General features: G+C 40.1%; 5 protein-coding genes and 1 non-coding gene across 7 annotated transcripts in view; 4 read left to right on the top strand and 2 right to left on the bottom strand.

The window, feature by feature from the left end:
- Window positions 1-1274: 1274 nt before the first annotated feature.
- SUSD5 (sushi domain containing 5) lies at window positions 1275-42882 on the top strand. Its single transcript, XM_015854159.2, has 5 exons — window positions 1275-1680; window positions 9407-9584; window positions 22162-22280; window positions 29566-29754; window positions 39420-42882. The coding sequence occupies exons 1-5, from the start codon at window positions 1587-1589 to the stop codon at window positions 40700-40702; spliced, it is 1863 nt and encodes a 620-aa protein (XP_015709645.1). The 5' UTR covers window positions 1275-1586; the 3' UTR covers window positions 40703-42882.
- Window positions 42883-49101: 6219 nt separating this feature from the next.
- Window positions 49102-67948, bottom strand: CRTAP (cartilage associated protein). Its single transcript, XM_015854161.2, has 7 exons — window positions 67443-67948; window positions 63835-63984; window positions 63067-63238; window positions 61694-61822; window positions 59922-60067; window positions 57984-58067; window positions 49102-49825 (listed from the first exon to the last, which is right to left on the bottom strand). The coding sequence occupies exons 1-7, from the start codon at window positions 67881-67883 to the stop codon at window positions 49766-49768; spliced, it is 1182 nt and encodes a 393-aa protein (XP_015709647.1). The 5' UTR covers window positions 67884-67948; the 3' UTR covers window positions 49102-49765.
- Window positions 67949-69294: 1346 nt separating this feature from the next.
- Window positions 69295-69413, top strand: LOC116653045. Its single transcript, XR_004306453.1, has one exon. It is a non-coding gene; the product is annotated as a 5S ribosomal RNA (ribosomal RNA).
- A 216-nt stretch (window positions 69414-69629) lies between these two features.
- On the top strand, window positions 69630-76127 carry TMPPE (transmembrane protein with metallophosphoesterase domain). 2 transcript variants are annotated; one of them, XM_015854160.1, is made up of 2 exons: window positions 69630-69743; window positions 71862-76127. In XM_015854160.1, the coding sequence occupies exon 2, from the start codon at window positions 71946-71948 to the stop codon at window positions 73263-73265; it is 1320 nt and encodes a 439-aa protein (XP_015709646.1). In that variant the 5' UTR covers window positions 69630-69743; window positions 71862-71945; the 3' UTR covers window positions 73266-76127. The 2 variants fall into 2 exon arrangements, with proteins under 2 accessions (XP_015709646.1, XP_032298294.1); XM_032442403.1 differs by lacking the exon at window positions 69630-69743 and adding an exon at window positions 70544-70955.
- Window positions 69632-110264, top strand: GLB1 (galactosidase beta 1). The gene is made up of 16 exons (XM_015854157.1): window positions 69632-69743; window positions 79755-79924; window positions 85570-85720; window positions 85993-86053; window positions 86747-86841; window positions 87609-87789; window positions 88600-88658; window positions 89533-89654; window positions 89754-89794; window positions 91049-91161; window positions 94441-94515; window positions 98698-98787; window positions 100461-100574; window positions 101415-101546; window positions 104909-105148; window positions 109000-110264. Exons 1-16 carry the CDS (start codon window positions 69693-69695, stop codon window positions 109258-109260), a joined length of 1956 nt encoding a protein of 651 aa, XP_015709643.1. The 5' UTR covers window positions 69632-69692; the 3' UTR covers window positions 109261-110264.
- A 10972-nt stretch (window positions 110265-121236) lies between these two features.
- Window positions 121237-121896, bottom strand: part of CCR4 (C-C motif chemokine receptor 4) — a 3636-nt gene continuing 2976 nt past the window's right edge. The window contains exon 2 of the mRNA XM_015854091.2: window positions 121237-121896. This exon is cut by the window's right edge and continues 1149 nt beyond it. The gene's annotated coding sequence lies outside the window, so the exon portion shown is untranslated.

The following is a 121896-nucleotide window of genomic DNA, read 5'->3' as shown; positions in this document are numbered from 1 at the left end:
GAGTCCAACTCCCTGCCAAAGCAGGTTCCCTACAGGAGGTCGCACAGGTAGGCGTCCAGGTGGGTTCTGAATATCTCCAGAGAAGGAGACTCCGCAGCATCTCTGGGCAGCCTGTTCCAGTACTCTGTCACCCTCACCGTAAAGAAGATCTTCTGCATATTTGTGCAGAACTTCCTATGGAAAGAGTCTAAGATTCCTTAAAAAGTCACCTGAATCAGAACATTACCCAGATTCATCAAACATGGGTATTTTAAAGCTTCCAGTACCATAGCATTATTGCTTGCTTATCATACACGGAAGTTCCTAAGCTTGAATCGTATCAACCAGACTTAAAATAGCATTTGGCAGGTCGTCATGCTCAGAAGATGTCTACATCTATCAGCACTTTGCCCTTTCTGCCACCAGGGCCATGGTTGTAGGTGGGTTGGGTTCCTGCTCCTGCTGTTGGTGGCTTGGAGTTTCCAGCAAACTGAACATTTTTGCCCAGCTTTGAATTTCTAAGGGAAAAAAATTTAAGAAGCTGAAATAAAAGCAAAATAGGATGGGAATATGAAAACAACATTTCTCAGCTCTGCTCAGTTCCAACAGCAACACAAAACTATTCCGTTTATATATTTAGTGAAATAAATCCTGGCATCGCCACTCGTATATTTCCTCTTATTGTGGGTTATATATTTCTTTTTTTTTAGTTTTGTTTGGACAAATTTAGGACGAGTGGGAATAAGGGACAGATGTCATTGCTGTAAGTGTTGACAGCAACTGGAAACTCCAACTACCTCCATCCCCAAGGAGCACCAGCCCGTTCCTCTGGGTTAGGGGGACTGATGAAGAGATGAAAGGCAGCATTTTGAAGCAGACTCCCACTTTGACCTGTGGTTCTTTCTGCCCTTCCAGAACCCCTGATCTGGAGCATCAGGACTAGCAGTCCCCATCCTCAGCAAAGCTCTGCTGTCATGGTGTGGTGCCATTTGCCCCTCTCCTTAGCTCTCACCTGCAGACAGTCATTCTTGCTGTGGCGGATGCTGACCTGCAACCCTAAGCAACACGCTGGCTGCTTTCACCCTGCAGAGAGAAAGCGCTCCCCACTCCCCATCCCATTCCCGTGGGATGCACAGCTCCATCCACAAACTCACCCCTACCCAGCGCCAGCTATGCAGCTGCCCTTCTCCCCTCAGCCAGTGATTTTTCCTGCTGGTTCCTTGTCTCGTCCCCCCTTTCCCTCCCTCCCGGTGTCTGCGTTTCTTGCACCGCTCTCTGTTTACTGACAGGGCAATGTGACTTTTCGCACCGGCTCTCGCTGCTCGCTGCCCTGCCGACTGGGCTGGGCAAAGCCTCTCCCGAGCCCCAGCTGGCCGGACAACTCCCCCCCACCTCCCCTCCCCTTCACACTCGCCAAGCGACAGATTCCACTCTCCCTCCCTCTCCCTTTCTTTTTCCATCCCTCCCACCTTCAGCACAGACCCAAGACGCAGGATCCCGCCGAGAGAAAGCGGCTCCTTGAAACCATCACCGCAGCCCGTGCTGCTAAGGAGGGAGAGGAAAACCTCCACGCCACCTCCTGCAGCGGGGGGCTTCGCAGAGGGGCGATGGCTTTGGGCTCCCAGAGATCATCTCTTACCTTTGCCCGGGGTGTGGGACCCGTCTTCTTCATCCTTCAAATCATCTCCGTTCGGGCTGATGGTGAGTCTCCACTCCACTCGGGCTGGGTTGCTGGGGCTGGAAAGAGAGCTCTGTGTTGAAATGTATTATTGAAATATACAACAGCAACAACAACAAAAAAACAACACTAAACCAACCTTTCTTTTTTAATAAAAAACTTAAATACGCGCCCCAGCCTGGGTTAGGAAACGTGTGATTCAGAGCTTTCCGAGAATCTACAAATATCCTGGGGTGAAGCAAGGAAAGGAAATAAGATCCCAGAAGGCTCAGATTGTTTTATTACAACAAAACGACAGGATAGTGACCTTTTCCAGGGGAAGTAAGGATAACAGAACAAAGCCAGAACACAAATCAGAAGCAGCAGCACTCTATGTTTTGTTTTGTTTTGTTTTTACTTCTAATTGAAATTACCATCTTTTTTTTTTTTTTTGAACGACTTCCACATCTGCCCAGCTCAGATGTCACCAAACATCGGCTTACATGGGCAGGTACTGAGGAAGGGGAGACAAGAAGCTGAAGGCTTCTGCTCACAGCGTTTTCGGTTCGGTACCGCATGCTCAGGATAGCAGCTGACCCTCCTGCACGTGGGCTTCACCTGCTCTGCACTGCTGAGGGGTTCGATCGGAGCACAACCTGGGCTGAATCACCATCGGCTGCTTACTCTACAACATACACACTGACGGTAATCCCGAATGGCAGCATCCCTTGCAAGCAGCCCATTCCCCTTTGAATATAATTAAGTCCCCTGATGATGGCCAACTTGCTTTGGTGATAACATTATTAATTTTTAAAACAACCATTTCTTTTCCTGGGAAGGCAGTGCTGAATGGCCGTGTTTTTGGATTTGTTTTTTTTTTTTTTTTCTTTTCATTTTGCAGCTGCAATAGACTTATGCCTGATCTCAGGATATATATATATATGCATATATATTCAGTACAGTAATCCTTTACCATTGATGTTTGCTGCATTATGCCGGAGAACAGTTCCTTAATATTATAGGGCAATAAAAACCTCTTCTTGTTCTCAGAACATTTTTCCTCCTTGGCTGAAATTTATGTCATTTGGTCACAGACACAGAAGGGAAACTGCAGTTCTGACTTTAGGAAGTCCTCCTTCCATAGCAAAATCCCTCTCAAATGAGGAAAAAATGTATCGCTATGGATAAAGTCTCTCCACATAACTTGCAAAAGGTATCAGGATGGGAATAATTAATTTGCCTTTCTTTTCAGGAACACCTCCCTGTTTGCTTTGTTTCTGTAGAAATAAAGGCATCTTTTTGCTTTCTTAATAGACATCCCCTCAAAGAGAAAGGGGAAAATGCTGCAGACCATTTTGAGGCAGAGTTCATGGTAGATTTTAATTGACATCCAACAGTTTGTCAAGTCAACTTTACAAGTGGTAAAGCAATTATAAGAATTAAAGGGCAGGATACTTTATAAGTACTTTATAATTGCCAACCGTTATTACAGCACTGCTGTTCTGACTTTTATTTAACTTTTAAACGTCATTGCTGAAAACGAGTAAGTCCTCTATTAACGTGCACCTCGGCGTGTTCTCCTGCTATTATTACTGTGAGCATTTGTAACACTGTCTTGCAAACAATCTGGCTTAATATACAGAAGAAAACATTTGATTTGAACTTAAAAATTTACTGTTACACATAGATTTACATATTTGAGAAGATCTGAGAGGACAAAACAGTAGCAATCCCCTCTTACATAGCGCATTTGAGCCTGATCCAAACAGGAAACCAGTTTCTAAGTTGGGGAAGTTATAGGTAAAAATACAACTGTGCCTCTCTCTGTTATATGCAAATGTCACTTAAGTGACGAAGGACAGTTCGGGGTGACATGTGTATGCATTGGGTACTTTCAGTTAAAAGTAACTGAATGTTTTGCAAAGTGCTGAAGGGATTTTGACTTCACCTTGTAAAAACCCAATGAAATCCAGACTGGCCCCTGTTACAGGCAACTCCTCAAAAATGCTTAGAATATATTTCCCAAAGGAAGATTTTCGCTTTATTATCTCACACACAAATAATGACTAAGAATGGGCAGGAAACGTGGAGACCATTGGGGTCTGGTGAAAGTGTAAAGCCTTGAAGCTTAATTGATCTCTTTTGACTAATATTTACTACAACGTGTATTGCTGTAGAGTGGATAGACTCCAGAAAGTCAAAGATAAATGCCTAAATAAAGGATAGCTTTGTTTCGCTTTGCAGTTTGCTTTTTCTGCAGTGGAAATATTCTTGTCCATAGCTGTGGTGGTCAGGGTTGGGCAGATATGGGTCTCCTCAGGGCCTGTTCCTGCTCGGACTTATTCTGGTGTTAATGTGCATCAGGGTAGTGCTACTACTGCCAACGCAGTTACTACAAAGTGAGATAGGTTGTGGAAAGGAGTCAATAAACACAGCTCAGCATTCAGTAGCACTGGTAGGTTCCGATTTGTGAATGGGAACCACATAATCAAACAGCAGTGCTGCGGGACTTCTTTTTCTCCGTCAGAACTGACTTCACCTTTATGAAGACAAAGGTTTTAATTATGTTCTTGTGACTGTAGCTGTTCTTAAATACTGGGTATCCCAGTGCAAATGGAAACTTTCTGCAGATCTTTGCTTTGGGATAGGAGAACAAGAGTCTGGTTTCATATGTGTTGTACAGGAGTCACCTCTGCTTTTCTTGACTCTTCTTTTTGTCCCTACTATTGAAATGTAAATAGGTATGAGCAATAGTTTTCTGCAGATTACTTGCCCTGAGAAAAAGCACATGACAGAGAATTATGGCGATTACTAATACACACCTGATATGAGAAATGCTCTATTTGTAACACTTCAGAAATTATTTCAAAGTAGTGGTGTTCTGTTGGCTCAGTTTGGGGTTATGTACAGAACCAACTGGCCTAGGCAGTCACAGAATCATAGAATCACAGGGGTTGGAAGGCACCTCTGGAGATCATTGAGTCATTTGGTAGTGAGCACACACCATGACTGCAGAGGTTGCAGGTGAAAGATTATGAATTCAGAAGGCTAGGCACAGTTAACTCCGGATCTGACCGTACTTCTGACCTAGGAGCAGATATTTCTGATGCTGAAAGTAGAATTTTACTGATACACTGGTATTTGCAGTGTATTGGAGCAGACTGATATCACTTCGATGCTCACACAGCTGCCTTTTTGTCACATATGCAGGATAGATGCATGATTCCAGTTCTATAGGGAAGAAGTCTCACACTGGTAATAATTAAGAATCTCCTAAAGGATTGCTGTTAAGCAGAAGTCAGTGGGCAGAAACAGCTATCAAGTATGTTTCAATAAATAAGAAAAAAAATGAAACAAAGTGAATAGGTATTCTGAAAAGTAAAACACACACACAAAAAAAAATTAATCATCTGAAAAACAGAGTTAAGGAGCAGTTTTAGATCTTCAGTAAAAGTCCTGGAAAATTTTAAGAGGGAAAAATCCTACTGTGGTCTTTCTAGATGAAAAGGCTCTAAAGAAAGTCAAAGGAAAAGAAGGTACACCTCTTCTGCTCTATCTATACAGTCGTGATTGAGTAGCAGGTGTGTAAGCAATTCAGGTCCTACTTGCAAACCAGCTAATAAGTTTGTATGTTGCCAAAACAAATCCATAAGCAATTCCAAATATTTGATCCTAAAGCCTTTAGTAACATTAAAATTTAAGTTCAAACTGAGCTTAGCCGAGGAGGAACTTAAAAATGACCTCCAAATTTTTCTACATTTCTGATGATGCAACATTTTAAGCAGTTTGAATTAAATAAGACTTTGTTTATTTTATTTTCTCATAGAAATAAAACTACATTTGTGAACATTCTGGTAATTACCCAGTTCTCTCCCTGTAATTGTATAGTTTTACTGAATCCTCCACCCTTGCTATTACAATCAAGGCCATTGTTACACACAGCCATAGAAATGGAAATGAAATTGCTTTTGAAGTACAGAGTTGAACTTCTCTTCCTCCACTATCCTTTACTTCCATTTGAAGACTTTAGCATTTAAGTAAAAATAAAGAAGCATCCAAAAATGCACATTGTTTACCACGGATATTTCATTAGAACTGTTGAGGTTCTACCATTTGAGCAGGTAAAATGTCATCAGATCAGTACAATAGGCATGCCTTTTTAAATACTTCATTTTATATTATTTGTCAGAGACGCTTCTGTTTGAAGGTATATTTGGTTTCTTCAAGCATGGTACAATTCCTCCAGAGGATGTGGAAGAATCTGAACTTCAGTAGGCTTTGAACAGTGTCTGTATACCTCAGAAGAACTTGTTCTGTTTGTTCATGTATTAGAATAAATTATCCAACTCTGTCTTCTGCTAATTCCGCTGGGATTCCTACAAGTAAGAAGGAATGGAGTTAGGATTCTTGTGAAGTGTCCCTTTCTGTGCTTTTCTGTATCTGATTATAGACTGTTCTTCAGTCTCTGACGTATAATAAGGTTCAGTTGTTAGAAGCTGAGTTTAGCAAAATTTGAAACTGGAAATAAGGTGGAGTGAGAGTAATGAACCATTGGAACAGTTTACTGTAAAGTGTGCTGTAAATTCTCCATTACTTAGAGTCATTGAATCATGACTGGATGCCTTTTGAAAAGACATGCTCTAGTTCAACCACGAATTTTTGGACTCTGTGTTGGAACTATATGGGGAAATCTACAGTCTAGTTATGTCGAAATTCAAACAAGGTGATAAAAATGAATCCTAGAGACCCTGAGATCTATGGTTATGTTTTCATCCATACTATACTGGAATACTCTTTAATGAAAACTGTATTCAGCTATTGCTTGTTGACAAAATACAAATATACAAAAGGACGCGATCCTTGCGTGCTGTGCCTTATGGAAATATAGCAGCCTTGTATTTAAAACAGGGTGATAGTACATCTCTTGATATTATCTTAGAGGGAAAACTGGTTTCAACTACTCTGCGCTGTCATAGTGTGTTGAACAGAGGGGTGATACCATTGGAATACTTCACAACCCATATAGTAAAACTGACTGTGTATCACTAAGTATGTCAGACAGTTGCACTGTAAGGTGCAGTGCTATAGTCTTTCTCATTTAAGGTATTTTTCTATTTTGATAGGCTTTTCCCCATTGCTGTTCTAGTATGTCTCCTACTTATTTTATCCCTCTGAGTGTCCCTCTTTAAAGTGACGCTGGGCAGAATACTGGGGATCCAAATGTTTTATTGCTAAGGTATCAGGTGAAACTCGCTTGCTACCACTTGTTAAAAAAAAAAAGGGGGGGCCAACAACAAAGCAAAACATAGAAACATAGTGCACATGTTAAAATCTGGGCAGATAGCCACAGAACTTTGGAGTTTTGGAGAAGATTCACAGTTTGTTCTGGTGAGATGGACAGCCATTTTTATCCCCTTCTGGCTGACCAGAATTTCCTATGAAGCAGTTCACTGTAATTTTCTCGACCCTAAAACCCATTTGCCTACATATTTTGGGTATCCCAGAAGTCTAGCAATTTCATGCTTTCTAGCAAGAAGTTAATTTACCTTAACAGTTGTGAAACACCTCTAAAAAATGTAATGCACAATGTAACTGTTAAAAAGGCGAAATGATTAACTTTATTTCTTCTAATTAATTTTTTCATGGAACTGTGTCCTTAAGGATTTTTCTTTCTAGTTTAGCCTCTTAAATAAAATACTAATGTCTGGAAAGCGGGGCTTACTGCTGCGTCAATGTTTATGAGTTTTCAGATGATATGTTGCTGTGATGATAAACTTGCCGTGTGAGTTAGGTCAGGTGATACACAAACTTGTCCTATATACCTTTGATGATGCTTATCAACCCGAGCAGCCTAATTATGAAATATTGAATGGGGCAAGTTTTTAATGTAATCAAAGCCTCAGTAAATGATTATACTCAAACCCTGCTTATCTTTATAAAAGAAAGATGTTCTACAACTAAGGAACAGCAATTTAATGTCATTCTGCTTATATTTCTCCAAGTCCATGCATTCTTCGCCATGGCTGTTCACAGCTTTGGAAACAACAAACTCCGTTATGGTTTCTCCATTATTTGGGCCATTTGCAAAGAATCCTGAGGTTTTTGTACAAAAGTGTGAAGAGGCTTTCTTTTTGCACCAGTATGTGTGAACTCCCTAATCCTAGTTATAATTCATGATATTATTTATGGCTGAGAATCCAGAGACAATTTAGTCTGGTGGTAGGACACTGATTCTGGGTTGCACTCCTAGGTCAACTACTGTTGCTACCTGAGCCTGAGAAAATCACTCGCTACTGTGAGTTCCTGTTCCTTATCATCACTGCTTGTCTTGCTTATTTAAATTATTCTCTGTCTGTCAGGACAAATTCTCACCATGCATATCTAGAACACCCATCAAAACAAGCATCTTTATCAGGACCTATCTATTCTTGTTTGTTAGTGTAAACACAGATGGCATATTTACATGAAAGAAATTTTGCATATTTCAATGTAGAGACTGATTCTTTCATTGATTTAAACACTGCACTAGAGGGACCAGAGAGCTGTTGGGTCAGACTTACCTTGTATCAGTGACCTATATCTAGGATTAGATTCAGATTTATCAATTTGTTGAAGTAATGTATAGGGTGGAGGTGTCTCTTTGTACAGAACCAGCTTAGATCAATCTGAAGGATCCTGGTCAATATATTGTGTGAGTGTGAAGCTAGCTACCTAATGAGCAGTCAGTATGTGCCGGTAGTTAGACTTCCTTATAACCACTGCCACTAATCTAATTTTTAAATAAGCCATAAATGTTTATAGACATTTAAAAGCTGTCTTCCTGTGCCTGCAAGCAACCTAAATTTATACTTGAAAGTTTAGAAGATATTCTGAGGGATGTTACCTTCAGAAAGAAGACACTTGTGGCAGTTTAAATGCCAACACTGTGAAAGATCTCATTGTTTATTTCTTTTTCTGGTGACATCCAGCTAATGTGTTTATTCCACAACCCAATGACTTCTCAAGCTTTATTGACAAAACCCCAACTGCCCTTTTCCCGGTTGCAGAAATCTCTAATGTTCACCCTTAACATCTTTCACGGTGTTAAATAAACTAAAATAAACTGAACTGAACATAAAAATAATTCAAGAAATTGTTATGCTGAATCTGTCCTCATGCTCATTCCAAATAAAAAAGTCTTCTATTAATAAATAAATCCCATCTGTCTTTCCAGAAAGGCATGAAAACAAAGTGGCTTTGCAGCAGCATTTAGGCACAAATTTCCACCGAATTACATCATTTTTATTCTAGAGGCTAAGTATAAATCTCTGACGTGGAAGAGTGAGTTACAATACTGGGATCTAGATGTGTTCTTATTGTACACAGTTTTATAACTGTAGTTACATTATGTTTGGTAATGAATTCCAATGTTATATCCAACAGGAGATGTTCTGACTTGACTACTTATGTGCATGTAAAAGAGTGCTGGTGCTTTCTCTTTCCACAATCTAAGCAGAGACCTATAGAAGGAAGGCAAGCTTTTTGTGTGGACTAGGAATGAACAGGGACTTAGCTACGTTTGCTTTTCTGTTGATTAACATAAGTAAAAGGGAAACTACAGTAAAAGTCTTTACAGTGTTGCTAACATTAATTCCAAGAAATAGATTGCTCATTGGTTTGAACTTAGTAAGAAGAAGAAGACTTTATTTGGTGATAATCTGAATTATTTGTATGGAATGTATATTGACTACCATGCCATGACGAGTGACTTGATCTTTCTTGGTGCTGCAGGGAAAGTGTTTGCACTTGAGTCCAAGAACAACTCTCAGGGTCTGGATTTAGCTGAAGCTGAGAAAGCTTGTGTTGACCTGAGTGCTCGCTTAGCAACTGCAGAAGAACTGAAAAGGGCTGTCCTGGACTGTTCCTTCCTTGGCTGCACCACGGGATGGCTGGCTGATGGCACTGCTGGGTAAGAACAACAGCATAAACCTTCCTGAGAAATATTAATGACTGCCGTAAAGACATTTTTCCTCTTAAACTAAATTTACTACTGAAAAACACTGGCCACAGTTCAAGCTCTATGGTATACACGTCATCCTGTCCACAGTTTCCTCTTGCTTTTTTCTACTGAGTTGCTGCAGTTTCTGTTTAGTTAGGCCCATACTGGAGTGCTGGACCCCAGAGGAGCTATGGACATAATACTGAGTTATCAGCATCAGAGCTCCTATTGACTGTAGGTACATGCTCAGTTTGCTGAGATTCTCATAGAAACTGTGTTTCTGTCTCAGTTATTTACAGTTGTCTAAGTAGATGATAGGCATGTTCAAGTAAGTACACCTAGATGTGATAATGAAAACCTGTCAGGGAGCTGGGTGAGAAAGCTCACCAGAGAGCTGATGCTGTTACTGGACATGCTGAACTGTATTATTGGAGGTAGCACAGGTGACTCCAAATGGCAGTAGGCTGAGATTTGTCTCATAAACAAACAGCATTAAAAGAAGTAAGGAGGAAAAGAAGCAGGGTAAATTCAGCATAGTGATGTTTCTCTTCTGCCATGAATACTGCAGAAGTCCAAATGACTTTCAATTATATTGTGTAAGTTATGATTTTGAAGGAAGCATCCTCAGGTCTACTAGCTGTGTAACAGCAGCAGCACAGCTGTACCACCATGGTGCTCTTTCTGCATGGTGTTAAGGGCTTCCAAAACCCAAGTGACTAATTCCTTTTACCCCTACATTCTTTACAACATGCCACAGGTGAAGAGGCTTCATATTTGATAGACAAAGAGACCAAATCACAGAGATTCAGTAAAACAGAAACATAGGAGTTGAAGGTTGATATAAGTGTATGTTCCTGATGCTGAAACCATACATTGCCAGTATTGCCAGTGAGAGCATGAGAAGATTGAAGTTCTCAGTTTTCTCTCTTGAACCTTTCCTTCAGCAGGCTTATCACCCACAAACTTAGTGTAAAATGTGCATTCATTTCCTTGATACACTTTACAAAGTTCTCATGAGTTAAAGAGTATCGTCTAATGTTTTATCAATGTTCAGTGGTGATGATGTTTTGTTTTATCAATACATCATTTATAGATTCTCAAACTTTGGCACATTATTGGATTTGGTGAGGGTTATCAGTTACCGTAAGCATACACTGCTGTTCGTGTACTTTCAGTAGTAAAGTGGAACTTTCAAAAGAGACAGAAAATAGCTACAATTGAAAAATATTTAAACAGCTTCAAGCACAAGAAACTTGTTCAGTTGTTCCTTTATTTTCCAGATGAAAAAGATTTTCTTTGGAAGATTTATTTTAATGTACCTCTAGACATTTAGAAAATCAAGAAATCTCTCAATATATAAGATAGTGATCTAAACCCTCAAAATTTTTCTTCCTACCCCAGTTGCTGATGTGTCGTATAAGCTGAAGAGCCAGTAGAACTGTGTCTGTCTAAGAAGTGCAAGGCAAAGTTGTTGTATGAGTCTTTTCGTATCACCTAATTGTGATGGTAATGGGAGGATGGTTGGACTAGATGATCTTGTAGGTCCTTTCCAACCTCGTGATTCTATGATTCTATGATTCTGTGATTCTATGTTTTCTACTGTGCCTTTCTTGTTAGAATGAGCTTGATGTAAAACTCCCCAAAGCCACTTCTTTGTCCTCTTTGAAATCATTTAGAGTCATATTTACAAGAGAACTTGGCAGTACTAATGGGCTTGTACCACCTAGTATGCTTATTCAGTCCCTTATATTTTCTCCCTCCATTTCAGTTCATCTTCTTGTTTATTTCCTATCATTGGAAAAGATGGAAAGTCACAGGCTAGGATTATGCTATCTAGGTTATGTTCTGATGGTGAGTGGTTACGTAGATCTCATGGTAATGGAGACTTTTTATCTCTTCAATTTTCCCATACTCCATTCCTCTAGTAAATTCTGGAAACTGTTCATCAGAAAGGACATTACAGGGGCACATGAGTAGGTTGCTGCTGTGCAGCCACCATGTATGGAGATTTCTGTAGGTCTTCATCAGAGAGTAGTCCTTCGGAACTCCTGGAAGCTGAAATTCTTTATTCTCTTCTCTGGGACTATTTTACGTATGGCTTGGCAGGCACCAGAATCTGTTAGCTGCTTCACTGAAATGAGTTCTTACTTATCCCAGGAAAAGTGTAACGTCTGAAAAGACTGTACTAGTTTCACTGTTAGTTAAGGCAGCTCTGGAGGAGGAAATGTGCAGCCAAGTGCAAAGCATGCAAATGGCACGAAGATATTCAAGCTGAAGAAGCCTGTGCATAATATGAAGATTTTTTTAGAGGGATTTAGATTAATGAATAAAATGATGACAAATGAAGTTCAGTGACAATATACTTAAGAGTGATTATGCAGTTTTATTATTATGTGATTATTTCTACCTGGAAATATTTCACACACCAATAGCATGTGAAGTGATCTATCAGTCCAAAAAAGATAAGAGGAAATCACTGGGGACAGAACAAAGAAAACCAGTGTCAAAAAAGGCAGAACTGAGTTTCTAAATTGTCTGTGGGATGGGCTGAATATCATAAAAAATGAATACATGTATATATATTTATACACACAGATGTAGGTCAGTGTAACGGGAGGCTTTGGAGTAATTCCTTTAGAGTTCCTGTTACACCATCTCAAAAATGTCCTAAAACAGGCTCAAAAAAAAAAAAAAAAAAAAAAGAAAAGAAAAAAAAAAAGCTTAAGAGTGATTAAAGGTCTGGAAAAGCTACTGAGGGGGGACTCAATATATTTTTACTTGTCAGTTATTTGCTTTAAAAAATGTTTCTAGAGGTACCTATTCAGTGCTTTGGGCATTTCTTTAATAAATGAAAAATAGCAGCAAGGATAAATGATAAACTGTGAATATGAATACTTCAATCCACACTCTCCTCAAATGATTTAAGAAGGAGAGGGCAAAACAGGCTTCACTGCAGATTGGGATGATTACAGAAGTAGGCAAAATTATTTCCAAAACACAGGACTCCTCAATGGGTACATCTTGTGTTATTTATCTTGATGGAGCTTCACATCTTCAACTGTGATGGCGTGGCCCAGAGAAGGAAGTCACCGCCCACATTTACTAGTCCAAAACCATTTAGGTCTTTAGAAATTGGAAGTAATACCTTGGATCCCACCCAGAAACTGACTGGAATCCATTGAAGATCCCAGAGCTTTAGTCCAGCATTCTCCCATATCCTCTTGGACCATGTGCATCAGAAGGGATATGAATAAGAGGAAACATGGGAACATGATAAAAGAAGTTCCTAATTTCAGGAAGAATGCATTTTATTATTATTATTATGCTTCTCTCTTTTTTCTTTTTCTTTTTTTTTTTAATGCCTGGAAAATATCTTAATCTTTCCTCTGAGGAAAAATGGATTAGATGCTGGCAACAGAAGCAAGCACAGACAAATAATATGAGTGAAGGCATTGTGGAGCTGCAGATTTTCTGACATGCTTCAGTCCTTCTTCCACAACATAGACTTAAAACTGCATATAAGCATGTAAGGATATTTTCACCTCTTGATGAGTTTCCCAGGTTTTGCATAAGTTAATGACAGCCAGTTCATACCTGGTCGCTGTTCTTTGATCTTTGTGAATACTTATGATCTTACTTCTAATAAATGTACTCATCACTCTTTGCTGCCATATCTTTATTATCATTTTTACATCTGAACCAGGGCCTATAAGCCTGTGGAAGTTTCTCCTTTAATGTCTGAGGCTCATTTCTGAATCACTGTCAGTATGCTGATACTACCTGCTCTCAGCATGTTAGGGTGTCAAAAGACTAATGTCTTTCAGCAAAGAGCGGTGCCAGTGGAAGAAGATACCAGTCTGCTAGTGGAGCTGCTCACTGGAGTTCTCTAACCCACTTTTTTTCTCTGCAGTTTTAGTTATCCTAAGCAGCAGGTTTTGACAAATACAGTTTGCCTTAACTGACTTGTGATGGAAATTGCTTGAACAAACTGTTCTCTGCCAGTAAATCCAAAGACACAATAAACTCATCAGTGTTGTGGTTTGAGCAGCCTGGGACAGAACATCTTCCGCAGGCGTAAGGTTATGTTTTTGTCTTCCACTTTCAATCGCTCAGATCAACCCAATTCAGAGCTTGGGGCTGTTCACATAAGCAAGTTGCTGGCAGGTCCAGGGACATGGAAACCTTTAGGTAAGATCCACTGATGAATAGATAGGGTCTAGAGGCCAAGTGGTAAGTTCTTCCAGCAGCCCCAAAGTAAGTCATTTACAAGTCAGTCTTGAAATGTGTAACTTGTGAAGTATTACACATTGTTAGAGTGCAGGAAATGAAATGCTGTTTAGGCAGGTCTCATTTGTCAGATTAGAATGAGCCCTAATAGCTATTTATACTAAAATGACACTCTCATGACTTATTTGCATGTCAGACGAGTGAGTCAGTAGAACCAGAAAGTGATCTGCCAGAATATAAACAAAAAAGTAAAGGTTGTAGAGTTGTTTGAAAACCTTTTACTGCTATCTTCTGAAAACTCTATGTCTAGCCCTGCAGCACTGGGCAGTGCAATGCATTCTCTCAAATGTTCATTTCTGTTCTTGTTCTTGTTTTTAAATTAATGTGACACAGTTTTTTTTTCATGATCAGCCCTACTAAGTGTGCTCAGAATATTAGAAAGCAGCTATTGATTTTTTGCAGTTGTAAACACTGTCAGCAACTTGGATTAAGATACTCGTAGCACATTTAGTCATTTCCAGCACTTTTACAGGGCTGAGAAGTTGAAGCTGGCTTATTCTCTCTGTTGCTCCTCATTTTTCTATGAAAGAATGAATCCATGTAGCCCAAATGTAAGCTACGGTCTGAAAGCTCTGCATAGACTCTCTGTTCTGTAATAGCTGTCCTGCAGGGCACTCAACCTGTTTCTTTGAATGAAATTGCCCTAGGCTGGTTCCTAGACAGTCCCTGGAGGATTTATCACAGAGGGGATAGATAACTCTGGAGTGAGTAAACACAGCCAGCTAGAATAAGCCTTACAGTGGGAGTCAGAAGACTGAGGTTCTTTTTCTTGGCTTACCACAGACCAGATGTTTACTGCTAGGAAAATTACTTCATCACTGTTTTTCCTTCCTTTGTTAGCTCTTTGGGTTCTGCACTGACTCCTCTTGAATGCTTCTACAGTGTCTAACACAACAGAGCCCTTGGTGCAGATACACCAGTGGGAAATATAATAACAAGACTAAAAATCAGCATTTCACAGGGCGATCTACTCCCTTTTCTGCCTACAATGTGAGACTTGCCCAGTACCTGGCAGTAGGGTAATAACAGCATGTTTCCTGGGAAATTAAAAAGCAATATCCAAAGAATGAAATAGGAATAATTCTCTAGCTCTTGCCAGTCCTCTCATCCATGTATATAGACCCTTGGATTTGTTGGCCCTATGAAATCTGTCCAGGTGTATATAATGTAAGAGGTCTGCTTGCTTATCTGCAGAGGAGCAGTCCTAATAATATGTCATTTCGCCAAGCTCACAGTTTTATTTCAAGGTTGTGCTCTACTGCCTAATGAGAATGCATGAGTTTTCTCCTACACGCCTGTATGACATGAGCCAATTAACTCTGTTCAAGAGTTTTCTCCTACACGCCTGTATGACATGAGCCAATTAACTCTGTTCAAGAGATAATCCAGACATAGGTGACAGGATATGGTCCAATTAAAAATGCTAAATCTGATTCTGAGACTAAGGGACCATGCATTCTGAAATGCTTTCATGACACAGACTCTAATCCCACAGTCCTCAGCTGATGTCATACTCTGCTAGAGCACACTTTTGTCTTAGCTAATGACATAAGGTTACAGTTCATTGCTAAGACCAGCAAAAGTCATAATATTGAACAGAAAGGTAAGCTTGGCTATGGAGATGGAATTAAACGCAGTAATATTGCATGAAGTCTAGAAGGAACTAGACTGAAACTATCAGTTCAGTTGGAAAAGGCTGAGCAGAAGAAAGTGCTTGGTGTCTTCACAGAACAGAGTATGGCAGTGAGCCTGTCACACGTCTGTGACAAAGAGAAATGCACTCCTCCTAAAAGACATTAAGCATCTCTTTGGGAGATGCAGAGCAGTACTGAAAGGCTTGAACAAGGCATGAGTGAGACAACACCTGCAACACTGCAATGTGATTCTTGACATCCAAGCTCAGAAGGGATGAGTTCAGACTTGGAGATACACTTAATCTTAGCAAATATACAAGAATGACTAATACCAAGATTTTAACTTGCCAGCTAGGTCTAATGGGGTTGATAATTGATTTTTCAGAAGAACTTAATCTTCACGTTTCCCCTCTCCCCCACAGTCTCTCTATTATCCAGTGCCATCTGAAAGCTTCTGGTCTGAGCACTAAGCTCCTTTCTAAAGTAATAGCATTTAGCAAATTTTTTTAAGCCTTTTGGTGACTAATTAATATCATTTGTTATGAACACTGTGGAATGGTTCATTCATGGAGTATATACAACTGAACTGGGTAAAACCAGCTACCTAGTGACACTTGCTATGTCTTTGAGCACCCAACTAACTAGTCCAGGACAGGAAGCAGTGCAGATCTCCTCTATGTACACAGAGAATGCTCAAATTATGTGTACACAGCGATATTACAGTAAAATGGCTATATAAAATCTTTCATACTAGGCTACAGTATGAAAAAATCTGCATGAATGGGCCATATTTATTTAATGAACAGAGGCCTTACTATTTCAGTAGTCATACATACAATTTTAAGCACAAAAGAGAGCATTTTGGGATATATTTTTAAGAACTTAAAGGATATTGGTTCTGCCTCGGTAAGACCTCCTTTTGACATTTCCAGTGGCAGTATTGCTGTTGGAATGTCTTCATGTCACACTTAGCAGCTGCTTTCTTTGGGTCACATCCAGCCAAAATTAGCCTCTATAGTTCTCAGTCAATGGACTTTCCAAAGCCCACCTGTGCTCCCCTTCATGACTTTTCATGGAAATTTTCTTCCCTTCAGTAATCATGAACATGTCATTTGTATTTTATTCCTCATCAGAGCCAGCTTTATAATTTGCAGTTTCCCAAACTACAGAAGGGAAAGGCTAAGAATAAAAAATCCTCCAGTTTGGCTCCCAGACTACTAATTTTTTTCTCTCACCTAGTTAATGAAACACAAGTGGTAAAACTGACCCATGAAAAAAAATTAGCACAGGATGTTAACGATTTATCTTGACTAAGGGTAGCGATGAAATTTTAAACTTTCTAATTAGAGAAAGTCTTGTTATAGTTACATTATGTTATGAATCAGACTTTCACAGTGCCTCTACTTCCACATCACTGATGATGGCTACTGAGTAGAATATATTCATATTCAAGCTCACACTTCCATCAAGAAATGCCATAAGATCCTCCTGACCCAACCCAGCTAATTTACTGGGAAGACAACTTACAATCAATTGGCAGATAGCACTGAGACTATAAAACACACTGGTTCTACCTACTGTTTTACACACTAATGCTGGAATTGTTCAAGCTATGTCATATAAGCTCAGCCGTTAACTCCATCTATATAAACTTAGGTTTACTGAAAATTTTTCAAGTATTACAGAATCGCTATGTAATAATATTAGAAAGCAGAAGTAGCAGTAGACACTAGTATAGAAAGAATTTATTATTTATATGAAATATGATCTCTTAATTAGATGTTTATTAGATAATAGCATATTATTTCATATAGTGGAATAAATACTATTCAAATCAGCCTCTTCTGCTATTTCCTTCCTTGAACAGAGGGACTAGGAATACTGCAAAATATGCCATATCTCACTGTTTAGTAGATGGATTGGAAAAGAGTGTAACCAGCACAACTGCAAGTGGAATGCTTCAAGAAAGTCTGGTTCCTGCTTTGTGCTAAATATTAAATTTTCTCCTCTTGTACGCATTTGCTAAATGCAATATCTGAATTACCTTTGCCATCCTCTGGTCTTGCCTTTAGGGTAGGTACAGAGCAAGCACAGTAAATTGTACTTACATGGATGAATTGCCCAGAAGCAGATAAGCTGGGTCCAAAACAGTGCAGAGTCCCTGTGGTTTCCTTTGCCCTCTTGCTTGAGAGGGAAAGAGGCAACGTGAAGCAGATTGTCTTTCTAGGCTAAGTGGCAGTAGACTGAGGAGATCCTCACTAGATTTTGGTTTTACTTGTCAAGAAACCAAAAGGAAACACCATCAGGTGCCCTTCTACTTTCCATCACAGAGCAGAGGCTGTTATCAACACTGCTAAAATCCTCTTTCCAATGATGTCAAGTAAACTCTCATGTGATGAATGTTGTGGAAGTAAAAGTTCAGTACCTCTGTTTGAAGATGGTGACCATACTTGCTCATAACTTTAAAACATGGGACTCTTCTAGTATTCAAAGAAGTCCTGATTTTCAATCCTCATTTAAACTTGCAAGATAAGGTAAGAGAAAAGCTAAGGAATGATTTCTCATAAAATTATTTTGTAAGGCAGAACAATTTCTTTCAATTTTTTAAGGATGAAAAATAGAACCAAGCTAGGAAATCTTCTGAGAACACTGCAGCCATGAGAAAAGTAAGATCCTAGTACTGTGTCTGGATTTTTATCTTCCTGACAGTATGTAATACTTACACTGTACATGTGTGACTGATTTTTATGCTGCCATTGAAAGAGTTTATCAGAGATCATAGCAGTGTGATCATAATTTTTGGAAATGCATGAGTATTTCAAGCAGATATATATCTAATTTGGAGGATTATTATGGATGATTTGCATTCTGATCTCAATAAGTTTCTTCCAAGCTCGTCTGAAATGCTACTTTCATAAGAGATTTCTATAGAAGGAAAAATAAAATCACTTTTTTGTTTTGTTTTGTTTTTTGAATAGGAGGTACAAAATCATGCATTACAGTGCTATAAGCAGCAGATTACAACATATCCAAGAAAGGTGAGGAATGAGCAGTTCTGTAGGAGTTTATGTTCAATTACTCCATGAAAGTAGCAATAAATAGAATTAAAACCCCCTACATGACTACGTTCTTCAAAATGGCTGTGTGCTTGGATGTCTTCCTACAAAAAAATACAAGCTTTGTGGCATTCTCTCAACCATGATACATGATGCACCACTGCAACAATTCAAAGATAATAAAGAATCAACTGGGCTCTGCATTTCCACAACCATTCACCAGGGTGCTGGAACTGTAAGAGGTGGCTGTAAATAGGAATAATATATATTTATTGGTTTCTTATAGATGTATGGCAACGTCGCTGCTAAGCAAATGTCAACATATGTTGAATTCTGAACTGAGAATGTGCTTGCCATTTTCCAGTCATCAAGTGAAAGCAATTGACAGAGTTAAAAGCATCAAACCTACCTGTGAGAACTGACACAAAAGCGCACCTACCTCTTTCATCCATAATTACAGCATTTTACAGATTTAGGGAAACATACCCGCCCTCAAGAACTTTGAGAAAAGAGGCTATTATTGCATATTTTCAGTCATGCCTGCAGTCCTACTGACTGCAAAGACACAAATTCAGTGCCAAAGGCATTGCAGGTCTAATCGTTAGAGCTGCTGCTGAGAAACGCTGAGCACTACTGAAGCTCCTTTTAGCAGTTGTAATAACAGCTTATGGAAGATGTTCAAAGCCTGCAGGATTGAGCTTTGGTAGGAAACTACTGACAGAGAAGGAGGAATAGAAGACATTAAATAGATTTTGTTTTCTTCTTTTATTTTTTTTCCTATGTCTACAGGGCATGTTTTCTTTCCTCTTGGAATAATTACATTAGAATGTTTTCTGTTTCAATCAGATCAATTTTAATATGACAAAATCCAAATTAAATTTCTAAGTGGAGGATTAGCCAAGGTCTGCTCTGCTGTAGGGAAAAAAAATAGGCAGGAAGAGCAATTTTAAAGCTCCATGTAGGAAAAAAAACCCACAGTGAGAACTACATTAGGAGATCTTGACATCATTTAAAGTCTTTTTTTAATATGTAATGTTGAAACCACATTTAAGAAGCATCCTCATGTATTTGATCAAATTGGATATCTAAGAAATACTTTTAAATTAATTAGCCACTTATTATGTTCTATTTTTATTGCCTACAAACTTGTAATTTGTTGTGCAATACTTGGAAAAGAAGAATAAAAATCACGCTCTTTGAACGCATAGTTTTAAATGTGAATCAAATATCCTGGTTTAGTGATGATATATGTAATAAGGATGTGTCACTCACAGAAAACTTTCTAGCCTATTGAAGAAATGATATAGAAATTATAGTGCTTTGGGCAGAAGCAAAACAGAACAGCTAGAGACTGAAATTCAGAATCAGAATGTTCAAGAAGGATTTTAAAGCTAGCTTCTAAATATCAGAAATTTTATTCCATGCTTGAACATACAAGGAAATGTTGCTTGACTTTAGCAGACAGGGTTGCCCAGGTAACATAAAAACAACTATGTTTCATTGCCATTATTTAAAAATGCTATAGTCTTAAGTACACCATGACAAGCGAAAAGGTCCAGATTTTTAAAGATATCTCATGATCTGTCTATTCAGGGTTGCATGGCGTAAGGTCGAAAGATGAGAGCAAGCGACCATTGGAAAGACTGAGGTTGCTAAGTCACAGTTCATTCACTTAGGCCATGAAAGACCTACTGGAACAATATGTGAACACATACAAACATCTGCCAATTAACAGGCTGGTTGTCCCAGTCATCTAAAACCACTTTGACAAATGAGTCTGTCTAGGTGCCCGATGATACTCTTGAAGAAATCAGACCTTAAAGGATGGCATTAAATTCTAAGAGAACTTGATTTTAAGCTCCTGTGGACAATATAGTCTTCAAGTTACCCACAAAAAGTCAGGAGGTGCTTTCCTTACAGAAGAAACATATTCTCTTTGAAATTACAGAGCAGCTTTTAGTAGGGGATTACATCATGTCATTTTTCAGAGCAGAAGTGTGGTAGAAACCATTCTGGTACATATGCGTGACCAGTACCATATGGCTTTTTTCATGTTGCTTTTGTTTGTTTACATTAAAGCACATTAAAGTTGCATGTTTAACCACTCAAGAGCCAACATATGTCAGAATTAAGATGGTCTGCACAATCATAATTCAGCCCACTTGTGTAAATCAATTGTTATGCAGTATTTAAGTATAGGATCAAATACTGGCTTTCTACTAGAGCTTTTCCACATTCAGTAAATGGGCAGTTAGTCAACATTTATTTTATTATCCGAAATGAGTGTAGTACTACTGGCAAAGCTCGTTCAACCATTGCACAATACAAAATGATAGATTTCATCCACTGGAAAGATTACTCTGCGGAAAACATTTTTGTCTTGCTTTCACTAGAGGAGCTGACCATGCAACGCTTCTACAGACCTGCTGTCTGTAAAATATAAAACCCACACCATTAATATCCAGCTGCAAAAATCGGGGCTGAATTCACTTTCCCAGCCTTTCTAACCTTCAATGTAACAATAAAAGCAGTGTCTTCTCTAACAAACTGTCTTTTATTAGTAAGTTCTAAGCAGCCAACACAGCTGAAAGAAGAGATAATTAATAATCTCTTCCTCTATGTTCAGCATCTACAGACTTGTAGAACTAAATACAAATTTTTAACCTTTGTTCAAGCCTATAAAAAGGCAACAGGATAGATTAAGTACTGCTGAGTACCAAACCAGATGAACTAAAGTTGAAACAAAGATGTGGAAAAACTGTTAAACCAACTAACTGGCCAACCAATGAACCAACCAACCAGCTTATTCCTGAGAGCTCAAGATGAGTTTTCTCAGACTGCAATTTAACGACAATTTAAGACAGTTTAACCTGTAAGAGGACCGTGATTTGAAATTAGAGAATGCAACATTCTGGTCTGGTCAGTTCCTGCCATTTACATTTTGTGCTGACAACAGTGTCTTGGCTATGCATCTACGCCATCCCTAGTCCACCAGAACTGGGTGCTACAGCTCAGTATGGGAGTAAATATTGCTATTTCTGTTTTCAAAACGGAGAAAGTAAAACAGGTAAAAATGCTTTCAGTCACAGCTGTGCAGCAGATTAAAATAACAAATAAAATAACCTGGAACTTACGCAGCAAGCATAAGTTTATTACTAGTGATTTATAATCTTTCAGACCAAGTCTTGAGACTTCTACTCATTTTTTTATCCAGGTATCATTACTGAGAATTTGTATCACTGAAATACGAATGCAGAATATGGACTCATATACACATAGACTTGGTCTGATACTTCGAAGAATTACAGAATATATGATAAACATCCTTTATTGCTTCCTATGCCTTGGACTGACCTACAGCAAGCATTTTTTTTAATTACTTCTAAATCTCCCTCTGCTTTTTATTCATACATCTTCCCATACTTACGCCTTATGTGTCAACTCTTAAACAATTAAACTAAGGCTAAAGCTAAAGCCTGACTATGTGCTAAAAGATTTCCAAACTTCACCTGCATGTACAACTCCAGAAGATTTCTGATCATTTTTTTTTCTTCTTCTTCTTTATTTTAGGACAATAATATGCAGAAAGACGGGCAGCAAACAACAGAGCGTGAAAGCCATTGATGTTAAAATTGAAACCGATCCCTTTGTGAATGACCAATATGATGCTTTTTGTGTAAAGGATGAAGGTCAGCACTGATATACTATTGAAATAATGCACAGTAATCACTGTATTGAAACATTAGAAGTTTTGCCTTCAATTTTTCTACTGCTGAGAGGCAAAATGGGGATATTAAGGAATAAATCTGTGTAGCAATCTCCTGCTGAGAGAGCAAACTGCTACAAAGGCATTGGTTGCAGGGAATAAATTGCATTACCGTTTGTCTTTGCTGCAGTTTAGCAAGTTCAAAGAGCACTGCTGATCTGAAAGAGACCATTCTAGTGTTCAAAGAACACTCTTTATGGAAAAGGATATATCTGGCACCAACATATCTGATATACCCGAAGCATCTCCCACACTCAGCACTGTAACTAAATGTAATTTGGAAATCTGGCTTCCAGCCACAAAACTCTGTCTTGTTGCATATCTGTCCATACACAGTACTTGTGTGCAAATATCTTCATTGTCACCATTTTCTTTTTGTTAGTTATTTTGTTAACAACTGCAGCCTGGTCCATGGATGATTCTGAAAGCCAAATTATTTCCAGTTTAAGTTGGTGCTTAAGCTTTGGGATTCAGATGCTGGAATGCGTGAGGAAAAATGGCGTTCAAAGGCAGAACATAAATTGTTACTGCTAGACAGGATTGTGTAAAGACGTTTGGAAACCCCTGAAACAGGTTATTGGTATTTGCAGTAAAGTTTTGCATTTCATTTCAAGGAAAGCAGGGGAAAGCAGATAGCCTTTACTGAGAAATGCTAAGCTCACAGTGCGGTCATTTAAACTAAGAATGTCAGCAGAGACAATGAAGATATGGTTGAAGTGAAATGTGGCAGAGGTGTTTTACATCTTGTTGCTCAAGCACTGCAGAGTTTGACTGGCCATCCTCTCAGATAACCACCATGCTACGAGCTTCAGGCTCTGCGCTGCTACAAGCAGTGCCAGCTTTGTCACCCAGTTGTTAATGCTGTCACACAAGCACCTTTGTGCTTTCTGCCATGCGGCTTCTCACATATAAGAGCAGCTCCCTGTAAACATCTGCAAAACTATCTCATTGTCTTCCTTCAAATCTCTCTTTTGTCAGTATCCACCCAAAGAGAAAATACTTGCAAAGGGTCAGGCAGCTGTGGCACGCTGAAGTCATTGCTGTGAGCACCACTGTCCCATTGTACCCTGTGCTCCCCTACCCTTCTCCACCTGCTGCTTCTGACCTTACGCATAGGGAAGGAACTGTGCTTGCATTTTGTATTTGTTTGCTGCTGGCAGTAAAGGGGAGGTGGTGAAAATAAGGGGGTAATCTGACAGTGTTTGTTGGCAAGAAGTCCTACTTTATACCCAGAAACTGCACAGCTAAAACTCAGGGGAAGAATCAGATCATTTGCTAAAGAAGAGACAACTTGTTCACAAGTATTTTGTTCAAGGCAGGGAGTTTCCTGGTGACAGAATGGGATGATCATGCCAAAACACTCATCAAATATTACTTAAATACAGAAATGTTTCCAGATGACAGTAAGGCTCCCTCTTCTTTGACTACACACACAAAAAAAAAGTCTGTATGTGTCTGCATGCAAAGCTGATGTTTGAGATAAAGTCATAAGTGAAGCTATGTGTCTGGAAGGCCCAATCTATAGCTGGTATGAAAAGATCAGTGTCCAGAAAGAAAATAGCCATCACTCACAGGCGTAATGTACACTAGCACACAAGGCGGCATGAAGTAGTTGAATGACAAAAGAACATCATACGTCTGAGAGATGCCACTTTCAGTTTTAGGAAGTAATTATCCAATAAGAAATAGCAATACTAAACTAAGCAGAAACTCAGCAGCTCTCCCTCTCTGTCCAAGCTGACTGAAGTCAACTGAAGGCTCAGAGAGGGGGTCTGATTGAGGGCAGGTCGAGGGAACAGTCAGATCAGCCTTCCCTTCTTCAGAAATGACCTTGATGGTGACTCTCAACAGCTCTATTTTCTGTCCCTAGGGCTATGCAAAGGGAATCTCAAACCACCATGAAACTTCTAGCACAAATCATTACAATATTGCCTTCTTAGGCCTTGATTTACAATGAATCTTTAGTAAATTATCATTTAGCCCATGATTGACTTCAGCTGAATTGCTGAAGCACATACTTCAGTATGCCCCAGCAGTTGAGGCAGTGGTGCCCCAACTTATGGGATAAGTGCTTATGGGATCAGGCTTTTGCACATAAAAATCTTGAGGAGGCAGATACAACCTTTTAATGCTTTCGGAACAAATTTGGTTGTGTACACAATAAAGAATCACAGCAGCCTTTGATACTAGGAGTTATGTTTTGCAGGGAAGAATGCAGCTGTTACGTTTTATGAATGCTGTGAGTATAGCTGTAGTTTTCACATTACAGAGAAATTGTCTCCTCAGTTTCTCAGAAACAACTATTTCATGCAGTCACTAGGAAGACAGGGAAGACAGTTCTATACTCGTTTGTAATCTGAGATCAGCAAGTTTCTCTCTCAACTCCAAGTGCCAAAAATTACCTAAAAATATGGTAGGCTCTGCCTCTTCTGAAAATGACGTCTGAACATGCAAGTTGGATCTGACCCAAAGAGTGTGTATTTGTTCTCAGTCAAAACTCACAAGCAAACACCTGTAAGTATAAGAGACAGAAAGCAAGAACAACAGAAAAACAAGAGACTGGATTTTTGACTATCACTTTTTTTTTCTTTTTTTTCTTTTTTTTAAGAAAGCATATCATTCAATTTTAATTGTATATAATCATCTTGATGATCCTTCTTGCTTTTTTACTTTTCCTTTTTTTTTTTTTAATGCAACAAAGGAACGATCTCTTTGTTCATCCTTTTTCAAGTTGTACTGCTTCTTTCTTTCGGTGACAACTGGTATTTATAGGGAACAAGCAAGACCTCTGTTCTGCCAGGCTTTGATTTGCTGCCATCATAGAAAAAAAAAGTAAACAGGCAGCAAATTGTAGTAGCTCACAGCATAAATGCAAATCAAACTTTGTTAAACAGGATTGCTGGCTCCAGATATCTATCAAAAACTGATGGATTATGTACGTTATTTCAGCTCGCCTTTTTCAGCAGTAAGAATTAAAAAAAAACCAACACGTCAGATCAAACTACTATTTGCTTTACATTTAAGCCACTTCTAATTTATCACGCTTTCCTATGGACATGAGTTTTTTTTCTCTTTACTTTATTGCTACAGCTTTCTTTTCCAGAGCTTTGCATATAGTTGACAGTGAATTTCCAGCTACCTGATGATGTCATTTAAACCAATAAATGAAGTTAGTCTTTGCTAGCCCTATCTGATGAAAGAGGCATTGGCATCCTAACGTCAGTAGCTTATAAGCAGCACTCGTGTTGCCTGTGTTTGATTTTTGTACTTTATTTGCACTCAGAGTTTTTATCCAAGATGAAAAATTCCATACGCTTCAGTGTCTCTGCAATCAAGAAGAAAAACAAACATCCACACTCATCTTTCACAGGGCTGAGCTCGAAGAGTTGTGTTTTCCAGTTTCTTAATGACAAGATGACATCCTATGAATTCCAGTGGTCTCTTTGGAAAATCTGCTGAATTGGGCGGTTGTGAAAGGGAATGTTTTATGTCAAAGAGGATGTTTCGTGTCAGCTTTCAGAGCATGGTACATTGGTAAAGTCGCCATTGTAGATAATCAGATTTCAGTAGATTTGCAGCTCTGCCAGGTGGTGTGGAAGCAGAAGTCTGCATCTATTTTGAGTTGATTTTTTTCAGCTAATTGGTTGTCCTTTCTCTGGACAGTATTATATCAACGCGTCACTAAAAATCTTTACAAACCAATGAGTTACTTGTAGTTTAAATTGAGAAAATGTTTCTGGACTGATGAGGAGGGATGTTATTTCCTTAAGTGTCTCATGTTGACTGCCAGAAATCATCCGTCACAAGCTCCTTCCCACACATGGTTTGACATTAAAGCTCCTCTTCAGAGGGTCCGTAATTCCCTGAGGTCAATCAAGACAGAATGTGCTAAATCAGTTAATGAGAAGTGAATTAAATCCCTTGTAAAAAAAAAAAAAAAAAAAAAAAAAAGTAGCTGTTAAGTCATTCAAGAAATTCATCACCAGAATCATTGCTAGGCCTGGCAAACATATCTCTGCTAAACACTCGCATCCTTGCTGTGTCATTTATTCTTGTTCAGTTGTTAGATGTTGCCTCTATCCTGAATTCCAGTCATGTATATTGGCTGTGGTGGGGATTGTCACTCTGGGACACAGTCTATGCCAAATTAGTGCTGACATGAGGTTCTTCCATGTACTCGCACATTTCCATGTATCTGTGCTATAATTTCTTGCTGCATAGTCTAATCCATCCTTGCTTACTAGAGCTCAGTTATTCATGTAAGCAGTTCTGTTAGGTATTTGACCTCACTGTCAATATGTGGGTGAAATTTGCATCATGTCTTCTTCATAAAATGGCATCCAGATGGTCACCCACCAAGTCTTCTGCTCACAGCTGGCATTAGGGCATCAGAGCTCTCTGAGGTAAACTGAGTGAGCACCACAATATCTGGGAATGGATTCTGGGTTTCCAGGTTGAACATGTAATCTTTCACCGTTGGGGAGGTTTGCCACCTCCTGGCACGCGGGCTGCAAACAAAAACCTGAAGCGTGTCCCCAGATGTGTCTCAGTCTGATGAGCTGCTAGGCCAGTATCACTTCTGTGCTTGTACCAGAACAAGCAGGTTTGATGAAGCACTGAGAAGGAATTGTCATAGCAACTGAGACTGCAGAAGGGTGAGGATCTGTAAGACGCAACTGAACATTTCCATACTTCTTACATGAGAGGATCACAGCCATGTGAATGTAGGAACTGGTGCTTATCTGAGAGATGTCAGTTCCCCCTTAGTCCTGTCTACTCTGTCACGCATTACTCTCTGCAGCAAAGACACTACCTTGCAATATCTCATAAGAGAGATTGAAAAGTTCCACACACGATGTCCATCCAGGGATATCTTTAACTTCTCCTTTTCTTTCCATTTACACATCAGCCTCATCTCTTTATCGGAATCTCATTATTCTCCGCAATCACATCTGTTGCCAGATTTTGCAATAAGGCTCCCTTCAGCTTGCTTTCTTTCCTGGAAGATAATAACGTGCTTTTAAAATGTATTTGACATAATGTAAATGTATTTAGTCAGTGTGTTATTTTTCTGCTTCCTTTGGCCAAATAACTGACAAGCGAAGCTTTGTAGATAAGAATACTCTCTGACATGTATTTGTCCTGCACAGCCTTGGGACCAATACTTCCCTCAAAGCAGATACACAGTTCCCATTTGTACGGATGAAAGTAACTGCATAAATAAAGTACATGAAATGCAGGGGTCTGTAGCCTTCCTATGAGGCAATAAAATATTTTTTATTCCTTTCATCCACATCAATCTCTATTCATCCTACTGGCCTGCAGGAAGCGCATTAGCTGCTAACTACTCCTCACTTCCTCAGATGCCAAACCTCCAGAAGACTGTGCATAAACTGAGCTTTGTGTAGCCTCAAGAGCTTGTTTTTTCTGTCCATGTGTGTGTGCATAACTCCCACTAACTTCTGAAGGTGTTAGACAGTATATGTATGTGTACGGTACGGAGAATAGACTTCAAAGCTCTGACTTCAGTAGTGTGTCCCTTAAATTAGTGGCAGATGTTTTTCAGAATACCCAGTTGAGATGTGGTTAGCCATCAATTTCTAAGACCCTGATTGAAAAGAGCTTTCACAGACCGTGGGTATTTATCGCACGATGTTCATTGCATTATAAGGTAAATAACGGTCAACGTAAACACATCATATTTCTACATAAGTGTTTATTTACATGAAGCATGTAGGTGGTGGGGACTCCAGAACTCAATGGGGATCTTGCAGGATGCCCATGGTGCTGGTGAGGCTTGTTCCCCAGCAAGACAGTCTGAGCTTTTGCAGAAATTGGATTGAAAAAAGCATGTTTTCTTTTCAGTCAAAACTGTTGCTCGTTGAAAACTGTGGATATGAAGTGGTATCAATGGAAATGTTGTTCATTTGTTGTTGTTAGGGCGACAACTATGCAGTGTAGATGCTGTCCCAAAAGCAGGCTCCAGTAAAGTAGCAGAGGTGTTCTCTGAAAACATTTCCCTTTTTAAGGAGCATAATCTGAAGGAGGTCATGTTTTCACCTTTCAAACAAAAGTCTTTTCATGGAACATAATCTTTTCATAGCCAACTAAATAGTTAGCTTTTTGTGTCCAAGCAAACAGGGTACGGGATAGATCAATACTAGGGCATTGACCTAACCCTAGGTTTCCCATATCCTGTATAATTATCAGAACCCCTGAACTGTTGCCTATGAGTCTTTATTTTTGCTGCACTGTATCAACACAAAAGCAGATTCTTGAATCTTCTGTTAATTTGGCAAATGGAGTACTTGTTGGTTTTTTTGTTTTTTTTTTTTTCTTCTACTGTCAATAAGTGTTCCGGGATCGCTGGAAAATGTCCCAGATTTGAAAAAAAAAAAAAATTATAAAAATTTCTTTTTACCGACACTGCAGACTTTGTCTATTGGGTTTCTTTGTAAGACCAGGTTTTTACAAAATGAAAACCATTTTTATATTGTTTGCCGTAATTTTTATTTCCTGTTTTTTGGTGCTGTCGGCAGAAACATTATTAAATAACATCAGATTTTATATGTAACACATTTAGCTCACTGAGGGCAAAGCTAAGTTATCACTGGATTTTGTTAAGTTGAAGAGTACAAGTGACCATTTATAGAAGTTAGGAATCTGTTGCGGGGAAATTGAGTATCTGAGAACAAACCTTTGCTTTGGAGCATGTCTAGATTTGTCTTTCTGGGCCTTTCCACGCCATGGATTCAGTCATTTCTCCATCTAATGGATATTAAAGTGCCAGTCTTGAACAATTGTAGAAGCTATTCTGAAGTTAAGAAGAATTACCGTGTCCAAGCATTTGCTTTCCAGTCCCAGCCTACCCAAGCCTCTGCAGAAGCAGATAGTGGAACCTGACCATCTGGGCTGACTGAGGAAGCAAAGCCTCTCTAGATATGTTGGTGTTGCACATCAGTAACTGTATACAACAGTAACATCTGTTACAGTTATTACATCACAGCCATAGCCCAGTATATACTGTCCCAATTGCAATTTCAGTTTACAGCTGAAAACAGTTATGAAGGAGTGTAAGAGTGTGAACCAGATGAGATGCATTGGTTTCTGTAGGTTTGTCCTCAGGTTGCTATTTTAGCCATGTTCTTAGCACTGCATTTAAAGACCATTGAGAGATTTCTTCAACCTTATTTCTTTCCTCCTTTCAGACAAGCCGTGTGGAGATCCTCCGTCCTTCCCTCACACCATCTTGCACGGCCACACTGGCTTTGAAATGGGAGATGAGCTGCTGTATGTTTGTGCCCAGGGGTACGTCATGGGTAACAAGGAGACGGCGTTCACGCTGCTCTGCGACAGCTGTGGGGAGTGGTATGGGCAGGTGCAAGCCTGTGTCAAAGGTAAGCCTGGCACAGGGAAGAATCTTCCTCCATGTATTTAATAGCAGAATCAGACCCTTTCTGGAATTCTGTATGATTTTGATCTTATTTATGATCTTGTGTGCATTCATTCTGATCCTGGATGAAGTTTGTAATTTTTCAATGCACTTGCTTTGTTTACTCAAGGAAAGGGATTACTGCTAATGTTACATCAAATATCAGTGGTATTTCTTTCGGTGTAGTTTGAGAGGAGTCATGCCCAGTCAGTGTCAGTGAGCCAAAGACATTGTTTATCAGATGGAGCGCACAATGCAGGTTTTGTGTGTCTTTTGCTATGTTTATTTTCACACGAAGCCACAGAGTTGCTACAGACCAGGCTATTGAAATCAAAACTCGGTGTTTGTTCTTGCTTTTGGGAACACAAAGCAAGCACAGGGAAAAGCTGCTGCTATCTTTTTGTAGGAAGACACTAAGCATGGCCTACACACAAAGAATATCTTTCCTTACCATAGACACGCTGAGGCAGCCTGTGGCTTTATCGGTGGGTCACCAGCCTTATATCTTCTTACGATGACACATGCTGAGGATCCAAAGAAAAGATCTTCCTTCCAGAAGTGAGAAAATGCCTAATAGAGATGGAGACCAATATTTTCAAGAGCACTCAAACCCATACTCAATATTTTCCCACTTAGTACTTGCAGCTCATGCCACAAGATGGCTACCAGTATCCAAGCCCCAACCTCAGGCTGTTCGGGCTTCTTAATCATGGTGAAGGTGCTGGAGTGTCTGCGGCTCCAGCTGCAGTGGGGTGTGCTGACAGGGAAACTTACTCCATCTGCAAAAACATCTGTTAGCATTTTCAAAATTGCTGATAGTACATGGGTTGTGTCTTATAACATTTTAGTTTTGTGCCTTCTCATTGCTAGGTTGAATTGACCTGTCTGTCCTTCAGGTGTTCTTGGCTTTCATTTGGGAAGCAAATGGGTAGTACAGTGGTTGTCCATCTTTTAAGCCCCCAACTTTGTCCACTGTCTAATAGGAAGCCATTCTGGCTGAACTTAGCTTTAGCTCTCCCTTCCCTAGTAGCTGTTCCAGCACTCTTGTACTTCCAGACTTACATATATGATCAACAGCATTTCATTTGGGTAAGTTAGGAAAATTAAAGATGTATTAAGTTAAGAGAAATGGCTACACCACAGTAGAACACTGTGACAGAGTGGCAGTAACCCACAGAAATACCATTTCCATTAGATTTAGGCAGCAAGATGGAAAGGTTAAAAAAAGAAAAGTTTCATATTTTAATTTGCCTTCTTAAAAAGCACACAATTTTTATGACATATTGTGCTTTCTGGATATTTCTCTGCAAGCAGATCAGTGGCTACCCAGATATTTACTCCCTTAAAAGCAATGAAAATGGATTAAATTATCAACTAGCTTGACTCAAGGAATACGGCTTTTATAAAAAAGAAATCAGAAATGAAAACCACAATGGAAAAAGAGTCTAGGAAATTATAATGCTGGCCTTTTGCAAAAGTTCAGAAACATCTTTATACGTAGGTCGCTCTGAAAGTAATGTCTCCTATTTATTTCCACGGAAACTACAACAGATACAAAGAGCACAATAACACCACTTGATAGAACAAGTTCTCAGCTACAAAACACAATTTTTCAATGTAGTCACCACCATTAGCTGTGCATTTTCATCAGCAATGAACAAGAGCCTGCATGCCACACTCATGAAAATCTGCACCAGTGGATGTTACCCACTATTTCACAGCTGCTGTGATAGTGGTGATGGCATTGCTAGGAAAATGTTGCCCATGTAGTCCATCTTTCATCGGCCCAAATAGGTGGAAGTCAGAAGGCACCAAATCCTGACTACGCAGTGGGCACGGTAGGACAGTCCAGCCAGGACTGGCAGTGTGCTTCACCATCTTCAAACTGACATGGGGCCTGGCATTATTGTGTTGCAAAAGGAAGGTTTTTTCCCTCTTTGTCTCAATTCTGAAAGTTTAAGCCTTCTGTTTAGTCAGCCTCATGATGCAGCGCTCAGACCAGATGGTTTGTCAGGGTTCCAGGAAATCCAGAAGGATCACCCCTTTCCTATCCCAAAAGACAGTGCACATCACTTTATTCACTGAGGGCTGTGTCTTGAGCTTTTTCTTTGATGGGGAATTCATTTGGAATTCCATGGACTACCATTTTTACCCAGACTGTGTAGTAACACCATATCTCATCACCACTAATGATGTGATCCAGAGAACTGTCACTTTCGGCATCATTTTGGTTCAGGAGGTCTCAACAAATGCTCTTCATTTCATGGTGTGACAGCTATGCATGGCCATCCAGAATACAGCTTGTCTTTCCTGCCACCCTTGAAATGAAAAACCCACTGCCTCACTGTGCTCACATCCACTGTTTGGTCTCCATAAATGTTCAGCAAGTTCTCTCTGAGTGGCAGTGAGTTGTGTTTGTGCACCAAGGAGCCAGATATTCAGATCCATCCAACTAGTGCAGAGGTACCAAAAACATTTCTGACATCTTTGTGGACAACTTCAGCTTCCGGAACTATTACTGCTAACAGCAATTCATATGATTAAGTGAAATACTGCAGGGGATGGTGGGGAACATGGAGGTAGAGAAGGGAAGAAGGGAATTTACATCTGATAACCCAGTGGTTCTGATTTTCCCACAATCATCTGCAACAAATTGACACTTCTTTTTCCTTCACTATGAAAACTCCAGTTTCATCAGACGTAGAAATAAAACTGTTTTACACCAGAGTAAGGATGGGAAAGAATCGGGCCATTTAAGTTGTGTGTGTTTCACTGTTTTCCCTGGATAAATAGTCTGTTTCCCCTGTTTTGCCTCAGCCTTTCACACAGCCGCAGGGGCGAGAAAAATATTTTTAAAAGAAATAGGAAAGTGTGGCTGTAAAATCACAAACATCAACACTGGAACTTGGGGGCAGATTTTACATTGAGGATTATGATTTCTAAAATGATTTAAATGTAGATTTCATGCTGAGGGGATGCCTTTGATTAATGTTTTTAAAACACTTTAAGGACCTGGGGTAGAAAATATGCATCCTGTGAATCATTATTAATTACATATTCAACCCTCCCAATCACAATTCTTGAAGAAAGGAAACTTCACAAGAAGACTGAAGTGTGTTTTATTGATGCTAGGGTTCATTATTTAAAATAAAAAGTAAGAATTCAGTCAAAAAGAACAAAAAGATTGGAATTTAATTAAAAGAGGCCTGATTTACAGTTGACAGATATTTTGGGGTCATAGCAGAGAGGAGAATAATTATTGTGTAAGTACTCCAGGAGACAGCAGACACAGCAATTTCTAAGTGCTTGGAGGCAAGCAAATAACTTCTCTATCATGAAGGCTAATAGCTGACTTAAGGGAGAATTTATGTCCCTGCTGGCAGACAGCACTGTTTCTGTTCTCACCGGCTTACAACGGAGGAAAGATGATCGCAAAGGAACTTCAATGAACATCTAAGTGCTATGCTTAGAGGCTGGTAAGATGATACAGTTCCATGATGCTGAGTGTTCTCTGGGTGAGCAGCTGGGAGAGGGAGGTAGCACTGATGCTTTGAGCAGATGCAATCACAGGGGGAAAATGGCCATCAGAGCATTAAGAGAAGTCAGTCCTACTCCTGAATTTGGTGATGATGAGACAATGGGCAAGTCATCTTGCTGTTCTCTGCTGTTTTATCCAGCACATTTGTGAAACACCGATAATAATTGTCTGGCTTCATCAACCTTGAGATTTGCAGGTGTTATAGCTGTGTGATGTGGCCCTTGCTGGTAACTCCCACATCATCATGCACAGCTTCCCAAGATGAATGTCCATCTAAATAACAGTCATTGTATTTTTTCCAGTGTTGGTGTAAAAGCATTGGGCCTGCTCTATGTTCCCAGTTGCACACCCAGAGCAGATTCAGATCTAAGAACCCATCACCTCACCAGCAGCTAAACACAGTGTGTAAAGCTGCTCATGGAAGCATCTTTATGATCAGCTCACTTCAGTTTTCAAACAGTCAGAATAGAAAAGCTCCATTCTGGCACCCGCTACGTAAATGTACGAGTATCCAGTTAGCAAATCCATCAATCAAAAGGAAAAATAAATGTATTATGCATTAATGCCTACTTACTCCAAAATACTTTGGCAAAGTTTGGCTATGGGTGTCATTTAGGAGTCACATTAAGTGGATTCTGCGTACAATAAGGTATGATCAAAATTGAGGATAGAATGTATTGCAAACAGCTTTAATGTACATTCACACATGAGGGTACAATTTTTAATCAAGAATTTCTTTTTTTAAATGAAAAAAAAGTGGTTCTGCATAGCGGTGTTTCCTGCAATTTCTCATCATGAAAAGATGCTGTGTTCTAGCTGCAAACACAGGGGTATTCAACCCAACAAAGCAACCTTAAGCAGGGAACGGAGAAATACAAGTTTTTGCAGTTTATTATTATTATTTTTTTCTATTTCTGTGGAGAAAACAGATTTGTTTCACAAGATATAACCTGAAGATTGGCATTGTGGTAAAGTCTGAAAGCAGACGCTATGTGCCATGATCTGGGTGCCCTGCGGGCACCTAAACCAAACCGACTCTTCACTGAATTATAGAATATCTTCGTTTGAAAAGGACCTCAAAGATCATGCAGTTCCAACCCCTGTGCTGTGGGCAGGGCTGCGACCCTCCAGCTCAGGCTGTCCAGGGCCCCAGCCAACCTGGCTTTGAGCACCTCCAGGGATGGGGCACCACAGCTTCTCTGGGCAGCTGTTGCAAGCCCAGTTCCCTCAGCCTGTCCTTGTAAGAGAGGTGCTTTGATCCTCCTCTGGACCTGCTCCAGCAGCTCCATGTCCTTCCATCTAAAATTGGATAGGAAGAGCACAATTCATTTTTGTCCTTTTCCTTTGACAGCTTTTTGGTTTGTTGGTTTGTTTGTGCTTTTTTTTTTTCCTTTCTTTTCTTCACCTATACGCTTAAGACAGTAGAGGTGTTATCTTCTGCATATCTGAGAAACCTCTCCAGTATCAGTCCTTGGGCGCTCTCCTTGCATACCCAGTGCTGGTCTAGTTTTTCCACATGGAGGACATGCACCTGATTTCAGCACAGCAAGGGTTTGGGTGACATTGAACACTGCTGGAAGCTTCATCTACAGCCCCTAGACTTTTTATTTTTGCCTGCTCTCCTTACTTCAAACGTTTTCTGAATTTTCAAGAGAAGTATTTGTTCACGTTCATGTGGTGCATGAGCATGACTAGCCACCATCATTGAAGTCTTTATTTTTCAGTAGGAAAGGTAAAACAGCGTGTCCACGGCTTTTCATCTTCTTTCTGAATGCTTTATTTATTTATGTATTTTAAGTGGAAAGGGACAGCTGTGACAGTCAAGTAAAATAAGCAAAAAATACACCCAAGGCATGTCAAAATTATTGTTATGACAAACTTGGGTTCTCTTTTCAGGTCTGTCACTCTGCGCTTATATTAGATTAACGCAAAGTATCGATCTGACAAAAAACAATTCTGCCAAACTAAATTAGTTTTAAAAATATGGTGAATTATGTATTTATGCTAGCAGGTTTTCTGCCAGACTGAAAATCATCCTCCCTCTTATAACAGCTACAAGTGAAAAAGGCAACATCAATTCTGTATCTAATGTGCTCTGGCTCGCTTGACAGAAGAGTGTCCATGCACCTCAGCCTGATCCAAGTCAAATGGATAATTCTTCGAGGTGCCATGTCTCAGAAAGCTGAAAGATCTTAGGCAAATCCATGTACAAGCTCTTTCCCTTCCCACTCCTACAGACAGAAGCCAATGTGTTAATATTTGCTGTAACTACTCTGAGATTCCTAGAATAAAGATGTATTTATAAAGTAGAAATGTTTATGGTGATGGTCCACATAGAATCAAGTTTCAATTTCCTGTGCTCCAAAAATACTTCCTTGAAATATGCAGTGCACTTCATGGTTGTCCAAAATAGCAACACTGAAAATAGAGCTTGGATGCCAATATGCTATCTAGAAGAAAAATTAAACTGATCTTGGAGTGTGGAAAATGAGACTCTTTGTTTTTGCCCGTCTCTGTGTTTGGTCGCTGTTTTCACATTAGGATTGAAGCTGAAGGAGATGAAAGCTTTTTGAGACTAGATGCTTCCCAGAAAGTACGAGGCTAAATTAAAAGGATTTTACCTTTTAATTGAGCTTCACATCTTTGGTAGTATGCCATTTCAGCATCTGTTACTGGAAAATGTTCATTTCAGCCTCAGTAATCCCTCAGACAGTGAAGCAAAAACTCACTGATCCTTCAGTCTGCCAGAGGATGATGGTAGGGGCAGGATCTAACGATAACCATATATAGACAGATTTCTCTTTCCAGCTAATTAATTTCAGCGTTGGCTCCTCTTAAAACCAGATCTGCCCGGCCAGGAAGGGGCAAACACTTTTAAATCAGTTGCTAGCAGTCTTTAAAATGCATGTAAATAATGGTTACAACTATTTGGATAGTAGGTGGAGCTGAATCTACTGTAGTTGGTGCCCTTCAGTTCTGAGGCTGAAATTCAGAGAACCAGAAAGCTCTAGAAAGTGCTGAGGAGGTGAGCAAAGGGAAGTGTAAAAGTCGTGCAATCTGTTCCTGGAAAATCACGCTCACAGCTGACTTAAAAGATTGTCATGGTAACACAAGCTCACTAAATGCTAAGTCCAAGCCCTGCTTGAAGGTCTGAGGCTCAGGAGAAAGAATAGACTATTATTACTGTGTAAGTCGATTCAGGATCACATAAATCAAAGCTTCAGAGCAAGGGGTCTGTATTTCCTTTGATGGTTAGAGAGCTCAATAGTTGCTTTCATTCTGACATCCCATAAGCTAACATTAGTTATGTTGATAGTCTTTGCTGTAAACTATACAAATAGAGGAGATTGCATATGAAAATACATTATAGCAGCTTTGCAGCTTGGGCCACAATCTGATTGTCAAAAAGAACAAGACTCCCTTATGCAGTGACAAGCAGTGCATAATGAGCTCCAATCTCAGACTCTCTTTAGACTATAATGGGCTTTTTCTTTCCTCAGCTGAGCATTAAGAAAGCACCAATTCATTTCTATACATACAGCAGGTTTGGGGACGTGATTGATGGTTCAACAAACTCATAATATGTTCTGATAGATGCAGGGCTTGTGTTTCCCTAGGCACACATGCTCTTTCCTGATGTGTCTCCACAGGACTTTCTTCTAGAGGACTAAGTATTCTGCAGGAGAGAGGCACTGAAGGGCCAGAACTTAGTATATGTAACAGTGTATTACTACAGTTGTTAGTCATTGACCAATAGTCCACACTGGTCACAGAATCACAGAATCACAGAATCACAGAATTACCCGGGTTGGAAGGGACCTCAAGGATCATGTAGTTCAACCCCCCTGCTAGCAGGGCCACCAAACATACACCTTACTAGATCAGGTTGCCCAGGGCCCCGTCCAACCTGGCCTGAACACCTCCAAGGACGGGGCATCCACAACCTCAACTGGGCAGCCTGTTCCAGGACCTGACCACTCTTCTAGTAAAGAACTTCCCCCTAACATCCAACCTAAATCTTCCCTCCTTCAACTTAAAACCATTTCCCCTAGTCCTGCTATTATCAGCCCTTTCAAAGAGTTTACTCCCTTCCTGGGAGTAAGTTCCCAGGTCAGTAAGATGAATGCTAGCTGCCCATGCATTTTGCTGACCAAAGAATAGTTCCGGAAGAAATAACATGAGCAAATGAATATAATATTTGTTCATGGATGTATGTCCATGCATTAGAATACCATAACATAAAAATCAATGTTTTGTCCTCCGCTGCAGTATTCTAGTCTGAAAAATAAAAGAGTGGTAAAAATGGTTAGAGGTTGAAGACAGATTGGTGTGATGAGCAGTAGACTTGGTAAATGGTGAGTTCTCACATTATGATGTTACAGTATATTATATATATATATATATATATATATGTTCATGTATATTCAATAGGCAGCTGTAGGCTGTCCTGAGGAACACTGGATTTTAGCAAAACAGTCATAACAGACACCATGTTCTAGCAGGGATCTGAATGCTTAGAGGATAAAATGGTGTGAGGCACTGTTTCCATGCAAAGAGAGCGGCAGGTAGGAAAAATTCTTGGGAGTGAGACAAAGGAACAAAGTGAGACTAGCATTTGATGGCTATTATAAACATTACATGGCAATGGCTCACACAGAGCTTCATGAAAATGTTGCTGCAATGATTTGGTATTCAGAAGTACCCTCCAGTCATTAACTGAAGTCATTGAATTGCTATTGGAAAGAGGGTAGGGGTGAATTCAGAAAGTGTGATTCCTACCAGGAAACTTTCCGCTCTGAGAGCAGGAATCCCAGTCTGTTGTCTTTCCTACACACGGGAAGTTTTTTCCTGCTTTGGAGAGGATCTAGAGGGCTATTCAAGCAGACAAGGAGACAAGGACCAGGAAAGAGAGAGACCCATTGTTGGCTCCATTGTGTTTTGTTGCAAGCTGAGTCAGGCATCTTTGTGTGCGATCCACTTCTCCTTCATGGTAACTTTCACATAGGTATTAACTCTCTGCAGGCTATGTCACACGTTTTATTTTCCTCAGCATAACCACTTCACTTTATGGTAGTCCCAGATGCTATTCCAAGAAAAATACCTTTTGCTAATACTCATTCTGTTCTGGCACCTGGCTTAAGCTGTTCTGGCAAAAAGTAAGCTGGTGTGAGCTGTATCACCGCTAAGTGGTTTTGGTCAGACTGGTTTGACAATATTTCTAATCTTTCTTAAGAGTAGACCAAATATGGCTGTGCCAGAAGTCTGGGAAGGAGTCTCCAAGGAGAATGTGACTCATTCGGAAATTGAGGTGGGCCCCAGACGAAAATGTGATTCAAAGTTGGTTGAGTGTAAAAAGGCAAAAAAGATAAGGCTTTATGAATGCACTGATTTGTAATACAGCTTCTCCTATTAATTTCTTGTTTCCCACGTCATGCCAGGTTTATTGCTTCACTGTCTTCACAAAAGACTAAACACTCTCTTAAAAAGAAAAATTCTCACCCTGAATCAGTTTGTTTTATTTTCCATATCCCAAGGCGCTATTTTCTTGGACTTTTAATGCCAGCATAAATCTCCACAATTACATCAGCTTTCTATGGAGTAAAACTTGTGTGAGCTGAAAATCAACCACCCTGTCTAGCTTGGAAAATTTTTCATTGGGCTAAGGCTTTAGAAGAGTATAAATTACAATACATTATTTCATTCAAATTCAAACACGGTTCCATGCCCTGAGTTAAGGCTATTTTGCTTTGAGCGGTAGGTCTGACGAGGCCTGGGGAATATTTCTAAGTCAAACTCCAGCTCTGTGATGAATCTACCCCTCTGTTGGTTAGCAGCGGTAATGGGAGGACGGTTGGACTAGATGATCTTGTAGGTCCTTTCCAACCTTGTGATTCTATGATTCTATGATTATCTTGACTATCAGGTTTGTGGTGGAGCACCCCTTTTCAAATAAGCAACAACACTGAATTAAAAATACTATTTGAAAATCATGCCTTGCTGCATCTTTCTTCTTGGCTACTGTAACAAATAAGTCCAACGCTTTTCTGGAGAAAGTAAATGTTGGCATCTTATTTTATTTTTTACTTTTCTAGATGAAACTGAGGCACATATTGACTATGAAGATAATTTTCCCGATGACAGATCAATACCTATTGCTGAGAACGAACATACCAATGGCAAAGAGGAAATCGAGTCGGAACAAGAGCAGCTTTCCTTCAGTAAAAAGCCAGAGGAAGGAAGAAGTGGAAGTACCAGAGGGGTTACTCAGGACATAGATACTTCTGAAAATAGAAGCAGGGCACCAACTGAATCCCCTGTTTCACTCCTAAGCCAAAAAAACTTGTTTTGGTTTCCATCAGAGGCTTTCAGTGAGCCTGAATCAGAGAAAGAGACAGACGAATCTGCTAAAGCACAGTTTTCGGAGGGTGATAACCACATTGGAGCCAAGACAGTCTACGACCAACCTGGTGCCAAAATGTATTATGACAGTGAGGATTTCCCCATTGGACCCATTCTCACAGCAAATGATACAAAGGAAGAGATAGATACAGTTCCTATTACTGATGAGTCATGGTTAGATGGTTACCCAGTAACACAAGAAGTGGTAGAAGATGATGAAGAGGAGGGGGATAAAGTTGATGGGTCGATGGGAACAGAGGAAGACATTATCCTCACAACTGATCAACCAAATCACGTTGAAGTCAGAAAACTGGGCACTGGTAGCCCTGCTCCAGAGGAAGGTTTAACACAGATTGTGGCAGCAACAACCAGTATAGATGATGAGAGGGTCAAAGAGACACCAGCACCACTTACACCAGTGAGTGGTCTGGAGGACTTAAGCGTGAGCAGAGGTTATGATGATGCTGCATGGGAGCACCCAACTACAGCTCTGGAAACTGTGACTCAGGAGCCCATTACAACATTGCTGTTGGACGTAACCAGCTTAAGAACTTCTGCGTCTGAAACTTCTGTGGTGGCCAGACCCTTTGATCACACTACTGAGGAAGAAGCAAAAGGAACAACAGCCAACCCAGCACAAGTAGCAACCACTGCACCTGCTCCAGATATCCTTACTGAGACATCATCCCCAGAATTTGATGAGCAAGAAAATCTCACCCAGGGCCTTGGAGAAAAGCCAGTCCCCACTTCTGAACCTTGTGAAGGAGAGGATTGTCCCAAGTCAAGTAAAGGTGCTGTCATAGCAGTCATCGTGATTCTCCTGTGCTTGTTACTGGCTGCAGCTGTACTGGCTGTGTGGTTTTTCAAGAAACGGCAGCAGAAAAATTCTGTCTATAAACTAAATGGAAGGTGTCAGCCCCGGCATCACTGTTACCACCACTACCACCACCAACACATTGAAATGCAGAAAGTCTAACCAAGGGCCTTCTGGGAGAAAAGCTAGATATCAGAAGAACGTATCGAGGCTAGAAGGATCACATGACTCATGGATACTAAAATCCAGCAGTGCAGAAAGCAGAAGACAAAATGCTAAAAGAACACAGAAGACAGACGAGATTTCATCAGTTTGAAATTGCAGTTTAGCGTATCTGACCTTTCAAAACTAAAGAATCTGTATTGTTTTGCCAAAAGGTCTTTTGGAGACATCAGCAGGACACAGTGTGCTTGCTAGGACATCTACAGTTTGTTCTGCTTTTACATTTTGCTCCTATTAATAATAAATTAATTGATTAATTTCTGTGCTACCTGATTATAATCTAATGGCAGGGCTGGTCGGGCCTTCTTGGACTACTCTCAGTGGAACAGGGAAGGAAGGAAGGAAGGGATGAGGGGAGAAGGATGTTTTTGGAGTAACCACACATTCGGAGTTTGTTCTTTTTTTTAGAACCTGACCAAGCCAGTCAGGATAAACCACCATAACAAATTATTGCCTGACGTGTCTTAAGAAGAAAAAACTATTTGCAACCATACTTTAATGGATAGTATTGCAATGATTACTAAGGTACTTTTCTTCAGTGTTATGAATTTAACAAGCCAAAAACCGGTAAGGTATTTTTTATGGAAGGTGCTCTTTTAGTCTTAGTGAAGAAGTGCCATTCTTATACTAATCTTTTTATAGAAATGATGATGCCTCCCTGGAATTCAGAGAATACCGTATGGGCCATTCTTCCCTTAATATCAGCAGAAGAGGACTCAGAGCACAGATTTCAGACATTATGATGAATAGATTCATATTACAGAGCAGACGGCGATGAAGCACTTTGCAGGGGAGCCCAGCCTGAAGTCAGTCACTTTTCTGAACACGATAGTGACTGACCAAGATACTGAATTTTAATTCAAAGCCAGCGGTACCACTGGCAGTCGAAGCCATGTTTCATATTTCTGCCATATGAACTCTGTGCAATGACTGATTTTCACCATTCTGCTTTTTCATCAGCTGAAGAGGTGTCTGGAGGGGACAAAGGCTGGCAATGGGAGATGGGTATCCATATAGAATGCTGCTTTTTGTGGTCTTAAAGTGAACCTAGGGAAGGAAGAATTTACATCCACTTGATAAAATGCAGAAACTTGACTCTTAAACTGTATGTTAGCATACAAACACGGAGGTCTTTTCAACAGCATGTTCTCTTTCAAATGGTTTTGAAAATGGCCATGGAAAGAGAGGAATGTGTTTTCTAGAACCTCTTAAAATAGTTCTTATGTGCTTAGTATGAAGTACTTCCTTACCTTTCTGAATGACCAGGAAAAAGCCTAGCAAATGTGAATAATCTCCAGGTCCTAAGTGAATGCATCCGCTGCTCTACTGCACAGCCTTAGCCAAAATGACAAGAAGTTGAGCACAGCATAGTGCTGGAGTAAGAAAAAGTGACTTGGCAGAGTTCATTCACATTCATGATCTGTTTTGAGTCAAGGTGGTAACCATCTCTAACTCCATGGAAGGTAGACTTTGTGAAATGGAGTGCGGCTTTTGGCGTGTCACAAATATAGCCATCAATCCCAATGCTGGTAAGGAAAACAAAGAACAGATAGAAGTTATCTTGGAGAATTTGACCTCAGAGTGGTAAAAATCGAATTGCCTGGCAAAAGCCACAGTAAACAAAGAACAGCAGACACTGTACAGATTTGTAAATACTGTGTTCTCTGACATATGCATGACTTTGTGCTTTTAATGCATTCTAGAATATGAAATAACATAGAATTTCTGTTGTAAACTATTCCTTTTATGCAGCAGTGTTTTTAAAGGACAACGGATTTAGCACTAAGGAACTTTGTGGAGACTTAATTCGACTAAAATGTGCCATGTGTAATCTTGTCAAAAAATAAACACAGGAACATCCATTAAAATATTGTTTAACTGAATGGTACAAGTGCGTGTTGCAGTTCTGTGAAGCATCATTCAAAATGAAAAGTCAATACCATTTGTCTCAGGAACTGGACTGTAAAAATGAGATTCAAAATATAATTACAAACATAAACAACACAGGGATATTATTTGAGACACGGAAATCACTTGTTGTTCATGAACCAGAAGAAAGTGTATGTTAACATAGTGCTTTGGAGATATTTAAATAAAAGTCAAGTTACAGAAAAGGGAAAGAAAATGGCTGTGTGTGTTCTTGTGTGAATCACCCCGTTTACCCACGAGTTACTGAAGATAAGTCTGTCACTTGGGTAATTTTTGTAGAAGACATTCTGATATTAAAAGATGATCTGAAAAGCATTCAGCTTAGACTGCCAGCCCAGTTCTGCTCAGAAAAGCATCTACTCCTGCCCAGCAGCATCAGTACTCAGTTTTTATTTGACCAGAATGATGCATGGAGTTTGGGAAAATGAACAAAAAGAGGGATGAACAGTCCATGAATGATCCATCATTAGATTTCTGTGTGTGTAACTTGGCTTATCAAAGACGGAAGAGATGGAGAAAAGACCAATACAGCACAGTAAATACAAATTCAGAAGGTGGTAATGCCAAAATACAGGGGTAAATTGCCCTGTACATGTAGTTAGAGCTAAAAGTGCTGGGTGTTCATTGAAGTTAGGAAAGGAAAAATCACAGGGGGAAATATCAGATGTAATTTTTCTGAAGATATCTGCTTGTTAAGAGATCAATGTGTTGTCCTGTAATGAAAAGCATGTATTATCCTCTTGCAGGGAAGCCACGTTACAACACACCATCCAGAGTCAACTCACAGGCATTAAGACTATTAATTTCTACCTTTCTCAGGTAGCATTTTGGGGTTCAAGCCCTTGAAACCAACAGATATTTGCTCCCCTTTATACAGAAACATCAGAATCACAACTTACTGATGCTCAGTATTTCAACATGAAACCCTTTCCTTTCTCTCCGTGGTTTGCCAGCTAGGTGATAAGATATGGTTTATTGCATGTTGTACTTTAGAAGTTACTATGTTGAGGATTTGGTGCCACTGGTGTAAAGACAGCACAGACTGATTTTTTCTTCAGTGAAAAGAATTTGTTGTTTTTTGTTTTTTTTTATATTTTAACACTACAAATTATGGGACATATAACACAATACTGTGAAATATCATCACATATAGCCATGAATGACCACTTTAAATTGAGTCATAGCAAGAAATGTTTTGGTAGTTGTAAGACACACCAGACTACAGCATTGTCACCAGTTCAGGATGATACACAAATGCTTAATGCCTTTTCAGATAAGCAATAATAAGAATGGGATCAAGGCAGAAAGCCCCCTTTTCCTTTGTAAAGTCAGTAGTCACATAATGCTGCAGCTCTGACTCCTGTATTTCCATTTGAAAGCAACAAAGTTCCATTACTTTGCAGAAGTAATCAGTAAAAGAGCATATCCGTTACTTCATGCTGCTCAAAAGGTTTGTCCAGATGCTACAGCAAAGGGAAGAAAAGGTTAAAAATAATCAAAGAAAACTAAGTTGTTTTTTTTTCTACCAACAAAAAAAAAGAGCGTTTATAAACTTAAAAGGCAGAAGTCTCCACAGAATTCAGTTTCCATGTATCATCAGTACCGTAAGGAGGGAGAAGAGAGCTGGGAGGAGAGATGGCTGTCTAAGCCACGGAATATTTCCTTGCCAAAAATAAATAAATAAAAAGCCATCTATTTATTTTAATACATCTCTCCCCCCCTTCCAAGCTCTGAAGAGGACTTAAGATACAAAACGTCGGTTCGCTGGGGTGTGCAACCCAACTTACTTTGGCTATTTCTTACTCAACTTCTTTTTTTTTTGGTATAGCTTAAACTCTCCACACTGGGTCATTCAAGTCTTGAGTCACCAGAAAAAAGAAGTTGCTGTTTAAAGTATGGCAGACAACCAAAAGTTCAGACAGCTGCAATGAAGGATTAGTTGTGGGTTTTTCTCACTGCCTTGCTACAAACTGCATCACAGCTCTATGTTCAAACATTATTAAATGGGAATGTTTTCTCTGGCACCAGCTACTTCTCCCCACAGTTTAAGTATTGATTTTTTTTTTAACTGAAGTAGCTTTGGTTTACAGCTCACATTAGAACTTAAAAACATATTTCCATAGTAGCTGGCATATGCAGGCAACTGTTTATTCTCAGTACCAGCCATAATAAACACTTGTACTTTTATAATCCAACAAATCTTTGTCTAATCACAACTTCGTTTTCAGAGCCGTAAAATTTGCATGCTATTTAAACCGTTCTTAAGGAAGACTCTTTAGAAAATGAAAGGTTTTCTCAGTCTGCCTTCACTGTCTGTACAGACCAATAATTAACAGTAAAGAACACGGTGAGATAGGATAGGTATACATATACTTTACAACAATATATTAATAAAAACCTTTGTAAAGCAGGCCAGGCTAATTGATTTTCAAAGGAATGGGTTGTTTTTTGAGAGACAAACCTTTAATGTGATCTAGTTCTTTTTCTGGTATGTGTGAAAAAAAATGGAAATCCTTGGTTGGATAAAATGGGTTTTTTGCTTGAATTGAGGACAGCATCTGACTAACTTTTAAGTTTATATTTTAGTATTCTGAAGTAGTGAAGCTCTGGAAAATGGGGCAGTTTGAATTCTCTTTTGGCACATACATTGTCAACAGAATTAATGCAGTTCTGCTTGCAGAATCATTACTGCGAATGAAAGAGCCCAGCACGGTATTTGAATTCCACAGGAATTAGTCAAAATTGAACATCCTAAGGGTATTTTGTTATTTGACACTGGCTTATTGGATATGGAAGCCACCAAGACACAGCAGGTATGGAATCCGTGATGCTGTCTTCTGGGAACACAACTGAGCTAGACTTGGGTAACATCACCACTAATAGTTTTCATTTTAATACTGAAGTTTATGATGATGAACTAGTAAGAATCCGGTAGGATATGCAGGATTAGTATCAGTAAAATCAGGTCTTAATTTGAAAAATATTACATACTAGCACAGTCTGTCGGATACATGGGCTTTCAATATGTGATTTTCTTCCCTTGCCCAAGCTTTTGTTTTTCTCCACAAAAACTGTCCTGAAAGCCAGCAACCTAGTTTGTTGCATAACCAAGTATCTTCTTCACAGCACCAAAAAGTGTGACTTGAATGAATTTCAGACTTTCAAGATTTTCCCCATCATTCAGGAACCCACTCAGCAGAAGATACAGGACCGTGAATAGGCCCTTGTGCCGGCTAGCAGCCAGCAGCTACACTTGATCCACCAGTCACCTATAACTGCTGTCTGAATTACATGACCACATGCTCGATACATGGCAAAGTTACTCTGGACTTGATTGTAGGCAGCAAAGGAGGATCAGAGGCCAAAAGCAGCTATAGAAACAGCTAACTTTGTTATCACAAACGTGAGAAATGATCAAAAAGAGTAAGGCTACTGCTCCACAGTGAGCAATACTACCGGTGAAGCTGATATGAGTTTCATCTCCAGGGTCACCAGACGCATGGTACCAGTGCTGCATCCAGTCACAAAAACACAGTGGCTTCAATAGAATGATGGCTTTATTGTTATATTGGAGAGCTTGTCAAAATAAGAAAAGGTGATGGAACGTAATATCCTTCCCGGTTATGCAGAAGCTGCTAACATTGGAGGCAGGCAATCCACAACTGCAATAATTTGGGGTGGTAGAAGGGAGGAAAGAACCATTTTCCCACAGCTTCACAAGAAGAGCTGGCAGGATCAGAGAAGTGGAGGAAAAGACACTATATTTTGCAGTCACATGTAAACGCTGGCATTTAACAATAGCAGCAGCAAAAGAAAAATCAGTTGAAAGAACCTGAGAATGCTGAAAAAAACCACAATAAATATTGAATAACTGGAAGAGGAGCTATTTCTCATTAGAAAACAACAAGAGTTTGAGAACTACTTGCACTTATTAAGACTGAACTGGCTTGGGACCATATGGAGTGGAAAATAAGAAAGCCAGAAAAAATCCACAGACACTCAAACAATGCAAAAAAGTGCCATTTTAGAAGGCTGCTAGAATATTCCTTGCCTCCTCAAGTTAAACAGAATGGTAAAGCATATCAGACTTAACATAGGCTTAAGAAAAATAAATCATCACCTAATGGACATTCTAGTAAATCATGATATTCCCACCTGAGAATGCTCAATGGCAAGGGATTTCAGCTGGAAGCTTGAGAGCTGAGGAAATGAATGAACATGAAAAGAGATCATCTAAGGAAGCCCTAAATACAGAATCACAAGCTTACAAGAAAACTGATAACACCCGAGGGACTTGCAATGGTTAAATAATGGTTTGACAAAAAGGAAAAGCTAGGGCTCATAGGCAATAAATGTATCCCCAGTGTAAACTATTGCAGGCAAGTGAATCACTGAACAGGTTAACTCTAGTGCTCAGTGTTTTACTGTTAGAACAAAAATATTACAATAACTTACCACGTGTGATGCATATATATATATATTTAATATTAAACTCTACTACTGCCAGTCTTGGAGAGGGGAAAGGAGTCGTTTAACTGGAACTGCACCGCAAAGCAAAGGAATCTTGTAACTGTCCTGTTGTCTCAGACCTACTGTTGTATATTCTCCTTGCTTCATTAAGAAGAAAAATCAGTTTAGAAGCTTTCTGAAAACATGCTATTTCCATACAAGGTACACAGTCATGGAAGACCTCAGACCATCAGGCCTAGTAATGTGAAATACAGGTACTCCTCCTGAAAGTCTTTAGAGTATGTTGGTATTGCATTGTTGACAGAATGCAAGTCAGTGCACTACAAGTACTACAGTAGAACACCAAGGTACCCTAAAGACTTTCAAGACTACAGAAACAAAGAGTCAGAGCAGAGCTACTAAGTCAGTTTGGTAAATAAGAAAAAAACGGGGAAGGTGCCAACCAGAATGATCTTAAACATTCCCCAGAGGTGGGCCTGTACTAACTTCATCAAGTTCAACAAGGCCAAGTTGCATTGAGTGTAGGGCCCTGCAGCTGGTTTGGGGTATTCCCACACAAATACTGGCTTGGAGAACGGCCTGAGAGCAGCTCTGAGGACTTGGAGGTGTTGGTTGATGAGCTCAACGTGAGCTGGCAGTGTGCACATGCAGCCCAGAAAGCCAACTATATCCTGGGCTGGATGAAAAGTAGTGCAACTTGGCAGGGTGAGGGAGAAGATTGTCTCCCTCTGCTTTGCACTTGTGAGGCCCCTCCTGCACTACTGCATCCAGCTCTGGGTCCCCAGCACAACTATGTGGAACTGTTGCAGCAGGTTCAGAGGAGGCCAAAATGATGATCACAGGGCACACAAATGCAACGGAGACAGACTGAGAGCTGGGTTATCCAGACTGGAGGAGTGAAGGCCTTGAGGAGACCTTACTGCCGTCTTCCAATAAGTAAACGGGGCATACAAGAATCCTGGAGAGGGACTTTCTGCAAGATCATGTAGTGATAAAACAAGGAATAATGGTTTTAAACTAAAGGAAGGTAGATTCAGATTATTTTCAAAGACAAATCTTAAAAGGTATGGGGGGTATGAGGGTAGTTTTAGACATTAGGAAGAAATTTTTTACTCGGCAGGTGGTGAGACACTGGCACAGGTTGCCCAAAGTTGTTGATGCCCCTTCTCTGGAGGTGTTCAAGGCCACACTGGTTGGGGCTTTGGGCAGCTTGATCTAGTGGGATGTTTCCCCAGCCATAACAGGGAGAATGAAATTAGATGGTCTTTATAATCCCTTCCAATCCAAAGCATTCTATGATTCAATTACTGCTATAACAAGCTAGAGGACACCTTAACCTGATTTTCCTTCTTGCACTCTGTAGCTGCTCAGCAGAGCAGACACTATGCTTACACACCATATGTAAGCTACAGAAGCAACAAATCAGCAAGATGGTTCATGCTTACCTTTTCAAAAACATAAAGCAGATGCTCTTTTTGCAATTCGTGTCCATTCAACTGAATTTAGGTTCAGCCACAAAGGCAATGAATGTATACCTCCTCTTGATGTAAAGCAGATTGAAACAACTTGTAGGACTCGTTATTTTAAAAATATAAGGGGAAGGTAAAAGATAAAATCCTGGTTCCTTTGAGGCCAGTGGGATTTCTGCTCAAGTACTCTTGCGCACTAACTCACTAATCCTCTTCAACACATCTCTGGGGCCTAAACATACTTCTGCAGGGTACTCTGTCATGTATGAGAATGTCAGGATTACACCTAAAATTGACTCAGTCTCCACTTGTACTTACTTATGAATAAAAACTAGTCCCAGCATAATAAACAAAAAACCCATGCAAACTTTCTTCCTCAAAAGAAAATACTAAATACATAACTTATAATTACCTTACACAAGATTGGTCCCACCTTACACAGGAACCACAATTTTTTTTCAACACAATGAGTAAAAACTGCTAGGAATTATTTATTCAATTCTAAGTGGCCTTACTTTCACACGGAATGTCATTTAGTTTTTAGAGAGATCAAAAGTGTTTATAGAATTCTTAAAGCAATGTTTAGAAGCTCACCAGTTGTGCTTCGTTAATCCTTTCAAGCTATTTAAAGCCCTTGTATGTTACCTTAATGTCTTTCAGATGCACCGGGATTCAGTATCACTTTATTAATCATCACAGTCATATATAAATAATACAATTACATAGCTTAGGAAGCGTAGAACTGTTATATCATCCCTGGTTCACAATCTGACAGAAGTTCTTCCAAATTTATCTGCACTGTTAAAACATATGGCACACCACTGAAACAAGAAATCTTAGTGTCAATCCAGAAAACAAGAATTGTCAGTTTTTGTCATGTTTGTGTAAAGAAAAGAAAGCACAGGAGGAAAACCCATAAGCACCAATTCTGTAAAGGCACAGTGAAAACCCATGCTCATGAAAGAGTCAGTGCATCACAGAGGTGATCTTTCAGAGGTGGTTCCTGTGATATGTTCTGGAGCTTAAAGAACAGTTTTGAGGTATATCTATCTGGAACTACGAGTGACCAAAAATAATAATAAGGCACAATGGTGAGTGTTCACTTTTATAGTGTACTTCGTGGTGATCTCACTCATCAGGATTCATTCTTTTCTTCCACTTCTAACAACTCATCAAGGAATTCCACAACTTCACCCTAGAAAAAATTAAAATTAAGAAATAGTTTAACTGTGTACTCCAGTACTTACAACTTCCAACCTGCCAGTACACTGTACCAACACAACACAACAACATAACAATCAAACTTACTTTCTTTAAACTGCTCTTGGCATAGTCATATACCACACATTTGTCTTCCTGCAGCCAGGCCTTCGGGATGATACTGTCCCCTCAGCTGGAATTTACTGCCTTGCCAACCAGAGTTGTGTTGAAAGAAAGTCACCCTTGTTTGGATGCTCACTTTCATAGCTCCTTCACCCCTCAAATCTAAGTCTTTGCCAACTCTACCAGGTTTCTGGTTAATGAAGGCTGCAAACAGTGACTTGGAACCTTAATTAAATTTTAAGCACATTTTTATCTTGGAAGGTATTCATTAGGAGGACAACACCTTCCAGATATATGCAGTTTCAGACTCAAAAGTTCACTGCTCTGTTTTATGATCAGGAAAAAGCATTCTGTCTGAAGACAGTGAAAATAACAGGAAGAACTAGAGTTTTGATGAACAATTGTATTATGGACACGGTGATTAAAAATACTAACATCACATTTTTGAGACGTGTGATTAGTGAGGAGAGAAACAATAAGAACCAAGCAATCAAACAACAACAACAAAAAGAAGTGAGACGAAAGCCAGCTTAAGTAACTGCTGCTTTTGTTCCCCATTTCACAGTTCCATCTTAAAAGACTGTTCTTAAAAGGCTGTTGAGTTTTTCCAGCTGTGGTTTTAGAAAGTCCTGAAGGATGGCAATTTATTTTGCTTTGAATTTATTCAAAACATCTAAATTTCCAGTTCAAAAAAAACACGAGAAAAAAATGCCAGAACTTTCATATTCTCTGCTTGTCTTCCTGATTGCAGGAAGTCTAGCAACTGGAAAACAGGAATTCAACATTTCTGCACGTTTTCTTTTGTTAGAAGTATTTTGATTGCCTAAGGAGCCCAATCACATGAGGAACTTAACACCACTTCACAAATGCATAAGAAGAAAATAGCCACATAGTCCAATAGTCACTAAGTAAGCCTTTTAAACAAAGGTCCAGAAGAATTACAGACAGGTTTTCTTGCACAGCTTCTAAAATAGTGGGCATAAACATTTAGGTGCCTCTTGAAGGACTACAGAGATGCAGGCCCTATTAACTATAAACTTTGTTACATAATGAGGAATGTGGGTATCTCCTACAAAGGCTCTCAAAACTAATTCAGACCAATACTCTTACACCTCAGGGTCATCATTTAATGAAAGAAAAACAGATACTATAAATGAATTCTCTTTTTAGACTGCCTGCAAAGACAAATCTCAAAAAGCCTGAGAGATGGGGTGAAGGGCGTAAACATTTGACTGTATGACCTAGAATAAAATACGAGGAAGACAGTGAGATTTCAATACTGTGACTTTAGTAACTCAGACACATGGGAGCTTAATTTGAGATACTGTCACACTCATCAGTAAGGTGGGATATTCCAGAAAACACAGGATGCCTGGATGTTGATTATTTTTAAGAAGCCGAATCATTATCATCATAGTTAAAGTCAAAAGGTGTAGTTGAAATATTTTTGCCTGCACTTCACAGTAAGAATGTAAAACATCCAGTCACTGACCATACTGTATTTGGCATCCTGATGAAAAGTGATAATACTACATCAGAAGAGTTTATCACATTGTCACAGTAACAGCTGTAACCAGATTCATCACTGTTTTTGCTCTATTAGCACTCCCTTGACACTGCATCAAGCATTTTGCATGCCTGATGTCAGCAAATACTTCCTAGAAGTTAATTCCAGGAGAAAAGGTCAATGGTATAGTGGGCTCCATCAGAAGAGAGGTGATGGTCTCCTACTATTCTGCCCTTGTGAGGCCCCATCCAGAGTACTGCGTCCAGGCGTGGGGCCCCCTACACAGAAGTATGTGGAGCATTAGGAGAGGGTCCAGAGAAGGACCATGAATGTGGTCCAAGAGCTGGTGCACCTTTCCTTTGAAGACAGAATGAAGGAACTGGGCTTGTTCAGCCTGGATGAGAGAATATTGTGGGGAGACCTCATTGCAATATTTAAAGGAAGATTATAAACATGAGGGAAATCAACTTTTTACGAGGGTGGATAGTGATAGGACAAAGGGGAATGGTGTTAAACTAAAGGAAGGGAGATCTAGATTAGATGTCAGGGGGAAGTTCTTTACTGAGAGAACAGTGAGGTGCTGGAACAGGTTGCCCAGAGAGACTGTGGATATTCCTCACTGAAGGTGTTTAATGCCAGGCCAGAGGGGGATCTGGGTTGGCAGCACTGCCTGTGGCAGAGGGGCTGGAACTTGATAGTCCTTGAGATCCCTTCCAACCCAAGCCGTTCTATGATTCTATGACTCTAAGAAAAGCCTCCAGCCTTCTTGTATCTGATAACTTCATGTGAACTTTCAGACCTGGAATCGGAAGACAATTCTCTGGTATGATTTAAGCATTCAGTGTGACAGACTTTTTCTTGTTACCTACCTAAATAAGAATCACAACAAATTCTACATGTGAAGATGGATGCAAAACTGTAATTCTTCCTGCTGACAGCTACTACAGGGAACACCAGCCACCCAGGTCTAATGCAGGTTATGTAAACATGCTGCTCAGACAGTGTTGATGTAAATCAAGGTTCTGCCCACAGTGTAATGTAGCTGTCTGGCTAATATCTAATAGGTCAATATGTAAATACTGATTAAGCCTGGGGAAGGGCCAATTTTTCTGCGTACAAGTACTTAGCTGATCATTAGGCAGCTGACCATTGGAGAGTACACATACAGACTGCTTGGTCCATTCCTGAGAAGCATGCCTTAATTGCAAGTTGCCCTGCAAGTGGTTTGATCTGATGACCAAAAGCTGGCTTGCAACTCTGTCAGCACTCCATGAGCTACCAACCTGTATGACAAACCTCTTTCCTCTCTCCATCCAGGGTCTATCAGCAAAGTGGGAATGACAAGAGGAATGCATGGAAAAAGATGGACAGGTATAGCTTAAAATATGGGAGGATATGGATATAGCAGCAGGGGAATGCTACCAGACAGGTGTGAGTGGTAGGAAGAATCACAGAAGATGATCAACTGGAGCCTCCAGTTAGCCGTTAGATAAGCAGATTGAGTACCCTTGGCTTAGAGTAACAACTAGACAGAGACTTAAACAAAAAGAACAAATTTTGCACTACAGTAATTCAAGGTCTTACAGCGGGTAAATGAATAGGTGGATAATAATAAATAATGATTTTAAAATAGAATTATTGGTTAATGCTATATAAGCTAACCCAGGCTATCAAGGCTGGTACACAAGCTATTCTAAGAAAAGCTAGAGCATTTGAAAAAGTAAGCCCTAAAAAGGAGGAAAAATGCAGAACTCTTCACTTACTACCACAAGTTGAGTGTCCAAGACCAAGGCATGCATTTGGACCAGGGATTGTTACTGACCCTATCTTAGGCAATATTAAGTGTTGCACTCACATACAAAAAACCTTTTAGAAGAAACATCTGCATTTTGGAGATTACTTTCCAGCTATTAAAATAAACAGCAAAGACGAAAAGCTCCCAATACATGGCTCAGTTATAGTCCAATTGAGACTGGTGGTCAAGCACCAACTTTTCTTTTGCCAGCTGCATTTAAAAATAGAAGCAACCAGTTGTTGTACCAGTGTCTGTACTGCTCACTGACAGGCCCAGATGCTTTGCTTTTGGTTGCTAAGACTAAGTAAGCCTTACTTTCTGCATAGCAAATATTAATCATTCATAGGTCCTTGCCTCTAACTACAGTCTGTTCTGTCCTTTCTCAGTGTGGACTGGAAAAGTTCTGGGAAAAACAGCTTTCATATGACAATGCACACTTTCCACGCAGATTAGCTGATGGCATTTTGTACAGGGATTCTATATGCAGTACAGTGCAATAGCCTGTCACTCAGGGAAGTAACAGAATATTAGCTTAATAATTTCCTAGAATGAATTAAGACGTATAGAAAAATACTGTTGTGGACATAAACTCGTGCCTGACTGAGATCAGTGAATGAGTAAGGAAAAGCCTGTATTCTCGCTAATCTAAGAAACTGAGACTTAAGAGATTGCATAGAGAAAGAAGAGCTGACCAGATCTTTGTTTCCTTATTATCTATCCCACAAAATGTAGGTGGCTATGTTTTGGTAGTGGGAAAGTTTCAGATGTGGCCTCTATGACAAGAGGCCAGAGGCTGCTCTGGAAGTCCTAAGGTATCCTAAATCTCCCTACCTAATTTGAGTAATTAGTGAGAACGGCAACACAGTTAGATTCACAAAAAAACAGATTTAGTCCATTTTTCTCAAGTCTTCAAGGACTAATAAACATTTTGCATGGGGTAAGACAAAGGTTTGATATGGTTGACTGTGGAAGATGTGCTTTGCAGGCCTGAGCATGTGTCAATAAGGGGTCCAGCCACAGTGCCCAAAAGGTTTATTCAGACTTCAATCAAGAAGAAGTTCCTTGATCTAACGCTCAGTTAAAATATGAGAGTTCAGTGTAACCACCTTCCAGGTTCTCTATGAGCACTGAAGGCCAGACTTGACATTCCTTGCATTCTAGCAGGAAAAAAACCTCCTCAATTATTTGCGCAGAAAAATAATTTGGCTCTTCACTTGTTTATATTTCAGATGCTCAGTCAACAGTGTGACCCACTGTCATCTGCTTTTAGTGATTCTTTTTTTTAATTTTAAAAGAGCTTAGTTATTCCCTATCCGGAATACCTGCTTTATTCAAATATTTTTCCATTTCGTTTTTTTATTGCATATTCTGAACATAAATTGTTCTCTCTCCATATACTGTAGGAGACTGTAGTACGCTGCAGTGATTACAATATTTTACAGTAACCTAATAAGTATGCTTTCCTCTTAACAATTTTGTAATGCCTATAAAACATGAGTCAATTCAATTTCAAAGCAACGACAAAACACTGCTTCCCCTGCACTGAAAACAGAAGTTGTCTAGTGGCTCTGTTTCTAAACTCTGCTTATGCTGTTTTTGCCACTTTCTGATGTACACGAGGCCTTAAGCAAATTGGTGCAGGTAAAAATTCTTTTTAACTTCTTATCTAATCCCAACACTTAAGCCCTACTATGCTTCCCACTGTAGGTGGCTTAAACGGAAGGAGAAACAACTTAGACTACACTGTAAGTTCAATGGTAAAATAGCAAGAGGGAAAAGATACTTCTGAAGAGAGACAGATATATAGGCAGGATCTCCAGTAAAGAACAATGATGAAAAATAGCCTTTTTCTTTTCCTTGAAAAAGCTGGTATTGTACAACAATGTCAGTTAACTACAGCTTCTCTCTTAAACAGCTGCCATCAGCTTTTATCAGTGTTGTAGCTGTGTAGTTCTGAGGTCAGGGCAGGGTTTATATGTCCACATTTACAACATGCTGTTATGAACACACTGTATAAATCATTTGAAAGTATGTAAAATGTGAGTTCATAAAGCCAAAAATATATTGTTAGTGATTTCTGAACAGAAAAACAGGCTGAATTCAGATCACAGTTTGCAACCAGTAGTCTACTGGGCTCTCCTGCCTTGATGATATTCCGTATCTTTCCACCACTCATTAGTTCAACACTAAATCTCCTTTGCATCATACCTAGGCATGGGGCAACTAAGTCTCAGATGTTGTACAAATGGAAGGGGACACGATTGACAAACGAAGAGCAGAATGGCAAAAAGACAAAAAACAACTAATGGACCAAGGCTGCCAACAGTTTTTCACCTATTGATTAAGTACTGAAAGAAAAATGACACTATTGGATCATCTCAGCCAAATATTTGTGGTTCCCATGTAATTTTGAATAGCTAAGAAGCAAACCCTGAAAAAAAAAAGAGTCCTCAAGAACACTGAATTTATGCACCAGAAACTTGTCTCCTGTAATTAGTGTAGTGTTGAAGTTACATTTGCACTAGCTGAATATCTGGCTCTTAATAGCATTTAATTTTGTTATTTAAATCTGTGCGGTACTGGGAGTTAAAACTATTAGAGCGTTTATGTGCTACACAGCTGAAAAGAAATCAAGAAGCTTGATTGTCCATGGGCAACTAAGATGACAAGGCTGTGTAATGCTCTGTTAGCTACACTGTGGAAAAGTCTTTAAGGATACTTAATAATTGCTTTTAAGAAAAAGTTATTTGTAGCAAGTTGGTGCTAATATTCTCTGTCACCTCTACTGTGTTAAATGTTTGAACTAAAGTTTTTCATTTCCTCGCGGAAAAACATTAATAAAGTAACATGAACAGGACAGTATTTCTTGTACCATATGCAAAAATCATTACTATGTGTTCTAGCCTCTGCCATTACTGCAATGTATTATTGGAAGAAGCCACAAGTTCTCTCTTGCTTTGCTAATGGGATTTTAAAAGGCCCATGGATGATTTGGAATATAGGAAAACTGTAAAGTTTGAAAAAAGTAAGATTCTCCTTTTGAGAATAAGGACATACATGAAGAGATTCTTCAGCTTCACTCAAAGAAAGAGAAGGGTTTTTTTTCCCCCCCTTAGATGATTTTTATATGTTCGTTGGCTCACCAGCAACATAGAGCCCACAGAAAGCAAAGATGGAGCACAAAAACTCACAAAAGGCATGGTCTGTGGATCAAGTGGCTTAAATGAACTGTGTGTACTAGAAAGAGAGGTTGCCTCCCTCCTTAACAATTTTTAATAAAGCTTTTACTGTAACATTTTATCTGAGTTTTTCATCAGTTTTCCGCATTCCCATCAAATAAACTTTTCTAACTGTGCCAGGAGAAATATTAAAAACTATTCCATTTATAATACCATGTCCTGCACATACAGCAAAAACTACGAGGCAGCGATTTTATCTCTGTGCTATTCCTGCTCTTTCTGGACTCCCTGGAAGACTCTTGCAGCCAAGAAGAAGCTCTGGTAGCCAGGGATTTATGAGTTCACTACCAAAATCCAGAGCCAAGCCAGAGGCATGGACAGCCTCCATCTCTCCATCTCTCCTAGGTTCTTCAGTCCTATTAAGGGAAAGCACAGAAGACCTTATAGCTTTTCTCCAGGAAATGAGAACGATAATTTTTCTAATATGAAGAGTGTGAGGTAGGGATGTAGGTGGCATGGCCAGGCCTGGTAATTTTGGTTGTTTAATCCAAATATAGCCCATATAATGTCACTTTCTTGTCAATTAAACTTCTGTGGAAGTGTCATTTCCACTCTTCAGCCCTTCTGTAGACTGCAAGGTCATTTATCACTGCACCCGTGAAATGGGCTACAGGAACTAATGCCAACTAATGAATGTTGTGGGTTTTTTTCCCCTGTATTAAATGCTTGAGATTGAAGACTCTGTTTATAATTCCTTCTTCTAACAACATATAGGGAAAGTCTTCAAAATAGACTGTTCACCTCAAGTATACTGCCCCATGCCATGACTGCATACTGTGCTTTGACAATGCCAGCAATGAAGTATTTCATCATTTGAAGACTTTTTAAAATCTTTAATATGAAAAGTACTGAAAACAAAATGAAATGGAACTCAAACCCTCATAACATACCTGAACTGTGGGAGACAAAGAAATGATCTTTCAACAGTTCAACTACTTTTCCCACACAAGAAAACCACTTTCCGAATTTCAAGCCTAATATTAGTCATTATATGTTACTTGGCTATGAATTCCAACCATTACAGATGTAAGACTGGGCGACTAAAATATTACTGTGCAGAAGAAAGCAAGTGGTAACAGGACTTCCTCTTGATAAAATTACAGTTTAGGTAGGGACTCCTGGACAAAATTAAGAGGGTTTTAAAATGTAACTTAAACAATGCTTCAGAAAGAAAAGGAAAAATATTTGGTTTAAATATATATACAACTTCTCTGCCCCCTGGTGTTACAGCTTACAAAATTAATTTTCTTTTGGGGGCTGGGTGCATTATACCTACCCCTGTTTTAAAACGTGATGTGAGTGCTTTATCACTCTTTGGGCTTGTTTCCTGTATTCATTTACAAAAGCAAAATTTAAGATGAAGTGGTCATAGTCATCAGAACATTTCTCCACAGTACAGAAATCCTGGGTTTCTAATTACTTTTCATTTTCATGTGTGTTTTTCAGGTTTGGTTTTTTCAAACCGTGATTTTCTACCTAGAAAACTCACCTCATCATCATCCATTAGATGTTCCTTTGCAAATTCATACATTTCCAGCTGGAGCGTGGTTATGTTGTGATATCGAACTGCATCCTATAGAAAATAAAAATTTAAATTGCTATGCTACTTGAGGGTGGTAAGACAGAGGAATGTCATCACATGTCACCCAAAACTATTCAAGTGAAGCTAGACCCACATTTAGCAGAATGTAGGTCTCAGAGGGTTTAAAATGTTTGAGAAAGGAAACAGCAGAACAGCATACAGCATATCCAATGTCTTCTGTGGATCCTACTAAGCGTAAGCTCCATCAGCGTGAGAAGAACAAAGCACTCTCCTATTTCTCATGTTTCAAAGCATTGGCGAGTCTGAGGATAAGGAATGAGACTGCCAGAGCCAAGCAGAAAGCAGCCTGTTGCCTGCATTCCAGTGGGCTTTGGATATGAGAAAGCTTCCATCTCTCCATGTGCTGGCATAAGGCGGCAGGCAGTTCTGGGAAAAAGAGACACTGAGGTATTTTGAATTGTAATGACTCACCAACACAGCCTGTCTGGGAGTGAGAAATTCTGTATGGTCATCTACCTACCTGTCCCTCAGTTCCCTGTGTGTTTGCCTGGACAGCACAGGGTAGCTGTCACTCTCAGAACTGTGAATGCTGCCAGAAATATACTTTGACTATTCCATTTAATTCTTTTCAGGGAGGAAAACAGGAGACTTCCCCTTCCATGGGGACATCTAAAGCTTAGAGTTAAATGCTGCTGTTGCTCTGGTACCACTTTGTGAAAATAAACCAGAGACATGGTTTTCCTAGGAAGTGATTGGGACAGAAAGCAACTTCTTTTCATAGCAAGACAGATCAAAGTACAAGAAAATACAGCTGTATACATTTGATATTTAATATTTAAAAATTAAATTATCTGTAGCCCCAACTCCTGAGAAGTTATCAATGAAACATTCACAGTGAATGTGTAGGGCCCTTGTTCTGTCCTTTCTGCACATGGATGCCAAATCTGTTTGTGGTCTGTAGTTTTAAACTGCTTCTACCCCTCACTCCCACCAACGTCAAATATTGTCTCCAGTATGGTTACAAAGCACAGTTTTGTTCCCAACAACAGCAGCAGAAGAATGGTCTCTTTCCTGTGTGAACTCAGACTCACAGCTGCTGCCTGAAAGAAGCAAATGCATCTTCTCTGTATTCTGCCTCTGCAGGCCTTGAGGACAGCCTTGGCTTCCAGCATGCGAATAAGGTGTGTTGCACAGAACCTGACAGCTGCTCACAAACAAAAAATGCTTAACAGATGGAGTGGTATTTTTACTTAAGCTGGCTGGCCTGAGGGGAAGGAAAGCATTATCAAATTATTTCATTCATTATTACATTCATTATCCAATCATTATAAGTATGAACTGCTCTGCAGTGTTGCTATGGATAAAGCAAGTCACCTAAGCGCTGCACAGATATACTGAGCTTAAGTATAAGCTGAAGAACAGAGGGATGTGCCTTTGGGCCAGCACTGGTCTCAGTGACTGAGGTGTCTGAAGAAGCAACATAGGAAGGACAACTTGAACATCATCAGCCTGAGGGATGCCTGATGTTGATTCAGCTAGGACAACTTAAATGACTCTTGCATGGGGAAGTCATGCCCTAAGAAAAGGGACTAAATTTGTGGAACATGACTAATTACTTGTACAGTGTATACCACTGATGCTTAAGGAGTCACACAGGTGCCATAAAGCAGCTAATTCGCTGCATGACATGAATCCTGCTACCAAGAAAATCCGACTTGATCATCACATTTCAAGCTGCTGGTCTACAAGATGTCTTTAAATGTTAACAGAGAACCCTGGACATGGAAAATTAAAAACAGCACAGAAATCCATTTTTAGAGTTATTTTTCAAAGCCAGAGCAAAATCACTGGATGTTTGTATGGTGTTTTAAATAATTCACTTACTGATCTGGGCTGAAAATCCTCTTCTTGAAGTCCCCATTTGTCTTTGTGGTACTGATAATAGACCATGTTCTGTTTCATTACTTCATCTTTCTGGTCGAATAGAAGGTAACTAGCAGCACAAGAGGCTGCATTCTTCATGTCATTCACTAATTAATAAACACAGAAACAAATCCACACAATGTCAATAAACAAAATACATTGCTACCTTTCCACCATCTGCATTAAATATACATTAAAAAAACAATGTTTCTGAGGAAGAATATGCTATTTTGGTGTTCTGAAACAGGTAAGGTTGTGATTCAGAAATGGAGACTTACCTAACGCAAACTTATGGCTAAAAGAGTCAGGTCATGAACAAGAGTAATACAAGTTACTTGGCTTGCCTAAGAACTACCTTCTTCTTTGCAGGGAAAATGTGGATAACTCACCATCAGCACAGAAGATGACAGTTTTCCTATGACATCATTTTCTCATGGTGGTTTTTTAGGATAATTCTAACTAAGTGTCTCTCCAAGCTACAGAATCAGTGAGGCATCAACCCGCTGCTTGGGGATGCCTACTGTGGCTTTTGTTATAAAACAAAGAAAAAAATTCATTTTTCAAAGAAAAAAATTTCTTGATTTGATGAAGATGGAAGAGTTAATATGTGCAGGCAAAAAACATACGCAAAAGTCACTAATGGCTTAGCTGTATATGGCTCCCTATGCCTTTTCTTTGGTGCTGGAGCCTGAAAGAGCAGCACTAAGGGTTAAATGTGTTCTTAACAGTGCAGGAAGTTCCTCAAGAAGCCACAACATTCACTGAATGACTTACCTATCAAAATGTGTAAGCAGTGTAAGAACACTATCATTTCTGTTTGTTCTGTGGCCCTCTCTTTCTTTAAAATGCACATAGCCTCATGTGATCTATTCTAATGGGACTATGAGAAACCACAAGGAAAAAGAGAATGGTATGAAATACTCTGCAGGTTTGTTTCTGGAAGAAATTCTGAATAATAAATTGAGAATTTAGTATTAATTCAGTAGGTACTGTCATGTTAAATGTGTTGCCTGAGGTCATAATCTTTCTTCTCTCTTAATGAATAAGTAAGAAATATAAGAATACAGTTCTTGTTATTAGTATACATTCAGCTGCTTAGCCATATGGGTCCAAAAGCTTGGTCACCTCTTTTTAATTTGTATATAGGTGTGTAGAATGCATCAGTGCCACTGCATGTGTTCTAGTGTATAGGAAGTGGCTGACACTATTCACCCTAAGATGTCATATTATGAGACACTTCATAAAGGCGTAAGAGCTGGTGTATTGCATATTTTATCATAAAAAACATATGATGAACATATAATGTTTATATGAAATTCTGAAAAGTGCAAGTACATTGTGCTGGCAGCAGGTATTGTATAGAATGAGGGGTGGTGATGTGTCAGATCACCCTTGCTCTGTAACTGTCACAATTTTCCAGCACTTAAGTGGAGATAGTTACAAGCAATAATATCTTAAAACAAAGGGGTTTGCCTGGGCAGAATTCAACCTCTATGTTTAGAAATTCACTTTGTCATGAACAATTTTATGAGACAGGGATCCATCATGTTCGTCTCCTGTGTCTACAGTTATATGCTGAGAGAAAGATATGGGGCATCTCAGATTTACAGCCCCTGCATGGGCAAAAATGCAGTTTCTGAAGGTCACTATTTATTTCCAGTGTGGAAAAACAAGGAATGGAAACTCTCCCACACCATCCCAATTTTATTTAAGTCCATTAAATCACTACTTACATTTATAATACGCAAATTGTAAGTAATGGTACATGGTGGCCACAAATTTCTCAACAACAAAGCCTCCTATAATGGGTGTCAGGTTACTTTCACACTGCACTTTGCATGCAAGGACTTCAATATAATGATCTAGAAGGAAGAAAACAACAACACAGGATATAAGTAGAACACACTGTTATAACCCTTCCCAGTAGCTACCCATCAAAATTTGGCCGTATAATGTTTAAGTCCTGTGCATCTGAAGCTTGCTGCTTGGAATTACTGAAGTACATCTCCAGTGCTGGCACTCAGCCCCTCTGGTAAAATCAGTAGGATCAGGGTTTCGAGGATATTAAACCTACAATTCCAGAGAACTGAGCAGTTAGGTTTCACTGACACCTACAGGCAGTCTGTGGTGGTAGGTTTTATACAAAACATTATGGACTACAGTGTTCATGTCCAAACTGTAACAAGCAATGGTATTTCTTTGTAATTTCATTGAATTATTGCATAATTGAGGTCTACCTTAGCACAGTGGTATCACAGAGAAAGGCATTGGGTAATTGCAAAATAAATCTCTAGGGATGGCTGCATTTTATGCCAGGTGTTTGGATGTCCTAAAAGACATGACGTGCTATCCTAATCTAAAAGACATGGATATGCTGCACACTACAAAAAAACTTTAATCCAAAAAAGGTTTAAGATCATGTGCTTTCCCAGTCTGAAAAACTAGGTACAATGGGGTGGGACTAGAAGTGATTTTTTCTTCAAGAAAATATGTTCCAAGAAAGTCTTCCATAAAAGAATTCCAAGACTTTTCAGGACATGCACACAGTATTTGAAATGTACTGTCCACACCTGGGATGATATCATGTGGTACTTCTAGCTTTCTGTCTCACCACTACTGCTGGAACAGTCTTTTCCTTCCATGGAGGAAGATCAAGTGCTAGTCATAAATGAACACCGACAGAGTGAACGAGTTACAGACATCCTTTACAGTGGTTTGGGGATCCAAACCATGGGGGCTCTGGCTCATTGGGGAAGAACGCCGGTGTTTCCTGGTTTACTGTCTATTAATTTTCCTCCACTCCTTATCTACTGTTCTAGGCACTTGCCACCTTTGCTGAAGTAAGGCAAACACTCTTGATTTCCAAGTAAACGTAAGAACTCTGCTTCGATTCTCTGGCCACACTTGCTCATGTTACAGAAAAGTAAACCAGAATTCAAGCACTTTTCAGTGAATCTAATGAACTCATATTGGCCCAAACTAAACAGGGGGCACCATGAGCAACTCCCACTGCAAACTAAGGAAGGAGGACTTAAGTAGCTGATCCTATAGATGAAACAGAATATACTTTCAGGACTTCTTTCTCGACTATTTCCTAAGTACTCACCAGCAATGGAAAGATAGAAGTCTTTAAAATCTTTAATCTCTCGGGAGCCTTCACAGGCTGCTATGCAGTCATCGTAGGCTTTGAAGAAATCAGGAAGAGCCAGTTCCATGTCTGAGATGGATGTTCTCCAGTTGTCACCATTGTATGCTCTCACAGCTCTGACAAAGAGATTCTGAAAAACAGGCAGGAATGAACTACCAGTAAGTGACCTGTGGAAAGCTGTATGTAAATTCAAGTACAGTAAGTGATGTCCCAGCAATTCTGAATTACTAGGTAAGCTGCTACCCAGCTAGTATGAAACAGATGATGAACAGATTTTATCAGATATTTCGTACATAGTTGAGTACATTTGCTCCATTTCAGACAAACCGGAACGCCTGCTGGAAAAAGATAGTGTGGTTCCAAAGACCATATTTTGAGATAGAGATTTTCAGTGGAGTCTTAACACCAAAAAACAACTTTAAGCTGTACCTCTACAGCACTCACAGCGTTTGAATAACTCCATGTACTTGCTTACTTCCATTAACTATCTGCACGTAGTAGCTTGCAAGTACACCACTCCACATCATTTGCTTTGACTTATGGAACAGTGAAAAGCAAATGATGTGAGAACTATTGCAGGCATTAAAAAAGAGGAACAGAGATGTCTGAGGTAGATAATAAGATGGAAAGGAGAGGTAGGAGCTGAGAATGTGTAAGCAAATGAGATCTTCAAATCACACACAGTAACAGAATGGTTCCAAAACACTGTACTGGGAATAAACACACCTCGTAAGGCTTTGTCTCCAAGTCTTTAATGTGCTCCTCAGCATCAGGTATGCTCTTATAGTAGGCCATATTTCTTTGCATCATTTCATCATCTGGATGCTTCAGAAGAAAGGTGTGAGCTGCTGCAATAGCTTTTGGAAGGTTGTTTGCCTAAACATGGAAATGGGGGAGAGAAGGGAGAGGGAAATAAAGGTTAATTGGAAAAAAATATCAGATTCCTGCATGATCTGTATTTCCAAGCTTACCACTGCTATGACCACATTCTCAGCAGACATAATGCTACAGCAAAACTGATACAATACTTCTCAGTTTTACTCCTAGCTGCACCACAATGAACATTTCACTTCTATTATGAAATATTTATATTATTTCATGTCTATTACTGTTGAAAATAGCATAAATGATTGTAAGTCAAAAAGAACACTTTTTGCCCTTCTCACTTCTCTGTTCATAAAGCTGACAAAGCATAAAATTATACTGTTACTCATGTGTAGGATTAATCACACAACAATTACTGATGCCAAGCTATGGATACTGAGCAGGAACCATCACTTACCCCCTCCCCATGGTGTTTATGTAGCCTATTTGCCTAGCAGCATGGAAAACAACGCTATGATAATATACTATCTGGGTAGTGTTACAGACTTAGACTAAATAGTAGGTACTTGTTCAATAACTGTTCTAATATACTACATGATTTTTGTACCAAATTTTACACTAAATTTAACCCCTGTATCAGAAGTATATCTTACTCATATACATATTTACATCTACATTTCTACCATTATTTTATGTGTATGTATATTTTATAATATATATATCTCATATATACCTATTTATATGGAGTACAACAGTACAAGTTAAAGCCCTAAGTACTTGTGAAATGTTAAGCACTTCTCTCTTGTAAGCCAAGATCCAGATCAGTCCATCCAGCTCACTGATGCATAGGTGTTACTGAGTTCCATTAAACATCTGAAATAGCTTATGGCAGCGTACATGTAAAACCATGAGCAAGAATCACAAGCATGTATGCACACACACTCATCCATTTGCATCCATAAAGGGCAGCCTTTCATTTCAGAGGAAACCTGAGAGTCTATCACACCGAAAGAAACACTTTGACCCTAAGACGAGCTCTCACTGCTGTGCTGCTCTAAGTGCCAATGCAATGGGATCACGCCAGCTGCATTTCCTGCCGTCCCTAAACTATGTACTTCCAGCCAGCCCACACGCTGCTGAATGCAGAGGGAAAGCACTTTCGTCAAATGCCTGAGTTCTCCCATGCTTAATGCTTTAACCCTATTTGCCGGGAAGCTGGCAAATCCCTCAGTTTTGCTTGGTACGCAGTTTATTCTTGATTGTAACGTTCGTGCTAAAAAAAAGCGAGTGAGAAAAAAAGAAAGCTGTGTAGAAACACATTCCTATGTAAACTGAGTGGCTACCAGGCAGCTCCCTCCAGAGGAGCAAACAGCAGCACAGGAACATCTGCTCCCGGGATCATCTAAGACGTGGCAAAATTTCACTCCTGAACCCACCTGAATAAATACGTGGTCACTCTAAAAAAATCCACAGAGTGTTTCCTTATGCTTTCTTTTTGTATTATATGTGATATTATGGAGGAAGAAGGAAAAAAAAGTGACACACTCTTTTGCTGAAAACCACCAGCCAGGATAAAGTCGTTTGCATGCAGCAGATTGTATTTTTAGAAGGCCCGTTCAGAGCTCTGCAAGTGAGGGTTGAAAGCTCAAAGCTGGAGTACAGTATAATAACAAAGATAATATAAACAACAGCACTGACCAGAGAAACACCAAACTACAGTTCACAGACCTACTGCAAATGGGCCTGGGAAGCAGCTTAAAGGCATATTCACATTCAAATCATTCACATATCAGAAACAATACGTAGGAATGATTTTTGCTCCAGAACCGTTCCTGATGTGGTACAATCATAGCCATCTTTGCATGTACCACAAGGGGAACAAATACAGAGAGACAATAAATAGAAACATCTGTGGTGATGTCATTTTTGGTATCTATATATGGCTGTGAGAGTTAGAAGTGCCTGTCATTGAAAAGAAATGTCCTATTCGGTACCTTCTACTCTCCACAGGAAGAAACTAAAACGTACTAAGGCAAGTTCTTCTGTACAGCCCTTGGGGTGGCTTTAAACACTCAGAACTACCCTGGTGTGATTCACTGTGCGTGGATACGGCTGACTGGTGTTCTATGAGAATATGTTTCCCTGTTTTGGTTTATGTAACTCGTGAAAATAATTTTAAATTTCCATATGGAAAAGACATTCCTACAAATATGACATATTAACAGTTACTAAGATATGTATGTTTAAGCAGCAGTCACAGAAGGAATGCACAAGCATACAGTCCTGGGTTACACCAGGACCAAATCCCTTAAAGAAACAACTACCCATTCAAACAAAAGAGGTCAGCTTATTTTCTTTCCTCAAAGATACTGCATTTATTGGGCATGCAAGTGACTGCAGATCTGAGGGAGTGGAATGATGACCCTGGTTTAGAGAACAAAAAATGAAGATGTGGAGTGGGAAAATTGTGCAATAGATCCTGGTCAGGAGGATGACAAGAAGCTACAGGAACAAGAACAAATATGGTGGAAGTGGAGTTCCCAGTCCTGAGTGGCCCAAGAGCAAAAGGCAAATATCATCCCAGGGCTGGCATCAGTGCTACACTCCAGCAGCCAGTTCTGTAAAATCTACAGAATCATTAATGTTGGGAAAGACCTATACCATCATCTAGTTCAACCATCAGCCCATCACCACCATGACAGATAACCATGTCTCTCACTGACACATCCACACGGTTCTTCAATATCTCCAGGGATGGTGACTCCAACACCTCCCTGGGCAGCCTGTCCCACTACCTCAACACCACTTCCAGAAGAAATGTTTCCTAATATCCAACTTCAACCTCCCCTGCCATGACCTAATGCCATTCCCTCCCATCCTACCACTGTTACCTGGGAGAAGAGGCTGACCCCCACCTCACCACAACATGCTTTCGGGTGGTTGTAGACACCAATAAAGTCTCCTCTGAGCCAACTCATCTTCAGACTGAACAATTCCAACTCCCTAAGATGCTTCTCATAAGACTTGTGCTCTTGACACTTCAGCAGTTTTGCTTTATGCCTTCCTGTGGATGTAACAATGCCAAAGCAGTGCAGGCACCATGCAAGCTGCATGCTGAGGGCTGCTGTGCTTGGAAGAATGAGACCAGCAGGCAGTGAGTGAGGAAGCTGGACATGCTGCAGGGGAAGAAGCAGAGATGAGTGCTTGCAATAGCACAGCGGAGACTGAAAGGGTCTGAGGTAGTTTTTAAACTAAGTCAGAAGAAAGTAATGCAGGTGGGAAGATGGGATGGCTGGGGGTAGGAACAGCATGGCATTGGGATAAGGAGGCAAGAGTCCAGTGGCCGCTTCTTGAGGAGAACTGGAAGCTAATGCAGGGCTGTGCCGGATGAGTTTTGAGTTAGGAGCCAGGCAGCGCTACGTGGGCAAGCGGGCTCGTGTGACAGCGGTGACACGAGGCAGGTGTGAAGGTGGAGAGGAGGCCGGGGAAGGGACAGGGTCTGGCCTCACCTTGAAGTAGGCGAACTGCAGGTACTTGTAGGGCTCGCGGCGCTGGAACTCCTCGAGCAGCTCGCGGCCGGGCTGGGCCTGGCGGAAGGCGGGCAGCCCCTGCTTGCAGCGCCTCAGGCACTGCGCCCTCCGCAGCACCCCGGCCAGCAGGCGCAGCTCGGCCAGCTCCTCATCGGCGGGCGGCGGGGCTGCGGGCGACCCGGCGGAGCTGCAGTTGTGGTGGCAGAAGGCCTCGCTGTCGCGCAGCAGGCGGTACAGCCTCATGCTCACCTCCAGGTAGCTGACGCTTTCGGGCCAGTTCTCCGTGCTGTACTGATCCAGGCCGTAGCGGTAGGCGGATTCCAGCGGCATCAGCTCGTCCCGCGGGAAGCTGCGGAAGCTGTACCGCTCGTACTGCGCGACAGCCGTGGCCAGAAGCGCCGCTAACAGCGCCCGCCACATCGCTGCGCCTCGGGCCCGGCCCGCAACACGTCGCCGCGCCGGGGAGAGACCGAGCGGGGAGACGGGGCGGGACGGGGCGGGGGGATGCGCGGCCGGGCGGGACCGCTTGTAGGAGGGAGGAACGGCGTCCGGTCTGGGAAGCTAAGCGGGGTAAACCCGGTTAGAACATGGATGGGAAGCTCTTAGGAATGTGCGGGCTCTGCAGGCAGCTTGCCTGAAGACTTTTCTCAGAATCATTTAAAATGTTAAGGCAGTGGGGGCCTTCCTCATCCCCTCAGGCACTGGGGCATGACCCTGGGCCTCATGGGGCTTGTGTGTGCTTGCAGGAGGTGTGAGCATGGGGAAAGTGACTACCACCATGCAGATGGAGTAGGTGCCAACTGCACAGAAGGAAAGGACTGGGGGTGTTAGTTGGCAGCCAGTTGAATGTGAAGCAGCAGTGTACACAGGAGGCCAGAAAGGCCAAAGGCATCCTGGATGGTATCAAAAGTAGTGTGAGCAGCGGGACCAGGAAGGTGATCGTCCCCCTATGCTCAGCCCTGGTGAGTGTTCAGATTGGGACCCCTCACTACAAGAAGAACACGGAGGCCATGGAGGATGTACACAGAAGGGCAACAATGCCATGAAGTGTCTGCAGCACAAGCCTTACAGGGAGCAGCTGAGGGAACAGGGATTGTTCAGTCTGGAGATGAGGAAGCTCAAGGGAGACCTAATTGGTGTCTACAACCACCCGAAAGCATGTTGTGGTGAGGTGGGGGTCAGCCTCTTCTCCCAGGTAACAGTGGTAGGATGGGAGGGAATGGCATTAGGTCATGGCAGTGGAGGTTGAAGTTGGATATTAGGAAACATTTCTTCTGGAAGTGGTGTTGAGGTGCTGGGACAGGCTGCCCAGGGAGGTGTTGGAGTCAGTGTCCGTGGAGATTTTGAAGAGTGGTGTGGATGTGTGAGTGAGAGACATGGTTATCAGTCATGGTGGTGATGGGCTGATGGTTGGACTAGATGATGGTGGAGATCTTTTCCAGTCTTAATGATTTTATAGATTCTGTGGTAAGAAGATGCCCGGTCAGCTGGACAATATATTGTGCTCACTAATGCTCATGAGACGTGCAGAGGCCTTGGGGCTGCAGAAGCATAGGAATAGGCTTAAACTATCTTTTGGGTGATTTGCCAGCTGTGTTGAAGGGGAAGCTGAGGGAGATGAAATTAGATACACTTATCATATTGCTGCTTAAGGAGTTGCTTGTGTTGTCCCAAGGCGGGTGAAGTCTGTAAGATGTGGGTGGACCAAGATGGAAGCAAGCGTGGTGATCGGAGGGAGGCTGCGGCAGAACAGAGAAAGAAAGCAGACGAGCCTTGGTTACCGTAACGTAGCAGGGTGTGCCTTAAAACCAGCTGCGAAACCTCCCCTAGTGCCTACGGCCATCCCACCCTGGTAACGCCCGATCTCGTCTGATCTCGGAAGCTAAGCAGGGTCGGGCCTGGTTAGTACTTGGATGGGAGACCTCCTGGGAATACCGGGTGCTGTAGGCAAGCCTTTTTTGCTTTGGCGCTGCAATCTCCAACGGCTCAGTATTTTCTTTCCTTTTTGCATGTTTTCAGCTGGGATCTCCCTCACCTCCCACCCGCCCGTGTACCCCCGCCCCACTTTCCCCACTCAGGCGCAGCGCGTTGCGGCCCCGCTTCCCTTCTCGGGTCGGTCTCTTTAGGCCACGGGGCGGGGCAAGCGGGGACGGGGTTCAGTCAGCTGACAGCGCTGGGGCCGAACGCCGCCGTGTGCTGTGTGTGCTTTGCTGCCCGCTCGCTGCTGTCATGCGGCGGCTGCTGTTCCTGCTGGCCGGCCTAGCGGAGCTCCGTGCGGCGGTGAGTTCCCTCGTCTCCTCGCACAGCGTGTCCGTTCAGCGTGCCCGGGCTCGGGGGGGGGGGGGAGGTGAATGGCGCCTCAGGAGACTGCCCTTAGGAAGGAGGATGCTGCACGGCCTTCGTTACTCTCTATTTAATAATAGCGACCTCTGAGTCGCTATCAATGAGTGCTTTAAGGCTGGGGGTGCGGGCCAGGCCGGCTCCTTCCTTCCCTCAGCGCCTTTCGTCTCGGCGGCACTCGTGTGTGTGAGGAAGTGAGGCGACCCCGCTGCCCTGTTCGCGGCCCTCAGCCTCACGCTGGCTCTACCCCACCCGCCCTTTAGATCCATTTAATGAGGAATTGCACATTAAGCAGACTCGAGGGGGGGGGAGTGGAAACAGAGCTGCTGCCTGACATGGAAAAACTGGCTGTTCCTGTGCGTGCTGTGTGAGGGAGTTGTGTGTTGCCCGTCCTGCCCTGTTGTGATACTGACTCCCGCCGTGTCTCTCTGTAGGGTTGCACAGCTGTCTAACAAAAGCCTGGGCAAATCCTCTGTGAGAGCTGTGCTTTGTCACTTACTCCTTGAGCTTGAAGCAAAATATCATCTTGATTTTTATTGTTTTCTTAATTTTTGTTAATTGAGTGATGTGCAGGTGGTTAAAGCTCTATAAAAAGCAGCATGGGGAGATAGTTATCCAAGAGAATTCGTAAAAATATGCAGTGAATTTTTGTAATCTATTGCTACAAGAGGTTGTAGAAGCAAACAGATTCCAACCAGAATGATTAAACAATACACATCAGGTTCATAAACGTACAAAAAAGACAAGGTTGAGGTGTGCTTTGGAACATCCCTCAAGTAACATCTCTGTCTGCTGGGGAGGTAGGAGAGGAACAGCACACAGACAGTGGCCAGAGTAGCATTCTTCCTACAAACCTTTCTTGTTGCTGTTGTCCAGACTGAATATGGCCTGGAGTCTAGAGGACTGTGGACTTGAACCAGTTGGGCATTTCTTATCTCCCTAGCTTTCCCTTCAGCATTATTTTTTAAGGACAGTGTTGTAACAGCTGAGATGCGTGGAGGAACTGAGAGTTGCAGCACGTTTTCATTCTTAACCTGTATTTCAGAGACCAACCAATGAGAGATGGGGTCTTTGTAAAGCCTGGTTTAGTCCTCAAAACATAGCATGCACCTGTCAAAACAGAGATGCTAACATCCCATTCAGTTAGGGAAGGTATGTGCTACAAATAAGCATGGAGGCAAACTTGGGTTTGTAAGCATCTGGTCTCTAGCTCTCTGTGTAATCCTACAAGGCTGGTCTCCTGCCCTAGTTCTGAGGTATTTTTGGTGATAGTGATTGCTTTCTTTTTCTCCAGTTAAACAGAGACCAAAATACAGGAAGTGTTTTGAAATTAAGCATATGTTCCTGTGTGGCTTTAAATTGGGCTTTTCTGTTATCTCAGACGTGGTCGCTATTGTATAATGCAAAAGACCATCCAAACATCTTTCGTCTATGGTTAAAATAAAGCAGTGTATTTATTTTAAATAGAAATATGTGAACATATTAGAAACATTATATACACTGGACAAAATACAGATTAAAGTGGGGAATTCCAGTAGAATTCATACAGAATGGCTGCGTAGCTGTTTTCAGTCTGGTAGCAGAACTGTGTTATTTTAATACCCTCTTCTAATGGAACGCAGTACATGATGTTTAAATCACATTTCTTTAATTGCATCCTGTTAGACCAGGGTATACTGAAATAGGTGTCAAGTCGTGGTTGTAGAATACTGTAATGATTGTTTGCAAATAATTTAATGATTGTTTCCAGGGGTTATTGCATCAATATAGTGATCTATTGCCTAGTGCTGTAAGGAATCCATAGTGGAGAGGAAAGAAAAGGGGAAGAATCATTGAGGGAAGCAGGCAGAGAACTTGGAAGCAGACTATCGGGATCGAGTGTTTTCAGTTCATTATTTATCCAGCATGAGAAAATTTCCTCCCCGACGTTATGGTAGTGATTCTGTATGACCCAGTATCCTGGGGAGTATGTGCAGAACGACAGGCCCTATTTGCAGTCTGGGAAAAAGGGAATGTGTGTAATATTTTAAAACGGCTGATACTGGTTCCTGGTTGCAGGCTTCACTGACCCAAGGCATCCCTTCATAACCACATTATTGCCTGCTGGAGACTCCTACAGAACAGAACGGACAGGAAGCAAAGATGATCTCCTTCAAGCAACTGCCCCTTGAAGCAAAGGCTGCAGTGGCTGCAGGAGTGGTTTTCTTCTCCATGATGTTATCACGGAGTTATCTGGCAGAACAGCTGGAGCCCAGGACGCGGCATTGGCTTCTGAGGCTGCAGATGGCACTGTTTGCTAACATGCTGATGTTGATAGGATCTCTTCATGTTTGGAAAAGCACAGTCACCATGTTTTCCAGGTCTTCAGCTGTCACCTCCTTCTTTTTTGTTCCGTGGAAAATAGCTGTGTTCATGTTTCTAGCTTTGGCTCACTCGAGTTTCTTTACGTTGCTATTTCTTGTTGCAGAAGAGCCCTATTTCTTTTCTTTAGCTGCCTACACTTGCCTGGGGGCCTATATTATTCTTATCTTCTTCCTGTTTGCTCTAGGCTCAGTAGAACAGGCTTACAGGTTCTTTGCTGGGAGAGGTGTTAAGGCAAACAGTGGTGGTAAAAGCAGCAGAACAGCAATGAAGCCGGTTTTGGCAGTCATTCTGACTGCTGTACTGACTGTCATGGGGCTGCTAAATGCTTCCCAGCCTCCTACTGTGAATAGAGTGGAGATTCCAGTTCACAAACTGCCCTCAACAATGAACAACTTAAAAGTGGTCTTGCTTTCAGATATCCATTTGGGGCCTACGGTTGGGAAGACCAAGCTTGCCATGATCGTGCGAATGGTTAAGGCTTTGAAACCAGATATCACAGTGATTGTTGGGGACCTCACTGACTCTGAGGCAGAGATAATAAGGCCTGCTGTTGAGCCTCTTGGAGAGCTTAATTCTCCTCTGGGAACGTACTTTGTGACGGGAAACCATGAATACTACACATCAGATGTTAGCAACTGGTTTGAGCTGTTAAAATCTTTTAAGATTCAGCCTCTCCACAATGAAAATGTGAAGATTGTTTCACCGGAAAGCACTGATGACTGGTTCTGCCTGGCTGGTGTTGATGATATTGAGGCAGATGTATTGCGCTACTCAGGGCATGGCATGGACTTAAAAAAGGCTCTCAGAGGTTGTAGCAGTGAGCATGCAATAGTGCTGTTAGCTCATCAGCCAATGGCTGCAAAGTGGGCTCTTCAGGAGAGACCAGACATAAATCTAATTCTCTCTGGTCATACTCACGGAGGGCAGATGTTCCCACTAAACGCTGGGGCTTATTTTCTGAATCCTTTCTTTGTTGGCTTGTACAAAGTTGGGCAGAACACCTTTGTCTACGTCAGCCCGGGGACAATGTACTTTGGAATACCCATGAGATTGGGCAGCAGAGCTGAAATAACAGAGATAATTCTACGTTCTCCTTGAGGAGTTTCCCATTTCATGGATTTTTGCCATCCTTTTTAGTCTGTATATTGGCTTTTTCACTCTGAAAGAAAATACTTCTTCAGGAAGGCGATAGAAATGTATTGGGATGGACTTGAGCAGGTTCTGTTAAGTCTGAGGAGAAAACGCTATATCTTCGGCCTATGAAACAAATCAGAGGGTGTGTAAAAATACTCAAGAAATTCCTTCTTTGAATTCATGATTACTGACATTCTACATTTAAAGATAACACGGTCACAGAGATGATGCATGTTCTGTGCATGTTTATTGCGTGTCCTCCAGCTACTTCATGATTCTCTGCATCAGGCAGTTGCCTTATCAAATCTCAGACTGGTGAGGTTGATCTCTTGCAGTGAAATCACACATGCATGCTTTGCAGGAGGGCCACAGAGTGTCCTCTGAATATCTAAATTCCAGAAGTCTTATGCTAACAAAAGTTATGGGAAAGGAATGGTTCTATTTTCATTTGATTGCCTTTAGCCATCTTTGAAGCATGCTGAGGGTCTACCAGTCTGCGCTGCTCACCAATGCAGGGAGGTGCCAACATTATTTCCTGAAACCCAAGTTTTCTTCCACTTGAGATATTGAGAGAGACTGATATTTAAGAAGAAAGTAGCTGTCTTTCTGCAGGCATTTTCCTTAGAATAACTGGGCATTTAGTAATTACTTTCTGAAAGCAGCTGTAATAAAAGCAAATGAAAAATAATCTCTTAATTGGCATCATTTCTTTTGCTATCTGAGCATTCGCTACTTCCTGTTGTAAAGCACAAAGTCAGAAGTTGAGGTATTCAGTCTCTTTTTTCCTCCTAATTCAGTTTGTTGGTTTGTTTGTTTATACTTAATTTACCTTCTGTGATTTTTCTTCTATGAGAGTATGGGAATGTTACTTAGGAAACGTACAGATAAGATTCAATGAGTTAAAGCTTGAACTCTGTGTAAGGTTTTAATATGTCAAGTAAGTGCTGTCTTCCTTAAAAGACTAAAGGCTTCTGCAGGTCATTTCTTTGATATTTGCGTATCAGTGGCCTGGTTGTCTGATAAGCACATAGCAGAATAACCAACTGCTACAAGATATTGAGCAATTTTCTCTCCATCTTTCCTAGATGAGCTTAACACAAACTAAAATCACTCTGGGGAATATGAGAGATCAGAAAATCTTAATACAAATGTTCTTGTTCTCATAGCTCCTACAAGAAATGTAGGATACAAATGAATGTGAGTATATTGCCTCTGATGAAGCAGTTCTCTTCTGTACAACCTCCTCCCCTTCTGCTTCGGTGCAGCTCTGTGAAGCACCACAAGCAGCAGTGACTCTGGCACTGTCATGGGCTTCGTAAACAAGAGGAGTTCTGTGTGAAATTTTGAAGTCTCACTTCATCCCTTGAGTCCTCCGAGATGGAGTTTCTAACTACTGAGCCATTTTTGTGTCCCCTTCTTCCCTATAAAGGTCTTGCACTTTTACTTATAAGAATGTTGAGAAACACTGTTAAGGGCACGCTAGCAGATGTATTGTGCACTGGGAGCTTGATGGAAAAGCTGGGCAAGTCAGTCCTCTTCAGTCTGAAAGCAGAATGCCCAGCCTGCCAGGCTCTTCTACTTGTTGGATCAGATCCTTCTGTTTCCCATCACCTGTAACTGTAGTTTTCTTCTTAACACAACAATATCTGTTTAAGTTTGTTGAAGCTTTCACATGTATTTAATACCTACCCCCACCCATGCTCTGTTCTTTCAGGATTCTTTCCCATCAGTGACACTGTGTGAAGTGGTCTGAAGTAGGGAGAATCTCGATAGCCTGTAACCCTCTGTCTGTTTATCTAAATGCCTTCATTTAAAAGTTCTGCTCTGGATTCAGTAACGTAGGATGTTCCCTCTAGACCAGCAGTCCTGGTGTACAGATTTTCACTTAAGAGTTACTGAGTTAAGAAGGCTAGTTGCTAGTTTCCTTAAGAGGAGGCTTTTGTAGGACTGTCTTTAGGTGCTGTTATTGTCCCAATGAGTTGCTAGTCTGATTTTTATTTTGTTTGCCCTGCTTTTTATTCCATTCCTCGTTCTGTCCAAATGCATGTGGAAACCTCCCTGCACTAGTCCTGCTGTCATCAAGGTGCACAGATAACTTTAGTGTATGTGTGTGCTCCTCTATGTATCCTCTCAGGAACAGATATGGTCATATTATCATTTCATAAATGTATTGAGTTCTTTCACTATAGTTTAGTTCTTATCTGGTTTTCTTTAATTGCTTCTGAAAGCTTGGTTGCTTGATGATAAGTACAATTTAAAATGTTTCTTTCTGTGCCAAGAACACTTCAAACTTTACTCCTATTCTTTTTGTCTTTTTATTTTCAGTTACATATGGGAAGTATCCTAGATCAATTGTCTTCTTGACAGCATGAGGAATTAATCCTTTCTGATATCTCTCACGGCCAGAAATCCCTAATTGCCCTTCAAGGATTTCTCTATGCATGTTCCAGTTTGACTTGGGTGCGTGTGATTTAGACCTGTGTTCAGTATTCAGATGAAGGAACAAAAAACACACAAACCCAAACCTTTGCTGCTTATTTTGTATTTTTAAAAATTCTTTTGTAATTTTTTTTGGTGTATGTATTTGATTGGTGAATTTATTTGATTTGTAGAACTTAATTAAATGAATATGTATTTCATCCTACAGAAGGCCAGTTCATTTGGGGCATTGGATGTGGGCAGAGTTAATCACTGCCAGAGTAGTACCAGAATAATATTTATTACGGTATATAATCAGTGGAGAGAGGATTTGGAAACATGTAAATTGTTGTATAACAAATGCTTTAAATGTTGGAATTTAATAAAACTTTATTTACTTAGCAAGAAGGATGCTTTGATGACCATTTATTTTGTACCGGTATTTCTTGTAGCAGTTCACACTGAAGAGTTTTAACACGCTGGTTCTGTTTTTGCCAGCAAAAAACAACTGACTGTAAATCTGACTATAAGTTTGGAAAATTTGATACCCTCACTGCTAAATGAGGCATGGATGAAAGCGGTAAAGGTAAAGCCACTATTAAGTGTGCCCAGTGCCTGCTTTTATGCGCTGAAGACGTGAGGACAAGGGGCAGGGAAAAGAACCACTATAATGATAGAAAAAGAATAGGGTTGTGTGAGCAGTATGTTCAGCACAAAGTGTCTTTGCCATAGGCCCCTGTCATGGTTATTCTAAGTAAGGGGGTTAGAATCCTCTCTCATAGGGGAACAACAGCACCTTGAACCACCTTTCTTTACTTCCAGGACTCAGCTAGTTGTATTTGGAAGGTGAAACTAAAACCACTGTATATAGTTAAAAAATCAAATGCAGTCACCATGTGGAATTCTTTACAGTCCCTTCAGTCTTCCAATTCATAAGAATATAGCAATAATGCCCTGCCAGCCTGGGATTATATGTTTTCTGTTGTTCTATGTGAAACAAACACGTTCATTTGTTTGCTGTTTCCAGAATGTTTTAGATTACTATGTGCATGTAAGATGCTTTCTATGACTTCATTTCAGGTTTACTGTGAGGGCTGTGACTTTATCACAGTTGCAACACACTGTAGTTATCTCCTCCCTGGAGTCTGTAGTCCTCCAGCGTTTGTTGTGTTATCACACTGAGTTGCTCCTTTTATAGGGTTGGGCAGGTTTACTCAGTAGTTTCTTCCTCCAGTTTTTTGGCACTGTGGGTGGTTTCTTTTGTTTGTTTTTACTTTGTACTCTATCCTTTATCTGTACTCTTGTCCTTTTGGTCTGTGACACATTAAACTGACTCCCTTATTCTGTCTGGTTGCATTAAGAATATGCACTTGATTGGCAGTGTTGTCCAGCTATTGGTCAGGAGTCTTGATATTTGCACCCTTGTACTTACACCTGCATACTGCAAGTCACTTTTTCTGTTCCTTTCACTTCACTTTTTCTGTAGTTATACACATTTACAATGAAACTGTTCACCAGGTACCAGGAAAAAAAGTGGTTTCATAGGAAAGATCTTCAAAACTGTTTGTGGTCTGTTGGTCCCTTCTTGCCTTTGGGCAGATTTCCTGTGATAGTGGATGGCTCTTGTGCAGTTGGGGGAGACCTGGAGTTGTATGGTGGTCTACATCTTTGTTGCCTTTCAGATTTCATCACTTTTTCTTCATGCAATCATGGATCAATTAAAGGTCAACCAAGGGATCAGGCCCAGTCAGCATCTGTTCATGAATGGTAGATCCTGTTTGACAAAACCGATTTCATTCTATAACAAGGTGACCCGCTTAGCAGATGAAGGTAAGGCTATTGATGTGGTCTACCTGGACTTCAGTAAGGCATTTGACACTGTCCCCCACAACATCTTCATGGAGAAGCTGGCTGCCCACGGTTTGGATGGGTGTACACTCTGCTGGGTGAAACACTGGCTGAATGGCCAAGCCCAAAGAGTTGTGGTCAATGGAGTTAAATCCAGTTGGTGGCCAGTCACAAGTGGTGTCCCCTGGGGCTTCGTACTGGGGCCGTTTCTATTTAACATCTTTATTAGTGATCTTGATGTGGGATTGAGTGCACCCTCAGTAAGTCTGTAGATGACAACAAACTGGGAGAGAGTTTGATCTGCCTGAGAGGAGGAAAGCACTACAGAGGGACCTTGATAGACTGGATCGATGGGCCAAGGCAAACTGCATGAGGTTCCATAAACCCAAATGTCAGGTCCTGCATTTTTGTCACAACGACCCCAGGCAACCCTACAGGCCTGGGGAGGAGGGGCTGGAAAGCTGCCTGATTGAAAGGGACCTTGGTGTACTGATGGACAGTTGGCTGAATATGAGCAAGCAGTGTGCCCAGGTGGCCAAGAAGGCCAGTGGCATCCTGGCTTGTATCAAGTATCAAGAATGGTGTGGTGAGCAGGACTAGGGAAGTCATCCAGCCCCTGTTTTCAGCATTGGTGAGGCCTCATCTTGAGTACTGTGTTCATTTTTGGGCACCTCAGCACAGAAGGGATGCTGAGGTGCTGGAACAGGTCCAGAGAAGGGCAATGAATCTGGGAAGGGCTTGGAGAATGTGCCCTATGAGGAGAGACTGAAGGAACTGGGGCTGTTCAGTCTGAGGAAGAGGAGGCTGTGGGGAGACCTTATTGCTCTCTTCCAATATCTGAAAGGTACTTAGAGTGAGAGTGGGGTTGGTCTCTTCTCACTGGTGACAGGATGAGGGGAAGTGGTCTCAAATTGCACCAGGGGTGATTTAAGTAGGATATCAGGAAACACTTCTTTACAGAAAGGGTTGTTAAGCTCTGGAATAGGCTCCCCAGGAAGGCGGTTGAGTCACCATCCCTGGATGTGTTTAAAAACTGTTTGGCTCAGGGACATGACTGAATGGAGGGTTGTTTGAGTTAGGGTAGTATGGTTAGGTTGTGGTTGGACTTGATGACCTTGAGGGTCTTTTCCAACTGAGCAATTCGATGGTTTAGTCAGTTTGCTAATTGTTAAGCTCTGTTCTTAGTGTGAGGTAGGCCAAGGTTCACCTGTTCTAGATTAAAACACAGTGCCCTTCAAAAGGTTTTAATTTACTCTATTGAAAGGTGTGTTTTATTTATAAGTGGTGCATTGTCCAGTGAAATATGAGCTATGTTAACTTGACTTGACATTTTTGATAGGCACAGAACTAACAGATTAACAGCTGTTAGCCTTAATTTTCACTTCATAAATCCCTACTGACCTTTTACTGAAAGGACAGAAGTGGTACTGGAGACAGAGCTGTAAAAGATGTGTGTTAAAGGTGTAAGATTCAAGATGGTAGTGTTTATAAAAATAAAAATTAAAGGTTCTTAAAGGCACAGGACCACACAATTAATAAAAACCCGTCTTCCTGTCTTTTTTATTTTTTGCAAATTACTTGAAATAAAAGAAGTACTGCTGTTGGTCCCAGTAGTTTGATTACTAATGAATTTAGGCTCTTGAGGGATAATCCCAGCAATCTTGAAGTTATGGCATTTGTCTCAGAGCTGCAGATTCTCCTGCTGAGTTTTCCTGCTTCTTTTAAATTCACTGTTGGGTAAATGTTTTAGGTGTGCTTAGCTGGAAAAGTGTTGAAAGGAGGACTGTCCCTAAAAATGACTAATCTTCATTGGTTTACATCAGTGTGTAAATCCTTTAGACTGATTTATCACAATTTCATATTTACTAGTACATAAGCTTTCAGTCTGCTCCTACCAGTGCCGTGGAGCATTCAGAACATGGTATTTATTCCTCAAAAGCTCCCAGATGGCTTTTGTTTCTAGTGTAACATTGAGCGAGAAATCAGTTGTGTTTTCCAAAACCTCCACAAATTGGTAAATCTCCCCTATCAAATGAGTCATCACTTGCATTGCAAGCGGATAGTGTAGAAAGATAACACTATACACTCTATTGCTGAAAGCGGAGGCTGTGTGTGGACTATGTTTGTGTAGTGGTAGACTGTTCTTCATGTCTCTCATGACATTTATTTACTTATTTTTGTACACAGAATATACCCCAGAGGACTTTTGGGATTGATTATGACCGCAACTGCTTTGTCAAGGATGGGCACCCTTTCCGTTACATCTCTGGTAGCATTCACTATTCCCGGGTGCCTCGGTATTACTGGAAAGATCGCCTCTTGAAGATGAAGATGGCGGGGCTGGATGCAATTCAGACGTAAGTAGCTGCTGAGTTTCAAAGTTATTTGTAGTCCTGGGAGGCTTAAATAAAGTAGTTAAGGGAATGCTGCCATTGTTACTTTTTAAATTAAACTGTTGGGTTTTTTTTAGTAGGTGAGAAAGCTCTTGAAATGAAAAGTGGAACATGATAACCACCTTCAGCATAGACGGGATGATAGCAGCTAATAGTCTGCTCCTTTGCTATTAGGCAATGCTTACTGCTTTGTAATCCAGGATGTAAACGTGACCTGAAACAAATAGTTGGTCTGTGAACTTTGGCAACTAAGAAACAGATAATCCTGTACTCTGCCAAAGGACATCATAACCTCTTGTTGAGAGGCAGGCTAGGTGAGAGGTGACAGTAAAGTCTTAAAGGCAGTTTAGATTGTGTTGTCCTGAAGCCTTCAGAATTTAGGCAGAAGCTGTCAAAATCTGTATAGCTTTTTCACCAGGAGTGTTTAAATTTAGGGAAATAGCTGTAAAGTAAGAGTTAAACTTAAAAAACAGACAAAAAACCCAAACAAACAGCAAGAACAACAAAAACAAACATAAAAAAATGTCAACAGTCAGTTGTGTCTACTAAACCTTCACTCCACCTTTCATGGCAAGGGAAGCGGATTGGTGGAAAGTGAATATGCATAGTCTTTTCAAGTGATGGTTGCAATTACTGTGCATGGTTTTCTTCTGTAAACTATTACAGGGCTTGGAGTATGCCTTTAAAACTGTCTCCTTTTGTGCTGTGGACCACTGAACGGTGTTGGACTTAGCAGTGCAGAACCTGTTGTTTGGGGCGGTTTGTTCAGAGGGAACGGTCTGCTTTTTCTCTCTGAAAACCCGTGCCTTGTTTAATCTGTGAGTTGCAAGGCTACCTTGTACACTGAATGATTTTATTAGCAATGGCTGGTATGTGAAGAAGAGCTGGAGAGGTGGCAAGGAAGGAAAAGATATATATATTTTTTCTTGTTGAGATCATTTATTCCTGTGCTTTATTCAGAGAGTACTTCTGGTGTACAGGAAGGACTGGCCTCTGTTGGTATTAGAGTCTTCAGGACTGTTTATGTTCAGGTACAAAAGATATAGTACAGCTGTGTTTCCTTGAGTGTATGTGACTTGCTGCAGCCTTAGCCTTTTTTAGTGGATTGTTAATTACAGGAAGAAAAAAAAGAGGTTTATCACAACCTCCTTTTCCTTTTGTACAACAGGTTGGAATTTATTTATATTTCTCTTCCAGCATTGCTTACCTTTGGATCTTTTTCTACTGAGAGATAGGTCCCAAATGTGTATCTTACAGGCAAAAAGTACCTCAGAGCCCTGCATATGCTACAAGAACCAAATACATGAATCTTACCATTTGACACTAATGTCTCCCTCTAAATAAATAAATAAATGTTTTTTGGGTGTTCTTGCAGATAATCAAGCTGTACAGCTCTTGATTATTTGATGTAAAGCTATACATTTCCACATTACTCTTTGTATACTTTTAATAAAATTAAAAAAAATTCTACTGTCACCTCTCACCTAAATAAAATCTAATTAAGTTTAGATTATTACTTAGTTGTGTTTCTGTCTTTCTTTTCCTGCTTACTATTTTATAGGTAAGTGGAAGTATTAGCAAGAGACTGAGACACTGGTTGCATGAAATCACTCTGGGATAGGCAGCAGCAATGCCAGATGTTCTGGCAGAATGTGGCTATAGGACGCCCTTACGTTTGGGACTCCTTTTAAGTCTTTCACTGGTTGGTATTATTCCATCCTACCTGGCCTTTAACTCTTCCAGGGCTGTGATATCCGCAGCTTCTCTGGGCAACCTGTTCCAGTTCCTTATCATCCTCTTTGCAAAGAACTTATTTCCAACATCTAATCTAAATTGATCCTCTATTAGTTTATAACAGCTCTCAGCCTGTCTTCATAGGAGGGATGCTCCAACTCTCTGATCATCTTTGTTGCCCTCCTCTAGACCTGAATGTTTTAAGCAGCGACAGAATATGAGAGGATATGAGATCATATGAGAATATAGTAGGAAGCCTGACCATATGTTTAAGCTTGAAGTATTGGCATCTAACCCTTAAAAACAGCAGACTGAAATTTGATGATGTGGTTGTTGTGAATCCCAGAAGATGAGGTATTGCACCTGGGAACCCCCTTCCTGCTTCCCTCTGCATGCTACTTGCAGGGACATCTGGGAACCCAATTGTAATTGTCCTTGTTTTCAGTTATGGAGCTATGATATGCAAACTAGAAATGGGTACAGTCATAAACATCTGGGAAGAACTAAAAGCTGAAGGTTTTATTGTGGAGGAGATTAACCAGCAATTAACCACTAGATGGAGCTAAATATTTACGCTGTAGAAACTGAGAAATTTCCTGGAAGAATTAGCAGGTATTTAAAAGTTCAAAAAACTGTATCTGTTAGGAAAAACACCTCTAGAAACTCCATGCAAGAAAACTGCTGTTTGGGATATCTGAGCATTAAAAAAGAACCAAGGAGATTCTCTGTTCTTCATTGGATGCAGCAGGGAAAATTACCACCAAGGATGAGGAAAAGGCCAAGGTACTCAGTGCCCTCCTTGCTTCTGTCTTTGACCGTCAAATCAGTTATCTGCAAGATTCTCAGCCTTCTGAGCTGGAAGATGAGGATGGGGAGCAGAATAAAACCCCATAATTCAGAATGAAACAGCAACCTACTACTCCACCTAGATTATCGCAGGTTTATGGGGCCAGGTGGGATCTACCAGAGGGTACTAAGGGAGCTGGTGGAAGTGCTTGCTAAGCCACTTTCCACTGTTTATTTGCAGCCCTGGTCAGTTTGGGAAGTCCCAGATAACTGGAGAGAACTCCATCTTCAAGAATCAGAAGGAGGATCCAGGGAACTACTGAGCTGTCAGCCTGACCTCAGTATTGTGAAAGGTCTTGAAGCAGAACATCTTGAGAGTGAGCACACAGCATGTGAGGGACAGGCAGATGCTTATCCCTAGCCATCACGAGTTCATAAAATGCAGGTCCTGCTTGACCAACCTTGTTTATGACCAAGTGATCCACCTAGTGGATGAGGGAAGGCTGCAGATATACTAGGCTGTACTAGACTTTAGTAAGGCCTTTGACTCTTTCCCACGCTATTCTCTTGGAGAAACAGGCAGCCCATGGCTTGGACAGATGTACTCATAGCTGTATAAAAAAAACTGGCTGGGTGGCTGTGTCCAGAGGGTGGTGATGAATGGAGTTAAATCCAGCTGGTGACCAGAGGTCAGTATCAGGGTCAGTCTTGTTTAGTATCTTTACTGATGATCTAGACAATGGGATTGAATACACCCTCAGTATGTTGGCAGATAACATCAAGCTGTGAGGAAATGTTGAGTTGCTTGAGGGTATGGAGGCTGTACAGAGGGATCTGGATTGTCTGGACTGATGGGATGGGGTCAGCTGTATGAGGTTCAGCAGGATGAAGTGCCAGGCAGGTTCTGCACTTCAGTCGCAACAACCCCAGGCAACACTACAGGCTTTGGGCAGAGCGGCCTGAAAGATGCATCTTGGAAAAGGATCTGGGGGGGGAGGGGGGTAGTGTGGCCAGCAGGACTAGGTGAATGACCATCCCTTTGTACTCAGTTCTAGTGAGGCTGTAACTCAGTTTTGGGCCCTTCACTGCAAGAAAGATACTGAGGCCTTAGAGAATGTCCAGAGAAGGGCACTGAAGCTGTGAAGGGTCTATAGCACAAGTTTTATGAAGAGCAGCTGAGGGAATTTGGATTTTTCAGTCTGAAGAAAAGGAGGTTCAGGGGAGACATTATCACTGTCTACAAACACATGAAAGGTGGTGATATAACAGGTTGCAAAGGTGTAGCTGAATTACAGTCAGAGTGCTTTTCTTACATGATATCATTCCTTATCAGTAGGAATAACTTACTGGGCAGCCTGAGGAGAAGGGACTACAAACAATTGCATACTTTCTATAATAGTCTTTTAGACAAAGAGAAACTTACAATGAAGTTAATACGAAGTCATCTTTATTCAGCTCAAACAGGTCTATTTTCTCAGGGAATGAGTTGCTACATAAACATGCCTGTTAATTTAACCCAGATAGAGTTGTCTCTTTTGCAGTGTTGATGACTTATAGTCAGATAGTAATTTACAGTAGAACCTACATATCTTTTTTCTTCTATTAATGCCATTGTCATATGTCTTCCTTTTCATTTTATATTTTTATCATAGCCTTTTCATTTGCAAGAGAGAAGAAGAAAGTGGTAACTCTTGATCTTATGTTGATATCAGACCATGTTGCTGATTAATTACAAACATCTAGAAACTTGAACGTGATGGGTGATGGACTTCCAGCTGCCCCTTGAGCTACATATATATAATATAGTAAGAATAGTTCTGAAAATAGCATAGCTGCTAGCACTTAAGGCAAACTAAAGTTACTTCTGCAGTGGTGACCTAGATAAAGGCATATTAAAAAGGGAAATATGATATGCTACTCTATTGGCCTTTTTGAGGTATGTTGGTTTTTTTTGTTGTTATCTACTTTATCTACTTTGATTTTAAATATTGCTGATCAGCTTGCTTCTCTGCTTTAAACACAGGCAGAATGCACAAAACCAAATTAACAGTGACTGTATTTTAGTGTGGTTCACTTATTTACCAAATGCACATTTGCTTTGTTCTAAAAAGTGTGTTGAATACTTTGGAAGCAATTACATCAGGTTGACAAAGAACTAATATATAGAGGGAGGAAAATCTGCATTTTGGTGTCTGAATATGTTGGTTAGACACTATCCTGGCATATAGATTTTAAGCTATTGCTTTTCAAACAGGGATTTGCAGTTTGGCGTTTGTGAGGAACTACTATTAACTAACATTTCTGAAGCATTATATATATATATATATATATATATACACACACACACACACATGCACACACACACATATATATATTTCTGGATTTGTTCATTTGCATGTATTTCTGATTCCAGTATGATTATAGGTGATTTAAATAAATGTATTCATGTGAAGGTTCCTGTTTTTTCTTTATTATTGAAAGCTGTGTTTTCTACGTTTCCTTTTCCTGTTGGGGTAGTTCTTGCCAGGTTAATGCTGGAACTTAAAAACAAACCCAAACAACAAGAAAGGTGTTGCTGGAGAGGCTCTTTGCTTGACTAACCACAGTTTTGGTTTTACACGTTTTCTCAAATCTGTACAGTAGAACAGTGGCAGTGTTTCTATTAGAGAAATCACAAACCTATGTGCAAAAAGTAAATGCACGGAGAATGAGTTTTCCTGTTCTCCCAAATCCTTATCTAGGCTGCGTCTATCTCTAATTTTAATATCTGCCTCTGCTACAACTGTCACTTAGTGCTGGACTAAGGGACAACTCATGATTGTTCTGTATGGGCAGTGTATAATATGTAACAGTATTTCTAATAGTTGGTAGATAACAAGTATCTTCATTACTCTGCAACCAAGAGTTTTTTGTTTGTTTTCCATTTAGTTTTCTGGGAGAGATTGTGTTGGGGTGGCAGTTTCCTACGTCGTGGAAGTAGGAAAGAAGTATTGTCTCAAATGTTGATCGGCTTGTTTGGCAGTTTTATTACTGCATTACAAAAAGGCTCTATTTTTTTCCTAACTTAAGATTATCTTTTCTTTTTATAGGTATGTACCATGGAACTACCACGAACCCCAGATGGGCGTGTATGATTTTTCTGGTGACAGAGATCTAGAGTATTTCCTGCAGCTTGCTAATGAAATTGGCTTGCTGGTGATCCTAAGAGCTGGACCTTACATCTGTGCAGAATGGGACATGGTACAGCCTTTTGTAACAGTTACTTTGTCTATAGGGTAAATATAATGCAAAGATTTCTATCTTAAAGTAGACAAGTGTACTTGATGTATCCTTGAAAAGACTTTTGGTTTATTGTATTTAAACCTATGTATTCTGGCTGAATTCTTACAGTGCAATCTTAGTAGTTGCTTTGCTTATATAAAAATAAAAGTTCAGTATATATTTTGATGATAGACTAACTTCCTCTTATTACCTGAAAGTTGTCACTGAAATGATTCCAATTCTTTTCCCAGGGTGGTCTTCCTGCATGGCTGTTGGAGAAGGAATCTATTGTTCTGAGGTCTTCTGATTCAGGTAGGGGCATCAGAAATGACTGTCAGAAGTATTCTTCAGCAACAAGCTGGCTTACTGTTTGAGGTTATTTCCAGGTAATTCATATTCAGATGTTTCAGTTAAAGACTATGCACTCAATAAATATATATAACAAACAAAGCAGGGATGAAAATCATGCACCTTCTGGCAACTGGCCACTCTTTTTGGGAATTCTTCCCTGCTGATCATCATGCATGAAATTTCAGAGCTAAAATGTCATGGACAGGATATATAGACATGTGGTGAGATAGGATGTTGGAGAGGAATCTGGGGACAAAGATGTAGATCCATATCATACCTGACTTTAGTTCTGCTTGTTGTGAGGGAAAAAAAAAAAAAAAAAAAGAGGTATAGATAGAAACACTTGTTGACATCCATTAGTACAACTTGTGTGAGACACATTGAAATCTCTGGTAATTTTCAGAGTTCATCAGTATTTAATGTTTTAATATTTAGTAAACTGTAGTGGAAGCTGACATTTTTGAATGAGTGTAAGAACAAATCAGTTCATTAGTTGCTGCTCTGATATACTTCATGTATTTATAGATTTATACTTGCTTATATCTATCCGTTTCACATAGTAAAAACTACGCACACAGTAAAACAAAGAAACAAAAAAGACATGGGTAAAAAAAGTGGAGAAGTTGTGAACCATTTATATTTTATGTATTACAGATTACCTGGCAGCAGTGGAGAAATGGATGGGGGTCCTTTTGCCAAAGATGAAGCATCATCTCTATCAAAATGGAGGTCCAATCATCATGGTGCAGGTAACTTTCTGAAAAACAAATGAATGCAAGTAGCGTGAATACTTATATTGCTATTGTAGATGCTCCAAAAGTGTTGGCTAGTAATGTACAAAGGAGGTTCTTAACAGTTTAAGGTAGTTGGAAGATTCATTGGAGTCACTTATTCTAAAGAACTGAAGGCACTGTATGCGGAATTCAGAACGCTTCATCAAAGTTGTTCCCCAAAACTATGGAAAACATTAGAGCAAATTTAATGGAGTTTTTTTAGATCCGATGTTGATACCGATTCTCACATAAATCCAAAATACTTTATGATTACCTGAACTCTTCTGATGGAGGGTTTGCTGCAGATAGGAGCAAGAGCAGTATGAAATAAGCCTCAAACTTTTATCCAGAAGAGCTTCAGAATTTAGACTTTTTTGTTCGTAGCGCCTGATTGGAGCTGTAAATGTTTGGGGGTACAGCACTGTACATTCCTGGTATGTATTTTCTCTTAAACTACTAGATATGTAGGAGTGCATGCTCAATTTTCCTAGTATTTGACTGTAGTAAAAGCTTTGAGTTGCTTATTTTAATCTCCTCACAGTGACTGCTGCAGCATGAGATACAAGTGAGATGGAGGAGTGCCTATAAGTATTCCCTTCTGTTATTCTTCATATCTGGAATTTTAAATGGCATTTTCAGCATTACTGTCAAAGGAAATAGAGTTGGATTAAAACTTCCAGTTTTTAGTGTTAAATGCAAACTGGAATTGGCTGCTGCTCTGTTGACTTTCTTTTATTGTGCAGGTGGAGAATGAGTATGGAAGCTACTTTGCTTGTGACTATGACTATCTGCGTTCCCTTCTGAAGATCTTTCGCCAGCATCTTGGGGATGAGGTGGTGCTGTTCACAACTGATGGTGCAAGCCAGTTTCATTTGAAATGTGGAGCTCTTCAGGGTCTTTATGCGACAGTAGACTTTGCCCCAGGTTGGAGACAGCTGTTTGTTACAAAAATAAACTGTGTACACTGCCACATTTGCTGTGACATAGGCCTGAAGAAGGATCAAGCAACCATAGTGTGTTCCATTTGATGGAAGAGGAAAGTTGATATTGTGAACATTTAGATACACAGATTTGGCAAAATAGGCTTAAGGTTCAAGAAACACATTCAAAGATAGATCTTTCCTTTTTTGTTTTGTTTTGTTTTGTTTGTTTGTAGCTTCTTATAAGTGTTATTATCTTTACAGTCAAACATATAATCCTAGCAGAAATTCATTTTTTATACATAGATTGAAGTTAAGAACACTTTCATGTGTATTATTCATGTGACAGTGAGCTACCCATGGGAGTAGTTATTTCTGTTTCCCGTGTCTTGAGCCACTAGGGTTGCCCAGAAGTGAAACTCCTCATTACAGACTGCCTAACAGGAAGACCGTTCTTCCCCATCCTCTTGCTACCACAACCTCAGGCCAGTGTGTTACAATGACTTGTAGTAATTCTGATACATCTCAGGGTTTTTGGCGCCAGGATGTCGTTCCTGAGAAGAGCTGGGTTTTCAGAGAACATACCTCAAAAAAAGAGATGTGCATGCTTGCATGAATTCATGTGTGCATTTTAAATAACTTCTGCAACTTAAGCAGTAGAATGAAGTATATTGATTCCTACATTTTCCAAACTATGTTTCTTGTTTATGTTTTTACTAGATGTTAGAAGGGAGGTGTGACACTTATTCCAGTAAAACAAGAACTGAAAAAGTGAAGGATATCACAACTCAATCTTGCTTCTATCTGTTTATAGGTGGAAATGTCACAGCAGCATTCCTAGCTCAAAGGAGCAGTGAACCTACAGGCCCTTTGGTATATTTTTTAATTTACATTCTTATATAACTCCTAATCTTAGTGGTTAACAATACAGGAGTTGACAACAGTGGACAGTTTCTTAGGAATGTTTACAAAGATGTCATTTCTAAGTCACTCGGAAAAGCTGAGCAGAGGAGTTTCTTTGTGTGTTTGTCAAGTCCACGTTAAGTGTTCTGCAGATATTCTTTTGGTCCCAGGAGATACTGATTTTCGGTATTTTTCCTTATTAAGACAAATGTTTACAAAGCAGCGGAAACAGTTAGTATGATTAGATGCATTAGTCATGTATGTGGGTGGGTGGAAGGTAAAAGCAAAATTAAAAGGGCAGGTTAAATGTTGCTTCCTGTTTTTGGTTACTCTAGAGTTTCTACTCAACCTGTAATGGGATGTGAGATTATTGGAAGCCATTTTGACAAGAGAGAAGGCCCTTTAAGGGGACTGTTTTTGTGCTGTAAAGTCATTTGAGATGCTACTTGAGTGTTTGAAAGATTTATTACTCATTGCATCTAATATAATCTACAAACATTGCTCTGCAGAGAATATGTTTGTTCCATCATTTATTTTTATGCCCACCATCTGAAACATAAAGCTTAACAGGTTCTGAGGATATCTGTGTTCTTTAGTACTTAAGCAGTGATTTTCAAAGTGCATGTGTAAAATTATTGACAAGATAGTTTAGTCTCTTTGAGTCATCTACTAAAAAGGACTGATATAAATGTATACTCTGCTGTATTTATAAAAGTTTAAAAATAGTTAAAACAATTCAAGGTACCTTTTTATCTCTTGCAGATAGTAATCCAAGTCACAATTCACTCTGTTCTTGCACTCTCTTTATGTTTTTCCCTTCCTCTTTTTCCCTTCCTCCTTTCAGGTTAATTCTGAGTTTTATACCGGATGGCTGGATCACTGGGGGCACCGTCACGTTGTTGTACCCTCACAAACTATAGCAAAAACACTTAATGAAATCCTGGAACGCGGTGCTAACGTCAACCTGTAAGTGTGCATTCAGTGAGGGGTAACTGCGGAGATTTTTTTCTTTCCCATTTCATTAAAACCTGATTAAAGTAATGGCTTTCTTTTTGTTTGTTTTAGGTACATGTTTATAGGTGGAACTAACTTCGGCTATTGGAATGGTAAGAAATTATTTGAATTAATCTGTGATAGAGTGGAGCTGTGTAAGTACTAAATAGAATCACAGGGTTGGGTTGAAAAACACCTCAAAGGTCATCTAGTTTCAACACCATGTCACCAACCACCAGACCAGGCTGCCCAGAGCCACATTCAGCCTTATCTTGAATGCCATCAGGGATAGGGCATCTACAACCTCCTTGGACAACCTGTTCCATTGCGTCACCAACCTCTGAGTGAAAAACTTCCTCCTAATATTTCACCTAAATCTCCCCTGTCTTAGTTTAAAACCATTCCCTCTTGTCCTGTCATTGCCCACCCTCGTAAACAGCCGTTCCCCCTCCTGCTTATACGCTCCCTTCAAGTGTTGGAAGGCCACAATGAGGTCTTCCCAGAGCCTTCTCTTCTCCAAGCTAAACAAGCCCAGTTCCCTCAACCTTTCCTCATAAGAGAGGTGCTCCAGCCCTCTGATCATCTTAGTGGCCCTCCTCTGTACTCATTCTAAGAGTTCCATGTCCTTCCTGTACTGGGATCCCCAGGCCTGGATGCAGTACTGCAGATGGGGCCTCACAAGAGATGAGTAGAGTGGGACAGTCACTTCCCTCTTCCTGCTGGCCACCCCTTTTTAACGCAGCCCAGAACACAGTTGGCCTTCTGGGCTGCAAGCTTACACTGCTGACTCATGTCCAGCTTCTTGTCTACCAGGACCACCAAGTCCTTCTCCACAGGGCTGCTCTCAAGCGGTTCTTCTCTCAGTTTGTATAAATACCTGGGATTGCCTGGCCCAAGTGCAACACCTTGCATTTGGCCTTGTTGAATCTCATTAGGTTCATATGGACCCACTTCTAGTAATGTTCTGTAGAAGTGTAAGCTATTCCTGCCTTCACATGGCAAAAGATGACTGCATTAGCAGTCCTCTGTCTATTGCCAGTATTTTCTGCTAAACACATGGTATTTACCTTTGCAAAGGGTACTTTTACTTTACTCAATACTGTGAAGCAATTGAAACATGAATAAATTTGCTTTTCTTCAGAATATTTCTGAAGACATTATCACAGCACTGTGAGGTCAGAAGGATGCTGTTCTCCATAGAGAATATATTATCAGTGCTGAATTCCAAACATCAAAGTCTACATTGAATCTAAAAGTACACAGACTGGCTGTGTTTAGAGAAAAATTCTGAAAGTTGATCCCCTTGGGAGAGAAAAACACAACTCTTTCACCATTTTTATTAATCATATTTTCCTGACTTCTTTTAGGTGCTAATATGCCTTATATGTCACAACCCACTAGTTATGACTATGATGCTCCACTAAGCGAAGCAGGGGATCTGACTGAAAAATATTTTGCCTTGAGGGAAGTCATTGGTATGGTGAGTATCCCTAGTACATTTTTAGAATGGTTCTTTGAAATATCCCAGGTCCGCAAACTTTCTTGCACTTGTGTTGGTTACAGAAGGAAAAAAAGCAGTGAATTAGAACAAGGTCACCAGGCCAACTCAAACCCTTGTGAAAAAGGAATTGCACCTTTCTGATTTTTCCTACTGTTCCAAAGATTCCCTCCTTACTTCCAAAGGAGATACAGCTGTGGGTGTGACACTGCGATGATACACCACTGCTTTTTTGCTGGGTTTTCTTTCAATTTGAGGTCAGTAAGTTGAATTGGCTCAGTGGATCAGAGGACTGGTGACAGAAGGGGAGCAGAGGGACACAAGAAGCATTTGTCTGGGATTAGAGATGGAGGACAAATTAATAGGGATTTTTCCTTGCCGTGCTGACCAGGTTTTCAGTTGGCTCAGGCTGGTCACTTGATGTCAGCTGATAGCACTGCAGCTTTATGCTTTGGCTGTCTGTCTCCTGCACTTCATGTTGTTCTTTTGGGTCTTGTAAGTAGGAGAATGATTATCCAAGAGAATGTGTCTTGCTTTAGAGGTGCCACAAACTGTAGATCGTGGGTGGGACCAACTTTGCCTTTGCTATAAAAATATTTTGAAGTGAATAGTATCTCTACAAACTCAAGTGTGAAGTGAAATATGGAACCTTTATCTGGACTTTGAATGGACTTGTATTGGAGGCCATTCAGAGAAGGCTTAAAGACGAAGTCCTTGGGAATCCTGAAATTTATACTCTCTTCTCTCCCTGCTACATGGCAAAGCATTCCTATTCATAAGCAGGCACTCTTTTGGTGAGAGTAGGTCTCCTGAAGTTATATTATCTTTAGGGTAAAGCACACCTTTATCTCCCCACCTGTAGGGGGCCTGGTGTGGAGTGTTTTCTTACATTTCTCCATTATTCCTAAGCTTTACATTGATGGGATAATGCTGATAGTCTTTTGAGGGTATCCTCTAGGCTGGATACAGCTTTTTCTCAAGAGAAACTTGTGTTAGGTCATTGTACAGTTCTTTTGGTATAGTTTGTTTCTCTCTTCCATATCCATAGGATCTTGGTGAAGGCTTCCTGTCTCTGCTATGTCTTCTCACCCTGTGATAATATGTCTACTCAGTGCAGGTTGAGCTGATGTTGATGAAAGAAATTGAAATTGACGATAACTAACAACTGCATTCAAAACATTATCTGTGCTACCAGGCTAACTCATTTTAATCATTAGTCTTAAACAGTTGGTTTCAGTTAAGAAATGTAATAATTTTTTGACTGAAACTCTTCTCCTTTCTTTCAGTAGCTGGCAGCATTTTTTCCATTTGGGCTAAATTTTTCTACTTCTTCTTTCTTTTTTGGGACGAATATATTTCTTGTTTTGTTTTGGCATGATGTTGTTGTTTTTAAGGCTTTTGATTATTTTCAAATATAAAAAGGAAGACATAAAACAGTTACCTGTAATATCAATTAGTTTTAATAAGTTGTTAGTTGAGTTTGACATGGAGATGCTAAGAACTGTACTGCTATTTGTTTAGAAAGCAATCAGACTAATTAAACAAGCAACACATTATCTTGGTGTGGAAAAATGCTTTTGAGCGTTGGTTTTATATTTTATATACCATATTAAGGCCAACAAATCATGTTTTGTGCAAAACCTTCCAAGTTAAAATAAAAATCCCAAAGAAGAATGGCCTTTGAGTAAATGAAAGAAAAGGTAGGAAAAGCAGACATAAAGCAAGGAACAAATAATGGGAAGAAAGAGAGGGAAGTGGTATGGGAAGAAGGGAAGAAGATTGTAGGCTCAGAAAGGAATGGGGCTACAGCATGTGGCAGAGTCCTTTTCTAGATTTACCTCTTTTGAAAGGTGTCCAAGAAAATGATAGGCCCCTTTCTAGGAATGCTGTGATTATTGCTAGAGTTGTGGGGCAAGTAAGCAGAAATCACTTGGGAGGGTGCTTCCATGACAGGTTTCTATGTGATGGCAGCTATGTAGACCAGGAGCAGTGGGAAGGATGTGAAGGTTGCTCATGAGTTTATGGAGCTGTTGGGGAGGGTTATGGTTTCTGTGGCTGTGGGTTTGCAAGCTTCAGGTCTCCTTGGACTTTTTAAAAAAATTTTTTAATCACTTCCACATTTGTTTCTACGTTAGCTTCCTGCTGGGTTGGCATGCTGGAAACAGCTCAGTGAGTGCCTGACAATGTGTGTAGTAGGAATACTGGACAAAGAAAAGTGGCCCATGGATGCTGCCTAGGTTGCTGTGAAGCTCTGCAGGTTGGAAGGCTGATGAGGATACCAGAACTAAAGATTAGAGGAGGAAAGCAGGGCCTAGGCCTGGTGCACATATCAGATGGATGTGTGCAGGTGGGGTGAAAGATGGTAAACTCTGGGAGCTGAGGCTCACCTGTGTGTGAATCTGTGCCAGGACTCTGGCAGCACAAAGGGCGTGCTCTGCTTGGGGTGGAGGCTGTAGCAGTTCTCTGTGTCCCCTGAGTGCCCACAGCATGTAGAATGGTGGAATTGTAATGAACTGGCTATGACTTATTTGGTTTGTGAGAAGTCCAACATTAAGCTATTAAGACTCTCTTTATCTAAGTTTTTCTACAGACTCCTTTTTCTGTGAACCACGAGGGATTAGAGGGTACCCAGCAGCCTAGTAGCAGCTAACAATGTTATTTTCCACTGACCGTGAGGTTTTCACAAGTATTTCTAAAAGAAACTAGGATGTAATAGACTAGCAGGCATGTATACACATGCATGGGGAGTATAATAACACTGAAAAGAAAAAAGTAAGAGGGTAATAATTCCCGTATGGAAGTACTGATGAAGAAAAGTGGGAGAAACAGATGGGAATACTGCCCTACAGACTTGGAGAAAGGTTAACTCTAACTCCACTGATCTGTGGATGACTCCAGGTCTGACAGAGATGGTAATGCACGCTATAGCCACAGGAGGGCTCCAAGAATTCTTGGACAGCTTTCAGTTTTCTGTCTATTTTTGGGGGTTTTGCTGTTTTTTTATATTGTTACCTCAAGTTCAGGACTTGCAAAAAAAACTGTGTTTACTGTAAGTGATCCAATCAGATTTTTGTTTTAAAAAAACAAAAAAGCCTCCCTCTGAAACTGGGTGCCAGTGTAATCCACTAGCACAGTGAGGCTATAATACTCTCAGCTGTAGTTCTACTTCCATAAGTCGTAAAATGAAAAGCAGGAGTTCGATGAAGACATGCTTGTATTTAAGTTTAATGTCCTTTTTTTTTCCTTCCCTTTTCTTTCTAGTACAACAAGTTACCAGAAGGTCTGATCCCTCCAACAACGTCCAAATTTGCCTATGGGAGGGTTCGCTTGCAGAAGGTAAATTGACATCTGTAATATACTAAGTGTATCTTTCTGTAATGCTGCCTGTTAGGTTTTGTTTTGTTTTTTAACATGTGTTTGAAAGTGTCACGGCAGTCTCTAGATATCATACGGAATAGGAAGGTAAACCTCTAAAGCAAATTTTCAGGAAGGGTAGGACAGAGCTTGGGAATTAGAAACCATGCTCTTGCTGGAAAATGATAAATGTATGTTATCTAGACATTACTGTGATTGCTGTACTAAATACTGCAATTCATAACAGTTCAGTTTTTATTTATGTGCTTAATTTGGCAGCCACTGATCCAATCGGCAATTTATCTGATTTGTTATGCACTGCAGCTGAAGTGTTGGAAAATTTGGTGGTGATAAGGCTTCGTAGATGTTTTTCAAGTCATCCCACTCAAGTGGTGGGCAGGAATCCGTTCTTTGTAAAAGTGACACAACTTTTGAATTTCTTACAAATTTATATCATTTTCATCAATCTCTGTGTATCTTCAAACCTTTTAGGTCAGGGTTGCCATATGAGGTTTCACTGTATTGGTTACATTTGGTAGTGACTAATTTTATACTGTTATCTGTACACCTACCCACTTCTGCTGCTATAGTGGGTTGCAGGCACTCAAGAACCTTGTAATCAGATTTTGCCTCTGCTGTTTATCATGGTTTATGCCTTTCAGATAGGGCAGTCCAGTTTCGTGGGAATTATCAGTTTTCTATTTCCTGTCTCCAGGAAATGAAAGCTGCAAAGCATCTGGACCAGAAACCTGTCTTATAGACGTGTGATCAGGGCAAATGACTAAACTGGCTCAAGTATCACAGCTTTGACCTGACCATCACACTGGAAACTCTGTTCCTTTACCTTCTACCTCCATCACTTCCTGCTTCTTTGAGGAGGTGTGTTTTCTTCTGTACCCAGCAATTCTAGAAAGCAAGATGGCATCCCTAAACTGCCAAGTGTGAGATTCCAATCATTGTCTGCACATATATTGCCATCTGTACTGAAAGCCTCTAGAATTGCTTTCTGGTAAGAAAGTTGTTTGTTATCTGCAAACTCACTGTTTAACTTCAGCCACTGTTTGCTCCTCTGCTTGATTAAAGTGCAACACAGGACAAGTCACAAATCAGTGAGTGTTTGTACTGTTCCTACCAAAGCTGTCCACTCCTGTTGTGACAAGGTTCAGTGCCCCTTGTCTAGAGAAACTGAATGTATTTGGGTGACTTGTCAGAGAAGAAACGTTGGAAATAATGTAACTTTGCTTTGATAATCAAGGAATTGGACTAAATGATCCTTGGGGATCCCTTCCTACTTAGGAATATTTTATGATTCTACAATAGTAGTCTTCTCGGCTGTATCAATTAGCACTGACAGTGCTGTAACATGCACTATATGAAAGCTTCACTGTGCAGTTGGGTTTCAGCAGTTAGTTGTTTATTCCAAGCATCAAATCCACTGCTGTGAACCAACTCTTGTGACCCTTCTGCAGAAAGGAACAGGGAACAGACTCCAGAGTATTTTCAGTAGATGCATGGCATGCCTTACAGAGGCTTGTGTAATTTATAGAGCAGGTTACTTTCTAATTTTCCCACAAGATATTCCGGAACAATTCAGTACTTGACCAGTAGCTCGTTATCTCTACTTGAGGAGGAGAGGTCTTTGTGCTACTACTACTTTTTAGATGTTTGCAAATAGGTTTCCCTAGCTCAAATTGATTTGTGAACTCAGCCTAACTGTAAGGAAATAAAACAATGATACATCCTCACCCATCCAGAGGGGAAAGAAAGAGAGGATCTGTTTAAAAAATTGACCTAGGGATGCTCCCATTGCTATGGGAGAGGGCAGAAAAGCAGGCAATGAGGAAATAGCTTGTTGCAGCAATGGAAAGAAGTGTTGATGGTAGGGAGTGAGGACAGGCAGAGGTTCAAGCACTGGAATATGCTCCCCAGGGAGGTGCAGAGCCACCATCCCTGAACGTGTTTAAGATCCATTTGGATGTGGAGCACAGGGACATGATTTAGCAGAGAGTTTTTAGGGTAGTATGGCTAGGTTGCAATTGGACTTGATCACCTTTAAGATCTTTTCCCACCTGAGCAATTCTATGATTCTAGGTAGAAAAGCAACAGATGGGCTCAAGAACTTTGTGCAAGAAGTCAAAGCTTAAGTCCCAGAACATGGGAAATGTCCTCTGCAGATGCAAATGCAGGTGTCTTCCTGTCCACAATGTACCTGGTGTCCTTGAAGGCTTGAAAACAGATGGTAGTTTCTGATCACCATTCAGAGGGTCCTGAGGAGTGCTTGGTCTCAAGGAAATGCCTGCCCCAGCACTGTGGACTGCAGACTTGTAGATCTTGTAGTTGTGCTTGCTTCTTAGGCTGTGAAGAGCTTAAGAAGCAGCTATGAGTATCGTAGCAGGCAACCTGAGAGGTTTGAGTTGGGGACAGAATTTGGGGTATGCATAATTTAAGCAGGCAGGGTGCTGCCAGTAGTTGATACTATTCCTGTTGCATCTGTTTTCTTTCTTTCTTTCACTTTTGATCTTTCACTTTGGTTTTGAAAATTTGCTCTGGAGGATCAAAAAGTGTTGCTGTTATTTGTTAGTCATCTGGTGGTTGGGTTTGTTTGTTTGTTTCTTCTTATTTTTAGAAATTCTTGACCAAGTTCCATGTTGGTAGTTTTCTAAATTTACAGGGTTTTTTTTGTTTTTGTTTTTTGTGAAACAGAATCAGTGGGAACCTGCAGAAAGCAGACCTTGGTTTTTGTTTTCTCCACACCACTTAAGAATGATAAGCTTAATAAAAGATTGCAAAGAAATGAGTTTCTACCAACCTAGTACATAAGTCAAACACACAACTCACTTACATGCAGAACAGAAGCCTCCTTGATAGCATGAGCTTAGAAGAAAATCAGACACATCTACAGGCTAATTCTCAGTTTGTGAAGGCCCAAAGCAGCACTCATTGCCTGTTAGTAGGCTATTCAAGTGACCATGTATAACTTAATGCCTCTTATGTTCATTTTTAATTTTGTTGTCCACCTGTAGCCTGGGCTGTTAATGCTTGTAGGTTTGTTCTTTAGTTCCATAAATCTTATAGAATCTGTGCAGAGATGCTCATGGCTTGTTTCAAAGTTGATGTACAAGATCCAATGGTTCAATCTGCCATGGCCTACTGGACCCTGCATTACAGTTTGGGGAATTTTACTCTGTGAAAGCTGATTGTCATCTTAAGTGTTTAAGGTGAAAATGTGGGAGCAAGCTGCCGTCATGCGAAATTTGGTAGCCATCACTTGACAGACAGCTTTTTACCTTGATGAAGGTATTTAGCTGCGGACTACTGAGAAAGAGCCAACCTTTGTGTAGTGAAGGTGTTGCCCTTTGTGTGCTTGTGGTCTCCTCTTGCTCTCTGGTTCCTAGTTAGAGCTAGGTTCATTTACATCTGTGTCTACATACTGAAGAAATACTTGCAGATGCACAGATAATTCATGTCTACTTCTGTCACATATAGAAAGATTTTAAACCAAACAGTGTATATTACTATATATTTTATTATTTCAGCAAATTTTTTTTTATATATGCTGTGCAAAAATTTAATATCTCCATTATGTGGCTAGCCTAAGAAGTTTATATTGCTGTGGATGCATGTAGAGAGTTTTCTCTTTATTGTAAATGCCTGTTTTGGGTTTGTTTGTTTGTTTGTTTGTTTTAAATAAATTTTAATTATTTTTACTGTTCTTTTTGTGTGTATTTGAAAGCAAATCTGCATTTGAGAAGAACTGGGATGCATGGTGTATAATTACCACAACTTTCAGAGAAACAGTCTGTCATCTTACACAAACAGTATAAATGCTGTTGACTTTTTGAGCTTGTTAAACATTATGCATATTGGTACATCTTGAGGAACATCAAATTCATACTTGATTTTCAGACAGGGTTGTAGATGAGCAGAAAAATTTTATAAGCACAAATTTAAGTTGGAGATGGCAACAAAAAGCAATTGTACATAGTTGTACATACGTACCTTTCTTATTCAACAAGGTAGTTAAGCATGTGACTGGCCTGTACTTTGCTGCTTGTCTCATTAAAATCAGTCCACCTATTTATACGCAACATTAAGTTACAGCCTTAAAGTATCTAAAACCACGTTACGTTTAGACTGATTTTTACCGCTTTTTCTGTGCTGCAGGTGGGCACTGTGGTGGAGGTTCTTGACAGGCTGTCACCTTCTGGACCAGTGAAAAGCACTTACCCGTTAACCTTTGTTCAGGTCAAGCAGGTAAGGATTCCCCTGTTAGGCATTTTGCTGCCATTTTGCCAAGTTTATTTGAACAACCCTCCGTTGTATGACTGCTCTTATTTCCAGTGAATTACACCTTATTTCAGCACAGGAAGAAATTGTGCTGGAAAGGTGTTCAGGATTTTTTGGATGGGAGACCTTTCTGTATTTGATAGTCCTACTGTTTTGCACCCAAGTTTTTTTTCTTTTCGTGAGTGTGTATGTATATGCTATATATATTTATTTCCTCACCTGCTGTCAGAGTGAGAGCAATGGCTGAAACACTGCTTTTTCATGAAGGTCAGGGAGCCTGGAGTTGGGATTGAATGCAGTCTATTTGATGCTTTTTTGTGGGCCTTCTACCTGTTTTTTGTACTTTTACTAATTTCTGGGTCAAGAGAAGATGTGGCGGAGAAATGTCTTGTGTTGCAACTCAGTGCCCAGGGCATTCACCTCACTGGCTAAGAAAAATACATTACTTTGTGTTTTGCTATAGCTCCTGCTGATTCCCACTCTCCCCTCTGTTGTTTTTTTTTTGGTTTTTTTTTTCCCCTCTGTCTCACTGCATCAATTTCCCTGTTAATTGTGGTGACTTCCATATCTTCCCTCACAGTGGAAGATCTTTTCCTTGCTGCTGAGTGATGATGTATTTCCATTAACAATATATGGCTCCCTTCTGTGCTGAATTTCAGAGACTGGAACATGGGTGCTAATTGCCTGCAGATGCATTTCAGCAGGTGCCTGGGATATTTTCTAAGGCATTAATCAAGTAATGATTCAAAGTTCAAATTTTTTCTTTCCAAGACTCTAATAGAGAGGTGCGAGAGAAGCTACAGTAAGTAGCACATTGTAGCAGAACGTATTAACTACTTGGTTTTTATTTCATCCTCTGTCCTTCCCACCCTTGAACTCTGTGAGAGGGCATTCAGTGGAGTTTAGTAGTATCTTCCCACATTTTCTTTTCATTTTTCTGGGCACCCTGTTACAAATGTAAGATAAATGTCATAACGATAGCAGACTGGAAATGGTTTACGCTTTGTTCTTCCTGGTGTCTTCTAGTCCAAGTCTTGAAGATAAATGGTTTTGTGGCTGCTGACAATACATCTTTTATCTTGTTTTTAATTTGTGTTTCGCTTTGTGATGAGGAAAAAAGATCAAATGACTATGGCTTTGTTTATTTACTGCTGGAGAACTTGGTGAAAATTATTCTGTAATGTTCCTGATAGTTTGTAAAATAGGTAATATTGACCTGATGAATGTGTTGGTTGACAAAGTGCACTTTGCTACTGAAATTAGTAATGAAGGGATTTTAATTGATTATTATGAAGGAATTATACTATTAGTCATTAAAGGCTTAGTTTTATTGAGGAAATACGTTTGTAGCCAAGATTTTTGTCTTTTATAGTTATGTAAATTTACTAGTTATGTTTATAGTTATGTAAATTTAAACATGGAAACTGGAATTTACACACATCACTTAAGAGTCAAAGTGAACTCTAATCTGAAGCTGGTATCTCTGGTAGATGCTTTCTGAAGCAAATGAAAGTTTTTTTGTTTCAGTGTGAGTATGTAAGCAGGAATGTGTGATATTTTACTGTATGACCACAATTGAAGCTAGAGAATAAGTAACTTGATTAATCTGGGGATTTTTTTCTTTCCTTTTCTGTTCTTAGTATTTTGGGTTTGTGCTGTACAGAACGAAGCTTCCAAAAAATTGCACAGAGCCAACACAACTGAGTTCACCTTTAAATGGAGTCCATGATCGTGCCTATGTATCTGTGGATGGGGTAACCATTATTTCCTGTTGTCCATTACTAAAATAAGTGGCCTTCATGAAAGATATGAGCACAGTCTGCTTTTTTTTTTCCTCCTTTCTTCAGCTTACCAGAACAAGTTTATTAGATAATATCATTTAATAAGATGAAGAAAGTATGTAGTTGATTTATACTAAATGATTGTAGTAATGTTTTAGAAATTATAAAGTATTATTTCTATTTTTGATTGTGTTGGTGCACATTCATGACTTCAGTGAAAAATAATTAGAAAAATAACTGCTTGCTTAAAGTTTTTTGATACACATACATATACACACACACACGCCTATGGATACACACATGTACACTTGATGGCTTTCTGCAGTGTGTTCACTGATGTTACCATGTCAGGCTCTTCTTTCCTGATGTGAGAATGGGAATAAAGCTAAATATTGATAGAAGCTTAACTAAGACATTAATCGTATCTTAATCTCTGACACATAAATTTTTTTCAGTTACTAGATTAATGTTTTGTGAATCAAGCGCAGCAAAAGCCACTAGAACTTGAAAATTGATTTAGTTGAATTAAACTACTGAAAGAGATGACTTCAGTTGGATGAATGTGACCAATGCAACTTGTACATCTAGCTGATGTACTGAGATGTGAATATTGATGTACCAGGTTTTGGAGTGTTTGTATGTGTGTGTGCTGGTGTGTAAAGGGAGGAAAGGAAAAGATATATATGTATTTGTAACTTTCATTTGTTTCTTACCTTTGCCCCTTTCTTTTATTTTGTAAATTGAGGAGAAAGATGGCAGAGATTTTTTTGTTTGATGATTATGGTTTTCTTCTTTTTGATGTAATTCATATAGGTTCAGCAAGGAGTCCTTGAAAGGGGCAAGTCATTAATGATAAATATAACTGGAAATGCTGGAGCAAATCTGGACATCTTAGTAGAGAATATGGGCCGAGTCAACTTTGGAAGATACAATAACGACTTCAAGGTTAGGAGAAATTTTAAGATGTGCAAAACTGTTTGGATAAACTCAAAAATAAGTTGGAAATCTATCTAGTCTTGGTCATGCTTAGTGGCTTGTGAATCGGGAGGTTGTATTTCTGTGTGTATTTGTGTGTGCACACATACTTGTGTATCTTTCTGTGTCCCATTTAATTTATCAGTAGTGTACTCCTGCAACATTTTTAGTGCCCGTGAGGCTGTCTTGCAAGCACTTTACCATGCCACATTGCCAGTTCAGATTTGGACTGATTTTGTAGAGATAATCTTCAGAAAGCTTCCAAATACTCTTAAAGCCATGCCATGCTTTGGAGCTGTCACCTCCTGCCATTAGCAGTAATACCACATAAGGAACCCTGAGAAAGGCAGGGGGCAAAAAGGGAAGTTATCTGGTTTTAGACTAAAGGGGTTCCCAGTGCTGAGTGACATTTTGTAAAGAAAGGGAGAGAAGTGTTATAGAGGCCAGTCTGATGTGTTTCTGCAGTGTTCATGGCATGCTATCTTATTTTCTTTTTCAGTTTTTATGTTAGTAGATTACAAATAGTATCAGGATAATGGCAGAAAACTTTACAGTTAAGTTGAGAATTGCAGGTCCCAAACTGCATGAATCTGTAAACTGCTACTATACTTGGCCTAAATTGATTTGGCAGTGTTCTCCCAGAAAGTTGGTCAAATGTTTGACCATACTGATTAATAACTGTCTGGTGACTGTGGTTCCCTTTGGTACTGCGTGTGACACAAATCGGTGGAAGCCCATGTTTCTTCTCAGTCTAAATTCTGTCTGTGAGCAGAACTGAGACTTGTCCAAAGTGTATCTTGGTTAGGTTGTATGCAATAGCAGGAGAAGGATAAACATAAACGTCATGGGAATGAAGACAAATGCTCAACTGCACTATTGAGTTATTAACCAAAGGCACATGTGCTGTGAGGAAGCAGGAAGAGTGTATAAATCTTGCCTTGCTTTGCTGATGAGAGTCCAAACTTGGATTGAGTTTGGGCCTGTTACACAATCCAGTTTAATAGTAAAACACAGATTGGGAATAATCTTGTGAGATCACCAGCAGGCAGATTCACCTGTTCTCACACTTGTGTTATGCTGTCATGAGGAGGATAGGCCTCTTTGCATTGGTAAAGAAGTATGTATTGGTTATGGTTAAGCAGCACAGAAGGTTTGATTTAAAGGAGGATAGTTGGCTGGTTATCTTATCAAAAGTGTTGTGATGTGGATTTCTAGGTCTATCCCAGTTATTCCATAACTCAAGTCAAGGCAAAGCAACCTGGATTTTAGGATGTATAAAAGTCTCTGAATTAAAGTATAAAGCATCTGAGTGTTTTCTGTGCTTGTGACATACAGTTTCAGAGGGTAGAATTAGTGCTTACTTAAACTGTCATTTCAAGGCTCCATACTTTTTTTCTGAGTGGCCAGAGTTTCCCAGTGCTCTGTTTTCATCCAGAGGCAGGAGAAGTGTTGTCTTGATTTATTTAGGAATGGACCAGGTGATAAGGAAACGTATGTACTTGTTGCTAACCTGCAGTAATAGAATAAAGGGTTGGAAACTGGAGTAGGGAGGTGTTCAGTGCTGCTGTGGTTAAGCTGAAATTCACACTTACACCAGGGTTTCAGCTTTTCAAAGATAAAGTGAAAGCAAATATAGTAGATGTCCACTGTGAAAATACACCTCTATTGCTTATTCCCATAGATTCCTTCACAAATAATATCTTAAGGCAGATATTCCTTGTGTTGATTTTTGAAAATGGGGAATAATTTTGCCTTGTTTTTAGATATCTGTGGCTTCAGAAATGACATTAGGGGAAGAGATTTCCATCTTGTTAAGCCTTGAACTTTCAAGACAACAGGGTAGCTTTTCTGAATTTTGTTCAGCTGCTTTTTCCTCACTTTTTTGAGTTTGAAGTGGAAGTTGGCATCTGTCTTTTGGGAAAGAATCTTAAGCAGTTATTGGTTTTAAGACATCCTGCTGGTCTAGGCCTGTTGTTGAAAGGAAATGCAGGAAGGAAGAGTGTGGTTTCTGTCTTTTTTTTTTTTTTTAATTTTTATTTTTTTACATGCTCACTGCCACTTACATATTTATTTTACTTGGAAAATTTGTGTCCCTGTCTGACCTAGTGCATGTGCATTCTTATGCTGACCAAAGGAAGAGTGCTTTTAGGCACCGCAATTCATTTGAAAACCACGCCATTCTTAACATCTGGAGTTGGCTGGGAGACAGATTAGAAAGTTTTGGCCAAAGCTTTGTTGCATTACTTTAGCTGATTGCTAGACAGAGTAAAGTCGAGGTTGTAGAGAAGGGTTCTGCCATTTAACTTTGTGCAGATACTTTATTTTCACGTAAGAAAAATAAGTTCCTGTTCTGCTTACACTGATGACTAGGCTTGCGATGTCAGTGCAGTGTTTATTAGGCATCAGAACAGGCACGCTATGTGTTGTCAGCCCTCCGTGATAATAAAACATGTGTTTTTTCTTGCGCCTTTATTCATATAACTTCTTGTTCCTGTTCATCTTATGGGGGTAGCCACAGAACCTCAGTTGTACTGAATAACAGCTTCAATGCAGGGTCTGTTCAGGGGATTATATGGATGTAGCAGAATTGGCTCAAAATTAATTTCTCATTTTGCAGCTTTAGAGTTCATTGATGTAACACAAATAAGAAGAGCATTCAGGAGAAACTTAACATTCCTTTCACTTCTCTTAAACCATGACTTTGCCTTACCTTTTGCATTCATTGTGTGACTACCCTGGTGCGCTTCAAGAGTGCACAGAGTTCCATGGAAATGAAACAGGACTATGTGGGCTTGAAGCTGACTGTAAATGTAAAGTGTCTTACTGAATCGGGGTCATGAAGCATGTGCACTGATTTTGTGATACTGAATTCTAGCTGTATAAGGCTTGTAGGAAGTAAATGCTGCTTTCTCTGCTATTGTGCAGGTTAATATCTTGAGTTCGTGACTCAGTGTTACCAAATCACTAGATGCTATCTCAAAACTTAAGCTACGTGACCCTTTTTCTGCTTTTGTTAAGTCTTGTGTTTTTTGTATCATGCTCATATTAAACAAAAGTAGAAATTTTTAGTTAATGGGTCGGGGGGGGGGGGGGGTTGAAAAAGAGACTTGTGCATCAGAGAAAGCTCAACACTTTGAAAAGGAACAGCATTTTCACAGTGAACAAATTAAACCCTTTATTCTTAAGCAGAACTTATAACTTGTTGAAGCCCAGATGCTTGTCTTTCCATCTTTGACTCAGAAAAGTTTTTATTCTTGGTTTATAATTGCATCTGAATAACTTCAATAGCATGAAGCTAATGATGTGTGTTGTTTTTTTTTTCTCATCCCTAGGGTCTGGTTTCAAATTTAACTCTTGATCAAGATATACTTGTTGATTGGGAAATCTATCCCCTAAATATAGATGGAGCAGTGAACCATTTCATTCATGGCTACCCTGGCCATCCAAAGAGATCTGGTGGCAATCCACAGAGTTACGAAGCACCTGCCTTCTACACTGGTACACTTTCAATTCCGGGAGGGATTCCAGACTTGCCTCAAGACACCTATGTCAAATTTCCTGACTGGACAAAGGTACAGCTTTTGCTGTTAAAACTTGAAGTCTACTCAGACAGCTATTGAAACTTCTATGGAAGGTCAAAGTCCACCTTTCTGTGGCTTGGTAGAAGTATGTTGTGGTGAGACATGTCAAATATATTTGAGTGACTAGAAAACATGGTTCAAGTGAATCTGGAGATAAACCACTAAACATACTCAAAAGGTACATAGTACTGGTCTAGAAAAGGGGGAATTAAAAAACCCCACAACAAATGAAAAAACAACCAAGAGCAAGAAAGCTGAACTAACAGACTACTTAGAAATGCTGCATTTAATAGTTGTGGGTTGATTTTGTTTGTCTTGTCTCAGCGTGGAATAGAAACGGCTTTTTGGAATGAGGGAGTGTGTATGGGCTTGGAGATAAAACTATATATATATATATATATATATATATATATATATATATATATACAGTTTAAATATATATATATTCTTTTTTGGGGCAAGTGAGATGCTAGAGGGTACTTCTCTGGTTGTGTTGTTTAATTAAAAGCAACTGTAACACATTTGGGGAACTGTGTGAGAAGCTCTGGATCCTGCTACAAAGCATAAGGAGAGTTGGGCACTGCTAGTAGTCAGTATGGATCCAGACAGTGTTACTGCCTGTCTTCTGGTTCTTACCTATGGCTGGACTGAATGGGTCAGAGAGCAATGCCACAAGAAGCTTCTGAGCAGGTGTCTGTTTATAGGGACTTCTGACAGGTTTGGAGTATAGCTAAAACAGAAAAGAGTACGTTTTCAGGGTGCCACGTTTCAGACAGCATGCAGAATGAGTTAGGACCTATTTATGATGCTGGTGGGAGACACAGAGGGCAAGAATGTATAAACTGAAGCATCATTCCCCTTGGAGGCCTTGGGAGTTAACTCCAGACATCAGAGTGATGAAGTTAGGTAGAAAAGTTATTCCTTTCTGAAACAGTTTACTTATTGCTGTTAAAGCAGAGTAGGAGAAGTTGCTGGTGATCTGTGTATGGCATTTTAGTGGTTAACAAACTTTCCAGTATGCAGAAGACTGATTCATTGCAGGCTTTTAGTGCTGCTTGCAATGAGCTTGGATGAGGAAGTCTCATAGTCCCTGTTTCTATACACGTACAGATCTTGCACAATCACAGAATAAAATTAAAATATAGTTATTTGCACAGGAGCTGGAATCTGGGACTTTTGCAGTAAATTCTGTGATGTGATGAATCACAAACCATCTTCCTATCTTTGAAAAGGCAAATGTGTCCAGGAATTCTTAGGTATCAGTGGGAATCTTTTCATCTGTTTTATTGAACGTAAACTTCTGATTTATGTAGTTGGTATGCCCTCTGAAGAGGTCAAGGAGAAGAGATCCCAGACAAAATGTAAATATGGTTATTGAATGGATCCTTCAAGCTTTGTATGGATTAGACTAACATTTTAAATAAGGTACCCAGGAGTAATAAGATTGAGGTGAAACTGAGTTTGGGGAGAAGAAAGACAGAATTTTGGACTTGCAGATAACTCTACCAGTAAGCAAATGCCTATTAAGGCAGAGGGCTGTAAGAGATTAAATTCCGCTCAAGTCCTACTGGATGCGGGTCTTAATTCCTTGTGTGACAGTGCATAATTTGCTGACGGCAAGGTATGGAGAGGAACTCTTAATAGGAGCAAAAACCCAGGTGTTTGAGAACTTCAGAATCCACACAAACAATGCTTATTAAGAAAACACGCAGTTCTAAGTAGTATCCTGCCTTTGCATATTAAAATAAAGGATATGACATGCTGGATAGCCCAGAAGGATGCAGTCATGACCTGTGTTGTAGCTCACTCACCTTTGGTGTTTTTTAAAACCTTTCCCATTAACAAAACTTCCTTCATTCTCACTTCAGGAAGCACGGTATTCCTAACAGTATATGCTACTGGATATGTTGCAAGATTTATCAAATTATTATTATTATTTTTTTAATCTGAACAGAAAAGAGGATTTGCAGTCATGACTGTTCTTCATTTCTGTGGTATCATGGGTTGTAGCTGCTGACCTTGATAGAAGGCAGACATCCACTCCTTGCCTGTGCTGTTCATGTTTTAAATGTCAGTTTGGAAATGAGAAATGAAGTTCGTGGTTTTACTGGAAAGATGAGATTGAGATCAGAAACCAAGACTTGTACGAGCATACCTGCTGCACTAGAACTCTAATGCAGCTGATTCCTACGCTAAACTCCTACTTCCCAGAGTAGTTACGGTCACCCTGTCTGGTAGTTAGTCTACTGTATAGTAAGTGCATTTGCAAATTCATTTTGTGTGTTGGATGGGTAGCTTGCATCAATGTTATGTTTTATGCTAAAACTAGTACAGAAGTGAAACAATAAGCTTGATTTAAAAAGTTCTTGTCCTAAGGGGCAAGATGTATTATTTCTGATGTATTAAAATACATCAGAAGCAAGCAATGAGCCAAGATGAATTTGATTTAAATATGAAAAATGTTTGAGGTCAAAATTTATTAACCCCTTGGCATGGTAAGATTTAGGATCTTAAATTGCGATATACAGAGTTAAAACAATTCATCAGTATTGACAAATGTAGCAGATTATCTTGCAAATTCCATATAAACTGTTTTAATAAATACTAGAAAAAAAGGAAGCAGAAGAAAAATGCCTCCAGAACACCTGGAACTCAGTATTTCATGTTTCTTCTGTAGTATCATCTGAATTTTAGCAATCCTAGATTCAGGTTCTTTTGTAATTTTTATCCATGTACATCAACGCCATGACTGCATTTCCCCTGCATTCAGATTACTAAAGGCTAAAGCAAGAAGGAGAACACAGATGAAATTATCTATCCCCATCCTCTTCCTTTGCTTCTGAACCCTTTGTAAAGTGTCTGACACGTGATGAAAAGGACAACTGAGAAGAATAAAAGCAGATTGCTTGCCCAGATCAGCTTATATCTTTTCTAATGAACAGTGCAGTTCACCTCAGGAATCCATTTGCAATTTTACTGCACATTTGACATCTCTTCAATTTCAAAGCATCTGGAAAACCCTATATTTGTTTCACTGCAGCATTTGCACTTTCTGGTGTATGATTGACTGTTTTCATTTTTACATTATTTTCTTGTTTTCTGTTTTTTCATTTGGGATGCTTGTAATGTTAAAACAGTATTTTAAACTGTTAGGGCCACTTCCATTATAAAGAGTAATTTAAAGAGCTTGTATACTGAATTAACCACAATGTCATTGAATTTATATTAATGCTAGCAAAACCTCAACATTTTTGTTTCAACTAATGTTAAAAATGCTACCTTTGTACTGTAATGTCACAATTTCCTTAGTTAACTAAACAATTAGAAGTATTATAAACATTGGAATTTAATGTGACTGGGCAAGCTCTACATCTTATTTTGTAAAATCATGCAAAGGAAAGGCATACAAAGATAATAAAGTATTGCATTTTATAGGCCACAACTGAAGAATTAGAATCTGATTTCTTCTTTTGCAAGTTCTTCCTCTCTTCAGTAATCAGCTTCAAGCAAGTACAGTTTTCAGTGCTTGCATTGGTCTGAGACTACTTATAAATTCATTGTTAGAAACCTACAGCTCTATTTGCCAAAGGACTGTCATGTTTGGAAAGTCTGCAGTATTTGACCACTTCATTTTAAAACAGCAGCAGAACATCAGGGAATTTAGATTCTTTCAGTTATTTCTAGCATTTTCTTGAACTGATTTTCTATCCTGGTGTCCTATCAAACTGAACAATGAAGAAAATTCAGTTACAATGTGAAGCATGTTATGCTTTAAAAAGTTTAGTTATTTGGTCATTGTCAAATTATTAAAGCTTCATTATGTTTTCTTTCTCTTTTAACAGGGGCAAATTTGGATCAATGGCTTTAATCTTGGACGCTACTGGCCAGCTCGTGGCCCTCAGTTGACCCTTTTTGTTCCAAGCAATATACTTGTTTCATCAGTGCCTAACAACATAACAGTGTTGGAACTGGAGCATTCTCCATGTAGCACCCTGCTGTGTGAGATAGAATTTGTAGACGAACCTATTATTAATGCAACCACACCGTACGAAAATGATGCACCCCCCCTGTTTGTTAGAGACATGCGGCTGAGCCATCTGTAATGATTCAAGTTGTTCTTTACCTTCCCCCTACTTTGCTTCCCGTTTCCTTTAAACACAGTTCCCCTTTTTTAAAGAGTCAGTGTTAATCAGTACATTGTCTGAGACAGCTTTTTAAATTCTTCAAAAACTTTTTTTAAAGCTGGCCAGAGTTAAATACTCAAATTCTCTTGGAAAAGGAAACTTTTAACTTCGGAGTTTGCCTTGAACCATGAAACTGAGCTCCTCTAGAAGATAATTGCAGCATCAATGTCTACTAAAAACATTCTTCTGTAGACTGTTTGATTACAGGAACCCTATTATGATTTACTTTTTACTGTCTTTTGAAACTGGAGAGAAGCCTACAAAAGGACTGAACAATCCCACAAGCCCTCTGCTTGCTCGTGTGGCCTGGTAGGTCAGTGCTGCGAGTGCAATGCAGACTGTGGAGAGAGACCTTGTATTCTGTTTCTGTCCCTTCTGTAAAGCAGATCGACTGCTTTCCTTCTGCACTCTCCAAAGAGTCTAATTAAGTTGACAAGTACTATGACGTACATGAAATATAGGTTGTTTTGGTTGGACCCTAGTCTCTAGTTAACTTATCTGCAGAATGTAGTTGTAAAATGAGCCATTCTTTTTTTTTTTCTTCTTCTTTTTCGTATTTTTCCTCATTAACATGAGAGTTCTTTTTCATAGGCTTGAACCTTGGAAGTAGAGGGTTTTAAGTTAAAGAATCTGAACTCTTTTATTCATTAATTCATGTCTTCTGTTTTGTTCCAGTAAACCAATGATCTTTGTAAGTGCCTGTTATTTGCAAAGATATGCAGTTGATGTCAGAAAAGCTGACATTCCACAGCAGACTGAATCATCTCTTTAATTCTTAGGGTTTTGTTATCAATCATGTGAACTTCTTTATGAGACTTAAATAATAGAAAATTAAGACAATAATGTTGAATATTTTCATAATCTGAGGTTGCTCCCTTTTATTTTTTGTCTGACATGATTAAAATGGTTCTTTAAAGATGAAATCCTTCCTGTGATTGCTTGGGAGTGAAAAAGGGGGAGGTGGAAGATTGATTTTTAAAGAGCTGTGGAAGAAAAGAAGTGGTAAAGTCACTATGAACAAAAAAATCTTGATGTCTGGTTTGTTTTGTTACAAAGATTTGTGCAAATTAAAGCCATTGAAAGTGGTTGTAATGGGCTGTGAGGTCTCCCAAGGTGCCACTCTCTGCTGAGACAGCCTATGCAAAAACATGGCTATTTCTTCTCAGCTAATGCAGACTGCTACCCTCACCTGAGGAGAGAATGGAAAGGAACAGCACTCCCTTATTGACACCTCTGGTATGTGTTTGATGGGCTGGCTGCTGTAGGAGCTTCCAGACCAGTTAATTTGAACTAGAGAACTTTGAGTCTTAAGTTCTTACACAAATGCAAGGTTTTATGACTGAGATTTGTGTACGATGCCCAAAACACTTCATTTTCTGTGTTGACTCCAGAATTGTCTGTTCTTTGCATCATCCATATGCGGACCTTGGAATGCGCTCTCAAAGTCATTTATTATTAAGCTAGGCTTTGAAAGTAAGGAATGAAATGGAATTAGTTTCATACTGGTTGTGGGTTTTGTGGCATGCAGTGTGCAGATTAATGGTACTATTTAGATACAATTCCTACAACAGTTAGTGCTTTAAAAGAAAGGAGTATTGTCATTTTTCTGTCAATTAGTGCTGTGAAGAGACTGGAAAAGTTGTTCAGCCCATAGCTATTATTATCCCCCAGGGCTCAGTACTGGAGCTGCTTCTATTTAACATTCTTATTAATGATCTTGATGAGGAGATTGAACGCATCCTCAATAAGTTTGCAGATGATACCAAATTGGGAGGGTGTGTTGATGTGCCTATGTGATTCTATGATTCTGTGGTTCTGTAAGACAGTCAAGAACAAAATAATAAAACAGTTTCCCAGACATGGATTAAGATTTCTAAGCTTAAACTGTAGTGCTGCCTTTGAATGAATGAGCAGGTAAATGTAAACTGGTCAACAGTGTGCACAGCATGGTTGTATTCTTCATTAACATGTGGACTAGGCTACTCTTCCCTTATGTTAACAACATAGTTATGATCTACATAGAAGTTAACCAGAATTTCACAGTCACAGGGTTGAGTTTTGGTTTTTTCCACATCCCTTCAGCCAGCCCCTACATGCCCTTTGTAGTTCTACTTTGCAGGCAGATCTCCTATTTGTTCCACAGCCTCTCAGCTTCCCTTTATGATTTTTGGTCAATTTGAATGTTAACTTGAGTATGAGTCTAGAAAATTCACCTTACTGGACAGAAAAAACTACCTACCTGACAAATATGCATCAGGTGTTCAGAAATGGCTATTACAGAAAAAGAACCCTGTCTTTAACAGTGTGATCTGAAGGAGGTGATGTATCATTATCCAGACTGAGAAGGTGCTCTATGAGCAAAACAGTGACTATTGACTGCAAGGGGAAAGAATCTACTTTTTCTGGGTGAGATTGGTCAATCTTCTGTAAAAGGATGACTACGAAGTCTATTACAGTATCCTGGTGTTCTAATTTTGGACATAATGAAGTCACTGAGAACAACAGCATCTGAATGTCTGAGACTGATATTCTGACACTTCTTGTGGAAATCCATCCATATTTGATCGAATATCTTAGGTGATGACAAATCCTAACCTTGGTAATCCAGTTTGGTTTGATGGCTGTTCTGTGCCATCTCTTTTATGTTGCTGCCAGGGTGGACTGGATAGACAAAAAATATAAACAAGTGCAGAGCGACATAGAGAAGATTGAATAAGGATGTGAAGAGGCAATAGAGATTCCTCTGAGTGACCTAGTCTGGGTGCTACAGCAATTTTTTCTCAAAGAAAAGAGAGTGGATCTGTTGAATACTGGTGCGAATAATGTAGAAAAAAATAGTCAGTTCCTGTCATTTGAAATATATTTTTGTCAGGTTTCTTTATAGTCATTGAAGCATATGCACAATGTATATATTTTTAAACTTTGAGTTTCTTTAGGGTTGGGGTTAGGTTTCTTTAGGGTTCACACTTTTACATTACTGTTGGCTGGACGTTTTCAGTATGGTCTGCAGCTGTGGGCCAGAGTTCAGTTCTGAGCCATGTGTGGAGAAATGCATAGTGATTGTGGGTCACCTCTCCAATGCTTCAGAAGAAATGGTTGCTGTATGTTTCCTGTTTCGTTCTTCTTGCATCTTACTGTTTCTGCCCTTTATACTGGGGAATTCTTTTCTTTAGAGGAACCCCAAGAATTTCCTTCAGTGTGTCATCGGATGTCTGAAGTGTGATCCCCACCCTACCACCTATCAATCACTGCATGTTGGACAAAGATGCCTTCGCTTCTAGATTGGTCCAAATCCCATTCAGAGGTTCTGTTTTCCAAGGTCCACAAACATTATCTAGATGCAAATGATGTCTGTCTGGATCTCTACCCAAGATTTAGTCAAAATCCAGGAGTTCTGCAATAGCACTCCAAAGCACATTCACTGGAGATGGTGAGTGGCTGTGTTGTGTGTGATGACTGTAGAGGGGTCTACACATAGTTCAGCACTACAGGTCAAGTGTTGGCAGAACTGTTGAGGGGAAGAGTACAAAGAAACTGATAGTTTCTTCCTTAGGTTTTCTGGAGGACTTTAGGCTTTGACAAATATCTCCTCTACATACTCTGTACACCTTCTTTCAAGCTTTTTTTTTTTTCTTCTACTCAGATTTAGGATGTGGTTTGTGTTAATCATGAACAGGTAGATCCGGTACTCTGAAAAACCTGAGAACCTACCATTGAACTCATACAAGGTTTGCACGATTTCCTGCAAAATTTTCTTGAAGCAGTGACTCCTGCCACATTGCATACCTATGTTGCTTTTTGGTCCTTTGATCCAGAGCAGTATCGACCTCAAAAGCTTAAAGTTATGCGAGTCTTTTGACTATAGCCAAACATAGATATGTTCAGGCACTGCGTTATTTAAAGTGCTGAGCCCATTAGCTCATGATGAAGTTGTAGAAGGGAAGTGTTGGTTGATACTTGCTGCAGCAGTTCTTTCATTTATCCACTTCTAACCTCTCTGATCTGTTCGGCGTGACTCAAAAGTATCAAAGGCATTGAAGAAAACCTCCGCAGTTCCTTATTTCAGCTGACATCAATAGAAGATGCTTTATTAGCCACATTTTGGACTGCTCTTCTTTTACTGAAGGAGAAAAAAGGAAAAGCTTGATCCTCCAATCTAAGGAGTGAAGAGAACTTGGATAGAAAGTGCTATTAATTGAAATGCAAATGTATAGAATGTAGCTATGCTGAAATCACCCAAAAGACAGTTGTTTTTATTTCTGAAAAACACATTCTGCATAAAGATGTCAAAATGAGATTGCTGTGCTAGCATACCTGACTTCAGTGCAGTTTGTTTCCAGTTTGTACTGGACTTGTGTAAACAGTACTTAGAGGGACTGGAGGGGGATGTTTAAAATACTACAGAGATGCAAGCAAACAAGAATAGTCAGAATTTCAAAACACAGTATGTATGAGAAGCCTGGTGTAGACAGAGGGAAACCATGATAGTGTGTCACGAAGGTAGTAGAGGTTTTTACTTTGTTTTGTTTTTCTAAACCCAAGCAGGTTGTGTTTCTTTTCTGTTGCCTCCAACCACCACCACAAATTGTGGCCTTGCATCTTGCTGAGATATAGAAGGGGAGTGATGGTGAGCTCTGTAGTTTTCAGATTTTCATAGCTGCAAGGGGGAAATTTTACATGAGCTGGAGTGAAGACTGAACCTTCCTGGCTGGATGTACAGGATGGGGAAATATCCAATTCCCATAAAAGAACTGCTAAAGCATTAAGGTTATGAACATTCAGTTCTAATAATTCTTACTGCCCAGGTGCCTGTTGTTATTTTTCCTTACATTTTTACCTTGGGAACTCAAGATGGGAAACATGATTTTCCATGCAACTCTCAATATGAGAGAGTTATCTCAAAATAATAAGGCACAATGGTGCCTAGACTGGTTTCACTCCATTTTCTGGTAAGCAAGTATTGTCTGTAAGATTTTATTTATTATTATACCGTATTGTATTTGTCCTGCAAAGTGGGTGAAATAATATTCAGCAGTTCCCACTGCTTCTCTTTGTGTCCTCAGTTTAAGGGCTCACCCCATCAGTGTAGCCTATAAGAATGCTTTTGTCTTAGAGCTGAGCACTTCTGTCATAAATGAAGTGCACATTGCTCAGCTCACATCACTTGTCATCTTTGTTTTCTCTTTCTGATTTAATAGCAGTTTGTTTTTTCATATAGGGGCAATGGTACTTAGTGTGATGAATTTCTAGCTCTGAACTTGCTTTGAAGGTGAGCTTTGCAAGTAATTTCTCTCTGAGCTTATGCACCTGAAACTTTCAGGTGAAGTCTCTTCTTTCCTATGAAGTCAAGCTGGCATTTGAGTGATTTTATACTCTTTTCAGTGGAAGGGACACTGCTGATTCAGCTGTGAGCTGCTCAGTTGCCATGACTCAGTTTGCAAAAAGTCCCCCATGCCCTAAAGCTCACACTATGTGACACATTCTGGCATTCAATATTCCAGATTATTGAAGAGTATTAGCTCTTTTAAACACCTTGGTCTGCGCTCTGTTGTATATTTTCTTTTTATGGACTTGCTCGTTGTCAGCCTGGATATCTTTTGATGTGAAAATTTGATGCTGCTTTTACATGGAAAGAATGTTCCTATTCTGTTACCTGTTTTAGTGCATTCATGCAAATTGCTGAAACTCCCTTATGATTGCAAATGTCAAATTGTGCAGTAAATTAGACAAGCATGTCAAGAAGGGGTAGGGTTTTTGTATGCAAACCTCAGTGATTCAACCACCTATTGATGGAGAAATTTAAGGAAGAAACTGCTCAAAACCAAGGGCTTTTATTTTAGAACCATCCCTTATGAAGTTATTTTTATTTTCTGAGGAAGGAGGTGAACTTTGTGTGTGTGTGGTTCTTGCGGGGGGGGGTTGGGGGGGGGGGGGCATAGTCTTCTTTTCTATACAGCATTTGTAAGATCTGAATTGTCTGAGACAATGCTGGGAAGCCAGCATTTTATACTGGCAAGGTAGTTAATGAATTGAGTATAGCTAAAGGCATGTGCCCTTCAGAAAATCTAGGCTACATTTAATCATATCATATGTTATGATTTAATGTTATATTGTGAAGACGCCTTCAGTCATACCAAATATTAATCAGCCTCTTATTATGAATCACCTTACAGAAAACTTACTGACATGATCAATAGTTGTCCTGAATCTGCACAAAATCAGTCAGCTTTTAGAAATGTTAACTTGAGGTTTGATCAGTTTAATTTTATTTGCATGTACCTGCTATGATAGAGATTTTTTAATGTGAGTTTCATAAGGAACTCCAAAATTGTTTCCCTCCATCAGAAGGAAGTTTTGATAAGAATTTGGAGCAAATGTGTTGGAAAAATTAGCTGTGCTGCTTCTAGAATAGGCTCATGGAATCACCAAGGTTGGAAAAGACCTAAAAGATCATCCAGTCCAACTGTATTAGTTTAATGATGAAGCAAGATCAAAACAGAAGCATAGCAGGATTAAAAAGTGGAGGTCATTCACCAGTGCAGATCCGTTTACTGCAGATCCATTCTACCCAGTGCTCAGATTTTCATTGCTGTTTGTATGCAGAATGTACAGGTGGTGCACACAACACAACACAAACATCCTGCCTACGTGAGCGCTGCACAGGGAGAACTTGAGCGTTATCTGGTGAGGTGAATGGATTCAATTTGACCTCTATGTGACTGTGGTGACGAGGGCTGTGGCACATGCATTCATGTGAAAAGCAAGAGCAAGTGGGAACCAGCTTCCCCATGGGGGATTTTGGTGGTTCCTTAGTATTTCTGATGCAAAGAGTCAGGTACTGACCTTAATCACGTGTGGTTAAGTCAGTGAAGCAGAGCTGAGGAAGAAACATCCTACATCCAAACTTCTTCATATTCTTTCCTTTTGAAAGCTCTTCAGCCCCATCTCTGTAGCATGGCAAGTCTGTCCAACACTTTGCACTGAGTTTCAGACCTCTAGAAGTGCAAACAAGACTTCTGAAAGCAAGGGCAGACCTGTGCTGTGCAACTTCTCAGCGCTGCTTGTCTGCAGGACCTACAGACAGCACAGCTGGTCCTTGCAGCCTTGTTTTCTTTCCACCTTGGTCCTTGTAAATGTGCACCAGGGAAATGAAGTGCATAATCAGCAAGAAAAGCCATCCTTCTCTCTTTCTTCTCTTCATGTTCTTTGCACCTTTCCCACATACTTTAGTAGCGGAAAAGACAAGTCACTCTGTCTGCGGTCATGGTCTTAGTTGTGGTCAAATTTCAGTTTACCAGTTATGAGTAAACACAAAGATCTACTGTGGTCTTTGCATTGATTAAGATACTTTCATGCTACAGGTAGGTGGTACTAGACATTCTATTTGTGTGTGATGGAAACTGGCTTAAAGTGAGAGACGGACCTTCTCCTCTCCTACCTGTCTGAAACCAGGATAATTCTCTGGAGAACTTTGGAGGAGTGTGAAGTCCTGGTGCAGAAGAGACAAATATGCTTTTCACACAGGACTGTGCAGCTGCTGCTCCCATCAGCTGTCCCAGGTACATAAATCCCATCCTGAATTTGGATGCTCAGGTCTTCTTGTAAAATATTGATCAAATGCTGCTGGCCTCTTTGAGAAAAAGAGAGAATCTGGTAATGTCTTTGTTGTCTTACAGGATGCTAGTAGCTTTGAAAGTGCCTTTTATGAGAGTTTCTTATCTGCGGAAACATATCAGATTCTTGATTACTTACTTTCCTTGCAAAAGCAAGGAAAAAGTTTGTTTGCTTGCTTTGCAACACTTGAAGCTATGAGAAGCTTGCAGCATACTGTTACTGAGCTCTGTATACTGAATGCACGCTGTTACTCAGAAACAACCTTAAATCCAGAGAATCTTCAGCCCTTCCACAATGACCTGAAACAAAAACACCGGCATAAAAGCTAAAGCAGTATGATAAATTGATCAGTCATCATGTACTTGAGCCATGTTTACAGAGAGGGTGCAATTATTTTTTCCCCCTTTCAGTCATTTGCAAACATTAATCCTTGTTCTCATCTATTTTAAGACAGATAACGGCCTCTACATCAGTTAAGAACATAGAATCCAGTTAAGAACATAGAATCATTAAGACTGGAAATGACCTCTAAAATGATCTAGTCCAACTGCTAATCTATCCCGACCATGCCCACTAACCAGGTCCCTCAGTGCTACATCAACACATTTCTTGAACACCTCCAGGAACAGTGACTCTACTGCTTCCCTGGGCAGCCTGTGCCATTGCTTCACCACCCTTTTGATGAAGGATCACTTCCTAACATTTAATCTGAACCCCATGGCAACAAAAAATAGTTGAGGGATCAGTGATGCATAACAGATATTTACTGTTATCAGTAGAGGTATTACGTGCGTGCTGCTATTTCTGGGAGTTCAAAAGAGGATCAGAAATGAATGAGAAGCCTTTGATCAGGGACACCGAGCAGTGGCCTGCAAGCAGATCTCTTTTGCATTGATCATGTGAGGGATATGTGGAGAGATATGTACATCCAAGGGAAAGAGTATCTGCAGCATTTGGCAGTTGTGCCTGTCTCCATCAGGGAGTTTGGAGAGGGCTTGGATTTTGCCAGTCTGGAACGGATGGGTGACTTTATCATTTGTGAGCTTCATTTCTGCAGGAGGTGTCTCTGACTTTCCCATAAAACCAGATTTTTGTTTGCTACTTTGTGTTGGTTTTTTTTTTTTTTCTGATCGTTGATGCTGCTAAATGATCATGGAAAAAAATCTTCCTGGAAGCATCCACCTCAGTGTCTTTTTGCTTTGTATTGCCTGCTCCATCCAGATTTGACTTCTCTGTGACTGCCAGTGGTACTGGCATACATCACTGTGTGTTACAGTAAGTTTACTTGGCCAGTACGGCATCACCTTTGAATGCTTTTGTCAGCCATATGAATGCTGGAATTCTCACTACAACTGTATTTTCTATTAACTTCCAGTCTTCTACTTAAAACCTTTATTAATGGCTGGAGTAACGGAGTCTTGTTGAGCTCTCTGCTGGCAATGCTTTAAAGTGTATTTTAATGGTCATTTTGACTGACGTTACCGAACAACTCTTGATTTATAACTGTAAACAAAGTCAAATGAACATATTTGCGGAAGAGATGGGAGCTGGTGAGACTGGTCTCTAGTTGTGTTATGAGAGAAATGCTAGATAAAACAGGAAATCATTGTGAGCTCCTAGAGTAAAGTGCATGAGTGTTGACGACTGGAAGCATCCTGGTAGCTGAGGAGCACTGTTGGACCTGTTGAACTGCACTGTCCTTCATACCAGGTGTCCAGACCTGTTCCTAGAACAGGATCAGAAATGGATGAGCAACAGGAAGAAGAATGACAAATCCTCATTTTCTTTCCAAGACTGATTCTAATACCAAGAGGAGTGGTTTGGGAGAAGGTGGCCTACTATGATGCCTCCTCTGCACAAAGGGGAAAAAGCCATGCTCTAGAGTAAAAAGATAGTAGAATTGTTTGACTTGGAAGGAACCTTTAAAGGTCGACTAGTCTGTCACTCCAACATATGTGTGTAATTCAACCTTATGCTTAAAGAATAACCACTGACCTATGCGTTGTATGAAAACAAAACTACCAACTTCTTAAACCTTTCCATCATTATTTATATTTAATGTCATTATACCGTGTTGTTCTTTTTTTTCTTAGTCTGTGCTTCTGTGTCAGCTTTGCGTCCTCTCAGTTACTCTGAATGGCCTTCCAAGGAACCTCGATGTAAAAATGTGGGTTTAAGAATGAGTCAGCTTTGCTTCACTCAAATACCTGTCTATTTTCTTTCATAGTTCAATAGTCTCTCTCTACCTCATTCATCACTTGGAAATTCTTGTTCAGCTAAAATTACATCTTTGATCATCTGACATTTTGAAAATCCCTGCTTTATTTTTGTCTGTTGATAGTATTATCTCATCCTTTCTCATCAGCAGATTTCAAAGCCCTCTTTCAAAAACGGAGCGGCGTTATCCACGGTAGTTTGGTACCTGGAGGGAGCAGAGTTTGTTCCAGGTGACAGAGAAGAGGAAACCATCCAGCTTTGGTGAGCCCCAGTCCCTGGCTGTGGGTTCCTGAGCCCGTCGCTAATAGTGAGCACCTGATTCAGGAAGTCTAATCAGAGCACAGCTTACATCCTGCTGGCTCATCCTCCATATACCTTTCAGGTAGCTGTGAGTATTACTAGGGAGACTGGGAGGGGCTCAGTGGGAAGAAAACTGAGGTCAGTGTTCACCAGGAAGAAGCTTGGCCTGAGCCAAGCACTGCCCTGAGCACACACATGCACAGGATGTGGGGCAGAAAGCCTCATGATGACTAGGAGCACCTCTGAATTTTGTGCAGAAAAAGGACATGCTGTCTCCATTTAGAGAGGCGCTGGGCAGCTGCTGGGTGCGGCCTATTATTCCGCACATGAATTGGCTCATGTCCTCCCCAAGGGCAGGGCAAGGCATGCGGGCTGCTGCCATCTTGGTGCTGTTCCTCAGCGCCCTCTGAGCTCCAGACCTTTCTTATCTTGCTGTCACCAGGAGCCTCTTATGGGTTGTTTTTTGCTTGTTCACCTTCACTTTTGCCAGTCCAGCACAGGCAGCCTTTGCCCTTGTCTGTAAAGCAAGGTCTCAGGTCTACCTAAAGGACCTGCCTGATTGTACTGACAGAAGGGTCACAGAGTGGAGCTAAGGAAAACAAGCTACTGTGTCGCACTGTATTGCTTAATTAGTCTAGGCTCTTGATGGATGGTTAGCTCAGCAGATCACGGTGTGTATGCCACTAGTGTCACATCTGTGAGGTTGATATGTCATGCCAGCTTGCAAGTGATGTGTCATTGAGTTCAGTGACATCTGTGAGACTTTCCTGCCGCTGATAGCTGCAATTTGTCTTGGTCTTCCTTTTGAAAACGGGTAATAGATGGGCTAGCCCATTCCTTGGGGCAGTGGGTTATATTATATATATATATTCAGTGACTTGTAATGAATAGTAAGAATTTAAACTCTTTTTGTAGCTAGGAAGACATTTTCTTAGCACGGTAATGCCTTCCAGAGCTATTCTCATTGTCTGCATTATTGCAGTTCCTTACCTAAAGTTGTCAGCATCAGCAAAGTGCTGATGGTAGCATTCACCACAGTGAATTGTGAAGGGTATATGTGTGTGCTTGAGCATTTTTGAGTCTGTTTGTTGTATCATGAGGGACGTTATCTGGAGGTGAGCTTCTACTTATGTTTCTAATACAGAGTGATCATGACAACAGCACTACTACATTTTAATACTTCTTCTCATGGTTGCCCTTAGGTGTTTTTAAGTTTTGTCTGCTATCTGTAGTCACATTTGAATGCTGGGTGGTTGTTTCGCTACCAACAGCCTAAGAAAGATGAAAGTCTGATGAGTTGTCGTGTAGCAAAAAAGAGCCACCAGGAATATTTTCCAGTGCAGGTTTTCCAACTCGTACTTTGGCTGCTACTACATCGCTGATTTTTGCCTTTACATTTTTATTTTTTTTATGTCAGAATCTGAATGTTGCTTTGAGACTTTCCTTCCTCTTTCAGACCCGATTAATAACGTGTAGATCTGCAAGCAGCTACTGTGGCATCTTTCTTTGCCTTCTGCTCTGTAATCAAATGCTACCATTCTTTGTGTGGTTTCTAAATTATGGCAGGCCTTCCCTACACAATCTCTGTCTTTGCTTTCTTTTTGCTTTGCCAGATGTTTATACCATTAATGAAAACGGGTATTTTTGGAACAAAGAACATTATTCATTTTAAAAGATATTTGTTAAAAGATGCTTCAAATGTATTAACTCATACTGGAAAAAAAATATATCTTTTTCAAGATTTATTTAAAAACAACAGCAAAAACAAAAAACCCACCACATTTTCAATGTTAAGTAAAAAAAAAAAGAAAGAATTGCCATCCTGAATTATGGTGATTAAGTCATTAAAAAATGCCTATATATACCTATACGTAGACAATCTGGATACTTGAAAGAAAACAAAGCTAGATTTATAGCACAACGTAATGCACTGGCATCTTTGTGCACGTTGAGTATGTTTTGTGTCCTTTTTTACATAATGGCAGAAGGTGACGCCTTTCCTGAGATGAAACTTTTAACAGCAGCTGATATTGTTAATAGATTGCTAAATGTCTGAGCAAACAAAGCCTACGCAGATCAGCTGAGGAATAAAAAATATGGTAATAACCACCTTCTCCTCGAATAAACAAAGATACTTTTCAAATGCACTTTGAGATAGCAAGTTGTTTCTGCTCTGCAGCCATTGAGTCCAATCGTTTCTTGATGCTGGTGGAAAACAAGCAACAGAGTGTAGTACTTGCGGTGAGTCAAGGCTGCTGTTACATCTGAGCAGTGACTTCTAAATGCGGCACATAAACCATTACGTGTCTGTCTGCCAGATCTCACATCTAGGACAGCTTCTGTCATAGTATTCAGAAAATCTGAAATCAAAGATGAAGTTATCATCAAAGACTGGCCGACTTAAATGCCTGTGCATCTTCTGAG

Source organism: Coturnix japonica, chromosome 2 (genome assembly GCF_001577835.2).
Source record: "Coturnix japonica isolate 7356 chromosome 2, Coturnix japonica 2.1, whole genome shotgun sequence".
Taxonomy (NCBI): Eukaryota; Metazoa; Chordata; class Aves; order Galliformes; family Phasianidae; genus Coturnix; species Coturnix japonica.
The sequence above is the reverse complement of the archived record's forward strand: the minus strand, read 5'-3'. Positions and strand labels throughout refer to the sequence as shown.

What these genes read in the sequence shown, in the direction of transcription:
- SUSD5 (XM_015854159.2), top strand. Translation starts at nt 1,587, where the DNA reads ATGGCTTTGGGCTCCCAGAGATCATCTCTTACCTTTGCCCGGGGTGTG. An exon ending in CATCTCCGTTCGGGCTGATG is followed by an intron (nt 1,681 to 9,406) that starts GTGAGTCTCCAC and finishes TTGGTGCTGCAG; the next exon opens with GGAAAGTGTTTGCACTTGAG. An exon ending in GGTGCAAGCCTGTGTCAAAG is followed by an intron (nt 29,755 to 39,419) that starts GTAAGCCTGGCA and finishes TTACTTTTCTAG; the next exon opens with ATGAAACTGAGGCACATATT.
- CRTAP (XM_015854161.2), bottom strand. Translation starts at nt 67,883, where the DNA reads ATGTGGCGGGCGCTGTTAGCGGCGCTTCTGGCCACGGCTGTCGCGCAG. An exon ending in TGGAGACAAAGCCTTACGAG is followed by an intron (nt 63,239 to 63,834) that starts GTGTGTTTATTC and finishes CCTGTTTTTCAG; the next exon opens with AATCTCTTTGTCAGAGCTGT. An exon ending in ATCTAATGGATGATGATGAG is followed by an intron (nt 49,826 to 57,983) that starts GTGAGTTTTCTA and finishes AATTTTTTCTAG; the next exon opens with GGTGAAGTTGTGGAATTCCT.
- GLB1 (XM_015854157.1), top strand. Translation starts at nt 69,693, where the DNA reads ATGCGGCGGCTGCTGTTCCTGCTGGCCGGCCTAGCGGAGCTCCGTGCG. An exon ending in GGGCTGGATGCAATTCAGAC is followed by an intron (nt 79,925 to 85,569) that starts GTAAGTAGCTGC and finishes TTCTTTTTATAG; the next exon opens with GTATGTACCATGGAACTACC. An exon ending in TCTGAGGTCTTCTGATTCAG is followed by an intron (nt 86,054 to 86,746) that starts GTAGGGGCATCA and finishes TATGTATTACAG; the next exon opens with ATTACCTGGCAGCAGTGGAG.
- TMPPE (XM_015854160.1), top strand. Translation starts at nt 71,946, where the DNA reads ATGATCTCCTTCAAGCAACTGCCCCTTGAAGCAAAGGCTGCAGTGGCT.